General features: G+C 43.5%; 3 protein-coding genes across 3 annotated transcripts in view; all 3 read right to left on the reverse strand.

Annotated features, from left to right (window-relative positions):
- Positions 1 to 12,178: 12,178 nt before the first annotated feature.
- MSH2 (mutS homolog 2) lies at positions 12,179 to 99,703 on the reverse strand. The gene is made up of 16 exons (XM_063123885.1): positions 99,414 to 99,703; positions 96,250 to 96,404; positions 92,890 to 93,168; positions 89,800 to 89,946; positions 85,500 to 85,649; positions 81,293 to 81,426; positions 57,028 to 57,224; positions 53,537 to 53,646; positions 37,016 to 37,139; positions 35,236 to 35,386; positions 34,992 to 35,089; positions 25,948 to 26,193; positions 21,520 to 21,724; positions 19,141 to 19,388; positions 17,661 to 17,833; positions 12,179 to 12,844 (listed from the first exon to the last, which is right to left on the reverse strand). Exons 1-16 carry the CDS (start codon positions 99,664 to 99,666, stop codon positions 12,674 to 12,676), a joined length of 2,841 nt encoding a protein of 946 aa, XP_062979955.1. The 5' UTR covers positions 99,667 to 99,703; the 3' UTR covers positions 12,179 to 12,673.
- A 7,666-nt stretch (positions 99,704 to 107,369) lies between these two features.
- EPCAM (epithelial cell adhesion molecule) lies at positions 107,370 to 117,331 on the reverse strand. Its single transcript, XM_063125533.1, has 9 exons — positions 117,018 to 117,331; positions 113,054 to 113,161; positions 112,655 to 112,898; positions 112,277 to 112,339; positions 111,689 to 111,749; positions 110,795 to 110,896; positions 110,492 to 110,683; positions 109,376 to 109,417; positions 107,370 to 107,796 (listed from the first exon to the last, which is right to left on the reverse strand). The coding sequence occupies exons 1-9, from the start codon at positions 117,079 to 117,081 to the stop codon at positions 107,755 to 107,757; spliced, it is 918 nt and encodes a 305-aa protein (XP_062981603.1). The 5' UTR covers positions 117,082 to 117,331; the 3' UTR covers positions 107,370 to 107,754.
- A 24,703-nt stretch (positions 117,332 to 142,034) lies between these two features.
- The window catches only part of APMAP (adipocyte plasma membrane associated protein), a 21,438-nt gene continuing 19,293 nt past the window's right edge, over positions 142,035 to 144,179 (reverse strand). The window contains exon 9 of the mRNA XM_063123906.1: positions 142,035 to 142,844. Coding sequence (XP_062979976.1) covers positions 142,635 to 142,844 — 210 coding nt within the window. The 3' untranslated portion in view covers positions 142,035 to 142,634. The remainder of the gene's footprint in view (positions 142,845 to 144,179) is intronic.

The raw sequence follows: 144,179 nt of genomic DNA on the forward strand, positions 1-144,179 counted from the left end.
GTCTTGTCTTATCTGATTCTGATTATTATTCTTGTGGAGTGTGTCTGAGGCTTGTGCTTCTTGAGAGTGTTTGGTGTGTGAGGAGTGAGAAGAGATAGGACTTTAAGGGACTTGGGATTGTTGTTTTAAATATAAAAATAAGCAGGTTTGATCTAAATTGAAATACCAAAAATCTGTTCAATTTCAATAAACTTTACTTTGTGTTCTGTTACCACAAACCACGTGTCAGCTCGGATTTATTACCTGCTATTTTACACAGTGTAAAAACATCTACCAATACACCTGCAGTTCAGTACCTCCACAACAGAGCCTATTTTTCAAAACCCTTTACCTTGTTCCGTCACATATAGGGGAAAGGTTGTGTTGTTTTTACCCTTTCCTCGGGCTTTTCAAGAGGTGGCACTTGGCTTCAGGAGGGTGTGCTAGGCAAGGCCTTCTGTGTGAGGTTGGTGTCGTCGCACTCAGTATGACAGCATAACAGTGGTAGCTAGTGGGACTGCTCTCACATTTCCAAACCTGTAATGCCCCACAACCCCAGGGCTGCCGGCCCTACCCTTTGGCAAAGTGAGGCAACTCCCTTAGGTGGCAGGTGCTTGGGGGAGGGGGGGCAGCAGCAGCATCCTGTGTTGTAGTAATATTCGGCTGCCAGTCCAGTTTGCTTGTGTACACGGATTGGAGGGGGCGCCATCTTGTCTTTTCCCTCAGACAGTAAAGTATCTCGAACCAGCCCTACTCAAGCAGAGGCTTCTCCAACGAAGCAGCCAGAAGCAGAAGCAGCCATCGGAGTGATAATAAAGATTTAGGTACTGGAGCCAGTCCTTCACTTGCCCTATAATCTTTCCCTGCCTCCACCTATATGGCAGAATTCTGTTAACTCAAAAAAGTTGCCAGCCCTACATGTAGGGGGGAGGGGGAGGGGGCACTTAGGCGTTGCCAAAGAAGAGGACAAAAGAAGGCACCGATTTGCATAAAGTGTGCAAGTGTGAATTTAGATGTGTAAATGCAAATTTAGAAATAATGACTGTAATTTAAAGAGAAATACCATCCTTCACCATAGCGGAGGAGACTGTGACCAAGTGGCATGTGTGTCTGTTCAGGCGGCTGTGCAGATGCTAACTATGGAGGGGGAGCTTCAAGGCCTCTGCTGCTCCGCCATCTAAAAGTTCTTTAATCTTTATCTTTGAATCGGATGTGGACCACTGGAGGCTGGTGGCTCTGATTTCAGTGGGGCTGTGAATCCTTTCTGGGTTACAGCCAGAATGCCAAAGGAACATGCCAAGGTGCTAGACCCTAGCCCCCGAGTGGGTTCAGCACCTTCGATAGCTCCTTTAGAGTTCTAGCTGGTTCTGACTGAAACACCACCAAAATCAGAACCACTAGGCCTCCGTGGACTTGGACTGGACAGCCTTTCAGATAAAGGACATTGTTGAATAGAGGGCTGTCCTCTATAAAATAGACACATGGCCACCCTATTTAGGGGCGGTTCACTTATTCAACATCTCCTGTACATCACACACCTGAGCTGAGAAACGTGGCATACATTATAGCCATGCCTATGCTACTGTTTCAGAAATACCCAGCAGGTAATTTTGTGTCATTTATTATTCAGCTGTATTCAGATCAAACACCTCAGGAAGTGGTAATAACTCCCAGCTGATAAGTATTTATTTATCACATACTCGGTAGCCCAATTTGCTTTGGCAGCCAAGACGCTGCGGTCTCACCACACCAAGAAATACGGTGTACTATAAATTTTTATCTTTTTAGATTTGAGTGGTCAACCTTCTTAGCGGATGGCAAACACTAATTGCTTTGTTGAGTTTGTAATTTTTATTTAAATCAAAGTTTTGTATTGGGAAACTTTGTACACTGTAAAGGCCTATGGCTACATACAATAAAGTTATTTTTTAAAAATAAATAAATAAATTCAGTCTCTGCTGTGCCTTTTCAAGCTGCTATGCTCATGGGGAAACACTTCTGGGATCATATTTGTTGATGGGCCTTGTTCATCACAACAATGGAAGTCAGGATATATCACGCATAAAAAGTAACAAGTCAGGACACCTAACACCATAAAAGAGGCTGATTTTGTGAAACTGCCCCCAATGGGTGAGCTTACATAAGCAGAGATCCGCCGTGCTTTGCTCTCCGTATCATAAGAACACAAGAGTTCACATTGAATAAATAAGTCAAAACTGACTCAGTCGCTTAGCCTAACTTTTCCATGAAACATCCTGCATTAATTGAGGCCCAACACAGCAATTGTGTTTATAAGTAAACACTATTTTTCATAGGTAACTGGATATTTAATGAAACTGTGTGGCTGTGTGCGTGTATATGAGAGAGCGAGAGAGCACTCTATTTAATTTGATGTGCTGAGAATCACCTCAGAAGGACTCAAGAACATCTCTTTACCCCTGGCAGGATGCATCAAACTACCATTGGCAGCCAGAAATACAGCAAGGTGATGCATTATATATGAGAGTAAAGGTTACAAGGATCAATTTATAATTTAATTAAGATCAACCATCTCAGCTTTTTCCTTACAAGGTTAAAACGCAACTTTATTTTAAATTCTCTCTGGAACACCATGTTTGATTTCAACCCATACTAAGATAAATATTTATGTTGTTACTTGAGGGAAGATGATTTTTCACTAGTCTCAGCAAAGGCCTGAGAAAGTGGCTTTGGGAAGGAAAAACTGCTGAATGCAGGTCTTCCATTAAATAGGAAAAATGTTTCCATCCTTTAAGGTACCTGGCAGTAGTCCACAATACCAGACCTTGAGGTCATCCAATTAAACTGATTGGCAGGAGAATCGGGACAGACAAAAGGAAGAGCTTCTTCACAAAGTGTATCAAACATTGAACAGTGGAAGGGACTGTGTCAGAATGGCCACTGGTTTAGATGGCCTTAGAAGAATGGAAGAATGGAAGAAGATCCCAGCTAGATCAGACCAAGGGTCCATCTGATCCAGCATTCTGTTCACACAGAGGCCGACCAGCTGCACACGGGAAACCCACAAGCAGGACATGAGTGCAACACCTCCCTCCCGCCCATGTTCCCCAGCAACTGGTGTATATAGGCATACTGCCTTTCATACTGGAGGTAGCATGTAGCTATCAGGACTGGTAGCCATTGATAGCCTTCTCCACCAGGAATTTATCCAACACCCTTTTAAAGCCATCCATTACCCCATCTTGTGGTAGCGAATTCCACAGTGAACTGTGGAAGTACTTCCTTTTATGTGACCTGAATCTCCCACCTCCAGCTTCATAGGACAACCCTGAGTTCTACTTATGAGAGTAGGCTTTAGAGAACTCATTAGCATGGCCTGGAGAATTGCGCACTTTCCCGAGGCATCGGAAAGCACGCTTTGCCTTCCCCCCCACCCCATGCCAATTGGAGCCTTAAAGGCCCTCTTAATGCAACGTTAAGAAGGTCCTTAATGCCCTGATTGGCGCAGGGGGTGGAGGGACCTGATTTCCCCAGGGCTGGGGAAATCGCATATTTTCCCCTTCTCTTCCATATTTTTCCCTTCCAGTTTCTCACCCTAAAGAGCCTATTAATCAGGCCTTTAAGGCCTCCATTGGCATGGGGATGGGACGGGACAGAGAAACACATTTTCCCCAAGCCTGGAGAAATTGTGTATTTTCTCCCTTCACTGTGGCATTAGAGTGGAGGGAGAAAGTACACAATTTCCCCAGCCTTCGGGAAATCGCACATTTCCCCCCACTGCGTTCATAGCAGCTGCCATAAACGCAGCAGGGGGAAAGGGAGAAAGGGTGCAGGTCAGTGCTCTGAGAGCAGTCAGGCACAGTGCTGTCCTAGAGCTGGGTGGGTCTTCCTGGGCCTGTGAGGGCCGGACACAGTGGCGTCCACTCCCCTCACAGACCCAGGCAGATTTTTGCCCCGGTGCTAAATGAAAGAGAGAGGGAATAAAATGTTTCCCTATCCACTTCCTCCACACAATGCATAATTTATCTACTTCCGACATTTGTATGCCACCTCATGGCAGAACTTTTTCCGGGTGGCTTACCATAAACAAAAGCATAAAAATAATTGATGGGCAAAACAGAATATAAACCATAAAATCAAAAGCAACATAAAATACGGCAACAAAAACAAATCTGTGGCACTCCAAAATTAAATGTATCAATTTTAAAAGTGAGAGCCCCAGTCTAAGTGAATTATTTAAAAAGCCTGAAGAAAGGTCTTTGGTTGGTGCCAAAAAGATCACAGGGATGGCACCACCCTCTGGGGAAGTTCTTCCATTACTGGGACGCCACGACCACGAAGGGAGTCACTTGCTTCACTTAATGCAGTGAAGGATCTTAGTGTAGAACCTCAGAGGATGAACTTAAGGACTTATTTAGGCTGAAACACTTAAAAATAGCCCTTTAAACTAGGTTCAAAAACAGACTGAGAGCAGGGCAGCTGACTAAGCACAGGTGTAATATGTAATTGAGCATTACTTCTTACATTATTTATTAAAAAATATAGATTTGATTCTGCCTTTATGCCTATCAATTCTGATATCCGAGGCAGCGTACGCTTTAGAGAGCCAGTGTGGTATCAAGATAAGAGTGTTGGACTGGGATTTAAGAGATCTGGGTTCTAGCCCCCACTCAGCCATGAAGCTCACTGAGTGACTTGGGGCCAGTCACTTGCCTTACAGGGTTGTTGTGAGGATAAAATGGAGAGGAGGTGGAGGGTTACATACGGCGCCTTGGGTTCCTTTAAGGAGAAAAATAGGTGGGATATAAATGTAATAAATAAAATAAATAAATAAATAAAATAATCCATTCAAAATGCATTGAAGAGATTAAAAGACCAGTCTCCCAAAACTAAACATCACAGATAAATGGATATCAAATGCCAAGCTTCCATTATACAATAGATGTTCAAAAGAGCGAGGTTTGAGTTATATGGCAAAAGATGTTCAGGGATGGAGTGAGGTGAGACTCCCTGGGCAGCAATTGAAAAACCTCAGTCTTGTGTGTGCTAGAGTGGCTACTTATTGATCACCAAAAAAAGAGGAAATGCTTCTCCCAAAAAGAGGACAGTGATTTGCAGAGAGAGAGAGAGAGAGAGAGAGAGAGAATTGTTATAATTAAAATAGAAATTTAGTAAACCTCACCCATACTGTGGTAAACTGAGACCAAGTGACCTATGTGTTTTCCTGTTCGGTCTTCTGTCCAGATGCTTAACTGTTCATGGGCAATAGTTCTTAAGGTTTATGGTCTTTAAACTGGAGTTGGGACAGGACAGCCCTTCTAAGAAAGGATGCCTTCAAATAAAGGAATGACCTCTGTAAAAGAGGACACCTGGCCAAACTAAGTCTACAAAGCTTCAGTAGAGCTCTTTTTCTATTCTTAAATGAACACGCAAAACAATCACAACCTTTCAACCAGTGTCCAGTTTCTGTTATTAAGAATAAGATATTCCCAGAATAACCACAGTAATAGGTTAGGTTAGGACTGCTGGAGGTTAGGACTCCTGGAGGAACAGCAGCAACAAACAGGGCAACTGGGGAATCCAGGACCAGTAGAGGTCCCAGATGTCTGGCTGCTTGGAAAATCCATTCCCCTCAGGCCAGACAAATCCATTCCCCTCAGGCCAGACAAAGACAAAGGTCCCATTTGTCCAATTGACAAAACGGCCCTGTTGTTTGGAAAGGGGAACATGTTGGGATATTCCAAGATTAAGTTTAGAAAGGAACTTCTTGCCTTCGGGACAAAGGGACTGTTAGGCACTTTTATGGCGGTGCTTCCAGATGGAAGGATCGTAGCGTTAACAAGCAGAAGGCATCAGGCAGCTCTTCTGTCTTTTCTCACTTAATGGACTTTCAATGGTAAGAAAAAAAGATGGACATAACGGTGGGAAAACATGGGAGGCTGACAAGTTGATGACGATGTATCATTTGGACCCTCTGTAAAATATCCATGAATGAGGAAGGGCAATTGCACATTAAAAACCTTGTCTGGAAGCACCTAGGTCAGCCTTCCTCAACCTGGGGCACTCCAGATGTGTTGGACTACAACTCCCAGAATGCCCCAGCCAGTTCAGCTGGCTGGGGCATTCTGGGAGGTTCAGTCCAACACATCTGGAGCGCCCCAGGTTGAGGAAGGCTGACCTAGGGTGACATGACTTTACTTCCAAGGCCTTTTTCTTCCCAGGGAGAGAAATTACAAGAAGCCCAATGGAAACATTTTTTTCAATTTTTCCTTTTCTTGTTAGATGCTCAGTGCCAAGGATGGCTGTGTTTTGTGTGTGGGAGACTACATGTTTGCTCCATTTGGGCAGGCTGCCTTATTAATGACAAAATTATTTTTGTTTAGCTCTTCTTTGCAGAGCTGCCGCCAAGAGGTGTTCGTGCATGATGGCCTCCCCGCTCAATTTGTTATTGTAATTCCTGCCTTAGCCATTTTTTAAAATTAAGCAAATAAAAGCCATGGTTGGTACCTGGCATAAAAACAATCAGAGCAATAGAACAAGGACACATAAACTGGGAAAACGCTAATTCAAGGTTATCCAATGCAGCCTGGAGAAGAACAAAAATGACTAAATAAGATGGAGAGAGTGCCCTTATTACATCTCAGGAAAGGGGAGATTTTCATCCTTTTCATATTTTCAGACCATTAGAGAAGTTGGTTTTTTGGTTTTTTGCCCTAAACTGTTGTTTGACTTGCTTGAAAAGAGTCAAAGGGAAAATGGCATTTCATCCTTGACATAGGTTTTGCTAACTCTTTCATCATTCTTTTCACGTGTGGTACATAAAACCAACAACCGATAGCATTTGAGGCAGCAGGACCTCTCATTATGCTACTTATTTTCCACGTGGGAATTCCTTACCATCATTAAAACCGACTTGTTGGCCTCCAACGCTGGAAACCCATCAGGACCTGGGATTGTGCCGCAAGTATAGAATGAAGGCAGACAATGAAATTTTCCACAAATCCCAAGAAATTGATTTAAATGGCTGAGATTGGGAAAATATCCAACACTGCCACGTTTTGATCATGGGACGGCCAATTTCCATAGCTTACTTCAGCCAATAAAATCCCATTGACTTCAGAGTTGCAGTTGCTTTTTGGTATGACGTTGTTTCTTCCAAATTACTCATCCCATTAAAGCCAAGGAAAACACACTGCTAGCATACTGGCACACTGCACAGTGCTTTTGGGGGCAAGGGCATATCAATGCTCCCACACAGCTCCACCCATCCACCCCATCCCGTCCCACTACAATGCTTTCCCATTCATCTCAATGGAGGGAGCTAGGATATGCATCTGGATGGGCATATGGAGCTATGCCCTCCATTGAAATGAATGGGGAAGCACCCTAAAGCCCTTGCCAGGAGCAAGAGCATGCCATAACAAATACATTCATCAGGGCTAATCTACCCATTCAGGACCAAACTAGCCATGATGTTAGATCACATGATTGGGTCGTTGCACGTTTCTTTTGTCTTTACTAAATATCAGCTGTTTGTGTAGCAGTGGGGCTGGATCTGGATCGGGACCATAGCTTCCCATGCCAAGGCCCTGATCCAGATCTCTATCTCACTCACACACACATACAGACATGGCTGCTACTTAATAAAGAAAAAAAAACAGGCTTGCAGGGGCCTATTAGATTGATACTCATCATTAATTTGGTTTTTATTAAAAAAATTATATTGGAGGACTTCCTTGGATTGTACTTTCTTGGGCTTCTTCAGACTGCACTTTGAAGAGTTCTTTTTGCACTGCTTCATATAAACTTATAAAGGGTTGTATTCAATTTTACTTCTACCTAGAGTAGACCCATTGAGATGAATGAGATTCAAGTTAGTCATGACTAACATGACTTGTTTAGCATTTTGAGCTAAACATTATGGCTTAGCATTCCATATGAACCATTCCTAAGCATGGTGGCTACATAGGGTGATCATATGAAAAAGTGGACTGGGCTCCTGTATCTAACAGTTGAACAGAAAAGGGAATTTCAGTAGGTGTCATTTGTATGCATGCAGCACCTGGTGAAATTCCCTCTTCACCACAGTTCAAGCTGCAGGAACCCTGCCGTCTTTTGTATCTGTTCAAGAGGGCAGGGCTCCTGCAGCTTTTACTGTTGTGATGAAGAGGGAATTTCACCAGGTGCTGCATGCATACAAATGACACCTGCTGAAATTCCCTTTTCTATACAACTTTTAAAGAGACAGGAGCCCTGTCCTCCTTTTCATATGGTCACCCTAGGCTACATAACCACAGTTTAACCACTCTCACTAACCATTTGCTGCAAAAGGTTTAGCAGCCTAACCATGGCTTGGTGTGTTGTCTGAACAGACCCAATAAATCTTCTTTGTTCTAACACTGCATGCAGTACAACCCAGGGACTCCCTGAACATAAAAAAAACGTATGGAGAGTACTTGATTTGAATCCTGTTCGATGAACAGAGTGTGTTGTTTCGTTGAAATCTCGTAATTTGGGATAGCATTCAAAAATATCTTCCCAACCTATCTGCAGTCCAGCAAGATGTTTCAAACTACAACTCCCATCATCCCTGGTCATTGGCCATGCTGGCTGGAGTGTTGAGAGCTGTAGTCCAAAACATCTGGAGGGTGTGACATTGTCTATCCTGTAATGTAAGCTTCGCCCTTAGGTCATTAATTCAGGGATTGGGATCATGTGAATTCATCAAACTCCTCCCTGTTGCTAGAAAGAGAACGAAGCAGGAAACAACGTGGGAGAAAGACATTTCTGTGAATTCACCAAGGGAAAATGTTAAATTCTAATGTTAGAAACATTTGTGCCAGTTTGCTGGAACAGCTATTTTCTATGTTCTCTTTAATAAGCCACTTTTTGGTGCACAGAGGCAAAATGTGTGTGTGTGTGTGTGTGCATGCGTGCGTGCGTGTGTGTGTGTACACGCATATATATCTTTAAATGTCATTTATTTTCATCTGTGTGATGACTTGTCAGAATGCACTCCTAGCACATCTCACCATCCCCCCGCCCCACAAAATGAAGATAAATGCCAAGTTGAAACACACGGATGGGAAAATATATTTAGAAGTCAGACGTTAAGAATTTTTTCTTTTTTTAATACTGGGGGAGGGTGGATGGCTAAGAAAAGCACAAGAGGAAGTTATTTGCTGTAGCTTAGTGTTCCCTTATTTAGGTGTTTATTTAGGTATTTATTTAAAATTAGTTTTAGGTGACCTTTAAGGACAGAGCTCTCTCAAGGGGTGTACAAAATATAAACAACGCAAAAATATGCAAGAAATAAAGAGAAAATGATAAATATTCAGTAAAATCTGATTTAAATGCTATAAAAACAGATAGCTCCAATAAAAACTGCAGCCCACGGATAAGGCCAGTGGGTCTTCAAAGCCTTCCTGAAGACCTGCAAAGAAGAAGCCTGAGGAAACCCTGATGGGAGCTCATTCCAAAGGTGTGGGGCCACCACTGATAAGTACACACACACACACACTGTACTTACTAGCCTAACTGGCCATGGCGGTGGGCAAGTGAAAAGGGCTTATCCATGGAGATTTTCCTCCTTTTGCTCACAGTTCACCTTGCCATCTATTCTGACCCTATCAAACTTCTGCTTGTCCTTCCACCACCTCCCGTTTCAACCCGTTTCATTCAAAGATTCTCTTGTAAACACAAAACAATCTCAAGCATTCGCACAACCTCTGCCCGCTTGAACATCCCAAATGGGTCAGAATTCTTCAAATTAAATGAAACATTTGATTAAATCTGTATAAAAAGTGCCTATGAAATATTGTTCTGAAGTAAAGAACACTCTTTTAGGTTATGCGTGCATATGGGTGGGTTGCAGAAGGCACCATAACGGTGCCAGGTTCAATGGCTGGCATCCTAATTATGAGGATGACAGGTAGCAGATATGGGCCGCTGCCTGAGATTGCAGAAAGGCATTGCTGGAGAGAATGCACTCTACATGGTGCTAGTCCTGAAGGATGTCTGGAAGCTTCAGTCGGGGCAAAATGTGGGAGCTAGGCTGCTAACTGGTGCATGATATTGAGACCATATTACACCTGTGTTGAAAGACCTGCACTGGTTGCCAATTGTTTCCTGGGAGCAATTCAAGGTGTTTTTAATCTTTAAGCTCCAAGTGGCTTAGGACCTGGCTATCTAAGGGACTACCTATCTCACTATGAACTGGCCCAAGAGTGAACGCCTGCAGGACAGGAGGCTCTTTTGAGGGCATCATGACGTGCAAAGGCCCATTTGTTGGACATGCAGTGTTGCTCCCTCAGGAACTACAATTAGCCTTTAGAAAGGGAGTGAAATTCCCTCTTCCTTACAAGTTAAAGCTGCAGGAGCCCTGCCTTCTTGACTAGATACAAAAGAGGCCAGGGCTCCTGCAACTTTAACTGTTGTGAGGAAGAGGGAACTTCACCAGGTGCTGCATGCATGCAAATGACACCAGATGAAATTCCCTTTTCTATGCAACTGTTAAAGGTACAGGAGCCCCGTCCTCCCTGCCAGATGCTCACCGTATAGCAACAGTTTGTGCAATGACCTGCAGAACAGCTTGTGCACCCAAGAAATGGATCTGACACTTGTGCAAGGGTGAAATGAAGAGTGCTATCATGTCTCCCCTCAGTCTTCTCTTCTCCAGGCTAAACATGCCCAGTTCTTTCAGTCTCTCCTCATAGGGCTTTGTTTCCTATGTAATCCTTTGTAAACCCGATTATCCTCACTGCCCTCCTCTGAACCCCCTCCAGCTTGTCTGCATCCTTCTTGAAGTGTGGTGCCCAGAACTGGATACAATACTCAAGATGAGGCCTAACCAGTGCCGAATAGAGGGGAACCAGTTAAAAAATTGAAAGACCGAAAATGCATTTGCCTGCATATTACACACCCATTTACCGTATAATATCCTAATTTCCTCCATGGAATGGCAGCAGAAGCCATTGTTTTAAAGGATGACAGTATCTCTAAAAGAGACCAGTATGAGCCATGTTTTGCAAAAAGGGCTTTTAGCTCCTACCAAATGCTATTTTCTCCTTAATTGAAAAACCACTGAATATATTACTAATATTGCAGGTGCCATAAGCACTCAATACCTTCTTAGGATGAATACCCACTGTGAATAAGCAAAGAAAAAGAACATCTCATCTGTACACAGGGCTGACAGTTAAGTGGCACTTGGACTCTCTTGAAAGCAGCACATTTTAAGCTGCAAGGCTTTCATCTTCTTTGCATTCCTGCTATATAGCTCGTTTGTCAGTGCAAATATACTCCAGAAAAGTGAGCGGGGAGGGGTGGGGAGGGAAACCCCTCCAATTTTGAAGTCTAATTAAAAACAAATAGTTTTGTGTTCTTTCTTCCCAAGTGAGAAAACATGACAAGATACAGCTAGTACGAATTCCTTCTCATCCAAGTGTGTTGAAGGATATGTTTTGTTTTGTTGTATTGTATTGTGTATTTGTGCTTTTAACCTGTTGATTGTCTTACTATGATTTTAATTTTTGTGAAACCCCCAGAGAGCTTTGGCTATTGGGCGGTATAGAAATGTAATTAATTAATTAATTAATAAATAAATTGTTGTTTCCTTTGCAGAAGAAGATCTTTCCCCCATAAGTGGGGGACTGTAAAAAGGTCTCAGATGTTTGGAACCAAACCTTTTTGGAAATTTCAAATATAATGGGAATTACCATAACCAAATCTCCAGAATTGGCGCTGTTGAAGTTATTCCAAGGGCAGTATAAAGGCCTATTACATAAGAAATTGGTGGGATATCTTTCAATAGTAGCACGAGTGCTTATTGCCAGATACTGGAAAGATTTACAACAAATTCCAATAACTAAGTGGTATAACTAGGTATGGAAAGAAGCACTAAAAGAAATATTGATTCAAAAGTTACGTATAGCAAAAGGGCAAAAGAAAACAAATACTTTTGCTGCTAAGTCGGGAACTTTACTTACGGATAATAATTTCAAATTTGGAATACTGTAGAATAAATTCAACATGTCCAGGAAAGTCGTATGAAGATATACGACACAGCTATACAAGCACAGTTCTATCTGGGAGATTATTTTTGTTGTTGTTGTGGGCTTTGGTTTTAAATACAGTGCCTGCGTTTACGTTAGGGTTCCCAGCCAAAGGTAGTGAAATTCCGCAAGTGTTTTTTGTGAGATTAACAGGCTTCTTAATCTACTGGAGTAAGTGTAGTTTATTCAAAATTCAGCCACATAGGAGAAAACATTATAGCTGGCACAACAAATTCCTACATTTCAAAAGTAAAACTGATGCAAGAGAGTGATCGGAGCAAAACATTACAAAACAAGACAAGAAAAAAGTTATTATTTCCGTTGAGGTCAGAACTACAGCCAGGATATGGCTAGCACCAAAGCTAGTGCTCCTGTGACAACAACTCTCTCTCCCCGTAACATTGAGGAAGGCAAAATCCATGGTGGGATGTCAATGTTGCAAATTTCCCCAACCCCTCCCCCCACCTGCACTTTGTTGGCTGCCCCTAACATGGCAGAGAAACCTGCAATGAGACGATGTCGTATCATGGGCTTTGCCTTACGGTACAGGTGGGCGACAGGCGGCAGCACTGCTTTTGGCAAAGTTTCGGGTTGGTTCGAGAGCAATATATACCTCCGCCCCAATAAGGCTGAGTTCAAGCGACTTCTTTCGTTCTCCCGTGTCACGGGACAACTTTGGTTCGGGAAATGATTTCGTTTACAAAGCTGTTGTTCTTTGTCAAAACTTCGCTTTTTAGCTGCTGCAGCTTGGCTCTGATCTCCTCTTCAGACATGTCTCCCAGCGGCATCGCTTTCACTTTAGAAAGGAAATCCTGGATTATTTTTTCACCTTCCTGAAAAAGGCAAAAAAAGAGAAGAAGTATGGTTTGTGCCCTCCTGGATTCCTTTACAGCAGGGATGGGCAACGCGTGGCCCTCGTGGATGTTGTTGGACTGCAACACCCATCATCTCATAATGTTGGCTATGCTGGCCAGGGTTGATAGGAGTTTCAGTCCTAAAACATCTGCAGGGCCCCACCTTCCCCAACAGTTTTATAGGACACAACTACCGTGTTTCAACACATACACACAGGAAACAGTGTACTGAAACATGGTACCACTCTTGAGCTCCCCAGGGCAATTCTGCCAAGCTCAGGAAATGTTGCTTATTGAATCAGTGAGGTCTTTTCATATTTCCTTGCATTACGATGAATATTTGTCACTGAACAAAAGCGGCTGTATTATCAAGTGCCTAGATGATGTTTGCTCTGTTATGGAAGCAGCACTGGCTTGCAAAACTCTCTCGCGGGCATACATCAAAAGCAGGAAATCCTTCGAGACTTGCAGGTTTGTTCTTTTCAGTTGTTCCATTAGGCGAATGCCGCCCCTTTTAACAGCTTCATTCTCTAGAGCAGCCTTTCCCAATCTTGGGTTCCCAGATGTCCAGCTACAACTCCCATGATCCTCAGCCAGCATGGCCAATAGTCAGGGATGATGAGAAGTGAAGCCCAACACCTGGGAACTCAAGGTTGGGAAAGGCTGCTCCAGAGGAAGTTTGCTCAAAATTGTAAACTGAATGATAATAATGCTTTACACAGGTGTTAAACCAGGCTGACTTTCTCAGGGTTCCCCAGATGGCCACACACACCCGTTCCCTACATTGCCAGATGGTTTCCACCCCGCTCTGCCTTTCATTTGGTGGTCAATCTGGGCAATCTCTTCCATATTCTAAAAGGTTGAAATCTCTCTCCTAAGGTTTAGTTATTGGAAGTAAGAACCTTAAGCTAAAATATGCTAGCATTTTTTGGTTTCCTGGCCCCACTCCTTTCGCCTTTAAGCTAAAATATGCTGTCATGTTTTGGATTCTTAGCCCCGCCCCATTTGCCTCAAGCCCCGCCCATCATAAGAACACAGATTCCCCAGAGTTTCTCTGAAATGGAATTCAGCTCCTGCTTCGTGAACTCTGTTCCAGAAGGGTACTCACATTAATGGGGCTGTCCAAACAACGCGCTAAGCCATGGTTAGGCCACTAATCCTTTTCCAGCAAATGGTTAGTGAGTGTTATGTAGCCACCATGGTTAGGAATGGTTCACACGACACATTAAGCCACATTAAACCACAGTGGTTAAGCATTTTGAGCTCAACATTATGGTTTAGCATGTAGTGTGAACCGTTCCTAACCATGGTGTTCAACTTGTTCTGGATGGGGTTGCACTCCCCCTGAAGCTTGGGGGTCCTCCTAGAAACATCTCTGTCACTTGAGGCTCAGGTGGCCTTGGTGGTACGGAGTGTCTTCTACCAACTTTGGTTTGTGGTCCAGCTACACCCCTACCTGGACAGAGATAACCTGGCTTCAGTTGTCTATGCTCTGGTAACCTCCAAGTTAGATTATTGCAATGCGCTCTACATGGGGCTTTGAAGACGGTTCAGAAGCTGCAGCTTGTGCAAAACGCAATGGCCAGACTGATAACAGGAACCAGAAGGTTCGATCATATAAGACCGACTCTGACCCGCCTGCATTGGCTGCCTGTACAAGCCCAATTCAAGGTGCTGGTTTTAACCTATAAAGCCTTATACAGCTTGGGACCACAATACCTGACAGAATGCCTCTCCTGACATGAACCTGCCCGTACACTGCGCTCAACATCTAAGGTCCTCCTCCGAGAGGGCCTTTTCAGTGGTGGCCCCCCAATTTGGAATGATCTCCCCGATGAGGCTCGCCTCGCGCCAACACTATTTTTTTTCCCCGGCGCCAGGTCAAGACTTTTCTCCCAGGCATTTAACAGCATTTAACGGAGCCTCCTCCGACATGAACCTACCCATACACTACGCTCAACATCTAAGGTCCTCCTCCAGGTGCCTACTCCGAGGGAAGCTAATAATAATAATAATAATAATAATAATAATAATAATAATAATAATAGATTTAATCAAAACAGTCTTCAAGACCCCTGCTAATTCTTATCCAAATAATTCAGCAATATAGTCAACGGAGGAAGCCTATGTTATTTGGAAGGTAATAGCCAGTATCCGAAACCGAAAGCTTTGAATTAGGGGTGTGATCCGCTCCGATTAGGAGCGTAGAAGCAGTAGCGGATTGGCCTGCTCCGCCTTACCCAGAGGCGGAGTAGGAGCGGACCGCGGACCCCTAGAAGCAAGGCGAAGAGAAGCGACCATTTTTCGGAGCTCCTAGTTCAGGCGGAGCGCTCCGGTCGCCATCTTGAAAACATTTCGCCATAGGATTGCATTGCGGCAAATAATCGCGCATAACTAGGTTGTTTTTGAAGCTATCGTTCTGGAAATTCTTGTGCTCAGAGAGTCGTGGATGGGGGTCATTTTGAGACCACTCTCACCTCTCTGCGTCGTGTGGGTCGCGTGCTATATTTTTTTGAAAATCGGGTCAACCGCGCGGCTCAAACGGCGTTTTCGGCTTTTCGCCCATAGGATTGCATTGAGGGAAAGAATCGGGGATAACTGGGGGGGGTTTAAGCTATCGTTCTGAAAATTCTTGTGCACAGAGAGTCGTGGATGGGGGTCATTTTGAGACTACTCTCAACTTTCTGTGTCGTACGGGTCGCGCGCTAGAAGTTTTTAAAAAATCGGCGGGAAAAATACCTTTTTCAAAGGGCTGAGGGGCAGAGTCAGCTCCCGGTCATGATGATCCCAAAGTTAGAGGAGGGCATAGGCAAAACAGGTAACTTGGGATTCTGGGAAACTTCTCTTTCTTCATCTGAACGGGCTTTTCCCCGTGTTTTTTAACACAGTAGCCCCACCAAATGCACAAACACAACCTGAAATCATATACTAAGCCAAGAATAAGAGATAGAAACACAGCACTGCTCCCCACCCTAACTTTGGGGAACAACTGAAAAGATGTGGTGCAAGGGGATGAGCTCCCCTAGGGCATCTCATTGTGGACGTGCCCCCACTCTCTCCTGCACTGGAAGGCCATTAGAGCCTTCCAAAGAGAGTAAAACGGTGGAGCAATGCCTATCATGAGTTGAAGTGAATGTTCACTTTTTAGTGGTGGAGCGATGCCTGTTATGAGTTGAAGTGAGCGTTTACTTCTTAATCTCAGAGCTGTTGGTGGCTGTCTTGAGTTGAACTGGCAGCTGCTTCCCCCTCCCCCGGGCACGTCCCCCTATTGCTGGTAAAAGACAGATATAGCCTTTTTTAAAAAAATCTTCTTGCTGTTTATTGAGCAACACTGCTGCTTTTAATTCCACCCCTCCTTTGTTTATTTATTGATTTATTCCATTTTATATGCATTACTGGCTTATCCTTGGCTCACTTCCTTATGCCCCCAGAAATGCCAGCTGCATGCCTGCCTGCCTTCCCTCCCTCCTCCCCTGCCCACCTCGCAGGGATGTTGTGTGTGTGTGGCTTTGACTCAGGGGAGAAGTCCTTCCTGCGCTCACTTGGAGTTTTGGAAGTTCCAAATTTTGCAGGTTTAAGCCCCGCCAAAAAACAGGGGATGATGGGACTGCCTTGAGTCTCGGCGTGCGTATGTATCCCTGGATAAGCTTTCATGGTGGTGAGTTTGAGGTTTTTTTTTAACGTGCAAAATTGACGGAGCTATGGAAAGGGGTGTTGGATTTTCATAAATTCCCCAAAAATCAGGGGATGATGGGACTGCCTTGAGTCTCGGCGTGCGTATGTATCCCTGGATAAGCTTTCATGGTGGTGAGTTTGAGGTTTCTAACGTGCAAATTGACGGAGCTATGGAAAGGGGTGTGAATGGGGTGCCCGATTTTCAAAAATTCCCCAAAAATCAGGGGATGATAGGATTGCTTTGAAACTTGGCGTGCGTGTGTATACCCCCATGAGGTGTCATGGTGCCAAACGTGAGGTTTCTAACTTGAACAGAAAAAAAGTTGTATAATTTTTTAGCTTTCAATGCAAGCCTATGGGGGGGGGAAACGGAGCTCCGGATCCGGATCCGGAGCTCCGAGCGGAGCGGAGCGGAAGTGGGCGGAGCGGGGGCGGGGCGGAGCAGCCCGATCCGGAAAATGGCGGATCTGCAAGTGAAGCGGAGCGGGGGGGCCGTGCACACCCCTACTTTGAATGTGGTTGTGTCTCCACCACAGGTGGGAAAAGTCTGCCCATTTTGCACAGTATTTCAGGCACTTAAACATTAAAAGATGTTATTTAACCTGTCTAGAGTTAAATACTGCACTTTCCTCAAGGCAAGAGTAATGAAATATATGTAACGGAAGCATCCATGTTACATCCATAATTGATATTCCCTCCATGCTTTTCCTATAGGCATTTAAACAAGAAGTGGAAGAGGTGGTGTTCACAGCACTGCCATGAAACCGGGGGAGGGGGGGACATGTTTTAAGGTCTGTGAGTACATTTAGAGTCCCTAATGCACGTACAGAAGTGTGTCTCCCCACACCCTGCCCTTTGCTTTTGGGCAGGGTACACGCGCAACAAATTATGCAGAAGAAGAGGCAGCTTGGTGGATCTGGAACAGGTCATTGACTCTCAGCCTAACCTACCTCACAGGGTTGCTGTGAGGATAAAATGGAGAGGAAAGGGATCATGCATGCATGCCTCCCTGGTCTCCTTGGAGGAAAGGCGAGATATAAATACAACAAGCGAATAAATAGTACATGAGTTCGGTATGAAATGTTTGAGAGATGAAAACGTGAATAAAAGATGAACAAACCTGCTTCTCTCTGTAGCATCTCTTGGCCGCTGGCTCTTCGTCTTCCTCCTGGGGCAGCCCAATGTTCTGAAACTCCTCTAATTCCAGAGCCTTCGCCTTGGCGCTCTCTATCACGTGCTTGGGAAAGGCAGCCAGCTCTGCTACGTGAATGCCAAAGCTCTGATCGCAAGCCCCTGGAAGAAGCAACATCGGTCTCAGTTCCCAAAAGGGGAAGCAACAACCCATCCATCCCATTCTATGATATTTATTCTAAGGGGGAGGAAGCTGCCTGAAAGGGATATCAAGGTCAAGCCCCACCATGACTTCTAGCGACCAAACATAATTCCAACAACTGGACAAATCTGGAAGTCAGTCCGATTCAGGGAGCTTTTAAGCTTTGTCACAGTAAACATCCCCAAGCAGCAAAAGAGAATCAAAGTGGGAGAACAATGTGAAAGGGAAAATGCCAGTTTAGTTGGATTATCAGAAGCATCACAATTCTTTGTTCAGGACAAGGGAATCTGGTGAGAGTAGGACGTCTTTCTGGTGCTGGAGAAATGCCTTGAGTTTTTTTTTTTTCTTTCTTTCTCCTTTTTGCCACTGCAAAATCTTGATGCAGATGAGTTATCTGATCATTAGATCTCTCAACATGAACTGTTTAGTGACTTGCTCATTGCGCGTATATGTTATAATTGGCGCTGGATATTATTACCTGACCTACTGGTATGTCTTGTGCTCATTCAAATATTAATACATTTTAAATGAACTGTAATTAAATTAATGTTGTATTGTAATGCATTATAATTATGGGGATGATATTTGCTTTGTAAATGGCTTTGAGCACAATGTTATTGTGGGAAATGCGATATACAAATATATCGACAAAGACTATCAAAGGCAAGCCACCAAAACTAACAAGGAGAGGGGGGTACATACAAACTGGAGGGGATTCTGATGACAGAAAAAGAAGCGGGTATTACCATACAGGACACAAGCAGTGCAGAATTTAACCCAGTTCACACAATGAAAGAAACTATGGTTTATTAACTGTGGGTTGTTTGGAGCTCAGAAAGTTCCACTGCGCTAAACAACGGGTCCATGGGTTGTTTTCCATGCTGTGAGAACCCAAAATGTTGGGTTGTTGAGGGAGAAGCAGCCCAGAGTTATAACCCAAGAACAAACGGTGGGTAGTTTTGTCACAGTGTCCTCAAACAATGGCTAGTGAATTGCTTCAGGCCACAGCGTCCCATTCCATTTTGCAGTCACTCCCAAACCAGGCTATTCAGATATAACACTAAACTATGGTTAAATGTAACATCTGCACCGAGACATTAAAAGAAAGGGCAACGGTGAAACTAAGATAGATAAAATTGCAAAGTTTGAAAATTACAAAATGTTGTCTTTGAGGCAATCAGCCATTTAACTTTGTGGAGGAACAGTGTGTTCATTCTACAGCAAACAAGGCTGATTTTTTCCATCCCAACTCCGTGGCGCACCTCACCTTTTTTCACACGGTACAACATCGTCAGGGTCTCCTCAGTGGTTAGTGCTGTGACGTGCAAGTTATTCACAGTGGAAATTTGGTCAGCGAGTGCCGTCAGTTCGTGAAAATGAGTAGCAAACATACAAAAGGCTCCAATTTTGCTGGCGATATATTCTGAGATTGCCCATGCCAATCCAAACCCATCATACGTAGATGTTCCTCTTCCCAGCTCATCGATGATGACTAGCGAGTTTTCTGTTGCAGTCCTAAAATGAAAGAAAGACACTCCATTTGACTCTTAAAGTGGTTACATTTAGAACAGCTCAAAAAGCAAACAGCAACCCTGTTCAGTTGACACGCTAAGCCATGGTGGTTAAGTGACACGCTAAGCTATGGCGGTTAAGCATTTTGAGCTAAACATTATAGCTTAGCATGTCATGTGAACCATGATGGCTACATAACCATGGTTTAAACACATTCACTAACAATTTACTGCAAAAGGGTTAGCGGCCTAACCATGGTTTAGCGCGTCGTCTGAACAGATCCATTATGTATTGTGGCACAAGCTTTCGTGGGCCAGAGCTTACATCATCTGATAAAGTATTACCCTAATTTGGGAGGTTTCTACACACACATTCATTCACTTGTTTGTTTAAGCTGCTTCTAGATTACTTGACATCCCAGGCTTTCCAGGCGGTTTACATTAAAACAGATACAATATACCCTAAAAGCCAATGTAAAAAGCAATATAAAACAATAAATAGCTTTAAAACGTTACAACAAAAGCAGTAAAACAGAGTCCTGTCACGATTGGATTACAAGTCAGGGGAAGCCCGAGTGAGGCATTTGAAGGTCACCGTGGTTTCCTTATACACACACACAAAGGCCCGTACAAAGAAAAACATCAATAAAATTAGTGTTTAATAGATGTATTAGATTTGGTCCTGGGAAGTGCAGATTCACATACTTATGTAAGGACGAGCTCATAACATAGCCTTGGACAAATTATCACTCACCATCACTCCCTGTCTTGCCCTGCCCTGGAGGAAAACGCTATCGTTAACTACTAGCCACCACGGCTATCTCTTACCTCCAGGGTCAGAGGCAGCATGCCTCTAAATACCAGTGGCTGGGGAACATGAGCGGCAGGGTGCTATAATTGTGCTTATGTCCTGCTTGTGGGCTCCCCACACGTGTCTGGCTGGCCACTGGGGGACACAATGCAGATTAGATGGGCCCTTGGCCTGATCCAGCACGGCTCTTATGTTTTTGTGCAGAACAGAACGTTTGGGGTCCCGTGTATTCAGCTATGAGAATCACAGCTTTCATTCCACCTTCTAAAATCTCAAAAGACAAAAGTGGTTTTGAATAGTTGTTTAGTGGCGGGTATTTATGCTGCTAATAGCTTCCCGTATGCAGGTGTAACTCCCCAGTAATGAAACTAAGGCAAGAGGCAAAAGGAAGGCAAGACGGGCCATAACAGGGCCAGGAACCAGTAGCACGGGAAATGATGTTATCATCATGGCTAAAGTTTTTATTATTTTAACTATCATTTTTAAACCCAATGAAAATGAAAATTACCATACAAAATTTGAAAAAAAAAATTACAATTCCTAAACGCATTAGCATTAAAATAAATCAGACGCCATAGCTGAATAACTAAAGCCCACCCAAAGCTTCTGCCACCTGAAACATATTTGTGGCAAATGTACGTTCAGGAAGGCCATTCCACTGTCAATAGGAAAGACCCTTTCCCTGAGAGCCGTCCACCTTGCTTCAGAGCAAAGCCTCCATAAATGATGCAAACAAATGGGCAGGTTTGTACAAGCAGAGCATGTTGGGTAACTGGTAGGACAAGTGGTACCTGTGCCCCCAGCTCCGCATTTCCTATTCTCACCCTCCAATTGTCAATCAGTATTCCATGCTCACTGAGTGTACACTGTCCTCATTGGCCTTTTGGGTTTTTTTTTCTCTTCTAAAGGTCCTACTTCTGCAAGCCTGCCTGTTGATAATCTCCTGGGGGTGGGGGGGTGGGGGGGTGGCACTGTTTGGGCTACATGAAAAACCACACTCACAACCTGAGCATTGGAAATAGAGGGATGATGGCAGGAAATAAAAAGTTCTGAAACCTAGAAGGAGGACCTAGAACCATAGAAACTATGGGGATCTGGGGAAAAGAGTTCAGAGGTAATTCAAGAAGTTCCCCCAACAAGCCAAGGAAAAAAGGAAGTTGGCAGGTACGATGCAGGATGATGGGTATAGCAGTAGGGGGGGGGCAGGTCTACAGATGACCTGTCCTACATTAGAAGCCCCTCAGGGGAGGTCCCTGAGCCTACAGAAGGGCTTGCACGTTTCGCACACCCTCCTCAACGAACGAAAGCCAACACACTTTCTTACCGAAGGATGGAAGACGTCTCCAACATTTCCGCCATGAAGGTAGACACCCCTTTCAGCTGACTGTCTCCTGCTCCCACCCGAGCCAGGATGCAATCAACAATCGTCACTTCTGCGGAGTCGCACGGCACAAAACATCCGATCTGGGCCATGAGAACGATCACCCCCGTCTGGCGGATGTAGGTCGATTTCCCTCCCATGTTTGGACCTGCGAAGCAAGTACGGCCAAGACGTTAAAGCAGCAGCCCTGGTTTCTTGAGCCCAGCTCAGAGGCCTTCTCAGCAACCTAAGGCACGCCTGAGGTTCGGCATAACCTTATTATTTTTGCAGAGGAGAATCATCCAGACCCTGCTTCCACCAGCATTTCAACTTACTGCTTACTGTCGTGGAAGTGGCAGCTGGAAATCTTTTGCAGTTCTAAGGGTTGCCAACTTTGGCACATCACCAATTTCGCTTTTTTAAAAACGCAAATAATCCAAACCCAATGATGACCTTATGGCAGCAAGAACAAGGTTACAATCAGCAATGATCGACTCGCTTGACAGACGACTCACTCATGAGAGCAGGGGTTCAGGCAGCAGACAAAAGAATCCTCTTCCCAGCAGGAGCAATGTCCTTCCCCTTACTACGCTCTTCCGTGACTCACTCCCATCTCGGCTCAAGCGTGGAAGTGATCACCTGACACGTGTAAGGAGAGAACTCTGCTGTGTACGGGTCGCCCGGTAGGGAAACGCCAAAGCTGCTTTGCTCCATGGCTTTCCTATAAAACACGGTCATGGGTATGGTTTTTTTTCCATTGGTGGCTTACGTGCCCTCTCCCAGTTACATCACTTGGGAGGGACAGGTTCTCCACATTTAAGGACCACAAGACTCTCTCGTTTGCAGTACATGTCCCCCACCCACCACCCCCTTTCCTTGCATTTCTGGCAAGGAGCTCAGCCTTCGCCCTCCCAAGGGGCCTTCAGGTAAGTCGGGACTTCTCAGTTTTGGCCCCGCTTGGGAACAAGCTGTTAATTCCTTTTTGGAGAGTTCTTCCTGTTTCTCTTCAAGCATCCAATCCCTCTGCGTTTGCTAAGGCCAGAAGTGATGAGCCAGGCTCAGAGTAGTTTCGCCTCATTCTTCCTGGATAGAAGGTAAGTCTCGGGATGTGAGTGTGTGTGTGTGTGTGTGTGTGTGTGTGTGTGTGTGTGCACATGGATTGCTCTTCTCCTCTGCAAAACAGGTGACTAGAATAGACCCCCTCCCCCTCTCCTGTAGGAGGCTACTTGACAGCAGTCTCTGGGTTAATAGTATTCCCATCTTCCTGCCCCGGGGGGGGGGGGCGGTCATCTACTCTTGCCTGGGTGAGTCAGAGGTCTCAGCCCTCTTCTGCAGAAGGTCTAAGTTGCCCACTACTGCTTACCCAGGGAACAGTAGTGCCCCCTTGGGTTCCTCTGGGGCTGGGAAAGGCCATAGAAAAGAAAGCCTCCTAAGCCTCAGTCAACTTGCCTTGTTCTTCCTGCTGATTTTGCCCCTTTTGGGGTTTTGCCTGGGCCGCCTCGTCTTCCTGCTCCTCCCCCTTCTCTGCCCGCTTCTGCTTTCCACTGCCCTTCCACACATTCCCAGCTTGGTGCTCTCTCCTGCCTGCCTTCTTGCAAGGTTGGCTCACCCTCGCACATGCCCCTTCCCCAGCTGCAGTTGTTTGCAGGGTTCGGGCTGCTCAGTGGACACCCCCGTGACACTGTGCTGGGACCTTGGCCACCCTCCCATCTCACTCCCTGCTGCTGGGAGGATGGAGCAACCTGCAGCAGCGGTCCCTGACATCTGCCCAAACCTTTGTTAATTAAAGGATTAAAGGGCCCTTTGCCCATGTTCTGGCTTGGGAGAAAGCCACTGAGGAGCAGCTCTACCTCCAAAATATGCAACTCAGGGCATCTTGAAGCCTGTCCTACCTTGCAGGGATAGAGGCACAGACTCCTCATGTGCGCAATCCAGGCTTAGGGTTTGTACTTATGGAGAAGGCCGGGCCTGGACTTCCTTTAAACTCCACGAAAGCAGGCTAGGATGTATGAAGAGGTGCCATGGCTCCGTGATAGAGCACCTGCTTTGCACGCAGAAGGCCTCAGGTTTGATCCCCGGCATCTCCAGGTAGGGCTAGGAAGGAATCTAGCCTGAAACCCTGGGTAACTGCTGCCAGTCAGTGTTAACGATACTGGGCTAGATGGACCCATGATCTCACTCAGTATAAGGCAGCTTCCCTCGGGCGATGCAAAACAGGCAAATCAACTCCTGAGCCCAACTGAGAATATTGGGCTGAGAATAAGCAGAAAGCCGTTCTGTACTGGTCACTCACTTTTAAAATAAATGCAACATAGAATTAGTTTACTAAAGCTTTCTTATCAGGGATCAAAATCCTAAAACTGAATCACCAAAGCAGCTTGCAAAAGTGTGTGTGTGAGAGGGAGGGGGGAAAGGTGAGACACCTGGGTTCCAGGAAGTAGAAAGGCAAATGGCCCTCAGCCAACAACCACAAGGAAAAGGCAAGATTTCATGATCAAAGGTATCTTTATGGAGAGCAGTTAACGCCCAGAGAGGGGCTGCAAATTCAAAATGAAGAGACAATAGCCTGACGTGGCCTTGATCAAGCATCCTGCAGGTGACTCCTCCATGTACCTATTTAACACAAGGCCGAGTCACGGTGGGGGAGAGGGAGTCAAGTTTCATATATGCAAAGTCTGGCAAAGTCTGGTTCCTACAGATGCCAGTGCCAGATGCCAGACAAGAGAAGGGGTCTGTTACAGGAGCATAATAGGAGGGAAAGAGTTCTTGTGCTAAGGAGCTATGCTGGAAACCCAATGGGTCAGCCCAGGGTCAGACTGTGCCCAGACCATTGGCTGTATATCCCATTGCCATGAACTCAGCAGCTTTCCCCCCGCCCCCCAAGTCAGGAATACCCATCCCTCCGTAATTGTTGCAACTGTTATTTATTTATTTATTTATTTATTTATTACATTTTTATACCGCCCAATAGCCGAAGCTCTCTAGGCGGTTCACAAAAATTAAAACCACAGTAAAACACCCAACAGTTTAAAACACAATTACGAAATACAGTATAAAAAGCGCAACCAGGATAAAACCACACAGCAAAGTTGATATAGGATTAAAATACAGAGTTAAAACAGTAAAATTTAAATTTAAGTTAAAATTAAGTGTTAAAATACTGAGTGAATAAAAAGGTCTTCAGCTGGCGACGAAAGCAGTACAGTGTAGGCGCCAAGCGGACCTCTCTGGGGAGCTCGTTCCACAACCGGGGGGCCACAGCGGAGAAAGAGATGAGGTCAATAAAGAGATGAGGTCAAGAGATGAGGTCAATAAAAGTGAAGGATCACTAAAGGAAAGTTGGAGGATCTTCCACAAAGGCATAGATTTAAGCTGGGACAAAAGCAGAACAAATCGTCCTATCTGGGTCTTCCCTGAAGAGGAGAGGAGAGGAGGAATGAAACAAGCAAACAGGTAAAGAGAAGGAACAAACATAAGAGGTGGGTTTGCTCCAGACTGTCTTCCGCAATCAGCCCAGCCACCGCTGCGACGTCACTGACCTTTACACAAACCCTTCTCAGGCCTGAAAACCTGAGGGAGGGTTAGATTAAAACTTTTCCCCTAGCTATGAGGGAAACAGGTTTAATATAGGATCTCTCAAAATATACTGTGGGAATAAAGTTTATTGTTATTTAAAAGCTTTAAATCAAAATATAATACTTTCAATCCTGCCTGATCTAAACGCTCCACACACCAACCACCTCACTGCCTTCACACCAATCCGAAGTCCCTAGAATCCAAACACCTCAATAAACAACTCTCTCCCCCTCCCTCCTCAAACTCACACCCCTCACAAACTCCCAACACTCTCCTTATATACTCCCTTCCCCCACACACACTTATTACATCACAAACCACACCCACTCAGTTCTAACTTTCCATACTTAAGAGACATACTTAGAATCATTGAACAGCAGAGTTGGAAGGGGCCTATAAGGCCATCGAGTCCAACCCCCTGCTTAATGCAGGAATCCACCCTAAAGCATCCCTGACAGATGGTTGTCCATTGTATATCTAGAGATATGCAAGATACTCAATTGTGGGGTAGCGCCACAACCGCCCCTGCAGCCACGGCCCTCCGTGTTTATTTCTGTGTCTGCACCTCGCGAAAGTCACCCCCACTAATTTGCATGCTGGGCCAACACGGCATCAACCAAAACGCTAAGGCTTGCTTGAACGCGCCTCCCCGCCCCCTCCAAAATGATCAGTGCAAAATACCAGTCTAGGGACTCTTTCTCCTGCCTGCTTCGAGGATAGGATACAGAGAATTTTAAAAAGCATCACACGCAACTCAAAAGCAGGGCAGGTGGCAGGGAGGCAACATGAACATGGCCCTATAAATGAAGGCTTTACCGGTAATGATGTGGAACATCTGCTTGCCCTTCTCAAAGGTCACGTCGTTCGGGATGAAGGCGACGTCATCTTGAACTTCAATGCAGGGGTGCCGCGCACCTTTCAGGACGATCCTCCCGTCCCCCTTTTCCAGGATTGTTGGGCGGATGTAAGGCACCGGCGCCCCATTCGACACTTGGGCAAAGCTGACGATGGCATCCAGCTGGGCTATGACGTCGTTCAGGACCTGGATGGGCTCCTTGTACCCTGTCGGAAAAGGAGCAGAGCTCAATGCAGCTTTCACTGTGCAGAAACCCTAAAGGAATCTCAGTGCCGTTTTGGCATCAACCCCTGCTATTGACTTCCACTGTTGCAGCAGATAACTTGGTAAATTTATTTGGGGGTGGATGATTTGCATACTCCCTAATGTAGGGGTGCAGAACCTCGTGCCTTAGGCTAACGAGCCAACTGCGGCCTCACTTCTCAGATAAGCTTTCACCTTCTGCCCTCCATGCTTTAGGAATTTCGCGTTGATGATTCAAAAGGTATTGTACTTGGGGCTGCCTTTGAAAAACAGCCAGAAGGAGCAGCCAGTACAGAACACTGCAGCTCAGAGAGCATCCGAGGTCACAGAATCATAGAATAGTAGAGTTGGAAGGGGCCTATAAGGCCATTGAGTCCAACCCCCCGCTCAATGCAGGAATCCACCCTAAAGCATCCCTGACAGATGGCTGTCCAGCTGCCTCTTGAAGGCCTCTAGTGTGGGAGAGCCCACAACCTCCCTAGGTAACTGGTTCCATTGTCATACTGCTCTAACAGTGAGGAAGTTCTTGCTGATGTCTAGCCGGAATCTGGCTTCCTGTAACTTGAGCCCATTTTTCCATGTCCTGCACTCTGGGGTGATCGAGAAGAGATCCTGGCCCTCCTGTGTGTGACAACCTTTCAAGTATTTGAAGAGCGCTATCATGTCTCTCCTCAATCTTCCCTTCTCCAGGCTAAACATGCCCAGTTCTTTCAGTCTCTCCTCATAGGGTCAACTGCACAGGCTACCTGGTTGCTTCCAGGCGCAGATCAAAGTGCTATGGCTGACCTTGAACATCAGGGGGGAATAAACTTTTTGCCTGCATTTGGTTTTGGCCATCCCCCCTTCCCACCCCTCACACAAACAAAAGTAAGGAGGCTTTATCTTCAGCCCCATCCCAGCGATCCTGCGCAAGGTCACTGGGACAGGAGGCTACTGTGGGGTTACTGAGGGATGAGCAGGCTAGAGCAGTAGTCATAAAAGGCCTCGCTGTTTCTGCACTGCTAATTTGCGCAAAAGTAGGGAGGCTGGCCACTCCGTGCCTCTCCTCCCAGTGATCCTAAAAGGCATTGTCGTTTCTGTGCTGCCATTAGAGACGCGGAAGGAGAGACCCCAATTGGGATGGAGGCAGGAGGCGGGGGAATTGGGTTCATGACCTACACAATCTGGAGTCTGAGTATCTCAAGGGAGTCTCTGCCTCCCTCCTTACCCAAGGTGAACACAGAGATGGCCTTTCCCTTTGGAGACCCAGCTTCTGGGATTCAAGTGGGCCTCCTGGCAACAAGTGAAGGCCTGGCATTCCTGGTTGGCTGAATGGAGACCTTTCAAAAATGGCGGCCGTTTCAATTTGCTTGTGGATCTTTCATCTGCTATTCTGCTTGCATTTTATTGACTGATGTATTGATTTTTATGTTCATAAATGCTGAGAACCATTTTTAGATGGCTTGCTGATGTGATTCGGGTGCTGTTTTTCAGCAGACAACAACATCTTTATATACATGCATATATGAAGATGTTTTAAAAATACTGCATAAAATATACATTTTTTAAAAAAAATGTATATGATGCTTTTGGAGGACTGTGCTAATAAAGCTTTCTTTGATGACGTTTCCTTTTGCCAGTTCCAGGAAAATAATTATTTGACGCTTTTGTCTGGACAAAACTGAACTGTGCCAAAAGAAAAAAAATGGTGGTGGGAGGAACGATAAATGAGCTCCCCTCCACCTCTCCCTTCCCCAACCGAATACCCTCCAGATGTGATGGACTACAGTTCCCATCATTCCCAGCCAGTGTTGCCATTGAGAGAATTCTATCACTGTCTGCTCCACAGGCTTTAACCAGCCAAAGGCCGGAAATGCAAGACGTGAATATATCAGTATTGTTCCACCACAAAGGCCCTCTAGGCAGCCAATAATAATCAAAGAACCATTAAGGCCAGTACAATCATACTACTGTAACGCGCTCTATGTGTGGCTACCCATGTGTGTGGTTAACCTGTGTTAAAAGAACTGCACTGGCTACCTGTTAGCTACCAAGTCATATATAAGGTTATGTTGTTGCCCTAAATAACTTGAGACCAGCATACCTAGCAGACCTCCTTCCTTTATATACCCGGACGACAACTACGATCCTCATAGGAGGTCCTACTGGCCATTGCGAAACAAACAGAATGCAGCCACGAAGAACCTCAGCAGCAGGCCTTCCCTGGAAAACCCTCCCTTGTGCATTTAAAAACGTAACATTTTTAAATGCCTCCTGAAAACATACCTTTTCACACAGGCTTTCCCTGTTTTTAAACTTAGCTGGTTTTTATATTGCCTTTTTTAACTTTTAATGTCTTAAATTTATCTATTCTTGTTATTTTATGGTTTTTAACTGTGGGCTTCAGCTGATGGGCAGTCTAAAAGTGTAATATTACCATGAGCAGAAATAAAACAGCATAAAGACATAAATAAAACTATTATGCTTTCTGAATACAGAAGCCCACTTTGTTGAGCCGGAGCTTGAAAAAAAAGATGCAAACGGAAGAAAGTATCCCACAAGGATTGGTGGAACAAATCTACAGACAGACATTACGCATCGTAGAAACGAGCAGAGTGATGCAATGCAGTGGACAGTCTGCCCACCTGGGCTGGTTGGTGTCACTGGATGACTCTTCCATGTGTTGGAGTGAAGAGAAGGAATCAGCCAGATACAATTCTTCCTCGTGCTCTGAAAAATTGGCTAGTTCAGAGCATACCAAGAGCCCTGCTGGATCAGACCAAGGGTCCATCCAGTCCAGCATTGTGTTCACACATTGGCCAACCAGCTGCCCACAGGGAAACCCACAAGCAGGACATGAATGCAATGGCAGTATCCCACTCCGTTCCTGGTGTTGGGGAAACCACACTTTACTGTTACATCAGAATGCATTGCCCTTGCCCTGAAAGCCAGGGCCTGAGTTACGCACCACATTCTTTTGCAAGGCGTCAACTCTGGATTGTAGGGATGTGCTCCGCTTCTAATCGGACCGGCGAATTAGAAGCGGAGCGGGGTGATTCGCCTCCCCTTAAGGCGGAGGCAAAGAGGATTGGGGGGCCGGCGGAGCGTGGCAAAGAGGATCGAGGTGAAGGCGGATCCTTCGCCTCGATCCAGAGCTCTGCCGGAAAGATAAATGGGGTTTACCAGGCCCTGCCGCTGTCGCTGTCGCCCATGTGGCGACAGCGGCAGGGCCCGGTAAACCCCCCCTCCTCTCCCTTACCTGCTTCCGTCCGCAGTCCGTCGGCTTCTTCAATTGAGCCCGCGGTTCAACCAGGAAGTCTGGGCTGCACTTGCGGCCCAGACTTCCTGGTGGAACCGCGGGCTCAATTGAAGAAGCCGACGGACCACGGACGGAGGCAGGTAAGGCCCCCCTCCCCCTTGGTCCCTTTTCGGGCTCTGCCGCCGTCACCGCATGGGCGGCGACGGCGGCAGAGCCCAGTAACCCCCCCCCCGCCCTCCTCTCCCGGCCTTACCTGGCGCCACTCCCCTCCACTGCGGAGCTCCGATTCGGAGCCGGAGCTCCGAGGCGAAGAGGAGCTCCGAGGCGAAGAGGAGCAGAGTATGGGCGGATCGGCCCGCGGGGCGGAGCGGGGGGTCCGTGCACACCCCTACTGGATTGAGCCAAATATCACTAGACTCCAAGTAAGCATTTTAAACTTACTACACTCAGAACACATTGAGATATTCAGGATTCAGCTCCTTATTTGAAGAGCCTCCAAAGTAGGTAAACTATCAAGGGACACTGTTTCAGTGCTTAGAAAGTTCATTCCGCAAATGCACACCCGGGTAATTGCTCTTGCACGTTTTAGTACTCTCTCTGGAAAGTTTTCCACCGAAAACCTTTGCCACCTCATTGCACAGCTAAATAAAAACTAGTAGAAAGGTAACATCCAATTACGCCTCTTGATATCCATCCCGGCTGTGGAAAAAACGTCTTGCCTTCCTTATCACTAGTTCGAACACCGATAACATAAATTAGTTGACAAGTCAGACCTGTTAAACATCAAAGCTTCCGCAGAAATTTGCGTCAATCTTCTTGACATCATCTCCCCCACCCCAACCAAAATATGCACAGCCATTCCAATTTGCTTTTACACAGTTTCCCAACCATGCATTTTATTGCCAAAATTCAAGAGCTAATGACTACCATGCAAGTACACTTGGCCAGATGTTGAGAGACCAATTTCTACACACAAAAGGGTACTGGAGAAACAACTGCAGAGATATCACCCCAGATGAAAACATTAGAGAGGGATGCAGTGTTAGCTAATCAAATATGAAAGGTACCATTAAACAAAATCGTTAAGATCTTGCTCCCAGTACCCACCCGCCCAAAATTAGGGGGCCTCACCCTAATAGCTAATAGTTCACCTAATAACTATTGCTGAACATGCGAGTGTAGGAGGAGACTTGGACTTAAGAGACAATGGAAAGCGAACTACACATGTCCCAATCCTTTTCCTTTAGCAGCCATGGTGGTGATGGTGCTACACTTTTAAGTTCCACTAACAGTAGGCTAACCATATGGGAAGGCGGACAGGGCTCCTGTATCTTTAACAGTTATCTAGAAAAGGGAATTTGAGCAGGTATAATAATAATAATAATGTAGGCAGCCCCTGGAGAAATTCCCTCTTCATCACAACAGTTAAAGTTGCAGGAGCCCTGCCCAGTTTTGTATCTGGTCACTCTAGCTATACTCCTGCATCTTTAACTGTTGTGACGAAGAGGGAATTTCACCAGGTTAAAATACTGGGACAATAAAAAGGTCTTCACCTGATGTTGAAAGGAGTGTAACGTAGGTGCCAGACGAACCTCTCTAGGAACTCATTCCACAGCCTGGGTGCCACAGCAGAGAAGGCCCTCCTCCTGGTAGCTACCTGCCTCACTTCCTTTGGCAGGAGCTCATGGAGAAGGACCCCACCCTTCCTTGCAGGAACTTGGGGGTGGTGTATGTGATGCCCCCATGCATTTCTCACAGCAACTCTGAGGAGGTAGGTTAGGATGGAGGGCAGGCAGAGTGAAGAGGAATACCCTTGTCACCTCCGATCCTGTACCAGTCACCCCATTTCAGCCTAACCTACCAGCCACAGAGTTGTTGTGAGAAATGCATGGGGGCACTACGTACACCACCCCAAGCTCCTGCAAGGAAGGGTGAGATAAAAATGCATTTAATGTTATTATAATGGCCCTATGACCATAACATTCACGGAACAGCAGTGCTGTTGAAACATCTAGCAACACTTCCAAGGGGGAAGGGACAGTCTCCACCTGAGGGACGCGTTGCTCACTGCGATCTGTCTACTGAATGTCCAAAGAGCATGCTATTAACAGCTCACATGAGCTGTCTACACTGGCGAGCAACAGGTGAGCAACGTAACATGCAAACAGGGTGCTATACCACCAAAATGCCTTTGCACACACTATAGTAGGCATGGGAAATCTCTAGCCCAAGGGCCAATTTGACCTATCAAACCAGACCACCTGGCTTACAAGGCCTCGGGCAAGGCTCCTCCCCTTCCTCCTTGAAGGCTAATGGGGATAGGAAGCCCTGCTCGTTATCTCCAATCACTGGTTGGAGGTAACATCAGATACTCCCCTTCCTGCTAGCTGTATCCATTCCCAATGAGGGAAGGGGCAGGGTGGACAAAACCACCTCTTACAACTGGCACCTTGGCTTTGCTGCATGAGGGCCTTCCCGGGCCGAAGTACTGACTGGAAGTGCCCAATGGGTCAAGGGGCCTGATGTCATTTGGCCCATGGTGGGCCGGATGGGGAGAATCTTCCCGCGTCCCCAGGATACAAGCAGTCAAGGACTGGACTTTGGCCTCATTTAGTCCTTATCCCTAATGAACGAAATGTCATACATCAACTATGTTTAATAATGCCCACCCCGCTCTTGTTATCTTTCTTCCAACACTGAAATTCAGATTGTAAGTTCCTTGGAATAAGAAACTGCTTTTCCTGGTGTCCCTCTGTAAAGTGCTTACATGGATTCTGAGTCAGGCAATAACACCAAAAAATAATAATCAATCAAATGAAGAAAAAACACAACTAGACAATTCTGCAGCATCACTAAACACAAGAACACCCACAAATGAAGAACAAAAAGATTTAATTGGTACAATCTCTTTGTCCATTAGTTGAGCAGATTAAAAATAGGGATTTTTATACAGGCTTTTCCTTAAAGCTCTCCTCGGCTAAATTGCTTCAAGGTGGACTAAAATGCCTGCGCCTTTTGTTGCCAATTTAACACCATTTAACAACGCTACGTTTGTTTTTTAACGGACCCCAGAACTGTTGTTTTTAAATGGATATTGTTGTTTTTATACTGTTGTTTTTATGGTTTTAAATTTTGTATGTTTTTAACTTTTGTAAACCGCCCAGAGAGCTTTGGCTACGGGGCAGTATATAAATGTAACAAATAAATAAATAAAATAAAATAAAATAAATGCAACACAAATTGGTCTCCACTCAAAGACCAAGTTCTATGCCCCTCACAAGCTGTTTGTTGGCCATACTTATTTTATATAAGTAAGAACTGAATATCTCACCCAATCAATTAAAAAAATCCTTTGGCAGCTCACAAACAATAAAAAAACAACTTTTAAGAACAATCGCAAAGCAATAATTAAAACATCATTAAAAAAAAAGCCAATGGTTGCCTAGGAGAAGAATTTACAGCCACTTCTGCATAGTGGCTGCTTCATTCACAGAGCCCTAAACCACATCATGCAACCTTCCCCCAATGTGGTGCCCTCCAGATATCTTGTGCATCCCCGACAACCCAAGGTTTATTCAACCCATCAGTTTTCATTACGTGCGAAACAGGCCAGTGTAGGCGGAGACCGGTTGTGCGAAAGAACCTTTTAAAAAAGATGCTTTTTTAATATTAACAACAATACCTCAAAGTTATGTGGAATATCCTTACCCGTTATTGTTTAAGGGAATACAGAAAGCAGGTGGCATGAAAAGCACTGCTTTGTTTTCATTCAAAGCAGCTGTTAGCTTTTCGGAATTGTGTCTGTGTTTTGTTAATTGCCACAAAGTCCAACCTGACATATATTTCGCTCAGGACCGCAATACCTGATGAAATGCCTCTCCTGGCCTGAACGTACCCAGGCACTACAATCAACATCTGGTGATGGTGGGGCCCTCTGAGGGTGGTGACAAGGGAGAGGGCCGTTTCAGTGGTGGCCCCCTGACTATAGAATGAGCTCGCTCCCCACTCAGGCCCGCCTAGCGCCAACGCTGTCATCTTTTCGGCGCCAGGTTAAGACTGTCCTCTACTCCCAGGCATTTAATGGCATATGATGGGGCATCTAAGCCAGCCATCTAAACAGATCTAGTATTCTAATGACACTGTTTTTAGTTGTCTAAATTGTTTTAAATTTTGTATATTTGTATTTTTATGCTATATTTTATGAAGAATAAGAAGAGGAGGAGGAGGAATCAGCCATGCTGATGGTTTGGAAACTGTGTTTTTTAGCTCCTGTGCCCAAGTACTTAGATGGCCACTAGACCTGAGTACTCATGCAATCTGGAACATCTTGTTTAAGAGAAATCCATAAGCCATTCTATTTGTTTCCATCCCTATCTTTTCCAAAAAGATAGGATGTTGCTGTTTATGCCTCAATTCACCCAGAAAAAAGCTCACTCTGGTACAGCTGCAAGACAAGTGAACAGAAGAGGCATTTGGATTACAGGTGCTTGAATCTATATCCTATTTATGAACCCAGGGGTTCTGTGTGGGCACTGTTTGAGGATGCTTAAAGGCGAGCAGTGATGCAAACTGTCAAATTAAAAACACATTTACCAAAAAATAATACTGTGACAAAAGCAGCACCCACGGGCTGGCAATTCCTGCCAGTCTTAAAGCCCTCTCCAGCCACTGGCTGAGCTGCTGTGACCTCACAAAAAGCCTGAAATTCAGCGCTGCTAGAGCACTCACTTCAGTTTTTAGACACAAGACCATTGGTCAAATTGCTATGATGGAATGTCAGCTCATGGAATGTTCATTGAAAAGAGGCACTGGGGCTTCCTTCTATGGCATTTGTGCCAAACTCTTGTGGTCGATATTCTTTCACAAAACTAAAGGTTGAACTAAGCACTGTATAATCTTAGAGGAAAAACTAAACAGAGTTCAGCTTGGGGGCGTATCTCAGTGTCCTTCTCAGTTGATGGAAGGGATGAATTTGGAACCAACATGTTAAAAATAAGAACTTCTCATGAATTTTTGCAAACTTTCACAAGACGTTTATGTAAACACGTCTGCAGCCTGTTACTTCAAGTAAATTTGGTTTGGAAGTCTCACTGGTTCCAATGGAACTTCCATGCAAGTAGACGTATGACTGTATGCATGCAAAATGCTTTCCTGAATTAGCCTAAATTGTCCTGACCTGACACATTTCAATGTTATAAAATAGAGACAATTGACTTATGCCCCCCTTCCTAATTGATGTGTGAGAGGATTAAAGGGAAGAGATGTCGAAATGTCCTTTGGAACAGGTCTGACAGTGCTCCTGTTCTGAAGACAAGCTAAACCACGGTGGCTAAGTATTTTGAGTTAAACATTATGGCTTAGCGTGTCGTGTGAACCATTCCTAATCAAGGTGACTACATAACCACGGTTTAAACACACTCATTAACCATTAGCTCCAAAAGGGTTAGTGGCCTAACCATGGCTTAGCACGTTGTCTGAACAGGCCCAGATTCAGGTATAACCATAGCCTTCTGCCTTCCTTACCTGATGCAACATTGATTATTTCTTTAACAACAACATCCTGCATCTGTTCATACTCTTTCCTGCTCTTTATGTATTCTTCATTGATCTCTTTCAGTGGGCTGCACGTGAACAAAAACACAAAACAATAAATATTTGCAAACTTCCACAAACTTCCATCGTAACTCTTCATTAATTTACTAGGCAGTATAGAAATTACTTTGGCCGCCATTTCAATGTAAAGGATTGTCCTCTGCATTTCACCTACTTGTTGGAGAACTTCACTCCGTTCTTCTGGGTTTCCAAGATCTTATATTTCAGATTGTTCCGCAGAACCTTCTCCTCCTTGTAAGTAATTCGGAAAAAATGCCCAAATTGTGCATTGCATTCTAATTTGATGCTCTTGCCAGCTTCCAAGCCTGTTCCATGGGAAGAAATGTGGGGAGACAGAATAAAACGCATGACTGATTGTGGCATTATAAACACACAAATCACATTTTCATTATCCCCACTCAGTGAGTCAAATTTCTCTCTTGGCTGGCTTTCACTGCTTGATGTTGTACCAGGCCACCTGCTGAGAAGTTAACTCATAGTCACAGGGCTTGGAACACATCCTAACACCTAGCTGGCTTGATAAGGGAGTTAGAAGAGGTGCTTTAAGCTGCGGGTTTCCTTACAACACAGGGATGTCTAAAGGGAAACACCATACCACCGAAGTTCTCCCCAACTGGCAAGGGGAATGGGGGGCATTCCAAAAGGGTCATTTATTGATCTACTTGGGATTGACAGAGCCATCGCAGAGGATAAATGAATACACCTGCCCCTGCCTTCCCCATTTCAAAATTACAAACCTTCTAGGATTTTGCATTGCTGCTGTTTTTATCTGGTTGAGCTTTTATATTGTATTTTATATTATGGTTTTATACTGTTGTTTTATACTTTGAATGTTTTTAATTTTTGTGAACTGCCCAGAGAGCTCTAGCTATTGGGCGGTATATAAATGTAATTAATAAATAAATAAATAGGATCAGGACTGCCAACCTGTGGGTCTTTAGGAGCTGCTTTATATTCCAAACCACCCTCTCCCAGCCTAGTGCTTTCCAGATGCTTTGAAATGCAACTCCCATCAGCCCTATTGGTCGGGCATGATGGGTGTTGTAGTCCAAAACACCTGGAGGGCATCACCTGGGGGAAGGCTGCTCCAGACAGTAGTCTGCAGCCCAAGAAGCATCCTCTGCCAGCCGCCTAACCAATTACTCCACACAACCCATAATGATACTGGCTGATTTAGCAGTAAAGACCTCGCAACTGTAAATGTGCAAGCTTGGGCAATGCATATAAACCCCAAAGTTAGATGCAACACAGAAACACTTTATAGATTTTGTGAAGCATTTTATTTTCCTTACAAAGCGACACGGGCAAACATGAGCATCTCCACCGTTTTCCGGCTTTCAGTCTTCAGGGCACATCTTCTACATCATCTTGCATGACGAAGGTTCCCTGCATACCTGCCAAGGAAACCTTGAGTACTGCAGAGGATCCTGGGCACGGTGGGATATTCTACGGCAACCTTCCTTAACCTGGTGCCCTTTGAATGTGCTGTATTCTAACTGCTATCATCCCCAGCCAGCCACACTGTGAAGTGATGGGAGTTATCATTTAACATATGTAGGAGGCACCAGGTTGAGGAACGCAGATTTAGAGTGTACGCTGAATTCAGTCAGAGTGCTGGCAGGGCCTGCCGGGTTTCATTCAGGAAATTAGAGTGGACCTTAGAAGAGACATCCAATTATCCCATGGCTTTACATTACAAGTAAAGATAAAGAGTGGTGAACGAGCCATTTTCAAGGAAGCTCATCCACCACTTCTCACTGGGGAGACCCCGATAAACATCCAAGAACAGATTTCAAAGGAGCCCAACACAGCATTTTGCGTTGAAATGTGAGAATGTGAAACATTCTTGAGCATCAGATTGGGGAAAGGCAATTTTGGAAAAACAACAACTCTAAAAGCACTTTGTAGAAGAAACAGATCCCATCCCAACATACTTAGTTCCCTGGCTGCAGTCTTTAGCACGCCCTGCATTTTTTCCTCCAGTTTATCCATATTCTCTCTCAACTCAGCGAGGTTCGAATCAATGGAAGGTTTCACGAGGTATTCGTGGCTTTCCACCTGGGACACAAGGGAGAAAATGTTCATGGAAGGTTTCAAAAGCAACCATCAAAGATTCTATAGCCATATTTATCTTGTCAGAATTGAACATTTAAAAATCACTGGAATGGGTAGCACCCAATGGTGTCCAGCCATAAGCGCTAATGACATTGTGCCAGCATATGCCAGTGACATAACTAGCATAGTGGCAAATGTCTGGTTCTTTCCATCACACTAGTTCCACTGTGCAAGTATGTACACTGTTACACTACAGCAGCAGCATTAGAACTAGCAGCCTGGCACCATTGGATCCTTCCCAACGTATCTAGGGTTGGTCATACTTAAAGTAGACCATTAGAATGAATGGTCTAATACATCCCATTAGTTCAAGTTAAAATAACTTCAGTTAAGCACCCCATGTGGCACCCCGGCTGTGGAATGAGCTCCCCAGAGAGATTCGCTTGGTGCCTACACTGTATTCCTTCCATCGCCAGCTGAATACCTTTGCATTTTCTCAGTATTTTAACACCTAATTTAACTTACATTTAAACTTTGCTGTTTTAATTCCGTATTTTAATCTATATCAATTTCTGCTGTGTGGTTTTATCCTGGTTGTGCTTTTTATACTGTATTTGTGTTTTTGGACTGTTGGTTGTTTTATTATGCTTTTCATGGTTTTAATTTCTGAGAACCGCCCAGACAGCTTCGGCTATTGGGAGGTATGAAAATGTAATAAAGAAATAAAGAAAGAACATAAACCCCATTAAAAAACGTGGTAGATGATGATGTTGGTTAACAACATTTATATGCCGCCCCATAGCCGAAGCTCTCTGGGAGGTTTACAAAGATTAAAACGTTGAACATTAAAAATCAATATACAAAGTTTAAAACCATAAAAGCATAAAAACAACAAAAAGACTTTGATTCACTCGATCTCAGTGTCCAAACAAAATATTCATGAAAGGTACGTTATGTCCACAGAATGCTCCATTTGGTCCATTTTGCAACCCAAGGAGTGATCAGCACTTTCAGCAAAAATCACATGGCGAAGTCTTTGGGAGAGGGGGGACTCTGCCATTACAGTGTATGTTTTTGAATGCCCTCTCACAAAAACTCCATGCATATTCAAAATTAGCACATCAGCAGGTTAGATAGGGTGACCATATGGAAAGGAGGACAGAGCTCCTGTATCTTTAACAGTTGTATTGAGAAGGGAATTTCAGCAGGTGTCATTTGTAAGACGTGCGAAAAGAAGGAAAACTCCATAGGGGAGTAAAAAATAAGCCAAAGGCAAGGGCGGAACCAAGGAATCGTCTACAATAATATTATTAGTAAAAGGTTTATTAAAGTGCCAGGTGACCATATGGAAAGGAGGACAGGGCTCCTGTATCTTTAACAGTTGTATTGAGAAGGGAATTTCAGCAGGTGTCATTTGTATGAATGCAGCATCCGGTGAAATTCACTCTTCATCATAACAGTTAAAGCTGCAGTAGCCCTGCCCTCTTGACCAGATACAAAAGAGGTCTGGGCTCCTCCAGCTTTAACTGTTGTGATGAAGAGGGAATTTCACCAGGTGCTGCATGCATACAAATGACACCTGCTAAAATTCTTTTTTCTTGACAACTTTTAAAGTTACAGGAGCCCTGTCCTCCTTTCCATATGGTCACCCTAGGTTAGAACAGAACTTTTCTCTATCAGCTTGCTTGTGAAGGTAGCCCAGGGTTGCCCTACAGCACATTGCACTTCATCCAGGAGATGAGAGACTGCATGTGTAGGGATGCAGTCTCAACTCTTCTAAATGTAGGGATCTACTTAAAGCGAGGGAGTATTTTAAAAAATAAAAAAACAAATTCCCCACCTGCAATCTGAAGTTACATCATCCAAGAAAGAATTTTTAAGGTGGTTTGTTGGCTCTTGGACTCATGAATAACACCACCACCCTTCTCCAAAGAGCAAACGATTTGGAATACAGATGAACTTTGTATGCCCATCACAGTGAATCTAAGTCTAGTCTAATAAGGTCTCAGTGGCAACAGTGAGTTTATTCAGGCTGCCTTTGAGATATCTAAAAAGAGCTAACAGCAAGAACACATGGAGTGCATATTGCTACACACACTGGAGAAATTCAATAAATCATTAACACAGTATTTTTTTACTGGTTGTAATTATTTGGTTGTAATCCTTCAAAAAATAAAACGAAAAAACTTTTCCCTCTCCCAGTAAAGTTAAGACAACACTACTAGCTCCATATTGTGGGTGGGAAAACCAAGACCATGAGAGATTGACTTGTCCACAACCATGTACAGGCAAGATTCGAACTAGGGACCTCCTCAGTCTCTTAACCACTGTGCTATACCAGCCATCCAGTATTTCCACCCTCAAAAGGTACTCTAATGAAGTCTTTTAATCAGGAGAGGGTAATGCCATTTATCATAGAATCATGGAATAGTAGAGTTGGAAGGGGCCTATAAAGCCATCAAGTCCAACCCCCTGCTCAATGCAGGAATCCACCCTAAAGCATCCCTGACAGATGGTTGTCCAGCTGCCTCTTGAAGGCCTCTAGTGTGGGAGAGCCCACAACCTCCCTAGGTAACTGATTCCATTGTTGTACTGCTCGAACAGTCAGGAAGTTTTTCCTGATGTCCAGCTGGAATCTGGCTTCCTGTAACTTCAGCCTGTTATTCCGTGTCTTGCACTCTGGGATGATCAAGAAGAGATCCTGGCCCTCCTCTGTGTGACAACCTTTTAAGTTGGAGAGTGCTATCATGTCTCCCCTCAATCTTCTCTTCTCCAGGTTAAACATGCCCAGTTGTTTCAGTCTTATGGATTATGGTTCCCCTTTTTGTGGCAATAGACAGCTCCAGTGAATTTGGCATTTCATTGCTGATAAAACACTGCAAGTTTGAGGAGGGCCCTGGCAAAATCCCTTCTTGTGGGCTGCTCCCCTGCTGGGCCTAACTGGCAATGGGCAACAGCAGTGCTCTAATCAGAAACAAGAGGCTAGAGCCACCATTTTAACTTCCCATAATGCCCCACCATAGTGTCTCTCTGAGGCATTGTGGGAAATTTAAATAGTGGTTCAAAGACCCAACTACCCAGTGCTGATAAGAACACCAGGGTGAGCTGGGGGATTAACGGCAGGCAGATGTCAGTGACAAATTCAGCTTTTCAAAACTGTGTTGTGCTTTTTAGATCTTAGTGCTGATGTTGGTTTTACTTCTTTTTACTGCGCAGCTGTTTATTTAATTACATTTTTAAGCTATGTTTTAATGTATATCTTTGTTTTTAGCTGTTTTGTGAACTGCTCAGAGAGCTCCGGCTATTGGGCGGTATAAAAAAACACAATAAAGAAATGCATAAAGAAAGAAATATGCCGAGGCAGGGCCTAGTAATGGGGCAGGGCTCAGAATTACAATTGCTTCAAACCACATAGCACCTATGAAGATCCCCAAGTCCTTTACGGAGTCGGGAGGGGGAATCGAACTTAGTGTGGGGACACGGCCCATGCGAGGGAAGATCAAGCAAAACCGTGTTCGACCCAGTCCCTTCTTGGAGTCTGGCTTCTGTCACTTGAGCGATAAACAACCACAACAGGGATCCAGGGAAATCCCAAAGCCAATATGACCTAACTCTCAGGCGTCAATGTCACTCCAAGCAGGCTGCCAGCCGGAGAGACAAGTAGACAGGCCTACCTGAAGTGGATGACATTTCAGGAAAAAGCGGGCGGATGAGCTGCTGAAAACCATCCAAGCTGTCAGGTCTACAGCAGAGTCAGCCTCTCCACCCCGTCCACTCTCAAGACCGATTCCTGGTGACTCTGCTAGGAATGCAAACTTCCAGACTAGGTGCAGGCCATCAGCTGAGCAAGTCTTATTCGGTCATCTGCTCAAGCTGCTCGCATTTTGGTGGGTGACAAAAACCCATTGTATTTAAGAAGGCTTTTGGTGGGGGGGGGGGGATCTTGGCTTATTTATTTATTTATTTCATTTCTATACCACCCAATAGCCGGAGCTATCTCGGCGGTTCACAAAAATTAAAAATATTCAAGTATAAAACAACAGTATAAAACCATAATATAAAATGCAATATAAAATTGTATTGGCTTGGATTGTATATACTGCTACTGCTTTGAACTACTGCTGATTCTGCTGTTTTTAGGCTGAATTTCATTGAATTTGATATGAATATTTTATCTCATGTTCGCATTGTGTCCAATTGTTAAAAGGCAAGGTCTAAAGATCCAGATGATGGTGAACTGCTCTCCTCTGAACACACTCCAGCTTGTCTACATCCTTCTTCAATTGTGGTGCCCAGAACTGGACGCAGTACTCAAGATGGGGCCTAACCAGGAGGAACCTATGCTTCTATTAATGCAGCCTAAAATAGCATTTGCTCTTTTTTTTGCAGCCACATCACACTATTGGCTCACATTTAAAGATCCTTCTTGCTTGTAGTATGGCTGAGCCAGATATCCCATTAAGCCACGATGGTTAATCAGCCATCATGGCCAAGTGGAGCTTCCACCATTATAAGCTGTGTGAGAATACTGTTTTCAGACGGGAAAACAGCATGGTAACCGCCCCCTCTCCAGATGTGCTTGAGTACAAGCCCTGTCCTCATAGAATAGTAAAGTTGGAAGGGTCCTATAAGGCCATCGAGTCCAGCCCCCTGCTCAATGCAGGAATCCATCTTAAAGCTCGATCCAAAGGGAGAGGCGGGTAAGAAATTATTATAATATTATTATTATTATTATTATTATTATTATTATTATTATTATTATTATTATTGCATATCTGACAGATGGCTGTCCAGCTGCCTCTTGAAGGTCTCTTGTGTGGGACAGCCCACCACCTCATTGGGTCATTGGTTCCATTGTCGTACTGCTCTAACAGTCAGGAAGTTTTTCCTGATGTCCAGCTGGATTCTGGTTTCCTGTAACTTGAGCCCAATATTCTGTGTGAGCTCACAGAACAGTTCCCATTCTCCCCAATAGGGTGGATGGGAATTGTATTCAAGCACATCTGGAGGGGGCCCAGTTCGAGAAGGCTGCAGTACACGGCCACGGTTTTTGCACCCTGCTTGCGGGCTTCCCAGAGGCCTCTGACCAGCCGCTGTCACAAAATGGATGCTGGACCAAACGGCCCTTCAGGCAAAGTTTTTACATGGAAACCCAACTTGCATTCCTATTAGTGACATGTCAGAGCAGATTCAAAACAGAACGCGCACCCTCCTGGGGGCTGCCTTCTGCTTGGAAGAGTATCTGTGAAGAGATGCAGCTGTTTCCGTGATCGTTTTGTCACACTGATGTTTTCACATCTACCCAGCAGGGACACATTAGCGAAAGAGAGGATGGGAACGCAGAGGTGGCCGACCTCATTCCCAGGATGTCAGCACCACCGCGCAGGGAAGGAGTACGGAAGATGAACCAGCCAGTGGAAAAGTTCATCAGGCTGCTTCTCCAGAGCAGCCTTCTCAACTTGGTGCTCTCCAGCTGTGTTGAACCACAGCTCCCAGAATGTAGTCCAGCACATCTGGAGGGCTCCAGGTTGGTGAAGGCTGAGCTAGAGAGTCACAAGGGAACCCGAGAAATAAGAACCTGAGAAGCAATTCTGCCAGGCAAGAATTGTTCCTCTCCTTCGCAAAGTGGGTATTCACAGGGTTGAACTAGCGGTAAAAGGAAAAAAAGAAAGACTAGAAGAAGGCTGAAAAAACATCAGCCTGGCCAAGCATTAGCTCTACTGCAGCATACAGAAATATTTCAAACAGGGCTAGGAAGCTCAGATAATCCAGGTTCCCGGACCGCAAATGTGTGACAGCCACACCCAACAGGTTGAGAAACGGAAAGCCGAACACAATGATCCACCGGTATGCTTTGCGGCTAGTTCTCATGATCGCTATTGCTTCTCTAGGGCCTTGGGAGCGAGGTGGCTTCTATTAATAATGAAACATTTGGAGGTGGAAATGCAAGGACCTTTGTTCACTGCAGGTAGCTGGAAGTCTTGGTTGTGGCGGACAATGCTCAAGACTTCCCAACCACAAATTGTTTCTTACAAACGATTCAAGACACTTTGCTCCTGTAAGGTATAAATTCACCATTCCTGAGGATCTCTGCTATTATTTTCCTTTTTAAAAAATGGCTTTCGTCCTCAAAGTGGCATACCCACCAAATTAACTCTTCAGAAGTACTTCCCCCCGCCCCCCATATCCATGCCATATCAGAGTATGTTGGGCTGGGAGAGTGGGCGTCCAAATGGCAGATGCGGTTCAATGTAAGCAAGTGTAAGGTGATGCACGTTGGGGCAAAAAAAACCCAGCTTCAAGTATAACCTAATGGGATCTGAGTTGGCAGCAACCGAACAAGAAAGAGATCTTGGGATTGTGGTGGACAGCTCAATGAAAATGTCCACCCAGTGTGCAGCCACTGTAAAGGCAAACTCCATGTTAGGCATTATAAGAAAAGGAATTGAGAATAAAACGGCCAGTATCGTACTGCCTTTATACAAATCTATGGTGCGACCACGCTTAGAGTACTGTGTACAGCTCTGGTCACCACACCTAAAAATATTATAGAGCTCAAAAAAGTGCAGAAAAGGGCAACTAAAATGATTAAGGGGCTGGAGCATCTCCCCTATGAGGGAATGTTTCATTAACTGGGATTGTTTAGCTTGGAAAAAAGGAGGCTAAGGGGAGACATGATAGAGGTGTACAAAATTATGCATGGGATGGAGAATGTGGATAGGGAGGCATTTTTCTCCCTCTCTCAAAATACTAGAACCCGGGGTCATCCCATGAAGCTGATTGGTGGGTGATTCAGGGCAAATAAATTTATTTATTTATTTATTTTATTACATTTTTATACCGCCCAATAGTCGAAGCTCTCTGGGCAGTTAAAAGGAAGTACTTCTTCACACAGTGCATAGTTAAGTTATGGAACTCACTACCACAGGATGTAGTGATGGCCACCAATCTGGATGGCTTCAAAAGGGGGTTGGATAAATTCCTGGAGGCGGAGGCTATCGATGGCTACTAGCCCTTAAGGTTGTGTGCCATCTCCAATATTCAAGGCAATAAGCCAGTTGCTGGAGAACATGGGTGGGAGGGTGCTGTTGTAACCATGTCCTGCTTGTTCATCCCTGGCTGATGGCTGGTTGGCCACTGTGTGAAGAGAGTGCTGGACTAGATGGACCCTTGCTCTGATCCAGCATGGCATTTGTGTTTAAAAAAATGAAAGCAGCTTGCTTTGTTTTTTGATTCATTAATTACAAATAAAAGTCTTTCCACATCAGGTACCTAGTTGCATCCATTCCAGCACAACGACTTGCCCACAGATAACACATCAAAATACCAACTAAAGGGAGTCCTAGATATAAAAAGCAACTCTGCACTTGGAGGAAGCTCATAGAATGTGTTTGCAAAAGCAAAAATCAGAAATCATCTTCTATTAAATCTAGCCCTAGCATTTTCTTTTAAGATAATTTTTCTTTTAAGTCCATGGTGGCTAGTCCTACGATTCCTGGCAAGGTCTGTGTTAAAAAAACATGTTCAAAACAGCCATCACGTCAGGGAAATGGGTTTCTTATACACAACACTGCTGAAAAATGAGAGGGGGGGGAAAGAGACCCTCAATTTTACTAGAAGCTTTGGGGGGAATTATAGTAAGAGATGCAAGCCTTATATCCTATCAGCTACTTGACTTCACTCGCAAGCCTGTAAGGGTGATAAAAAAAAAATGATTATGAAATCCCAAAAAGGATTTATGTGCTTTCTGTACCTAGCCGTGTTATATTCTAACCTGCACTGCAGCAAAACTAAAGTCATCTAGAGCCTGCAGGAAAAGGGAGGGGGGGATGAAGCTTTATGATCACGCTCCACTATCAGCTCCTAGAGAGAAATCCTTTGTTTACTTGAGGACCAGGAAGAGCTGAATGCCAACACTGCATAAGTCAAAGATGCTTGGGAAAGTGCAAAGTTAGACCTTCCGAAAGAGAAAAATAAGTTGTGTAGGAGGGGGAGCAAGACCTCCCCTTACCCCTCTCTCTCTCTCTCCCCTGAGGGGAGGGTGTGTGTGTCAGGATTGGATTCAGGGCATGTCATTTCTCTCTCTCTTACTTCCACACACCCCTTGCACTCCAGCACAAGGGCACCACACACGCTTTGCATGCAGGTGTTTGTCAGTCGCTGCCAGTTAAAGGGTTCTCTGGCAGCAGAACGCGCGCCCCAGATCTTGGAGAGCTGCAGGCTCCATGGACCGATGGTTTAACTCTGTTTCTTGTTTTAATCGGCTGTTTTCATCTTAGCACCATGTTTTCTTTTTATTGTATTTCAATGAGAATGTGGTTGGTGTGTGTGTGTGTGTGTGTGTGTGTGTGTGTGTTTTAAAAATGCGGTAAACTGCCTAGAACAGCCTTCCTCAACCTGGGGTGCTCCAGATGTGTTGGACTGCATCTGGCTGGGGCATTCTGGGAGTTGTAGTCCAACACATCTGGAGCGCCCCAGGTTGAGGAAGGCTGGCCTAGAAGAATGTTTGTTATCGGTTGGCATATAAAGATTGTAAATAAAATAATAAACAATACAATGCAACTTAATCAGGCCATTATGTAACAGAGTTGATGGGCAACTGGAGGATGTATTCTGGACCCTGTCTGCGACCAGGGACAAACGGGCAGCGAGTAGCTTTCCAACGCTGCTGCTGTATTCACTGCTGCTGCCGAATACTCGCTCAAGGCTCGTTAGACAGTATTGCGGACCCTTGGGTAGAGATGTAAAATTTCCAGAAATTTTGTAGCTATATGGGGAAAAAAAAAGGTTTGTTTCTGGGAAAAGGACTTAAATCAGGAATACTTTTCTTTTAGCATTCTTTACAGATCTAAAGTGTTTTTGTTGCTGTAGAACAGCCTTCCCCAACCAAATGCTTCCTAGGTATTTTGGACTTCAGCTCCCATATGTGTGCTTGTGGTTAGAACTATGTTTATTGGCCACTACAGCATCTAATCAAGAACAACCCCAGAAACACAGGACTCCATAGAAGAAAACCCAAACTGTCCAGAATGCACATTTTCTTCCATGTTATGATATGGTGACTCTGCTCACATGTTGAGAAACTGAGCATGACTTCGAGCATCCCTAAATGTCTATCAGTAAAACATACATTAGATCAATAATATTAATAAAGAATGGAAGGAATAACAGTGCCAGAAGTGTTAGAGAAGATTAAAAAATATATGCCCCCCTTGGCTTCATTATTTCCAGAAATTTTACTTCTCTAGTCTTTTTATAAAAGTCTCCTTATTACGTATTTTTTTGGAAATCATTGTGGGAGGGGAGTAAAGGCTGGGTAACAATATAGAAACACCTTGTCTTATATTCAACAAGAAAATATTTCATAATCCAAAGCTATTTAATTTTTCCAAACAAAATCAGTGACCACATTTCTTCTCTCCTCTTGGTTCTATCCGCACCTACTCTGACATTTAGATCTATTCTGATGGTAAGAATAAATGCTGCCACTCAAACTACCTGTTAAGTCTTGAGGCTTATTTATAATATATTAATGTTTCTAAATGCATAAGTATGTTGATCAACAGATAAACAAATCAATTGTACAGCTAATGCCTGGAGCCTGCCTGTTAATACTCCATGTAATGGAAACCATCTTTGAAAGCCACTGCCACGTGGGCTGGATGATGGGAGTTGCAGTCCAACACATCTGAAGTGCACCAGGTTGGCCAAGGCTGTCCTAGAGGGATGATGGCCATTACATTTTGAAAAGAGAGAATGGTGGTAATGGTACAGAGAACATGGATCTGATTTAGACTGGGCCAATGTGGATAATTCCTCTCCACACTCTGGCTCATTTGTGTTATGGTTTAGTTCCCTATCCATCCCATTTACCTACATGGACATTAAGATAACTATACAAAGTTCTTCTTCAGGTGCTCCTGCCAAATGAGGTGAGGCTGCAAGAGAGAGGGCCTTTTCAGTGGTGGCACTCCGTTTGTGGAATGCTCTCCTCTAAGAGGCTCACCGGGTGCCTACACTGTAGTCTTTCTGGTGCCAGGTGAAGATCTTTTTTTATCACAACAGCTTTAGCGCCTTTATTCTGCTGGTAGTTTTAATTTGGTTTTATGATGTTATATCGGTTTTATTCTTTGCTGCTGGTTTTATTCTGCACTGTTTTTATTTTGTTTTAATGTTTGTAGTTCCTGGTTTTTAACGTTCTGTACACTGTCCAGAAAACATCAGTTATTGGGTTGTTTAAAAGTACAGTAAAATGAATAAAATAAACACGTCTGACCCAGTTCCACTATCCCTGGACATCCCAGTGTGGGCGTAAGATTTTGAATATGACCTACATGCATAAAATTTGATATGAAGAGGCACAGATTGTTTACCAGATGGAATCCATAAATCAAGCACATGGTCTGGGTCTGTATGTATTGGATTTTACACACATTCTGACTGTGTGGATGTCAGAAGCAGAACGTCGGACCCTCACTTCCCAACCACGCCATTGGAGGATCGGGATCAGATATCGTCCAAGTCATCCTATTGCTATTTCGTCAACGCATCTCCAGTAGGGCTGGAAAAATCTCCTGCCATAAACCCTGGAGAGCTGCTGGACAATACTTGTCTAGATGGACCAAAGATCTGACTGAGTGATCCTGTTCAGACAACACGCTAAACCATAATGATTAAGTGTTTTGAGCGAAACGTTATGGCTGAGCATGTTGTGCGAACCATTCCTACCAATGGTGGCTACATAACCACGGTTTAAACACGCACACTAACCACTTGCTGCAAAAGGGATAGTGGCCTAACCGTGGCTTAGCGTGTTGTCTGAACAGGCCCTTTAAGGCAGCTGCTTTTGTTCCTAGTATAGAGAAGTATCAGAAGCCCATATTCAATTTCTTCAGCTCTGTTCTGAAATTAGGCTATTGACAGTGGGTTACTATACACTTAGAACAAAAGCAGCACGGCAATTATAAAGTCCCGTTTCAAGAGAAATGAACTACATTAGTTGTATGCAATGTTAGTCTTGCTTAGATTAGACCCACTGAAATGAATGGGACATACGTTAAATTAACATTGGATACAAGTCCAGATTATAATAGTTAAAGCCTGGGTAAACAAGGACGTTGTAGTCAAAAGATAACAGAAAAAGACACTGAGTGAGCCTGTTTGGGCTAAGCATTCCCCGGATGTGGTGATACTTCAGTCCCTTGAAAGTTGTAGGGCTTTCAAGGTTAATATCAGCACTTCGGATTGCACTTGGAATTGGACCAGTAGCCAGTAACGTTGTTTATGAACTGGTGCAATGTGTTCCATATGGTCTACCAGTCTCACATACAGTGCATTGCAGCAGCCCCAGTGCCCACCGAAACCTTGCTCCCTGCCCGTCTTGGTTTTAATTCCATTTAAGTGTTTTTCAGTTATGCATTTATTTTTTCCCCTGGGAAGCTGGCATGCTGCAAATCGAAGGGCTGACCTCCAGCGCCATCTTTATTTGCATTCCAGAGTGGTTTTGTGTGTTTTGGAGCTCAGGTCCCAACCTCTGCCTTTTACTTAGGTTCTTGGGCAAGTTTTATTTATTTATTTATTTAGAATGTTTATATACCGCTCCCGATTGAAAAATTTCAGAGTGGTGTACAAGGTAAAATAAAAATAAAAACAGAATAAAACCGTTAAAACAAAATTTAAAAGAAGCAAAAACAGAAATCCAAGGCTGCATGTTAAAGAAAGGCTTCTTGGAATAAAGACGTTTTCAGGAGGCGCCGAAAGGAGTACAAGGTTGGTGCCTGCCTGACCTCCAGAGACAGGGAATTCCACAGGAGGGGCGCCACCAGGCTGAAGGCTCTTCCCCTGGTGGATTCCAATCGGAGGCGTTCTCTCAGGTATATTTCTTCTAGTCCCAACAGCTGCCTTCTGGGAAATAAGTGTTTTGTGACTGGCCGTGCCTAAAGGGCGAATGCCACCCATGGCAGTCAATTGGTGAGAGTGCCTGAGGCACTCTCTCTCAAAATTCTACGTGTGTCCACTGACCGAAAGAGGTTGGGGGGCCCTGAGTAACATTATCAGGATATTATCAGAGCATGGTTAGCAGCCAGACTGTTTCTATCACCTTCCTCTAGTTAATGCTGGCACACGAACTGAATTTCACAGCACAGGTATCTCCTAGGCATCCAAAGGCAGCCAAATCAAAAAGCAGCCCCAAGTGGTGCTTCAGAGGGACTGCAGCCACCTCCAGAACAAGCTGAACTACTTACCCACAATGCTGTTGTTTTTCCCTCCATTTTACAGATGGGAGTTGCAGTCCAACACATGTGGAGGACACCAGGATGAGGAAGGCTACTCTATGAGGAAGACACAGTCACCTCCCAAGAGCCTGTCCAGACAACACGCTAAGCCATGGTTAGGCTACTAACCCTTTTGCAGCAAGTGGTTGGTCAGCGTGTTTAAAACATGATTATCTAGCCATCACGGTTAGGAATGGTTCATGTGACACACTGGCCTGGTTCAGATAACACACTAAACCATGCTGCTTAACCACAAAATGGTTAAGGGAATGCATTAACCTTAAAAGAGCACCTTTTATCAGCTTAGGCTGATATACCAACTACGCCCTTATCTGGACAGAGATAGCCTAGCTACAGTTAACCATGCTCTCATAACCTCTCGTTTGGATTACTGCAATGCTTTATACGTGGGGCCGCCTTTGAAAACGGTCCAGAAACTTCAGCTGGTACAAAACAGGGCAGCACGGTTACTAACAGGGACTGGCCGGCGAGATCATATCACGCCAGTCCTTCTACAACTTCATCGGCTGCCAGTCCAGGTCCGGACCCAATTCAAAGTGCTGGTATTAACACTTAAAGCCCTAAACGGTTTGGGGCCAGGTTATTTGAAGGAACGCCTCCTCCCAAATGTGCCTGCCCAGACCTTAAGATCATCCACAGGGGTCCTTCTCCGTGAGCCCCTGCCGAAGGAAGTGAGGCAGGTGGCTACTAGGAGGAGGGCTTCCTCTGCTGTGGCACCCTGGCTGTGGAATGATCTCCCCAGAGAGGTTCGCTTGGCACCTACATTGTTTTCTTTCTGTCGCCAGCTGAAGACCTTTTTATTTTCTCAGTATTTTAACACCTAATTTAACTTAAATTTAAACTTTGCTGTTTTAATCTCATTTTTTTTGCTGTGTGGTTTTATTCTGGTTGTGCTTTTTATATTGTATTTTGTATGTGCGTTTTAAATTTGTTGGTTGTTTTTATGCTCTTCATGGTTTTAATTTTTGTGAACCACCCAGAAAGCTTCAGCTATTGGGCGGTATAAAAATGTAATAAATAAAAATAAATAAATAAACCATTTTGTGGTTAAGCAGCATGGTTTAGCGTGATGTCTGAACCAGGCCACTATGTTATGGTTCACACAACACACTAAGCCATAATGTTTAGCTCAAAATGATTAACCATCATGGTTTGCCGTGCTGTTAAACAAGGTCAGTGTCGTGTAGTGGTTAGACTGTTGGATTAGGACTCGGGAGACTTGGGTTCTAGTCCTCACTCAACCATGAAGCTCACTTGGGTGACTTTGGGCGAGTCACTGACTCTCGGCCTAACCTACCTCACAGGGTTGTTGTGAGGATATAATGGAGAGGAGGAAAAGGATGATGTCCACTGCCCTGGGGTATCTGGAGGAAAGGTGGGAGATAACGACGAGAAACAAATCTCTCCCTTTTTTTTTGTTTCTCTCCCAGTCCTGTCAAAGTTTAGAATGTAAGTTCTCAGAATCAGGCCCTTTTTCAATGTTGTTGTCGTTGCTGCTTACTCTGTAAAGTGCAAAGTACACCAACAGCACTTCATCAATAACAGTAATAACTAGATGTTACATAATGCAACATATCTGCGGCTCTCTAAACCTCAGCCCATAAGCAGGAAGTTTACTCAGCACAGGCTAGCAATATAATTTGGTTGCTATGGTAACCTGTGGCTTTACCATACTCTATTAAAGAGGAGAATGATAGATCCTTACAGCTTTCAATGCTAAAACGCAAGCTCATAAAATCTCGACATGGAAAACTCTGATCTCTTGCACCGCGGAAAGTTTACTGTTCCGGTAACCACGGCTGTCCCTCCAACATCAGGTTTAATTAACTTCCATGGGTTTGAAAAAGCTAACAAAACTTGGCAATGCGTGTTTTAGGAGGCTTTATTAAAAATATCTACTTTGGTGGGTTTTTTCTTTAGAAACCAAAGAGTGTAAACAACCCATTTACATCCAGCAGTAAAGCGAAGAGAAGCTTCAGAAGAGAAACCGAGCAGAGGAAGACTAGTCCTGAAAGCAAGTGGGAAAAGAGCCCTAACCGTCTCAGGAGTTTCAGCTCCAACTAGAATACTTGTATTTGTCTTCACAAGTTCTGGATCTCCCATTTGAGTTTTTTCCCTTTAAAAAGGGGCGGGGGGGGGCTGGTTAGTGGTAGTGGAGAGAATGATGCGTCCAGGTGAAGAAATAAATATTACCCCTTTAGAATTTTTATCACCCACGCCACTTCCAGAACGTACCTGCATAATATTTCTTGTACGTTTTACCCTGAACTATCCTTTGTCCTCACATCGATTATAATTGCCTTTTGGCCTTGGTTGCTCTGCCATGCCCACAGAGCTCCATCCAATACACCAGCGGTTCTCAACCTGTGGGTCGGGACCCCTTTGGGGGTCGAATGACCCTTTCACAGGGGTCGCCTAAGACCATCGGAAAACACATATTTCCGATGGTCTTAGGAAACTGTATTGACTGAACTATGTCATGTATCATCTTTTGTATTATTAAAGCTATTGTTATGTATTATTTTCATTAGCAAACCATCCCATGACAATGGATCGTGTAGAGAAGAACGAAAATAATTTTACGGTTGGGGGTCACCACAACATGAGGAACTGTATTAAAGGGTCGCGGCATTAGGAAGGTTGAGAACCACTGCAATACACCGTAAGAATTTCCCCTTCCACTGATGTGAATGGGGAGACTTGTTCAAAAGAAGTCCTCCCTAACACTTGTTTCTCCTGCACCATTTTACACACACACACAGAGAGAGAGAGAGAGAGAGAGAGAGAGAGAGAGAGAGAGAGAGACCCTATTTGTCTGTGCATAGCTATTTGGGTATGCCAGCATCATGACATGGTGCACTTCATTCTACGTTTGGGGCGTTTGGTGGTCTGGGTTATGCGAGACGTGATCCATAGATGCTGATGTTATTGGCTTGGAGAAGGAAGTTTAAGATTTATGGCCTTCTAATTTGTTTGCTTTTGTTCAGCCCTGTGATGTAAATAAGTATATCAATATGTCCTGTCAATACACCAGTGCAGTACTGTACTGGTGTATTACAAGTGCACTGCAAGCTTGTCTCTGCCAATATGAACCTCCAATGTCTTGCAGATCATAGAATCATAGAAATGTAGAGTTGGAAGGGGCCTATAATTATTATTATTATAACTATTTGTATCCCGTCTTTTGCCCAATACTGGGCCTCAAGGCAGCCTTACAAAATTCAAAACATATACATTGTAAACCTAGGAAAAGAAATGTACAAAAATTAAAAATTAAAATTAAAAAAATGCAATATTAAAACATTAAATGTTTAAAACGCATGACAATTTTACAAGACCTTAACATAGATGGAAGACCAAATTATTCTCCAAAGGCCTGTCGGAACAAACAAGTTTTTGCCTGCTTCTGAAAGCACATCAAGGAGGGAGCCAGCCTAGCTTTCCCGGGAAGAGAGTTCCAAAGCACTGGAGCAGCCCCTGAGAAGGCCGTCTCCCATGTTCCTACCAAATGCACCTGTGAAGATGGTGGGACTGAAAGAAGGGCTTCTCCAGAAGATCTCAAAGCATGGGCCATTGAGTCCAACCCTCTGCTCAATGCAGGAATCCACCTTAAAGCATACCTGACAGATGGCTGTCCAGCTGCCTCTTAAAGGCCTCTAGTGTGGGAGATCTTCTAGGGAAACCCCTCTGCATGTTCTACCTATCTCGGAGAGTCCTGTGGCTGCAGGTAGCAGAGCCTTCTCTGTGATGGTGCCAAGTCTGTTAAAATTTCCTGCCTAAATAAACCTCCATCTGTTTCTATCTTTCCTGCTAAGTTTCCAGGCAAACGGTTCATTCAGCATATGGCACTGATCAGTGTAATGAATTTGCTGGATTCCAATTCTTCCAATCTTCCTAGCTTTAGTTGTCTTAAGCTGTGTTGTCGTTTGATCTCATTTTTTGCTACATGGCTGTTTTTAGTCTATTTCACTGGTTGGCCTTCTATTTTTAGAAAGATGGGTTAAATATTTCAAATATAAACTAGTCGTGCATACTAATGCCAGCATTATAATCTAGCAAAACTATGTGACAAAACTAGGCTGCATCACTCTGCTTTTGCATTACCGTATTCATGTCCAAAGTTTCTTCGATCATCTTTTGGAAATTGGAGAAATCGGAGAGCAGCTCATTAAGAGGCTTGGTGAACACCACTTCCACTAACATATCATGGTTTCCTGCCAAAACACAAAATACACACTTAAGAATTAAGAACAAAAGAAGAGCCATGTTAAATCAGACCAAGGGTCCATCTAGTCCAGCATTTGGTTCCCACAGTGGCCAACCAACTACTTCTGGGAAGCCCACAAGTAGGACTCAAGTGCAACATCTCCCACGCATGGTCCCCAACTGCTATACAGTCATACCACTTCCAATACTGGGGGTAGTATATAGCCATCACAACTACTAGCCATGGATAGCCTTATTAGCCATGAGGATAGTCTCAGCCCCCATTGACAGCCATCCCTCACTCTCTAACAAGTCTGACTGACTGATCCTTCACAAACGTATCAACTCCTTTTATTAAGCCAGTGTGTGCATGTAACCACTTGGCAAGCCAGTCACTTATGTCATCCTCTCCAAGGCATATAGAGGATTTTATACTTCTCCTGGTTCCTCAGACTCCTGAGCTGTGTAGCATTTTGCTTCCATCTCATAAGTGGCCTGGTTCATACATAATTCTAACTTGTGGTTTATTTAGCCCGTGGTTTGTTGCTCTTCCCAGGATTTGTCTGGCAGATAACTGAACAAACCAGGTTTTTTTTGTTGTTTGTTTCACCTGCTCCTTCTCATATCAAGAGTGCCTTTGCGGTGATGTAATACCAGCATGTAAAGTGGCTGCCGGTGATTTTTTTTTATCACTCTTGCCCATTGATTCTGTAGCCTGGCAAAACAATTCATGAGCAATCCACAGTTCTGGGTTCACACATAATGACAAATCACAGTTAAGCAACCAAGAGTTCACAAAGTAACAACAAACGATGGGTTCTCTTCCCAGGTTGTTCATGGTTAACAAATCATGGTTTGTTAGCATAGCTGAGTTCACACAACAAGGCAGCCCAGAATTCAATGACCCATACCATAGGTTCGCATGTGCAACCCAGGCCATTTAAAGACACATTCATGTTCAAGACAACACAACACTAACAGGAGGAGTCAATAACCCTAGCAGCTAAGTATGAAATGACATTTATAACACACACATTTTGGATTACATTTCATTGCATATGTTAAAACAGGTCAGTGCCTGCGATGACCTTGGCTGTAAAATGTGACGGCTGGAATTGTCCAAATTACAAGAAGAAAGGGTCACAGATTGTAATCAAAACAACTTTTTGTTCAAAACGATGAGATTCTTTAGTTTTGCAAAACAAATCTGATATGCCAAGATCACCAAAACAGTACCACCCATGCATAATTGGAAAACATCAGAAAACTGACATGGGATGACCCAAATCTGTAGAAGCACAAAACACCTTTAAGGAAAATAACCCTATGGGAGAGAGCCCAAAAATAGCCCGATCAGGACTGAGGGTCCACGGAATGGGGGGGGGGGGAGAGATACTCCATGGAATGGAGTATTCTGCCAGAGAGCATGGCTGTCATCTTCAACCAGAGCATTTTCACATGGCAAAGTTTTTCTTACAGAGCCCACTTGTAAAAAAGAATGCACTTCTGGCTCTGTGGTTTAACATGTTACGTTCGTTTTGTTGGGTTTTTAAAAGCAAACACATGCACTCTGCAAATCCTGCTTTGTCATGCTCAGGCAAGAATGGCAAACACTATATAAATGATTTAAACACACACACACACACCCTATTTCACAAGCTGACAAATTACTTTTTCATCAGAAGTTTCCATTTAATCTTTCTCAGCTGCTAGCACATTTGAATTAGAGGTCAGCAAAGTTCATCTTTTGTTAACTTAATGAGCGAGGCAGATCTTTACCTTCACAGTTTGGCTAAAAATGACAACCTTGAATTGCCCAGCCTGCAAAGATACACTTATTATATTGAGGGAGAGAGGAGGGAACAGCCTGGTCATTGCACTCATGTTGTTAGAGAAAATGTCACTCTTGAAGTCTTAAAAAAAATGGAGGAAACTTAACAGCGCATGTCAAAAATTAGTATGCAAAGCAATATTTTCGACTTCAGAACAGAGATAAAGCAATACAAGGTATCCATAACACAAGGAAGCGGTAGAGGATGTTTCCTTATTAAAGGGTTTGACTGAATTGCACCCAATCTTCCCCATTTGTTGAAGTACAGGGCAAGATCTGCTGTGTGCGCACCACACCTCTGGAAAAGGTGTGTTTCCGTGTTCACCAGAAACGCATAAACACATGTAAGTTCGGGTGCACATGTGAAAGAGGGCATGCAGTAACGATAGCGACCATTCATTCGAATGCTCTGGCCCGTGGCACAGAAAAGTGCTGATATCATGATTTGTTATATCGAAGTAACCCTGCCTTTACAGATAAGGTGAATAATGACCAGGAACAGGGACTTCTCAGTTGTGGCATCCCATCTCTGAAATATTCTTCTTAGAGAGGTTCATCTGCTGCCCAGTTTTGTGTCTTTTTGGTGCCAGGCAGAGACCTCTATATTTGCCCAGGCCTTTCAGCACATCAATTAGCTGCTTTTAACTGTCTTTTTTGGTTTGCCCTTCTTCCTGTTTTATCAATTTACTGAGTTTTGATTTCTCCCCGTTTTGATTGTTTTATGACTCCATTTTTGTGAGAGATCCTGAGAATGAGACAGTATCATCTTCATCCCAGGTTGTCTCAACTACCAGAATCCTTTGCTCTTGTTTTCCATATTCTGGGCACTTCCTTTCTGTGCAACCTTATGCCTGGAGGTAAGCCCCATTGAACTCAGTGGGACTTATTTCTGAGCAGACAAGCATAGGATTGTGCTGTTAGGCTGCAATCCTATGCATGTTTAGACAGAAAAAAGTCCTACAATTCCCAGCCGGGACATCCTGGGAATTGTAGAATTGTTTCTATCTAAACATGCGTAGGATTGCATCCGTCATTATCTTCTTGTATTAGAAAAGATAAAAAGGAAAATAAGAGATAAAGAATGCCCTTTATACTGGAGGATAAAAGCTGTTCCTCCTCTTGCACTCCAAGCCTGCTCACATCACCACCCAGGCTCTGAAAGGAGGAGGAAAACAGTCATCGTAAATGCAGTTAAGAGTTCTCCCTCATGGAGCCCACAAATGAACCAGGGCCAGATCTACACCAAGCAGGACATTGCACTATGAAAGCAGTATGAAAACAATATATAAGAGGCAGGAGCCACACTACTGCTTCTTAGCAGTATTGGAAGTGCACTGACAACTGTTGGGGCCCATTGACACATAAAACATACAGCTTTCATCCCACTATATCCTGCTTGGTGTGGCTCCTGCCTCTTATATACCACTTTCATAGTACTATGTCCAGTTTGGTGTAGATCTGGCCCAGGACTCCAGTAGTTTGGAGCAACTCTGTATGCCTCCCAGGCTTATGAAACCGGCAACCTTAGATTCAGAGCAAGAGGGGAAAAGCGTGTTACCGTCAGTTTTTTCCAGTGCCTGTATCACATTAGGTATCTGATTCACCGCCTGGTATATTTTGTAGCAGTCCTGCAGAGTGGCTTTCTTCTGAAATTTCTTGGCTATCCGATTGAAGTCCGGGAAGCGACGGAGGAGATCTTCTTGAAGGGACTGCCTGAGTTCTGCATCCTCCACAAAGGACTCCACCAAGTTTAGCCTGCAGGTGGGACAAGTTGAAAAACAGGGGGGGAAGAGAGAGAGAGAAACAATTCAAGCACACAGGACTTCCGTGGCCTTAGAGCTAACCTCAACATGTTTCAACTCCCCCGTCCTTTTCCTGATAGATAGCACAGAAGGTTTATCTTGTACCAACAGCCAACTCCCCGACGGTGGCAGAAAAAGCACACTGAAAAGAGCCCAAGATCTCGACAGCTTGCAGCCAGTTTGCTTTACTACCATCTAGAATGTTAATGCCTACTAAATACTTAAAACAATGAGATCCCAAACCGAAAAGGGAACCTTCAAAGATTCAGCTAAACTATCCCTGACGCTAAAAAGTAAGATTAAATTCCGTTTCCCTTAATATATTACCAGTAAGCATTGCATAGTGCTGTAGAGTATTCAAAGAATATTGTCCCAGTAATCTTTACAGCAGAGGTTTCCCCCAGATGACTATGTCCCCACCCCTGCCCATGGCCTTACCTTCTTTGCCCCAACCACCCATGGGTGGATGGTTTCCCAGCTTTTGTTCAGTTTTTGCCCCCCTCCCCTTCTAAAAGGTCAAAATGCCTCTCATAAAGCTAAGTTACTGGCAGAAAGAGCTTTAAGCTACACTACGACCCTGTTCAGAACATATGCTAAGCCACGGCGCTTAAGCATTTTGAGCTAAACACGATGGCTTAGTGTGTTGTGTGAACCGTTCCTAACCACGGCAACTAGATAGTCATGTTTCGCACCATTTGCTGCAAAAGGGTTAGCGGCCTAACCGTGGCTTAGCATGTTGTCTGAACAGGCCCTATTGCTGGCATTATTTTTGCATTTCGGGCCTCTACCTTTGGACCAGTACTCCACTGGAATGCGGACCTGAATTAGGCCCTTGGCCTCTGCTTTACAACACCGTTAGACTCTTATCGCAATATTGGGGAGGGGGCTGGAGAGAGAGGCTTGCTTAAGGCCAGTGAATTCAGATTATTCACAACTACTGTAGTTATCCACTTGCCACAATAACTGGCTTTCAGAGGCCAGGTATGCTTACTTGGAATTAAGCCCCAACGTTGGCAAAGAGGGGGGGAAAGCCACAAAGGAAGGGAGACCTCAAAACCAATACTGCATAGGAGAACTTGAACATATGAACACATGAAGCTGTCTTATATCGTATCAGACCACTAGACCTTTGATTATTTTATTTATTACATTCATATCCTGCCTTTTTTCCTCCAAAGAACCCAAGGTGGCATATACATAATCATCCTCCTCCCTATTTTATCCTCACAACAACATCCCTGTGAAGTAGGTTGGGCTGAGAGTCTGTGACTTTATGGCTGAGTGGGGACTCCCGGCTCCCAGTCCAACACTCTAAACACTACACCACACTGGCTCTCCTTGTAACACAGGAGTGTTTATTTTAACAGGCTGCTGCTCAAGATCCTTTTAACCAGAGTTGTCAGGGACTGAACCTGGTGCCTTCCCCACACAAAGTATGACCTCTACTTGGGCTACAGCCCCTCAGTGGCCCTCTGGGGACCTAAAGCATCACACGTACCCACCCACCCCCGGGGTTGCCACACTTGCTCAACTTATTCTTTCAAAATCAAGGCCAGAAGAAACCCACTCTGCTTTGATAAAGTTATTTTCTGGTGCTGCCACCTCCTCTCTCACTCTGGTTTTAAATTTCTGCACTGCTGCTCATTTTATCCTGGTTGTGCTCTTATATTGTATTTTATATCATGTTTTTATACCGTTTGTTTTATACTGAATGGTTTAAATTTTTGTGAACCGCCCAAGGACCTTCGGCTATTGGGCGGTATAAAAATGCAATAAATAAATAAATAGGTTCAGTACAACACACCACTGTTGCTTTCAATACTAGTCATTAAAGGCAGATACCGAGGAGAAATCACAACGGAATATATGCCAGGGATGTGGAATCTCAGGCCTTGCGGGCCTAATCTGACCCGCAGAGCCACCTTGGGTTCCTCCAAGGGGTGGATCTTTGCCTCTAAGCCTCGCCCCCTGGAGAAATTCCCCCTGGATTAATCCCCACTGTTACCTCTGAGCAGAGATCACCTATTGGCTAGGAGGAAAGGAGCCTTATATTATATGCTCCTCCCCAGCAGGGCTCTCTTCTTCCCAGCCAGTCTAAGCTGATCTATGCCCCATCATGCGTCCCTGCAAAAGAACATGTTACTGCGCCCCCTGCCCAAGTCAGTCCATTTAAGAGGCGGAAAGGTTGTCGGTCACCATCAGGCTGCAAAACCAAAGAGCCGCTCAGTGGCAGAAAAATAGGATGAGGTTGCACAGCTGTAGCATTCCTGCACACATTGCTTGAACAAAGCAAGCCTCTCTATTCTGCCGATGCAACCATCCTCTATACTCCTACCCAGGGCAAAGGGGTAGAGAAAAGGACATTTAATGTAATGAAAGAACTTCGACGCATTTCAGACCCTTCATGGTACTTTGTGAGAGTGCAACGGGTATCATTCCCTCCATATCTCCAAGCACTTATGTGTCCCCTTGGCTTTTGGGGCCGGTACTGCAACTCCCACCATTCCTAGCCAGCATAGTCCATTGGTGACGGACGATGGAAGTGCAGAAAAGGACAACTAAAGTGATCAAGGGGCTGGAGCATCTCCCCTATGAGGGAAGGTGTGGCGATACCCACCTTTCTGTCCCTTAGATATGTCTGAGGTTTGTATGTCTAGTGAGTGCAGAATGCTTGACTGAATGGGTGTGGCTAGTGATGCAGTGAGATAGGGGGAGGGAGGAGTATAAATAGGTTGGCTGAGGGGATTGTGAGTTTAGTTTTAGGTGGTTGTTTGTTTGGTTTGAGTGGGAGTTTTAGTCTGGCTTGTGCTTCATGAGAGTGTTTGGTGTGAGGAGTGAGAATTTTAAGGGACTTGGGATTGTTATTTTGAATATAAAAATATGCAGGTTTGATCTAAATGGAAATACTAAAGGTTTGTTACATTTCAATAAACTTTACTTTGTGTTCTGTTACCACAAACCATGTGTCAGTTCAAAGTTATTACCTGCTATATTACACAGTGTAAAAACATCAAAAAAAATACACCTGCTGTTCGGAAGGAAAGGAACCTCTCGTGCAAGCACTGAGTCATTACTGACTCTTGGAGGGACGCCAGCTTTCGCTGACGTTTTCTTGGCAGGCCTTATAGCGGGGTGGTTTGCCGTTGCCTTCCCCGGCCATGATTACCTTTCCCCCAGCTAACTGGGTACTCATTTTACCGACCTCGGGAGGATGGAAGGCTGAGTCGACCCGAGCCGGCTGCCTGAAACCAGCTTCCGCTGGGATCGAACTCAGGCCGTGGGGAGAGTTTCAGCTGCAGGAACTGCTGCTTTACCGCTCTGCGCCATAGAACCTATTTGCCAAACCCCTTTACCTTGTTCCCTCACATATAGGGGAGAGGTTGTGTTGTTTTTATCCTTTCCTCAGGCTTTTCAAGAGGTAGCATGTGGCTTGAGAAGGGTGTGCTAGGCAAGGCTTTCTGTATAAGGTTGGTGCCATCGCAGAAGGTTATTGTTCAGCTTGGGAAAAAGGAGGGTAATGTTGGGGGGAGAGAGAGACATGATAGAGATGTACATAATTATGCATGGTGTGGAGAACGTGGAGAGGGAGCCTGGGTCATCCCATGAAGCTGACTGGTGGGAGATTCAGGACAGATAAAAGGAAGTACTTCTTCACACAATGCATGGTTAAACGATGGAATTCGCTACCACAAGATGTAGTGATGGCCACGAATTTGGATGGCTTTAAAAGGGGGTTGGATAAATTCCTAGAGAAGGCTATCAATGCCTACTAGTCCTGATGGCTAAGTGCAACCTCCAATATAAGAGGCAGTAAACCTATATACATCAGTTGCTGTGGAACATGGGTGGAAGATACTGTTGCACCAAGTCCTGCTTCGTTGGTCCCTGGTAGACAGTTGTTTGGCCACTGTTGAATAGAGTGCTAGACTACATGGACCCTTGGTCTGATGCATCAGGGCTCTTCTGATGTTCTTAAGTTGTAGACCAAGAATATCTGAAAGGCTACACATTCCCCATCCTGCCATATACAGCTGAAAGAGCTGGGTATGTTGAGCCTGGAGAAGATTCAAGGGGGACATGATAGCGGTCTTCAAATATCTGAAAGGCTGTCATGCAGAAGATGGAGCAGAGGTCCTCTGTGCTGTTCCAGAGGGCAAGACTAGAATCAAGGGTTAGAAATTGCAGAAAAGCAGATTTTGGCGAAACATCAAGAGAAACTTCCTAATACTGTCAGTAGACAGACTGCCTGGGGAGGTGGCGGGTTCTCCTTGGCTGGAAGTATTTAAGGAGAAGCTGGATGGCCATCTTATCAGGATGCTGTAGCGACACCCTGCAGTACAGAGCCTGCATTAAGTAGGGGGTTGGACTAGATCAGTGGTTCTCAACCTGGGGCACTCCAGATGTGTTGGACTGCATCTTCCAGAATGCCCCAGCCAGCTGGCTGGGGCATTCTGGGAGTTGTAGTCCAACACATCTGGAGCGCCCCAGGTTGAGAAAGGCTGGCACTAGATGATCACCAAGATGCCTTCCAGATCTATGATTCTGTATAATGCACATTTGTTCTGGAACTCGGCTGTTACAAAGAGCCTTATTCATTGTGGTTAAAGCCATGGTTTAAGGTGTCTTCTGAACATGGCCTGGCTTTCTGGCTTAACCACCATAGTTAAAGCCATAGTTTAAGGTGTCTTTTGAATGGGCCCACACAGAGCCACATCTAGGCAAAAGCACTGCTCAGTAAGCTTAGCAGTGTGGGCATGGGGTGGGTGGGTGGAGAAGCTTATGTCTTTTGTTCTTTCACCTCCATCATTGATAAGTACCACTAGGACCACCTATTATTAGTATTTTTTCATTTTGCAAGTGGCTGCTTGAAAGGGTGAGATGCATGCGTGTGGGAGGCAGGAGAGGAAAGGAAGGATTGGAGAACGTTTCTGTTTTTCAGATCAAGTGCCAGAATACCACCTCCGGAGAAAGTGCTGGAGTCAAAGCAAGCATCCCACCCTTTGCCATTAATTCGGAAGCTGGAACCTGATGGGATAAATTCTAGAAAACACAGCCCTTTTTTAATTCTCTTTTCTTCTATGTTTTGTCCATCATGAAGCAATTTACGTAAAGACACTTTTATAGGGGACTCATAAAGCAAGGAGACTCTGTACCACTGTCTGACAAATGAGTCCTACAAGTACCGGATTGTATTTTCTCCAAAACGTAATGCAGTCTTCTGCAGCTTCCTCAGGACAATGATTTTTATTCCGCCGTTGCAGTAATTCCTTAAAATAAAAACTCCATCTCTTCTGGCTTCTGCAGCAAAGTGGAGCACTCTCTTGTCTTTGACTGCTCCTCGCCCCTTAAAGGGGACGACGACTATCCCTTACCTTCTTACCCGCCAATGTTTTTGTACCGAGAAGAACAAATTAAGGTAGGCTTTGATGGCCACAAAGACACAGAGGGCTGAGAGCTGCCATCAGTTCAGCGCACAGCTGTCTTGTTGAATCATCCTCACTCATAACCAGATGGGTTTCTAACGCTGGCGCTCTGCTGAATTTTTGAAGGGAGTAAGTTCAAACTTTTAGTGTGATCTTGCTAAGAGCCTTACTACCTTAGCCAGACTTACACTTTCCTTCTTCACAGGCACAACTGTGGCTTTGGGGACATCTAGGCTAGAGCTTAGCAGCTGATGGAGCCTGGAGGTAAATCTGGACCTAAAAACCACACGCAGCAGATCCTACGCTTGCAGAAAGCTTGGAGGTGAAAGGGAGAAAGCACGCCGGAAGAGTCTCTCTTCTCTTTCTATATCAGCTAAGGATGGCCAACGTCTTCTGAATGTTTATTTTCAAAGCTGTGTTCGCTCAAGGAAGAATCATACAGAGAATTCAGGGGCAGGGGAGGGAAATAAGATATACGAATTCAAAACAAGGGACTCTGGGCGAGACAGCAGCATTGCGGAGAATCATGGAGAAGACCCAGGAGGTAATTGTGAATCACGACTAAATGCAGCACCAACATAATGGTGACGCTGCTAAAAAACATAAAAAAGAAAATGACAAAAATCTGGGGGGGGAAATATAACTCTCAGCCTCTGCTTGCTTTAACCCAGCCAGTGGCCTCTAACAAGACATGGGATTTCCAGAGGTTTTGAACCCTTTGGGGGAAGGAACAATTAAAGGTTTTTCTGGGGAAGGGCATGAAATATACATTTTGGGGGGAATCAAAATATATGCAACACTGATCAAACCTAAAAAAAAGTACTTTACTGTTTTTAACATAAAATGCATCATTTTTAACTTTAGCATATACAAATATGCAGCAGGGCATATTTTTGAAATCTACAGAGCAAACCTTTGCATCTTTACTCAGACATCCACTCTGCTTAGTGGCTTACTCCCAGGAAAGAACACTTAGGATTGCAACCTCAAAAGATTCTTCGAAATTCTCTCCTCCCTGCCGTGCGACAGGCCCCATCTTTGACGGTCTTCAGGCGCCTGTTTCTAAAATTGTCTGTATATCCACCACCCAGGAGCTGGCTGATTTCAGTAGATTTTCTTTGCTGTTTATATCTTTGTATTTTATTTTAATCATTTTAATGCATTTTGTACACCACCCTGTGATTTGATAAGGAAGGGTGGTATATTAATACTTTGAATGAATGAATAAATAAATGCCTCATAGCGCAATCCTATACATGTCTACTCAGAAGTAAACCCCACTGAATTCAATGAAATCTACTCCCAGGTAAGCATGAATAACAACGGTAGTCAACATGGTGCCCAGGGGCACAATACACTGCCAGACGCCTCTCTTGGTGCCCATCAAGGTGCCCAACCCCTCCCACTTCTTCTTCTTAATTAAACATTTTCTTACCAGCAGCTGGGATCGCTGTGAAATAGGAATCTGTTGGTGCTGAAAACTGGGTTCAAAGGAGTTGGTGAGCATGTTGGGGCTCAGCCCAACCTCTGCCTTCTAATCAGACTTTTGGGCAGGTAGTTATTATTTTATTTATTTCATTTCTATACCCCTGACGTATAGGGTTGCAGCCTGTGTTTTATACAAGCAAAAGGACAGCAGATACAGAAAACTTGCTTCTTGTAACTCCATCCAAGCCAGATCAAAGGTCATCAGGAGGCAGTAAGCAACAATTCGCAAGAAAATGAATATATGTTCTCTCTCATGAAGGTAACAACACCCTTTAATTGCAGAAATGCATGTTGGATTTGAGTGTTCTATAGGTAAAATGCAATGTAAATCCTACTTAAAGTAGACCCACTGAAATGACTGTGGTTTAAGTTAATCTAAGTAATACATTGGATTTTACCCTGCCATGTTTACAGCGTACACAAGAATTACTCTGCAATGTCCAAAACAGAATATATTTCTTTAGCATTCCTATTTGTTGTTGGGGGAATCTGTTTCCACCACCACCATTTTTTCTGGCCTTCACGTCTCTACCACTAACTGCTATCTCTACCTTGGACAATATTGGTCACTCTCCCACCCACCCCACCTCCAGCACTTTGGGTCCTTTCCCTGAACTTAAGCACATTTGCCGTGTCTATGCCCACAGGCGTGAGTATTTGAGAAGCAAATAAAATCTCAAAACCTGCAACAATGCATGGTCAAAATGAGCTCTTATTTTTGCATACACATACTATTTCCAAGGGATACTGAAGTTGGTGCACTCAGAGGTCTTACATGTGACAATACTAAATGACATTTCTCTAAAATGTGTTAACACTGAACATGGCTATTGATGGAAATTAATGTACTTTATTACGTAACGCTTGTTCATTAAATGAAAACACGCTAATACAAATTGTAATCTACAATGAAGATTATGCAAACCAAGTCTATTTGCATGTATCTGCTTAGCATTTGTAAATTTATTCTGCTTCAATGATTCGGCATCATAAAGAAAACTGGTAGACATTTCCTTATTGTTCTATCCAACCATGAGGACAAAGAACCTTCATGTAAAAAAAAAAATTCAGCAAGATAGACAGACAAACAAAATACATTAATTTCCACCAATAGTTAGATTTGTTATTGACACAGTTTAGAGAAACATAATTTTGGTATTAATATACATAACACTCCTATGTGGCTACCAGGAGGAGGGCCTTCTCTGCTGTGGCACCCCGGCTGTGGAATGAGTTCCCTAAGGAGATTCGCTTGGCACCTACATTATATGCTTTTAGACGCCAGGTGAAGACCTTTTTATTCTCCCAGCATTTTAACAGTCTATAAATAAATTTTAACTTGGTGTTTTAAATTCGTAATTTTGCATTGCTGCTGTTTTTATCTGGTTGAGCTTTTATATTGTATTTTATATTATGGTTTTATACTGTTGTTTTATACTTTGAATGTTTTTAATTTTTGTGAACCGCCCAGAGAGCTCCGGCTATTGGGCGGTATAGAAATGCAATAAATAAACAAATAAATAAATTAAATAAAATCCACTGCTTTGACCACTCTTGCCTTGCAACTCTGTGGCTGACAAAATAACCAATGATGGCCGAGGAAATAATCAACAGTTCCCTCCACACAACACGATAACCAATGCTGGTTCAAAAAGCCAACTCTGCAAAGTGTTGGTTATTTGTGTTGGTTATTTCAACCAAATAACCAACCGTTAGTTAAAAAACTCCCGCCACACAACACACTAACCCACGGTGGGTTAAATAACGAACCATGGACTATTTAAACCACCATTGGTTATCGTGTTGTCTGAACCCAGTCAATGTCAAATAATCGATTCTGCATTTGAACATCAATGCCACATGCTTGTGCAATTCACACAATTCTCCCCCTCACAGGTAGCGTTATGGTTCTGTTAGAAGCCTCTCAGCTCAATGCAGTACTTCAGCCGTTTTTCCTATTGTTATGTTTAAATATCAGTGCTGCAACAACTGCATGAAGCGCAGCTCTGAAATTAGATGCAGAGCCATCTAGGTAAGACACAGCCTATATATATATATAACTAGGACTCAACAGAATCCACTGCCGCAGTTTTGAGGCGTTCCAGAAGGAGTTAGTCTGTTGCAGAAAAAACAAAAAAGTAAAGACAGACTTAAGGTAGAGTACATAATAACTGTCTGCTTAATTCATAGAATCATAGAATAGTAGAGTTGGAAGGGGCCTACAAGGCCATCGAGTCCAACCCCCTGCTCAATGCAGGAATCCACCTTAAAATATCCCTGATAGATGGTTGCCCAGCCGCCTCTTGAAGGCCTCCAATGTGGGAGAGCCCATGACCTCCCTAGGTAACTGGGCCCATTGTCATACTGCTCTATCAGCCAGGACGTTTTTCCCGGTGTCCAGCCGGAATCTGGCTCCCTGTTATGTGGGCCCATTATTCATTTGAAGTGTTATTCCTCAGTTGGAAGATGCACATTATATAAACATTCACACAAGAAAAGGATAGAAAGCTGTAAACAGTGGGGCTGAAACCCCAGGAAACACAAAAGTTACCAACTTTGTTTTCTTTTCAGCACCAACTTAAAACATTTCTTTTTGTCTAGGCATTTTAACATCTGGTTTTAGAACAGTTTTTTTTAATTAAAGTTATTTTAAATTGAATTGACTGTTGTTTTATTTGATGGTTGAAGAGTTGTTGTCCAATTTGCTTTTTAGTGTGTAATTTTATGGTTGTTATAGTGAATTTGCAATCCATTTTTGGATGTTGTGTACCCTGCCTTGGGGTCATGTGGATGAAGGGCAGTCTATAAATTTAAAGTGATATAAATAAGGATGGCAATAAATCTGTGACATTTCCCTGCAAGCCTCAAATACAATCAAGAAGACAATGGAATAAGTTATTCAAAACACCAATTATTTTTCTAGCTATAACACTCTGTAACATCTGAAGGGGAAGAGCACACCAAAGTCTTGATTAAGTCTAAACTGAGTAGAACAGAATTTACTAGATCAACAGTTTTAAGCTGGAGCCTCCTTGTGAAGTCTTTCTGTCTGAAGTTTTTATTTATTTATATTTGTATCCCATCCTTCCTCGCAAGGAGCACAGGGCAACAAGCAACCCATATATTATTATTATTATTATTATTATTATTTATTTATATAGCACCATCCATGTACATGGTGCTGTACAGAGTAAAATAGTAAATAGCAAGACCCTGCCGCATAGGCTTACATTCTAATAAAATCATAATAAAACAATAAGGAGGGGAAGAGAATGCAAACAGGCACAGGGTAGGGTAAACAGGCACTGGGTAGGGTAAAACTAACAGTATAAAGTCAGGACAAAATCAAGTTTTAAAAGCTTTAGGAAAAAGAAAAGTTTTTAGCTGAGCTTTAAAAGCTGCGGTTGAACTTGTAGTTCTCAAATGTTCTGGAAGAGCGTTCCAGGCGTAAGGGGCAGCAGAAGAAAATGGACGAAGCTGAGCAAGGGAAGTAGAGTCCCTTGGGCAGGCGAGAAACATGGCATCAGAGGAGCGAAGAGCACGAGCGGGGCAATAGTGTGAGATGAGAGAGGAGAGATAGGAAGGAGCTAGACAGTGAAAAGCTTTGTAGGTCAACAGGAGAAGTTTATATTGGATTCTGAAGTGAATTGGAAGCCAGTGAAGAGATTTCAGAAGTGGAGTTACATGGTCAGAGCGGCGAGCCAAGAAAAATATAACACATGAACACCATTCAAATCTTAAGTCCAGAATTACAAATACACAATATAAACAATACAACTATCACTACAGCAACACCAGACAACAGAGAAAATATTTGCCTCTACCCCAAAAGCTTGTATGAAGAACTATGTCTTTAACTGGTGCCTGAATGACAGCAGGGTAAGGGGAAACCAAATATCTACTGGAAGGGAATTCCATGTTTGCTGACCTCTAAGTCACCAGAAATGCTTTATGGTGACTTAGAGATCAGGAGCAGAATAACTTGAGAGAACATAACATTCCCCCACTGGTTTCTGAACAATGCCATTGTTCACATCAGATTTGAGACCAAGTCCTAAACTCAAGAGCACTGCAAGTTATTAAACTCTGAAATTGCTAACAAATATTCCCCGAGCCTGTTATTTGACATTCATCTTTCTTGCTACAGCACAGCAGATGAGTTTGCTCTGAATTCTTTTTTTAAGGCTGCTCTCGCTTACCCAGATGTTCATCTTTTGCAACAAAGGCTGTGCAGGTCCGTTTCCTACTTGACCCTTCTGCATTAGGGATCTGAATATCACCGTGTGCATGTTTGGCTCGATTTAGTCAGAATGATCAAATGCTGCCCTAGAGCCCCATCCAGACCTGCTAGCTAAGGGACGTCGCTTCTGCTTCTCTGTCACCCTGACCCCTTAATAAACAGACTTGAGTCACCGGGGTGGGAAGAGTGTAGAGGTGTAGCAATTTTCTCTTTGCAGATAATAAAACGTCAAGATTGCTCTCTGACACAGGGGATATTTAGAACCTTTGTGAAGTGTTTCTGCTTTCTGTTATGAGAAACAGCAACATGCCCCCATCCCATACATGACCTTTTATTTTGCACAGCGCACAGACCTTTGTTGCAAAATTAACACAGGATTCCTCAGCTTTTCCAGTTACTCTTCCTTATCATTTTTTATGGCAGAGGGGGAGGTCACAACTCAAAACACAGCAACTCAAGAAATGAATTTGTATAAGGGGGTTGTTAATAATTATGTGCAGGCAGTATTCAAAAATAGGTGCACACCTTCAGCTCCTGGCCAGGAGTTGATCATGTTGCCTAAGTTCCACCTGCAAACAGTGTAAGCTATGGGAGAACGGAGAGGGGGGGAGACAGAGAGAGAGAGAGAGAAGGGAGAGAGAAAAATGGAGGAATCTAGCTCAGCTACAGATAGTAGCCCAGCTGTTTCATGCCAATGTGATGCTACTGTATCACACCAGGATAGAATCTGCTGGCAGAATTAGGCAGGGCTACACCTACCACTCTCACATCCCACTTTTACCTATAAGCTCAATTCCATGTAATCTTTGACTTGGGACCTCATGCCATGTGCTTAGAACATAGGAAGCAGACTATTGTTTCATCTAGCTCAGTATTGGTTCGCACCAGTTGCTGGGGAACATGGGTGGGAGGGTGCTGTTGCAATGTGTCCTGCTTATGGGTCCCTGGTCGACAGCTGGCTGGCCACTGTGTGAACAGAGTGTTGCACACAATGTTAACCCATGGTTTATTTAACCTATGGGCTGTTGAATTCTGGGTTGTTGTGCTATGCAAACCTAGCCATGCTAACAAACCAGGATTTCTTAGCAACAAGCAAACCAGAATAGAAAACCATGTTTTGCTGTTGGGTCATGAACTTTGGATTGCTTAAACCACAGGCCGTCATGTGTTGGCCCAAACTGTGGGTTGTTTCACCAGGCTACAGGGGCAGCAGGCAAGAGCAGACCAAAACAAACAAACCAGCCATTTCTGTTGCCAATACTATAGAGCTGCAAAGGCATTTTAGACATACAGGGAGTGAGCGGCTAAGGAGAAAGAAAACGAACCCAGGACTGAAAACAAACAAACCACAGTTTCTTCAATCACCTACCAGACAATCCCTGGGAGGGGTAACAAACCAGAGGTAAAAAAAAACCCACCATGGGTTAACAGTATGTGTGAACCAGGTCATTAAGTGGCAGGGGATCTCCTGGTTTCAGACAAGAGTCTCTCCCAGCCTTAACATAGAGATGCCAGAGAATGAAACTGGGACATTTTACATGCAAAGCATGAGCTCTACCCACTGAGCTACAGCCCCTTCCATTTTGGCAGAAGCAGCACCTCGCACATCATAATGTGCATAACGTTCGACCAGTGCTGCTATAGGCTCGTGTCTCATATCATTAATTCTTCACCCTCCACCTGTAAAATGGGCTCATGATATCCAAAGTAGAACTTATGGTAAACAAAGGTAACTCTCCCACCCACCCCCAAGCTAAAATATAAAAGAAAAGGGGATCCAGAGTCATTCAAAATACTGACTTAACATATCTAAATCTTGGGGGGGGGGGCTAAAGGTCAGGAAACAGCAAGGCCAACATGCCTATTGTAGCTTTCAGTCCTTGTAATTGTTAAAAGCCACAGATCTCACAACATGCAATCAGCTCTAATTGCTTGTGAAAAGGTAAAAATACCATTTCGAGTTCAACACCGTGAAACAGGGCCGTGCCACAATTGCAGCTCCCACAGCAGCCATTTACCATCAGCCAAGACAATTTACTGTAACACAGCATTGCTTAGACCCTGGCTGTGCTTTCCCGTTCCATCAGAGGCAATGCAGACTGACAAGCACAGTTACAACTGCTACTGTGGAGGGAGCGGGGGGAAGGAACCAAACACATATCCACAGTCGAATTCTCTAGAAGCCAAGCTGGTGTTGTAGGGTGGCTACAGTGTCAGAAAGCAAACCTCCAATTATTTAGAGGTGGAGAATGCGGGACTACAGTACAATCAACTTTTTAATGTTGTCATAAGGCAAGCAGGCTCAACCGGCTGAACCGCTGCACTGAACATCATCACCTGTCCTGTGCACCTGAAGCTTATTAGGGTAATTGCAGGAACTCCAGTCCCAGACGTCATGTTTCTTTATAATAATGGGCCTGTTCAGACAACACTTCAGGGACTATGGTTAGCGAAACTGTGCTTCCCTCGGATTAGCACTAACCACAAGCCGTGCTGTTGCACACAACACTTTAAGCCATGGTTAGAGCTGCTAATCCTGCTGCAGACAGTCCAGCTGGGGTTAGAAAGTGGCCAGGGTTTAGCAAAAACGCATTGCGCACAACACCTTAAACCCTGCTGCTTAACCAAAAGCCTTAACCAGCAGGGTTTAAGGTGTCTTCTGAATAGGCCCAATGTATGGATAGGTAGAAATTACACCAGCAGCCGCCAGCAAATCTTTAACAAGTAGCAAACGCAGCATGCAAGCGATTTTCTTAGGCTTCTATAAGAATGCTGTTTAGAATGGCTACTTTCAAATCATCACAGTGACTGCCCCCTCACCTCTGCGCCCCCCACCCCCGCATCACCAACATTTGTCTCTCACTTTATGCTCCACACAAGAGGCACTCCAAATGCCTCCGAAGCACCGAAGTCTGCAGTCAGCCTCACTTCCTCCCACAAATCTGGAATTCAGGCAAGATGGGGGGGGGGGGTGTTTGCCACTGAATTTTCTGTGTCCTCTGGAAGCATTCAGGAGGCATCTGAAACACTTGCCAGAAGACTTGGGGGAGGGGCAGCATTAGTGGCAAACACAAATAACACCTGGCTGCCAAGACCAGCCCAAATATGGGGCCCCAAGTTTAAAACTTAGATCCGCTGTCCCCAACCTGGCACCCTCTAGATATATTGGACTACAACCCCCATCGTCCCCAGCCAGCATGCCCAGAGGTGGGTGTAGTCCAATGCATCTGGATGGCCCCAGGTGAAGGAAGTCTGGCTTAAAGCATGCTAGCAGCATTTTAGTTTACAGAATGGGTTTTCAAAGGTATCACATGCCATCTAAAATACAGCTGCCTTGAGCGCCATTTCTGCAAGCCACCTTGAGCGGCATTTGTAGAAAAGTGGGGAACAAATCACATAAATAAATACAACTGTAGGAGATCTCACTTTTAAAATATCTGCAGCAGCTCAATGCAATAAATAAATAAATAAATAAATAAATAAATAAATAAATTAACATGGAGTTTGCCCCTCCCCCTTTTTTTAATATGCCAGCCACACACTGGTTTGAGATTTTCAACCAGCTGTCCACCATAACCCCAAAATCTCTTTCTTGGTCGGTCACCGCTAGATCAGATCCCATCAGGTTATATTTGAAGTAACACCTGAACAAATCCTTATAACCTTTGTTCTTGAACATGCAGGATGGGTTGGCTTGGAAGACACACCAATAGGCCTAGAAAAGGGTGGGCACAAAGCTCCGGCAAGGGAGAGGACCCCAAGGCAGGTGTGGCTATAGATCCCCGGCATCTCCAGGTAGGGGAAGGAAAGAATCTGCCTGAAATCCAGAGAGCTGCATCCTGGTGGTATCAACAATACTGAGCTAGATGGACCCAGGATCTGAATCAATGTAAGGCAGTTTCTTATGTTCCTAAGAGAAGCCTTTCTTTTCCCAACCCACCCAGACTAGCTACAGTCTGGTGAGAAAGAGTGAGAAAAATGCAACATGCCATTGGCTGGCTTAGAATGAGTGGAACACAACTGGAAGGAACCAGGTTGCGGAAGGCTGCATTAAGGGAAGGAGAACCTTTCTAACCTCATACGGCGGAGCTGCCGTTTGGGGGCTGGGGAAAGACTCAGAAAAAACAGAAAGAGATGCAATAGAAGACCCATCGTTTATTGTTCAGATTTGGCAGGGAATAAGACAGCATTAGCTGGGCTTTTTTGTCTGTTGAAGCTTCAACTGTGTTGCTATTTTGGCAAAACAGGCGTGGGGGAGGGCAGCTGAAATGACACCACTGGCCTGCAGTTCTATGTACTTGCGGGACACTTCAGGCGGCAACATTTCTATTTCACATTCATTTTAAGTTAGCGTGCTTAGCGGTTCGGGAGCGGGTGCTTAAATACCATATTCCGAAGTTGCACTTTTATAATAAAATCTGTGGCTTCCGGGAGCACTAAGCTATCACTTGATGACCGTATAATGTAATTTCAATGGATTTACACTAATCAGACTTTGGATATGAGCACCCTAGAGTTCGAATGACTAATGAATTGTTTATTAGCATACAACTGTGATAAGAATGAGAACCAGAGGTAGTTTTGTTATCGTAAACTATGCCTATGGAATAAGGAGTGATAATTGCAATGGAACGCTGATTTTGCTATGTATCGAGGGAGGGGTCGGATGGAAAAGCATTTAACCACATGAACTCCCCCACCTAGAGTCTGAAGGTGCTCAACCCAGATACAGGATTGTTATGTTTATTCATTCATTGAAATATCCAGTTCCATTTAAAATCCCCAAGGCAGCTTATGCAAGGCCATAAACATGATTTTAATTGGCACTGTTTTTATAGATTTTACTGAAACATGTTTTTATTATTTTTAAAATGACATTACGTGGTTTTTATCTTGTACACTGCCTTGAGAGGTTACACCCTTAAAGGCAACCAGGAAATCATTTTTGTAAGATGGAACGAACACAATATTAACGCACCATATAAAAACGATACCAAATTAACAGAAGGCAGCAGCTAAAGTTCCAGTCAACAATAGCAATCCATTTTCATAGAAACCTGTCGGAGGACACCAAAAGCTTTCAGGGAAAAGGTAGCCTTGTGGAACAGTTTGCACAAGCAGACTCAAAGTACTGAATCTGACACTTGCACAAGGGTGAAAATGAGCAAGCGGTGGAAACTCTGCAATGGATACAGCCCTCGGATTACTGACACTGTGCTGGTGTTTGTTAGGAATCTATCTGCTGGTTCTTCATGGAACATCACTGACCTAGCTAGAGTGTTTCACTGCCTTGCTCAGAAGACTGTAATCTAACTCTCTCTCCTCATACACTCTTCACATAATCATGCACTTCTCTCATATATCTCTTTTCTCCTCACATAATCATACACTTCTCTCATATATCTCTTTTCTCCTCACATAATCATACACTTCTCTCCTCCTGTCAGCTAAAACACTATATATATATATATATATATATATATATACACACACACACACACACACACACACACACTCTCTCTCTCTCTCTCTCTCTCTCTCTCTCTCTCTCTCTCTCTCTCTCCAGCTCCTCCCACTCTCACACAGCCAGCTAATCCAAGCATTCCCCCACCACCATCCAATCAGCACTCAGGCATTCACTCCCCCTTCTTCTGTTCCAAATTTACCCGACCTGTATATACAAATTTTAAGTACACTGAGGCCTACTTACTTCCTGGAACTTTCTGAAGTATAACTTTGCAAATATTTACATTTAAGGCATATAAAGCAGCTGAACATCACAGAGGCACATTAATAATTTCTATAACACTATAAAGCAATTTTTTTTACGCTGGATAATTATTTTAATAATAATAAAATTATTATTATTATTAATAATAATAATAATAAATTTCTTATCCACCTCTCCGATTGGATCGAGGCGGCAAACAACATCAAGCATAAAATACATAAAATATTGATTAAAAACATGGTATACACTGTTTAAAAACATCCTAAAAGCATCCTAAAAACATACTAAAAATATCCTAAAGGGAAAGATGAGAGATGCACTGCCAAGACTTAATGGCTTCCTAAAAGTTTCCCCCATCCACAGTGGTGCAAGGATTTGGATCTTGGTTCATGTGCCAAATGAACTCTGCCTCCTGGGGGGAAAAAGCCTCATACAAGATTCTGGGCTGAGTCAACCCTCCTTTACCACAAGCAGCCATCAGGATGTGTTTAACAGAACTAGATGCATTTTTCCCTTAGGCTTTAGAAGACATTCATAGATCTTCCCCCACACAGTCTTCTGATAAGCCTACATGCTCTCTACTCAAGTCCCCACTGATAAATTGTAAAGAAAGATCTCCTCCGAATATGAACTCTTCAGTTTTTAACAGGATGTCACTACTGCCTTTCCATCTTCTTTTGCAATACGCTTTTGGTGAGGGGAGGATGAAAAATGCCTTTTATTCCATATTGCGGTACAGACACACATGAAAGTCAGCCAGCCTCCTACTTACTGCATTAAAAAATAGAGCTATTGATCATTGTTTTATTCCACATATCGATTCACTTCTCTTATCCAATATACTGTAATGCATATTGCAATGAATTCAGTCCTTCCTGGAGGGAAGATGCCAGAAAATGTTGCTGGAAGGACACCTGGTTAATGCGTCTATGCTTGTGCCTGGGTCCAGACATTTGGAGACAGCAATCATCAATATATTGATGGCACACAGCACACTCTCCTTTCCAGCTCAGTCTAGGGAGTCTGTGGATCAGCCTTCCCCAAGTGGTGCCCTCCAGATGTTTTGGGCTTCAAATCCCATCAGTGCCAGCCAGCATGGTCAATGGTCAGGAATTGTGGGGGTTGTAGTCCAAAATATCTGGAGGGCACCAGGTTGAGGAAAGCCTGCTTTATACCTTACCCTAAACTCTTTTTGAAATAAGGCAAGATGCAAGCATTATCAATAACGTCAATGCCTTATAAACATGGAGTACTTGAGCTTTTAGCCTTTTGCTACTAAAGGGCTGAGGCCACGGATGCACAAGAAGAAGCCCACTTGCAGAACAGGACTTTCTTCCTCTCTCTTTCCCCCTTGCAGCCCCCCCCCCAAACTCTCCTCTGGAGGGCCCCCCAACCCTCTGGAACAGATGCTGAAGGCACACAGGTGAGAGGGGAAATGGACCAAGGCTACCCAATGAGCATCACAGCTGAACTGAATCCTGAACCTGGATATCCCTGTTCCAAGTCCAACACCAATGTTCACTATAACACCCAGCACAATGCTTGCTCACAGCTACATAACAATGGCCCAGCGGCGAGCATGAAAAGTGCTGCAGGGATGCAGTATTCCACACGCACACTGGGACTTTGCACTAGACCTTCCCACCCCCAGAAAAACTTCTCCTGAAGGTTAGGGAACCCCTCCAGCACAGCATGTGCTACAACAAGGTGTGCGGTCAGGGTGAAAAAGAAGTGACAACTCATCATACACACCCAGTGCACAATTCACCACATTCCCGGTACACAAGGGATCTGTTTGCACATTGGGCACTCGGGATCCTGGCTTTCCTTTCTATGTCTATTCATTATCTGTCCTCTTTACTTTCAGACTTCAAGGACTAACAATTAAAATTTTATGACACCGTACCAAAGCCAGAAGACCTTGGTGCCAAACTACTCAATGTGTTGGATTCATTAAGCTTAATGGATTTTGATGATAAAATTGGACACTTAAGTATATACTAGCTAACTTCAAATAGTCTCTTGCCCATTAATCTGTACTGTAAATCTACCTTGTGGAACATCACTAGTCAATCGACTGGAGGCATTTCTGGAGCTGCAAGTATGAGCTGGAATCCCTTACGCCAAGCAAACACAGCAGGGGGCATAGGCTGACATTAACAATACCTTTTTCCTTTTCGTTGACCCATAAGTGAATCATACAGCCTGAGTTGATTTGGAAATGTTGTCATTCCTCAGACTAGGGTTGTAAATCAGCATTAGCTGTTGTTTTGTTTTTTTAAAAAATGATCAGATTCTCAAGTTAACTGTACTCTGCTTTCCCAGTTACCATACTTAACATAATAGTCACTCCGGTTCCATGAAGCAAATCATTATCTTAATAGTTTTTAAGAGCACACAAAGATGGAAGTACGAGTGCAATACAAATTTGAAGTCTGCATTAGAGTACCTCTGGCGTGAGTTGCACCTTTTATATTGGGCCAAGTGAGTTTGTGTTTTGTGTAAGGGCCATTGGCTTGAATCCAGACTAAGTTAGTTGCAGTTAGTTCCATTCAAACCCATCAGCCAGAAGTGCGACTAATAGTCTGGATCCAACCCACTGAACTTCCTGCTGCTTCTACAACCATATACCAGCAGTGGTGTGTCCTCGTTTCTCATCAAATCTGCATTAGGCATTGCTCTCATGCTTCCATCTCTGCGTGTATTCTTAAGGCGTAAGACATAATCCAAGCCAATGGCCCTTATACTGAACACAGACTAATTTGGGCCAATATAACAGCTGCAACTCACGGGAGGTCAAACCTAATGAAGGCTGCTTTAAACACAAGAAACACCACCACTTCCACAGTGGGCAGCACAATGCCCTCCAGCAAATTGGGGGCTGCCATAGTTACAATGAGAAGGTTTTCCAGCTGTAACAGGACTCTCTGGACCAGTAACTTGTTTGCTGCTGTAAAGCACTTCTGCCATAACAAGAGCCCTCTTGGAACCGACCAAAGGCCGGTCTAGTTCAATGTTCTGTTCACACCGTGGCCAGCCAGCTGCTTGTGGGAGGTTCACAAGCAGGGCACAAGTGCAGCAGCACAATCCTGCTTGTGTTCCCCAGCAACTGGCATACAGAGACATGCTGGCACAGTTCACACATGTTTCTCAATGGTGGTTTTAGAACTCCACAGTACAGTTTTTACACTTTTTTTACAGTTTTTACAGTTGAGTAATGTGTTGTCTGGCAGAAAGACTCCACCCCACAGTGGAGTTTTTTGGGAAAACACTCCACGCTGAATATCCATGCTGGGCAGAGGAGAGTTCCTGCACAACTGTTGTCTTACATGTTGTGTGAAGGTCTCTGGTGAGTTTTCCATTGCGTTGAGTTGACTTTTCCAACCAGCTACAGAGTTCCCTGGCAAGAGTGGCGAAAGGAGCAAGTGCCGCTCTAGGAGAGCCGCCAAGATGGGGGTTGGTTTTTTTGCAGCAATGGCTGATGGGATACCATCGGGAGGACCAAGGGAGGAGAGAGGGCGGAAGAGCTGTCAATCAAACATCTCTATGGATTTTTCTCAACTCCAAGGTACAGTCACACAACAGTGGAGTTATGTTGTCTGGGAAGTACATCCTAAAAACTCAACTGTTGAGTGGAGTTTTCACACTGTGTTGACTAACGTGTTTGTCGTGTTCCCTCAGGCATTCACACGTGCTGGCAAGCTGACATGAGACGCTCACATCAGTGAGACTTCTTTTATTGAGGAAATCACACGGTAGACAAGCTTAATGGTTTCAGAGTCTCCGAAACACACTTAAAGCTGAACGACAGTTAGGAAGCTTTAGGCTCTTTTTTCTGAAATGATCTTTAAGGCAAACACTCAGAGAGGGGGGGTGAACAGGGTACGCCAATAACAGCATTGAGCTTCTCCAGACATCGCATACGCTGGTTCCTCAAAGCGACATGGCCAATCTCCTAAAACAAAGTCCCAGGAAAGTTTGCTCTGAGCCACCAGAGCCAGGCAGAGAGATCCATCACGCACTTGTCAGTCTCAGCCTACCACTACTGAGCTGACCCCGTTACCATGACTTCAGGAAAGGCTAAGCCTCAGGCCCAGGAGTCCTATCCTTCTGCTAAGGACTGGGAACTCCTTGCCACCTGAGTCTGGGCACGAACACAGAATCCACAGCATATGCAAATCCAAGTCTATGAAAAGCCTCACTACTGTTCATGACACAGTTCTTAGATATCCAAAGTCCAAATAGCAAAGCGTCCATGTACAGAGCGCTTTCAAAGTCCCAAGTGAAGATGGAATCTAAGGCAGGAGGGAGGTCAGGCGTTGTGTTGAGAGATGAAACCTAGCAAAGCTTTTTCAGCTTCGCACGAGCCTTTAGGCCTATCCAAAGTCACTTGACGGACAGGTCCTCTGACCTGTAAACTATGCCCACGTGCCAAGAGGACAGGATGTTACAACCCACTTCAAAGAGTGTCCCCCCACCTTTTCCAAAACACTCTGAAATATCCCAGAGAACCAGCTACTTCAAGACCAAAGCAAATGAGTGAACCAGCTACTCCCGTGGGAACTGTTTATAGAGATAAGCTTGCAGGGAACATCTGACATTCTCAAAGCATTTCCTAATAAATCTAACCACTAGGTACAAGGCCTATACCCGACAATGTTGTCTGGACTGAGCTACTATCTCTGATACTGGAGACTGGCTATACGCCATCTCATATTCCTTGGAACAATCTAAGCAATTGTCTTCTATACTGCATTGCTGGCACGGCTAAGGAATGAAAGGGCCAGTTCCCCATTCTCTGTTGCCTGGGCCAAGGGTGTTAAAAAGCAGGCATGTGTAATTGATGTTGCTCCCTCCTAAAGGGATGAGGAGTCCTGCTCGTGCAGTTAGGCCCTAAATCATTTCCCATCCAACCTGCAGAGGCTTTAGGTTCCCCAAAGAAGTCCTCTCCCTGGAAGGTACTGCTGGCTCAAGGAGCAGAATCTCCCAGTTATTTCTGAATATTGGGATGAGGATCGGCATGCTAAAATGGAGAGAGCCAGAGTGGTGAAGTGGTTAGAGTGTTTGACTGGGACTCAGAAGATCTGGGTTCTAGTCCCCACTCAGCCATGAAGCTCACTACCTGACTGTTGTCCATCCAAAATGAAGAGTAGGACGACCATGTAAGCTGCCTTGGATTCTTTGCAAGGAACAACAACAATGCTTCACCTGCCTCACATCCTCCACAAGAGGAAGGCACTTAAGATCATAAAAAACCACTGCTGGATCAGATCACGGTCCATCTCATCCAGCATGCTTTTCCCGAAGTAGCTAACCCACACGTACGACGTAACTGCAATATCATCCTCCCATCCATGTTCCCCAGCAGCTGGTGTGCATAGGCATGTCGCCTCTGATCCTGGGGGTAGCATACAGGTATCAGGACTAAAACCCTTTTAATAGCCTTATCCTTCATGAATCTGTCTAATTCAAATCTGTCTAGTTCAAGGCAGGTGAAGCCACCCTGTCCAAGGTGCGGAGTGGCGAATCGCTCCTCCAGCCCGCACCTTGGTTTGGGGCAGCTTCAGGGACAGGAGGACAGTAGCTCACAGCTCAGTGGTAGAGTACCTGAATGGCATGCAAAAGGTCCCAGGTTCAATCCCTAGCATCTCCAGGTAGGAAAGACCCTGAGGGGGCAGCTGGGACACTCCTCCAGCCGCACTTCAATCGGAGCAACTTTGCTGCACACAGGTTTTCCCCAGCCGGGAAAACATGAGCACAAGAAAGACAGGCTCCCACCCGAAGTGGCAGCTGGACCTCCAACTTGCAGTTCAGCTGGGGACTGGATGGTATCAGGGGCATGGTTATGCCCCCATCTGGTCCCCGGTGGTCATTTGCCACACACCCTTCCACCCCCAAAAAAATTAAAAATTCCCCACGCCTTATTTAAGGTCACTTCTTATGTCAAATTCTGTAGAAGTGTTCCTATATACTAGAGCAAGACACATACATGTTTTATCAATTGTATACTGGATTTCTCAAGAAGCAGGAAAATTCAAATAAAATTTAGGGGAAATGGTCAACCACACCAAATTATGCAAGACACTAGCATGAATAAACTGCTGGGTTTTTCCCCCCTTCCAAATAAATGCAAAGACTTAACTCATTCCTTTCCCAGTCACTGTTTGCATATACTCTGAAGGGGGGTGGGGAGGCCACAATTTATAGACACACAAATGCATGGTTATGCATACAATATTTACATAACGGAACACAAGTACTGCCTCCTCATAGCCAATAAGCCCTCAGGAAAGCAACCTACTATATACAATTGAGATTTCCTGGCCCTGTATACTTCCTTGAACAGCTTGGAAAAGGAAAGGAACCTCTCGTGCAAGCACTGAGTCATTACTGACTCTTGGAGGGACGCCAGCTTTCGCTGACGTTTTCTTGGCAGGCCTTATAGCGGGGTGGTTTGCCGTTGCCTTCCCCAGCCGTTATTACCTTTCCCCCAGCTAACTGGGTACTCATTTTACCAACCTCGGGAGGATGGGACACTAATTCCACGTGGAGGCTTCCCCCAAAACAAAGGTAGTTCTTGCTGGCATATTTCAAAAGCAAAAATCAACAAAGTGTCCTATTTTTGTTTTCCTTCACACGACTAAGCAATCACAGTAATGAAAGAGTTATACAAACATCCAGATATAAAGCTTCTGTAGATTTCAAAAGTAAACTCCAGAGTTCATTTTAAAATAATGTTGGTCTCTCATGGTCACAGGGAGTCGTTCAAAACTGTGATGCCAAAAGGGGCTCAAGGATTTGAAATTGATTTTTTTAAATTCACACAATTTTGACGGCCCAAATTCAGATTAAGAACACTGCAGAGTATTTCAAATGCAGTATCTCCACCGAGCGTCACCCAACGTCCACCAATTTCATGCTAAGTGGTATGCAATTAAATACATTCAGGATGGGTTTTTTGTGAACCGCCCGGAGAGCTTCGGCTATTGGGCGGCATAGAAATAAAATGAAATAAATAAATGTAACTGCAAAACCTCCTGATTACAACATAATCACAACTGCAGCAAGCATCAGCAGTGAAATCGCTGAACAAAAAAGCTACACTTCTTTCCTTAAACAGGTATGTTTTATTTATTTACCTTTCCTCTATCTTGTTCTTGTCCATCAGAGGCTGTTTGATCCATTGATTCACCAGCCTTTGCCCTTGAGGTGTTTTGCACTTATTTAACAGTCCAACCAGAGACTGTGTACTTTGGGCATTTTCTGAAGAACCCTGTGGAAGGGGATAAACAAACAAACACACAGTCAATAAAAACCCAGCAACCTTTATGCAGTGCTGATTGCTTCATTAACATGTTTAAAAGAAGAGAAATGGTGACGAGAGAGAATATTATTTTTTAAAATTATTTAGTATTTTTTCTGTATTCTTTTATTTTAGTGTACAAATTAACCCTTGCCTATAGAGTTCAGAATTCTAGCCTACCCTGCCCTTAAAGGGAAGACAGACAAGCTGAATGGAGAAACAAATAGAGTACTTGGGGAGAGAGGAAAAGGGGGAATAGAGATCTTTTTCCCCTGTGTATATTTGCAGACATGTACTATAAAATGAGGAACTAGAAGCCAAACTGTGAAGCAAGAGAACAGCCCATTTTTAAAATGAATAAAATCACTTAGAGCTTTGAAATAAACCACTCGGCTCTGCAGAGGTATATTCCAAGATCAATACTTCCTGAAAGCATCCCTGCTAACTTCATCATGTGACTTATATCATCGGCTACAGACATACTGTTTTTATCTGGTTGAGCTTTTATATTGTATTTTATATTATGGTTTTATACTTTGAACGTTTTTAATTTTTGTGAACGGCCCGAGATTGCTCTGGCTATTGGGCAGTATAGAAATGTAATAAATAAATAAATAAATAAATAAATAAATAAAATATCATGGTTTATCTCCCCAACAAATCCTTCTTTTAAAACACCACCTGATGCATTGATGCAACACGAAACACAATCTTCTTTTTACATTCCCTCGCACACATTCTATTCGTCCAAAGCTTGCCAAACTAATGGGTTATGAAAGAGTGGGGAATGAACAGCTGTAGGGAATGTGCACATGTTTGCGTGAGCATAGCTGTCAAAACTAGGGCTGCAGCATTTAGCTCACCTCATGGGTTAGACTAATTGACTTAAATCTTGTAAAAACAAGTGAATAAAAATAAGACTGAGCCAAAATGGAAAGGAAAACAAATGTTTTCCCCCTGATGAAATACCTCTCCAGTTTTAGAAAGCCACTCACTCCACCGTGAGGATTTTCGCAGTTCCAGTCAGCTACAGCACTATTTCATTCTATTCAAAATAGCCCTTCCTAGTAACAATGATATCATGCAGCCAATCAGAACCACTCCGAACCAAAAAACCAAAACAAAACACCACACTTAGAATACTGTGTGCAGTTTTGGTCACCACACCTAAACAATGATATTGCAGTGCTGGAAAAAGTGCAGAAAAGGACAACTAAAATGATCAAGAGGATGGAGCATCTCCCTTGTGAGGGAAGGTTACACAGCTGGGAATGTTCCCAGCTTGAAAAAAAGGAGGCTAAGAGGAGACGTGATAGAGGTTATGCATGGTGTGGAGAATGTGGATACGGAGACATTTTTTTCTCTCTCTCCCATGATACTAGAACCCGGGGTCAAACCATGAAGCTGACTGGTGAGAGATTCAGGACAGATAAAAGGAAGGCCTTCTTCACACAGTGCATAGCTAAAATATGGAATTCACTACCGCAAGGTGTGGTGATGGCCACCAATTTGGATGGCTTTAAAAGGGGGCTGGATAAATTCCTGGAGGAGGAGAAGGCTACCAATGGCTGTTAGTCAGCTCAGTGCTACTTCCATTATCAGAGGCAGTAAGCCCGTGTGCACTAGTTGTTGGGGAACATGGGCGGGAGGGTGCTGTTGCAGCATTCCTTGCTTAAGGTCCTTGGTTGACAGCTGGTGGGCCACAGAATGCTGGACTAGATGGACCCTTGTTCGGATGTAGCAGGGCTCTTATGTTCTTAAGAAGCAGACACAATTGCAAGTTGTGCAACAGGGACAGCTAAGCCCTCAGTCTTTCCCCAGATGGGTTAGCAGCTCTCATGGAGTTCATTGTTCCAGCCATGAGCTTAGCACAACTGGACAATGGCAGCTGGTTGGCCATTGTGGGAAGAAAATGCTGGACTAGATGGACCCTTGGTCTGATCCAGCATGGCTCTTCCTATGTTCTTATATACCAGCGATTCCGCTGCTGCAGTCGAATAGGACTGCAATAACAGTGAGCCAGCATAAAACGTGCAAAACTTTTGGGTGGTCCTTATAAATGTCAGTACAACAAGAACTGCAGGTTACAGGCACTGACTTAGAAGAGGCATTCCTGCCTTTCAGACACACAGGAGGGAATGCTTCATCAAAGAGGATAGTGACTGCGGAGATACATACATCTGCCATCTAAAACCAAAAAAGCCTGGGCTATGCCCACAATTACCATAGTCTTAGAAAATACAAGAAAGAAACCCAGAAAAAAACCCACCAAGTTCATTATAAGATTTGCTTCAAGTTTGAGCTTGTGTTGCCATGTTAGAAAATCTCAGCAAACATGAGGACTAGAATATTTTCCTCTCATTTTCAAAATGAAAGGAAAGCTGTTGTCTCTCTTTCTTCAGGATTCTAACAGTGGTAAAGGAGAGAAGAAGGTTGTTTGATCACAGTTTAGACAGCACAATATGACCAAACGAAAAAGGCATCAATATCAGGTGTGTGTACCAGATATGGAAGTTCCTCATGTCACACAGTGTCTGTTGGCTGCAACCTCATAATCCATTTTCTCTGTACTAGCTCAAATCGTGCTGATAGTGAGAACTTCTCTATTTTCCAGCAACAGCAAGAATTTGCTTTCGTTCAGCTGAGTCCTGCCCTCCTAAATTGGGCAGATGTCAGTCCTAAGATGCATCAGGAGGTTTATAAAAAGGTGAACACAAGCAACTCAGGCACCTCCTGCATCACTTCATCAGCTTCATTGCTCATCAACAAAGATTCTGCTTTCCCAGAAGCTATTCAGGCAACTAAAACTAGCCAATCATGCCAACCACCCATGATCAGCAGTCTGGAAACAAAGCCCTATGAGAGACTGAAAGAACTGAGCATGTTTAGCCTGGAGAAGAGAAGATTGAGGGGAGACATGATAGCACTCTTCAAATAGTTGAAAGGTTATCACACAGAGGAGGGCCAGGATCTCTTCTCGCTCCTCCCAAAGTGCAGGACATGGAATAATGGGCTCAAGTTACAGGAAGCCAGATTCCGTCTAGACATCAGGAAGAACTTCCTGACTGTTAGAGCAGTACAACAGTGGAACCAATGACCTAGGGAGGTCGTGGGCTCTCCCACACTAGAGGCTTTCAAGAGGCAGCTGGGCAGCAACCTGTTAGATATGCTTTAAGGTGGATTCCTGCAGTGAGCAGGGGGTTGGACTTGATGGCCTTGTAGGCCCCTTCCAACTATACTATTCTATTATTCTATGCTCCCAAATTCTGGAATTGTGGAATTGTGACTAGTCCCCACTCTCCCCGGATCAGGAAGGCAGTTAAGAGGCAACTATTTAACCTGGCTTTTAAAATCGTTATTATGGTTATTATGGCTTTTAAAGGTCTGTTTTTAATGTTTATTTATTTTATTTATTTATTTATTTATTTATTACATTTTTATACCGCCCAATAGCCGAAGCTCTCTTATGTTTCCTTATGTTTTTTATGTAATTATGATTTTTAGGTTCTGAACTTTTTGTAACCCGCCTTCATTGGTCTCAGAAAGGTGATACAGAAATACAAATAAATAAATAAATAAAGAATATGTTATGGGACATTACCATCCTGGGGAAGAGGAGGAATCCAGTAAATGCTACCATCACGAACACACTCCCATGGGCCTGGCTGTAGCTCCCCACCCCAACGATGCGGCTTGGCAGCATCATGCAATATGGATAAAACTTCCTGCTAAAAACGTATGAGTCTGCAGTGTTAGGGCAAGAGGAAAACTGACCCAGTCTTGAGAAGATGCAGTGGGGACTGTCTGTTCCCTAGGAAGACTAATTCACCCAACTTCTAATTAGACTTGGGGCATGACTGGAAAGCACAGGATTCGTTAATAAGGTGAGAAATATAATGTGATTTGGGAAGAGGGCCGTAATAGCACCATAGTAAAGCAGACTGGTGGATCCTAGAAAGCCCAAACGCTATTCCTAACCTACCTGTTATTCCCTGAGCCTTCACAATGATAAAAGCAGGCAGGCCCAAGCTGGAATTACTTACCTGGAAAAGGTTAAGGGCTCTGACAGCAGCGTGATCCAGAGTCATGTACTGATTGAGATCGAAGGTGGAGAGTTCAAATTGCCCAAAATTAGACTCGTCATTTAAGAGCTCTAAATACTTAATCACAGCAGACAAGGAAGAGATAGCAGCCTAGTGGGGAGAAAACAACAGACGTGTTACTCTAGACACATTCACACAACTTGGCCCAGGTGTACTGCAGCGACTAAGTATGGAAGAGCTCCCACCAATATAGGGTTTGTGCTTGACCAACAGTATTTCTAAATTATTGCTGAAAAGTCTTGACTAGTTATTATTATTTATTTATATAGCACCATCAGTGTACATGGTGCTGTACAGAGTAAAACAATAAAATAGCAAGAACACATCGGCTGGGTTCACACAACACGCTAACCCACACTCAGTGGTTGAGTATGGGTTGTTTTGAGCGGTGGATTGAACCGTAGGTTAGCGTATTATTTATTTTTATTTATTTATTTATTGCATTTTTATACCGCCCAACAGCCGAAGCTCCCTGGGCGGTTCGCAAAAACTAAAACCATTCAAAGTATAAAACAAACAGTATAAAAACATGATATAAAATACACGTTAAAAAGCAATTAAAAACATACCACACATGATTAAAACATATTTAAAACATCCTTAAAACATTCTATTGTCTGAACACAATTTATCGTGTTGTTTGAACACAGCCAGGGTGGCTTGTTAACCACACAGTGTGGCTTGTTAACCACCCTGAACAACCCAACAACAAACCATGGGTTCTCAAGGTGGCTTCTTCAAGGAAACAAGCTACACTGCATGGTTAACAAGCCACCCTCTCTGCAATCAGGCAACATACTAGCCCACAGTTCAACAAACAACCCACTGTTCAAAACAACCCTCACTCCACTACTGAGTGTGGGTTATCATGTTGTGTGAACAGCCCTGGTGAATGAGTGTGTTGTTCTTGATCCATGGGTTATCATGTTGTCTGAACCCAGTGTGTTTTCCACAGGGTGGCTTATTAAGCACCCTGAACAACCCAACAACAAACCATGGGTTCTCAAGGTGACGTGTTTAGAGAGTGTAGGTAAGTGTGTTGTGTGAACCCAGTCGTTAAGTGCACAGGGTAGATGGCCCTGTTCAAAGACTTTGTCCATCACACACCTTCAATCAGAGGCCAGGAATCGCCAATAACCACTATTAATCTTCACAACAAAGTAAGAACAGCAGCAGGCATTTATTCCACAGTAAAACGGCTATGCAATTAATACAGAACGTAATGCAAACAATAAACTACTGATGTGAGCTGCTTTGGGAGACTATAAGGCCTTCGAGGCCAACCCGCTACTCAATGCAGGAATCCATGTTAAAGCACACCTGACAGATGGCTGTCCAGCTGCATCATGAACGTGGGAGAGCCTCAACCTCCCTAGGTCATTCGTTTCATTGTCATGCTGATCTGACGGTCAAGACATTTATCCTGATGTCCAGCCAGAATCTGGCTTCCTGTAACTTGAGCCCATTATTCTGTCTCCTGCCCTCTGGGATAATAGAGAAGAAATTTTCGCCCTCCTCCATGTGGCAACCTTTCAAGTACTTGAAGAGTGCTATCATGTCTCCCCTCAGTCCTCTCTTCTCAAGGCTAAACATGCCCAGTTCTTTCAGTCTCTGTTCATAGAGCTTAGTTTAAATATGGTAGTGTAAGGCTTATTATTCAAGATCTAAAAGAATGATTTTTCATTTTTGTTTTAAACTGAACCTTGAGTTGTGTAGCCGTGCCATACAGTCAGGGCAGCCCCTCGGCCAGAAGGATAAAGGACAACCCTGCTCAGCCAATCAGTGTGGCATGAGACTAGATGAGGTGCAAGAAGTCTGGAGACAGGCAAATGTTTTAGATTGTAAGCCTGTGGGCAGGGACTGTCAAGAAATACTTTTGTAAGCCGCCGTGAGAGCCTTTTTTAGCTGAATGGCGGCATAAAAATCCTTAAATAAATAAGTAAAATAAATAAAATAAAATGAAGGCGGGCTCCAGGCATAGGTGTGTGTTTAGGCTGTTGCTGCTGCTGCTTTTATTTATTTATTTATTTATTTATTACATTTCTATACCACCCCATAGCTGAAGCTCTCTGGGCGCTTTACAAACATTAAAAATAGATATACAAAATTTAAAACCATAAAAATGTAAAACAGACAGCATACAAAGACAACATACATTTAAAAACAACTCTGAGTTCTCAATCAAATATAAAAATAGATCTGGGATGAATTAAAAACTCAACCTATGTTGCCGCCAGCGAAGAGGGGGAAGGGGACAGAGGATGGGCGCATGAGGGAGGGGCCCCACGCCACATGTAAGCCTTAGATGTGATTTCAGAATATTGAAGTTGCAAGCAGTTTCCCCGGCAGAAGGAGGAAGTGCCAGCCATTGCTCATGTGTGTTAATTTAAGACTGCCCACGCACTGATGGGGGGTGAGGACGAGAAGGAAAGAAAGTTAACCATTTACAATGTTCCATGGATCCTTTTTGCAGTCACTCATCTTATGCAAAATGAATATAAGAGACCTTACTCCTCTCTTGCAAATTTTGTGCTACAGTCTTTAAAGATGTGGAGGTAAGCACAGCCCAGAAAGAGAATGTCCTGGTTTGCACATCATGAAAATTCCTGAGTTGTATAACCCAGGAATTGTCAGGGCCAAATAGCCTGGAGCAACTGTACTGCCTCCCGCGTCCATTTTTAATCAATAGTCCAGGAATGCCTCATTCCTGGGTTATTGTGACATCCAAACCCAGAAATCTGGGTTGATACAGGGGCTAAACAATCCAGAGATAACCCAACCATCACCCATGGTTCCTGGATTGTTGATTGAAAGTGGACTTGTCGAGTGCATGGGAAGCAACGTACACTTGCCCACTCTCGCTTGTCCACAACAATTCCTGGGTTCAACAACCAAGGAATTGTTGTTACATGCAAACCGGGTCAGTACAGGCACTTCTCCCTCTCTAGCATAGACTTATAAGAACCTCCTCCAAACCATGAGTTAAGTTGAGATGAGTGCAGTAGTTTTATACATGAACCAGTCAGGACAGGAATATTGAAAATATTGCTCCAAATATTCTTAACACATCAATGTCAGAACAAAAGTTTACAATGGTTGTTGCATACAGCTATTAGTATTTAAAACATTTTTTACAGGAGCCTTCCCCAACCTGGTGTTTTCCAGACAGCATGGCTGGCTAGGGATGATTGGTGTTGTAGTCCAACACATCTGGAGGGTGAAGTCCACTTTAAAGTCTAATCTTGCCAATGTGTACAGACCCATGAGGAATCGCTCGTCCCCACCTTATACATGAAGGGGAAATGGACAGCGAATTTCCCAAAGCCACCCAAAGAAGGCTGCCTGACACACATTTTTTTGCCTACATGGGAATAAGCTCCATGTGTAAAAAAAACCCAACATTATACCATCATGTATGAAAATTGCATGTCTATTTTGCCAAAAGTACAAGTATTTGGAAGCCTCACCAATAAATATTAAGTAAAAGGTATGCACTATTTTAAAGCATTATTACTAACATCAGTAAGAATTTGCAAGAGGGGAGTTATCATGCTGGTTTCACCCGCATTTCCCATCCCTAACAATTTTGCCTATTCCTCCAATGTCATACAGCCCAGTGAGTTCCTTCCCCGGCCCTTATGCTAGGATGGCCCCTCCTGGCCATTACGCATTATAGCAGCCAGGAAAAGTCCGCTTGTTACAGGCAGCTCTAAGAAATCACCTGCAAAACTCTGGAAACAATTAAGACTGTGGCGTTTAATTGGTCAAATTGGTTAGATCAACTGAAAACTTTTAATCGACTAAAAGTGTGCCTCCAATGAACCATGCAGATCAAATACATATACATACATTGCAATTAACAAGCATCATCTTAAGAGTTGCACCCCTGATGGAATTAAACTCTCAAGACGCAATTAAAAAAAATCCCCAGAAAGGAACCGTAGGTAATCCCCAGAGAGGAATTGTAGGTAACTGAGGCTTGAGGCACCACAAAGGATTGTGAAGCATACCCTGTATGCTGATCTAGATTCCAAACATTATTCCAAAAACACATAAAGATGAATGGACAGATGGTACCAATACTGGAGAAACAAGGACATTTTATCTCCCACTTCACCCCTTCCAAAAAGAAGCAGCAAAGAGAAGACTGAAGGAGAGAAATGCAACTGAAATCAAAACTTAACAAGCTTCACTCCTTTATGGTACACTTCCCACCCACCCTTCCAGCTCAGTGACCCACCTGTTTGTCCATTTCAGGTAATGCTGCACTAGACACACGTTCTTTCTTTCTTGATCTCAGCAAACGGTTGAGATCTTGAACGATATCTTTTGCCAAAAACTCGTTCTTTTTCCTGTCTGTGATCAGAATCCCTCCTCTTTGAACCACCTGCATAAATAAAAACGTAAGTAGTACCGTCTCTCCAATTACAGTCACTCTTATCAGTCAAAGCAGGAATAGAACACAGTATTTTCCCCAAGTCAGGCTTTGCTCTTCCTCTTGTGTATTTGTGTTAGCATCTTTATGCCCTTCGTTGTACTGATCCATATCAAGGGTGGCAACAACTTGCCCAAATAAAGTTTGCTGGCAATTTGGATGCACCTTATAGTCGATTTAAGAAAAAGCACAAGAACACACCACGTTTACCTAAACCACAAACTGTTAGCATACAAAGAACAATTTTTAGCTTTAAAAGACCCTGTTCAGAAGACACATTAAGCCACGTTGGTTAAGCATTTGGAGCTAAACATTATGGCTTAGCATGTCACGTGAACCATGACTTTGCATGCCGTTTGACCATTCCGAACCATGGCGGCTACGTAACCATGGTTTAAACCCTCTCACTAACCATTTACTGTAAAAGGGTTAGTGGCCTAATCACAGCTTAGCATGTTGTCTGAACAGGCCCTCTATCGAATTGCAGTCCATGGTTTAGACCAGCCTTCCTCAACCTGGGGCGCTCCAGATGTGTTGGACTACAACTCCCAGAATGCCCCAGCCAGCTCTGGCTGGGGCATTCTGGGAGATGCAGTCCAACACATCTGGAGTGCCCCAGGTTGAGGAAGGCTGGTTTAGACTGTGCACTGTGACAAAGTCAGAGCAGCTTGAAAAGAAATCCATGGCATGAAAGCTGGCTTCCATCCACATCCACAGTATATGCAGAGAAGTCTTTTTAAAGTTCTATTCCTGGGTTGTTGAACCTCTTTCAGCCCAAGGGCTGGAGAAGCTCTCAGGGGCCGCTTTCCAGCGGTGCGCGGGGCTAAAGGCAAAAGGGGCGATGCCAAAAAAATCCCAGCGTATTGCAGCTTTAAGGTCTTACTGCCAGTTACTAGGCCTTAGGGCAGGCATTTCGACCTTTCAGAAGGGGGGGAATGCATGAAAGCCGGGAAACCACCAAATAATCAAAGGTCAGGGGGGGAAAGGCCATGGCCATCTGAGGTACCCTAGAGGGCTGGATTTGGGCCCCAGGGCTGAGGTTCTGCACCCCTGCTCTATTCAGATGATGATACTAGATAGATAGATAGATAGATAGATAGATAGATAGATAGATAGTGAAGAACTGCCTGCCAAGGCCAGTGAAGACACACATTCACCCTGTACTGAATATTGCAAGCTGTAGAACCCTGTATTTTGTTACTCCTACCGCTACTGAGAAGGAGCTACATGGAAATGCCTCCAGCATGTTTTAATTTTGTGAAGCTGCACCAAGTGCATCCAGGAAAGGCAACATTTCATTTCACTTTCATGAACTTGTTATGTTCCCATTAATAAACTAGGGCTGGCATTTAGAGAGAAAGAGACAGACAGACAGACAGACTGAACCAACTTCGGTTGTGTGAGCTGGATTCAAGGAAAAGACATTTTAAGGCAGAAATGCTCCAGCCCATTCCCTTCCCTGGCTGTGAACCAGGAAGTGAACCACCATTTGCTATCCCGTCAGAATCATGCAAGTCACGGCTAACAGTTTGCCTCCAAATTGGAATAGGAAAACCAGTTCAAACCATGACCTCCAATTCTGATGCGAAGGCACCGATCATTCTACTCACCCACTCGCCAGGGGTGAGGGCTTCTTGCCCCCTGGCGAGAGAGAGAAACTCACAGTAGCCTCGGACTGATGAGTGAATGAGATCACATTTAGCTAAAAGAAGAAACAGGTCAGAAAAAGGAGAAATAGGTTCTCAGGATGCAAAATGTTTATTGGAGCTTTGTGAAAATAAACATTTTGCAACCTGAGAACCCATTTCTCCTTTTTCTGACCTGTGTTCAATGCTCTCCTCCTTTTGTTCTTAAAAGAAGAAACAGCAGGCATTTCTCTCTACTTGTTTCTTCCTTTATCCAAGTCACTGCACAACAGGAGAGACCCCTCCCTTCCCTCGAACCGTCTGTGCCGGCTGGAGGGAGAGTCGGGGTCTTTTCTCCCTTGCAGGAAGCTTTGGAGAAGGATAGAAATGGTGTGAGAAATCCTAGTTACTCCTGGCCCCCTAAGCTTTTAAGACCCACCTCTCCCTCTAGCCAACGACACAGAGGGCTGCAACAGGCAGGCAGAGTCTTGCCCAGCTCGTCGGAAGAAACTGCAGGTGTTTCTCCCACTGTTTTGATCCTTTTCCAAAGCTTCCTGCAGGACAGGCACAAGCTCCCGGCCCTCCCTTGAACCCCCTATGATTGCCAAAGGGCTGAATGGGAGAAAGGGCTGAAGGAGGACAGAAGCAGCAGGAAAAACGCCTGCTTGTCGTGTCACCTGCACAGCAGTTTGGGGGAAGTTTTTTTTTAAAAAAAAAAACAGAAGAGAAGAGGCTCTTATTTATTTTTTTCTTAAGGTATTCCATACAAGGCAGTACAAATATAGAGAAACCGTGGCCTCTTCCAGAAGCCTGCTGAACATGCTGGAGGGTGGGGTGGGGTGGGGGTGGAATTGGCAGCAAGAGCAGAGAGAGACCTGGCTAGGAAGCCAAGCTGGTATCTGTAAGGCCCCTGGCTGTAACTATGCTTTGCCTAATTCAAACATAATCCGAACCAGCAAGGGAGGGTGTGCAAGTGTGAGAAGGGAGGAGAAGAAAGCCATCTTTGACTGCAAGGATCACACTAGAGGTGTGTAGGCTTGCAGTGGGGAGGGAGAGAGACCAGAAAAAACTAGGGGAAAATGCTGTCTGGGGAATGCAGGAGGTTGTAGGACTTTTTCCTGTCTAAACAGGCATCAGATTGGTGCCTTAAGCCAATTAAACCTTGCAGGCCAGTTCAAAAGGAATCTTCCAGCGCATTCCTCTCTCCTCCACCCCAATTTCAGGTTTATGTAAAATAAAGTCTACAAGCCCCAAAGCTTTCATGGCTTACCTGTCTCAGTTTCTCCATATCTCCAGCAGCCTCTCCAATAGGGAACAAACATTCCTTGGGTCCCATCTGAACGAGTAGCGCTTCGAGGTTTGAAAACTGATCGTTATCTGGAAACTCACACACCTCCAGTTTCCTCAACAAAGTATCCACAAACCCAACACCGACAACTTTCTGCCCATCCCCTGAGAGCAGCTTAATGCCCACAACACCAACGGAAGATGACATATCGTGGTTGCCGAAGAGAATATCCTCAAACTGGGCGAGGTTCCCTGGAGAACCCTATTTGATGAAAGAAAATCAGAGCAGGAGATGTGATTTTGAATTATAGAAGAGCTTAAATACACACAGAGATACGGCAATTACGCTGCCAAAAAGATCAAACTGGATTTTTCTTCACCTAAGCCGCATCACACCTTTTGAAATTACTACCCGAACAGTCAGATTACACTACGCTACGCATTGCTTCCAATCAAGCGTACCAACACCGCAGCGGGTGACTAAAAAGTCCAAGCAATCAGAACGCAGGAATTGCCAGACTACAAAATAGTTCTAGGAAATAATTTCTAGCCATTAATTTTGGTGAACGGCTTTTGGTTCACCGTCAAAGAAGGGCCTCCCCTGTAATACCTGGGACAGTGGTCTCAGAGTAACCAGCAATGTAACAATGGAGTTTGAGGCTAGATCTGTACAGGGTAACAAAGATCAGACTTCCAATTCCTCCTGGTTCTATGTAAGGACCTCCTATTTCTCCCCACTAATGAAGTTTTTGTGAACCCCCAGAGAGCTTCGGCTATTTAGAGGTATAGAAATGCAGTCAATAAATAAATAAATAATAAGTGACACAATCCAGCCAACATACCTGGCAATGCAAATGATGCTGGCAAGTGAGCAAATGCTAGCAAGCGAGCCAAGCCTTATCCCACTAAGGCAAATGAGCCAAGCCTTATCCTACAGAGGGAGGAAACAAAATCCCTCTAGGGCAAGGTTGATTCTTTCAACCTATTTAAATTGCTTGGAAGCTCTTAGGAGCCACATTCCAGTGGCGGGCAGGGCCAAAGGCACTGGGGGCAAGGCCAAATCCGCCAGCATATAATAGTTTAAAGATCTTACTGCCAGTAGGTATGGCTTAGGAGAGGTATTTCAACCTTTTAGATTAATTAATTAATTAATTTATTAATTAATTACATTTCTATACCGCCCAATAGCCGGAGCTCTAAGAAGATTAAGAAGAAAGCTGCACAAAAAACAGGAAACCACCAAAGAACTGGTAGCGGGGGGGGGGGGGAGTGGGGGGGGCGAATGGAAGAGGGCGTGGCCATCTGGGAAGTTCGGAGGGCCAGATTTGGCCCCCGAACCTGAGGTTGCCCATCCCTACTAAGGGTGGTGGTGGTGGTGGAAATCCCTTTGCTCCCTTCACCTTTTCTGGTGAATGCCCATTTGTTTGTGCCATGTGTGGCGTGTTTCTATTGGGACAGTATGGCCCAGTCAGCTTGCATATCTTCTCTTCCACCAAGAAATATGTCACAATCACCATGTACTTTCTGGGTTGAATCTAGTTCACCTGTGGGTGGCATTTTGCCCATGGGGCTCTTCTGCTGGAGAGTGACATGGCCTTCTAGAGGAGTGGGCAGAAAGTAGATCTCTAGATGTTTGGCGCTTTAACTCCCAGCATTCTTGACCACTGGCCGTGCTGGCAGAGGCTTCTGGGAACAGACATCCAAAACATCTGGAGATTAACCTTCTGCCCACCCCTGTTCTAGAAATCATGACAAAAATATTTCCTTCCACCTTTGAAGCTGCAGAGATGGGCAGGGATCATACTGGCAGCTTCACGGTGACTCCCAACCCATCCCCAGCTCCAAGTCTGGAAGGATGTTCACGCATGCACCCCACCTCTCTTTCCTACAGGAGACACAGCCCCATAGCCAACTATCAACAGAAGGCCATGCATTATCCACCATCATCTTCCCTGCATGGCGGAAAAGCGGAGATGTGGACACTCCTATAACCACTGCTTGGCAGAGGGATTCTAAACCCATTTGCCAAGCACCGATTGAAGCCCAAACGCTGTCCTCCTGCCAGTGGGGGACGGGGGATTCCTTTGCTATAGGGTGGAGGCACTAGCCACCAGCCAGCCAGCAGAGGGTACAAACCTGCCCACTACCAGTTTTGGTTTGCTGAACAAGGCCCCAAACTATTAGATTAGTTAAATAAGGCCCAAACAATTAATTGCATCATATGAACCAAGCTATTTACTTTCTTGGAAGTGTCCTGTTGCATTTTATAATCAAGCATGTAGGATGCCCTGCAGTGCTAAGGGTTGGAAGAAGCACAAACTCCAAGGCCAAGTTTGCAGTGAAGGAATAAACCTGTGTTTGGGCTGTGCCACTTCAGACCGCAAGTGGAGGCTCTCGTGACTGAATGGTTCTTTAATAGAAATAGGAAGGCCTGAGGGGGCGGGGGAAATGGGGTGGAGGGGTATTCCCCTGAATGCTCCAAAAAAACCACCCACTCCCTCAGGTTTTTCCCAGACCTTCACATCTCTATTCTTTATATAAATAATTTCCTACATAAATTCATTTATTTTTTATTAACATTTATATCCCGCCTTATCTGTTTTTAAAAAAAACCATCGAGACAGTGTACAACAATTTAAAATAACAAAACGTTAAAACATTTTAAAAAAAAAACCTCCCTGGCCTGCTAGTTTTCTATGTGGAGGGACCATTTTTGTACAGAACAGAATGCCCCACCTGCAGATCTAAAGCGATATGCACAGATTTACCATCTCGGCAAGAGCTCTAGGCCCTGGTCTCCTATAATCTTACATATTCATTCAAACCTCAGCAGGCCTGGTACCTAAAAAACTGATGCTGACCTGGTTCACGTGAGAAGCCAGTGTGTGAATTTCCCCAGTTGCCTGTTTTAGGTTTGTGGGTGGCTTATTAACCACCTCAAGAACCCACCTTCAACAATAACAAGCTGCTGCGACCCCCCATTGCAGCTTGAATTTTCAAAATGGCAGCCACAATGAGGAACCCTGAGGGGAAATGCATCCTCAGTGGCTTCTCGTTATGTGAGAACCAACTCAATGACTCTCAGAAGTGAAGTATTTTTTCTAGCCCTATGAGGTGCCTCCAATTATTAAAGAGCAGAACCCTTCAACATAATGGATTGCAGAGAAGCACCAGACACTCCTGAATGTGCCTGATTCCAAGAAGTCTAATTGCCAGATGAAAAGTACTCACAGGTTTGCAATCAGAGCAACAAATACTTTTAATATCAATATTCAGTCCAACTGGTTATGATGAAGACATGTGTGAATAGGAGGGGGGAAAACTGGTTATGATGAAGACGTACCTTGTATGCCAAGTTCCACTCACTCTCTTTGGTGGATTTATTTCCAGCTTTGTTCTTGTACACCTCAGCTCTGTACTGACGAACCAGAAGCAAGTCCCTCAAAAAAGATTCAAAATTCATCTTGCTAAGTGCAACACTTTCAAGTTTCCGGGTTCCTAAAGGATGACAATGGGATACGGTTGACACATTACAAAGGAAAGATATGATCTAGTCAAGTTAAGCACTCCTAAGTCCCATTGTGTTATTTCTAGGCCTAGTCATTCACTGAGATAAACAGGACATAAGTCCCGACTAATTTAAGCCTCATTGATTTCAATGGGTTTGCTCTACAAATGACAAAGCCAGGATTCAACCTATTGTTTTCAATAGGAAAGTTATTCCTATTATATAATAGGGTACATAAATTGCTCTTATTGAAATCAAATGTGCCTAAACTAAGGCATCATGCCCAATTATACTTCCTGCAAGCCATAAAAAGAAAGACTCATTGGCTTCAAAAGCTGAACTTGACAGAATACATATACAAGAATTCATACGAAGTATAACTTTCCTGTTGTATACAGGCAAGTAATGGGTTATACACTGGAAGACTAGAATATGAATATGCAATCAAGTCAGTCATTTCTCTGATTAATAATGAGCATTATGTTGGATCCTGGATTGGATCTGGTTTTACTTTTACCACTGTTTTACAAGTGCCTGGAGGCCTGAAGAAATATGAAGAAGTCAGCAGAAATGTATTTTCTAAATGTCAAGGCCTCAGCTGGACAATTATTGAATTATTGGCTGGAGATGTTTTTCAATTAGTCAATTAGTGATTCCATGACTGTACAGTTTTTCCTCTATATAAATGCCTGTGTTTCTCCATCTTTTCCCTCTCCATCTGTAATGCTGCTGCTGTGTAAAACCGTTATGATTGTTTGTGAGTATGTGTGTGTTGCTGTAACTAAGTTATTCAAATGCCAGTAAAAAGGCTTTGTTATAACCAAACAAAGAATCCTGAACCTCATTTGTGTCTTTGCTGCATCCTACACTGAGAGCCGCTGCTAATTCTGCTTATCTCTGGAATAGAGTTTAACTTCCAACACATTACCAGATATTTAGAGAGAAAATATCTGGTTATTCTCATTATTAATCCAAGAGAAAGTCATTAAAAAGAATAAAGGTTTGATTCATCATTGATCTTCAAATTACTGATGTAAACAAGTTCCTTAACAACCTTATAGTCATAACCAGATTAACCACAGGACTAATGGAGCTACAGCCCCCAGCACATGACCTGAGGAGGCTCACTAGGAAGTTCTAATTTCCAGATTTCAAATAAAAGTGTTTTTAGCATTTATAAAACCAGAGATATGAGACGAAAGGCTCAGGTGTATTTCAATCATTTTGTGAGAAATGGACAACTGTTTCATTCAAATGTGTTGTGAGAAATGAGCCTGCTACCATCTTTTAGTGTGTTTAGCCAATGAGTTAAGTCGCAGCTATGATCAACACTTGGCCATGAAGAGAAGTGTAGAGTAAACACATAGCTGCAGAAGGGACTTCCTGGTTCATTTTCAACGCCCTTCTTTTTGGTCCCAGGAAGTTGTGTGTGAGTGTAGGCAAGGAATCTGAAATGGTGGTCTTTTTCAGCTTTTTGCTGACTTAGCTACTGGTGATGGCAGTGGTGTCCCCACTGCCCAATCAACTATCCCTTTCTGGACACCCTCCTACCCACTGCAGCAGGAAAACAGCAATACACCAACTCCCCATTAAGTAAATGTACATTCCTATGCACGTTTAGACAGAAAAAAGGCCTACAACTCCCAGCATGCTAAGAGCTATAGAACTTTTTTCTATCTAAATATGCATAGGAGTGCACCCTAAGTACATTTACCATTTTAGCCCAGGTTTCTTTATTCATTGCATTATTTGTATGCCATATAGTAACCTGAAGGAAGGAAGGGTGAGGGAATAAGAAGGATTTAGGCTGCATTTTTATGTATACATACCTGATAGTAATTCTTATTGAATAGAATGGGATTTTTTTCTAATAGACGTGCATAAACATTGTGCTGTTAGACTGAAATCCTTTACCTAGGTTTAAAATCCATTGAACACAGCGGTACATACTTTTGAGTAGTTATGCATAAGCGTTGCACAATTAATAAACACTTGAGTGTAACCTTATTAGTTTATTACAGCAAAACCAAGAGTCTTGTGACACCTCACTAATTACAACTCTCCCCTGCCCCCATATGCACTGCATATAAACCTGAAACTCCCCATAATACTCCTTACATCTGATGAAGTGGACTATAGCTTATGCCAGAATAAATTTGTGAAGTCTTTCATGTGCCATAAGACTCTTTGTTCTTTTGGCCGTTAATAGGTGGGGGTTTTTTTTGAGTTTGCATTCATGAAGAAGATGACGTTACATGGGTGGGGTGTATGAGAAGCAAGATGATTTCCCCCCCCCATTTTTAATATTAAGGTGAGGTATAAGAGTTGGTGTCAGTCTTCAGACCCCCTCCCCAGGGTCTGCGCATGTGTCTGTGTGTCCAGTTCAGCTATTGTGTCAGACTGTGAGGAAGTCTGAGTCTCTCTCTGAGAGAGAGAGAGAGATTGTGTGAGTTTATATTTTCTGTATCTGTTTACCATGAAAAGTGAAGGTGTGTATGTGTTTTCTATATCTGTAATGTGGGGTGTATGGGTTGAGTGAGTGGATTTCCACCTCGGGCAAGGGTAGGGTGAGAGAGGACAGAATTACAGCTGGACTAGTGAGGCTTCTTAGGTAGCGCTTAGTTCTGAGTTCTAGACCCCCACACACTCCCATGGCTGCCATTTTGTACAAGTGCCCCTGGCCATTTCAAAAGTCCTGAAGTGGCCCACGAACACACACACACACACACACACACACACAAGGTTGGAGAGTTGAGGTCTATAGAACTGGCACCCACTTCCCTAAATCCACTGAAGATACCGGAGATTGAACTTTTTTCATGCGAAGTAGGGGCTCTACTGCCCAGCCCCAACCTAAAGGAGGAAAAGCATTAAAGTTTCCCCACTCCACTCCACCGAGGACGCCTCCTAAACGAATCCCAGGTAACCCCGAGAACCCTGAGCAGCCCCCCATTGCCCTCCAGTCCCCCAACTCCCAGAGGCCCCCCTAAGCCCCGCACCTGTACCCAGCATCCGGATGACCCCCCGCGTCTTGAAGACCTCCGCCGCCGCCAGTATCGCATCCACGCCGTGCACCGTGTAGTAGTCGCCGCGCTCGAAGAACCGCACGGTGGTGGCGGGCTTGGTGGGCAGCGCCATCACGGCGCGCACGAAGCCGCTCTCGGCGCCCGAGCCCTCGGGCCAGCAGCCCTCCCGCGGGGATGTAAAGGGCTCCGTGGAGGCCGCCATGCTGCAATCTCCCGCCATCAACATCAGCAGCCGCCGGTAACTGCAGCCGTGACGCCTCGCGCAGCCAATCCTCGCGCCGCGTCCCAAGCCGGCCACCGTAGGAGCCGCGACCTCTCCGTAACGCGTTCTGAGTGAAATGAACCCTCCCGGCCACCGTCCCGATGCCTTGTGATGGCCGGAAGCTAAGGATTACTGCAGGGCCGCTTGGGAGCACGATCTGAAAATGGCGGCGCTGCGTGTTGTCCGAGCACGCCGCGGTCACCATCTTCTTCTGTCTAACTATGCATAAGATTGTGCCTTAAATCAGCTTTCCCCGACCTACAGCCTTCATTCCCTAATACGTTCCCACCTCCTTAGATAAGTGGAAGGCTGATATTCCCTCCTCACTGCTTGCATTTACTCTAACGAGATAAATGTTATATATAACAAGAATGTAAGTTACACATAAGCCATGTTAGTCTTTGAGAAAAAATCCAAAATCTATGATGGGCAATGCCCCTATTTTGTGCATTTTCCGCTAATCTGTATTAAATCTATTATCTTCCCTAGTGTTTTATAAGCACTTGAAACATTTCAATTGAATAGAAAACATACCCCCCCAAATGAAAAGCTTTATGAAAAATAGAGAATAGTTTTTATAATAAATTATCCTGTGTATTTTTTACACTTAAGTAAATCCCATTGTGTTTGGAGTTCGTGTGCAGAGGACTTAAACTTGACAGCACAATCTGCCCCCTTTTTAAAAAAAAAATGGTTCCCACTGGGTTTGGTGGTATTCAAGTAAGTGCATTGCAGAAGTGTTCAAAGCACTGTGCCTATATTTTCTCACCAATTTTTACAAGAACCTTGTAAGGCAGGTGAATATTCCTGTACTGTGTGTGTGTGTATGAAGCGAGGCTAAGAGAATAGTAATTTAGTGTTTATATATAGCACTTTTACAAGTGTATGAAATGTTTCATATCTATTATTTCTGTAATGCTTACAACACACTGCAATAATATCCTGATTTTGCAGATGGAAAACTGAAAGTTAATGACTCACCTAAGGCCAGCTATACAGTGAAATTTGAACCAGAAACTTCCTAGCTCACATAATGTAGCCACTACCCTCCATCGTGGGATTTTGCAAAAGAATGAGCAATTCAAATAAGTTTTCTCATATGTCTATGACAATTGTTTCATATTCTTGTACACCATCCCGATGTATACAAGGATGAAGGATGGTTAAAAGTATTGCAATAAATATAAGTAACTTTAGTAGATTGCTCTGTTAACACTACTAAAGTAATCTCACATTCATAAAATTCTAGTCATACATGTTCTGAAGTAATTTGCTGTGGGTTTTTTGTGTCTTTATACATTTGTGCTTTAAAAGGTCTTCTGCATGTGGAAGGCATACTGTGTTTTTTAATAACCAAATCGTTGTGTTTTTTTAAGATTTCCAAATGGGAATATACTTGCTTGCTTAATTGTACATAGACTTCTTAAATGTTGGTGCCTTACCATTTTAGAATAGTGATATTTTTCTAACGAAGATTTTTTTTAACTGATGAAGGACATTTCTTTCCAGAGATTTTTCTTAACTGATCTAGGTTAGGAGGAAGCATAATTAACTTGCAACCATATTATTTTGTCACCTTACTCAAGTACAGTTGCAGAAAGAGTCACCAGTTTAGGAAAACTAGAGTAGGATGTTTGGAAGAGCCTTTGTTGTAGTGCTACTGAATGCCAGGTTGGTCCAAAACAAAACCTCTCTCACCCATGATTTAATTGTGGATGAAAGGGCTGACCTGGTAGGTATTATTGACACCTGGGTGGTTGAACTGGGGTTTATGTCTCCCAGCTGTGCCCTCCTGAGTACTTGGTGCAGCACCCATATTGACTTGAGGATCAGGGAGGACAGCCTGCTGTAATAGGAAGTCTATCTTCCTCTCTAGGCTTCCTGTCCATGTGAGTGACATTCTTGAGCGTTTGTACCTTGTGTTAGGTACCCAGGACAGATTAGCGATTCTGCTGGTGTACTGCTCACACACACACCCTTCAGTCTCCCTGTCTGAGCTGACAAAAGTGCTCTCAGACTTGGTACTGAGGACCCCTAGAATGATGGTTCTGTGGGAGGGGATCTCAATTTCCATGCTCAGGCTGCCAGATCCGGGGTGGCTCAGGACTTCAGAGGCTTTCTTCAGATACGTGAGTAGTAAAAGACAGAGGAAAGAAATGGTGGTTCAACTGCTTAATGAGGATGGCAAATTGATAACAGACGACAAACAAAAGGCTGAAGTGCTCAATTCCTACTTTGCCTCGGTCTTCTCCCAAAAGCGGATCTATGAAGCAGAAGTTGAGGGGGCAGGATTGCAGTTTGAGATTGATAAACAAATGGTCAAAGAACACCTAATTTCCTTGAATGAGTTCAAATCCCCAGGGCCCGATGAACTGCATCCAAGAGTAATGAAGGAGCTAGCGGAAGAACTCTCAGAACCTTTGTCTATTATCTTTGCAAAATCATGGAAGACGGGTGAGGTGCCGGACGACTGGAGGAGGGCTAACGTTGTCCCTATCTTCAAAAAGGGCAAAAAGGAGGAACCTGGGAACTACAGACCAGTCAGCCTGACATCCATCCCTGGGAAAATTCTGGAGCAGATTATAAAGAAGTCAATCTGTAAACACCTTGAAATCAATGCAGTGATTACTAGAAGCCAACATGGATTTGTCAGGAACAAATCCTGTCAGACTAATTTGATCTCATTTTTTGATAGGATAACCTCCCTTGTGGACTGTGGGAATGCTGTGGATGTCATATATCTTGACTTCAGCAAAGCTTTTGACAAAGTACCACATGACATTCTGATTAACAAACTAGCTAAAAGTGGGCTAGATGGAACAACTATTAGGTGGATCCACAGTTGGCTACAGAATCGGACTCAAAGAGTACTTATCAATGGAACCTTCTCAAACTGGGGAGAGGCAACGAGTGGGGTGCCGCAGGGCTCAGTCCTGGGCCCAGTGCTCTTCAACATTTTTATTAATGATTTGGACGAGGAGGTGCAGGGAACGCTGATCAAATTTGCAGATGACACCAAATTGGGTGGGATAGCTAATACCCTGGAAGACAGAAACAAACTTCAAAGTGATCTTGATAGGCTGGAGTGCTGGGCTGAAAACAACAGAATGAAATTTAATAGGGATAAATGCCAAGTTCTACATTTAGGGAATAGAAACCAAATGCACAGTTACAAGATGGGGGACACTTGGCTCAGCAATACTACAAATGAGAAAGATCTTGGAATTGTTGTAGATCACAAGCTGAATATGAGCCAACAGTGCGATATGGCTGCAAGAAAAGCAAATGCTATTTTGGGCTGCATTAATAGAAGTATAGCTTCCAAATCACGTGAGGTACTGGTTCCTCTCTATTCGGCCCTGGTTAGGCCTCATCTAGAGTATTGCGTCCAGTTCTGGGCTCCACAATTCAAGAAGGACGCAGACAAGCTGGAGCGTGTTCAGAAGAGGGCAACGAGGATGATCAGAGGTCTAGAAACAAAGCCCTATGAAGAGAGACTGAAAGAACTGGGCATGTTTAGCCTGGAGAAGAGAAGATTGAGGGGAGACATGATAGCACTCTTCAAATACTTAAAAGGTTGTCACACAGAGGAGGGCCAGGATCTCTTCTCGATTCTCCCAGAGTGCAGGACACGGAATAACGGGCTCAAGTTAAAGGAAGCCAGATTCCGGCTGGACATCAGGAAAAACTTCCTGACTGTTAGAGCAGTGCGACAGTGGAATCAGCTACCTAGGGAGGTTGTGGGCTCTCCCACACTAGAGGCATTCAAGAGGCAGCTGGACAACCATCTGTCAGGGATGCTTTAGGGTGGATTCCTGCATTGAGCAGGGGGTTGGACTCGATGGCCTTGTAGGCCCCTTCCAACTCTGCTATTCTATGATTCTATGATTCTATGATTCATGGCCACCATAACAACCACATGTCATTGGCCTAACACATGGAAGAGGATATGTGCTTTATTTGGTTTTCTCGACTGGACAGGAGGATGGTGATCTGAAAGTGGGGGAATTAATATCTACCCCATTGTCATGGTCAGATCACTTCCTATTGTGGTTTAAACTCTCAGCAGCCTTTCCACTTTGGAAGGTGAAGGGTAGACCCATTAAAATTGTCTCCTCACAGAGGCCAATGGATTCCAGAGGGCTCTGGTGGATTTTCCAACTGGTATGGCTGGTGCTCTTCGTGCCCAAGTACCCTCTCCCTCTGAGCAGAGCTTCACCAGCTCTTTACTATATAGCTGAGCTGAGGGAAATGAAGTAAGAGGAAAAACAGAACACAGGTGGAGGAAAACTCATACTGAGTCTGACTGAACACAGGTTAGAGGTCATTATCGAGCCTACGTTGGTAGTGATGGTGGCAAAAAAAGGTGTTATTGTCCATCACAAATGCATCTTCTCAATGTCACCCAGCAGAGCTTTTCCAAGCGATTCATAGCCTGCTACAATCTGAGCCTGCTACATGCTGTGACAATTTTGCTTGGCATTTTGAAGATAAAGCTGCTCAAATCCATCACAAATTGGACATCACAATTAATGCAGTATCATTAGCACAGGTGCCCAGAGCTCCATCTGGTTCAGTTTTATTGGATGGATTTCAGTTGTTGAGGACCAAGGGATGCAGACAAGGTGCTTAGCCAAGCCCAGTTCATTATCTGTATGCTTCTCCCTTATTACATCTATTATGGAGGGAATATCCAGCTGGGTCCAGGAGGTTGGCAACTCCTCCTTGAGTGGTGCCTGCCTCATTCAAGGAAGTGATAATTAGGCCACTCCTGAAAAAGCCTAACCTGGACACAGATGATGTTAACAACTACAAGCCAGTAGCCTTCCTGGGCAAGGTACTTGAGCAGGTAGTTGCCGGTCAACTGCTGGCACTCTTGAATGAGATTTAGACCCATTTCAATTGGGCTTCAGGCCTGATTTTGGACCAGAAACTGCCTTCATTACCCTGTGGGATGACCTTTGCCAAGAAAAGGACAAGGCAGTGTGAACTTGATTCTCTTGGACCTCTTTCGGCTGCTTTCGATATCACCAACCATGGTATCCTTCTGGATACCTGCATGGAGGCACTGCATTGCAGTGATTCTCCTCCTACTTGGATGGCTAGAGGGTAGTGCTGGGGGATTATTGATCTATGCCTTTTCACCAATGATATGGTGTTCCACAGGGCTCTTGGACCCAGAACTGTCACTTGATGCACAGATGGACTCAAAGTGGAATGGAGAGCACCTTTCATCAGCTTAGGCTGATATACCAACTGCACCCTTATCAGGACAGAGATAGCCTAGCTACAGCTGTCCATGCTGATAACTTCTCATCTGGATTACTGCAATGCGTTATATGTGGGGCTGCCTTTGAAAATGGTCCAGAATAGGATTGTTAACAGGGACTGGCCAACGTGATCATATTATACCAGTACTTCTCCAGCTGTGCTGACTACCAATCCATTTCTGGGCCCAATTTTTTATTATTATTTATTTATTCAAGGATTTTTATGCCGCCATTCAGCCAAAAAAGGCTCTCACGGCAGCTTACAAAAGTATTTCTTGACAGTCCCCGCCCACAGGCTTACAATCTAAAAGACATGACACAAAAGAAAAGGGGATTGGGAGGGAGGAGGAGGAGGGGGGAAAGGAAAGCAAATTCAGGCACTACAATCTTAGATGCAAAGTTCAGCAGTTACAGGTGACAGCAGGAGGGAGGGGGCTCTCAGCTGGAGCTGGACCCAGGCACGGTGGAGAGGTGCCTGGCTGCTGCTTCCTCCCTCACTGGTGGCCTCTGCAGTGACAATTCAAAGTGCTTGCGTTAACATTCAAAACCCTAAATGGCTTGGGGCCAGATTATCTGAAGGATCATCTCCTCCCATATGTACCTGCCCTGTCTTCAGCCAAAAGAAGTGAGCGGCTACCAAAAAGCTCATTCCGACTGTGGAATGAGTTTCCCAAAGAGACTTGCTTGGTATCTATGTTGTACTCTTTTCGGTGCCTGGTGAAGACCTTATTTTTCTAGGCAATGCAGGCTTTCAATTTCTGTCACTTTAAATCTGTTACTATATTTCAAATCTTTCCATTGCTGCAAGGTTTTATTTTGGTTCTTTTTACTTTCTTCTGTAGTTTTAAACTTTTGTATTACATTTTATAATGTGGTGTTTTATGATTTAAATGTTGTGAACTGCCCAGAGAGGTTAAGGCTATTTGGGCAGTATAGAAGTAGCCTGTGTACTTTGAGCTCCATTTGCAGTATAGACACTCTGCCCTAGGGCTCCCATAACACAGAAAATACTGCTCATATGCCTTTAATAATTAACAGAAAGGTGCAGTTGCTGCCACTCCGAAGCCTGCAGCAGTCTGCTAAGAATCATTACATGTCTGAATGTTCCTTTTTATTCAGCTATGAAAGGGCCAAAGCCCGTATCTATATAGCTCCCTGCTGTATCTACCAATATATCACTGAAACCCAATCTAAAAATGTACCCTCATAAAATGATTGCTATAGCATACTCCCAGCTCAGAAACCTAGAGGATTTGGGGTAGGAGACTCTCCAATACCTAGATAGCTTCCTATAGGGTTCAACAAGATCCCTCCCCCTATTCCTTACTACCTTGGCATACACACAGCATGATAGCCTCTTCACATGCACAAGTTTAACAAGAAAGATGGAATGGAAATATGGGAAGCAGTAAAGACTTCCATTTCTTGTAAGCACCTGCCATGTCTCCATGATTGTTGTACATTTATTTTCATTTACAGGATACAGAAACTGCACAAGAAAATATTTTCTTCTCCGAAACACCCAGTTGCGCATATTCCCTCTATTTAGGTCTTGGGTCATCAGCTTCCTGCTTCCTCTGCCCCTCCTTCCCTGCTATCTCCTCTAACCCAAAGATTCCCTCAAACAGAAGAGTTCAGCCACCAACAGCCAAGACAGGTTTCGCCAGTGGTACTGACACAGATTAAGACTCAGATTAAGTTAGCTCACATACTGCTTTTACAAACACAAAAACACACACAGCCATTCCATGAGCAGTGAGTTGAACTTATCTTTCCCTATCCATTGCACCACACTGGCTCTAAAAGCAAGATACATATACAAATAGTTTCATGTTTTTTGTGTGTAGGAGAAAGTTGTGTTTCTGATATGAATTCCTAAGGTGTTTTGGATCTTGGTGTAACTGTGCAGGAAGAAAAATTGCACCATGTAACGAAAGTGCTAAAAAGAGGCAAGCTCTGGTGCTTCAGAAATCATATACAAGTTGTTTTATTGGTTTATATCCAAACATGCACATTTAGATATAAACCAAAAAAACAACTTTTATATGATTTCTGAAGCACCAGAGCTTGCCTCTTTTTAGTGCTTTCGTTTTGGATCTTGGGCAATCCAGAGCTTCCATGTTCATGTGTCATGAAACAACCCAGGAATGGGGCATTCCTGGGTAAACTGAAAGTGGGAACGACAAGCAGGCAGGAGTCAGCACACGCGTTGCTTTGTTCATCCCGATAATTTATGGCTTAAACAATCCATGAATTGCAGAATTGCAGTGTGACATGTGAACTGGGTCAGTATTTGGAAGTTTCCCATGAATTGCAGTAATACCACAGACAATTTGGCATAAGAGTTTGTTTCAGAATTTATTAAATTCATTACTTGTAAAAAAAATTCCAGCAAATTTGAAGAAAAATATTTACAAACATTAAAAAAAATACACAGCACATTCCATTATATGCCAGAGAAATGTCTAGCAGCCTAGACATCTAGTAACTTACTGGACACTTGCAAAAACTTTTACATAATATGGTCTCATTTAGCACACATCCAACAATAAGGCATCACTAATGTTACATCAGTAACAGTGATAGAGGCATGACATTCATCTGGCCAAACTAGTTCTCAAATCTTTGGCAGCCCCAAAAATGCAACACAAGTCAGTCTAGTTTCAATATCTGAAGTAATCTTACTCAACTATAGGGATGTATAAAAATGCAAAGTCCATACGATTAATCTTCCGTCTTTACGCTTTTACCACATTCTTCCTTGTGTTTCATGTTACAGCAGTTACGAGTTTAGTTCTCTGTGCATTTCATTCATTTCCTTTACCTGAGGGGGAAGGGAGAAATCCCAAAGTTTACTTCGTTACCAACTTGATGCCTTTAGATACTTTAAATCATTTAATCCTGCCAACAGAATTATACCAGTTACCAGTGCCAGCTCCAGGTTTTTGAGGGCCCTTGGCAAGGCACTCTCAACAAGTCTACCTGCTCATCAGCATAATTCCTGCTGCTACTGCTCCTCTTCCTCATTACTGCTACCACCCGCTTGTTTGCCAGGCAGAGAACCAATGAGCAAGAAGGCAGTAGCGTCTGCTCCTCCTCTTCCATGACATCGCCACGGCCAGAGGAAGAGGCAAGTGAACAAGCAGGTTGCAAGGGCTCTCATCAGCAGGCCCTCCACTGAAATGTGGGCCCTGCCAATTACTATCCTAGGAGTACATATGTTTTGCTAGAATGCAAAGCAGGGGTAGACAACCCAATGCCCTCCAGATGTTTTGGATTTTCCTGAACCTTTGGCCATGCTGGGTACTGAAGTCAAACACATCTGACGAGCATTATATGTATTTCCTAGAAACAGCAAAGATTACCTGAGGGTAATGTTAGTAGTTATGAGACCAGACTTTTGACAAATGCTTTGGTTAAGGAATCCAATCTCAGACTGATTATATTGATCAGAAAACTTTTGAATGTTGTATGGCACACAACTCCTTCTCCATGCTTTATTTTATACCCAGTTTTGAAATAACATACAATTCGAGCACTAGCTAAGGTATGAAGACATTTCGTTCAGCTTTTTGGCTACTGTGAGAATTCGTCAGGGTTCACCACCTTCCCCTAAGCTTTAGCAGTGTTGAGTACCCACTCACTACCTTTTCTCAACCAAGGCTGGAGGCAGATGGAAAGTGGAAAGAGAAACCCTTCTAGAGGAAAGGCACCAGGGCAAGCAACAGGAAAAGGAGCTGGTTGCCTATAGCATAAACCAAAAGGAATCACTGAGAGGAAATCCTAGATACTGTTAACTAAGTGTTAACACACTTGATTATGTTTCTGAGGGAAGGAGAGGAAAGCAAATCCTGTATTTTTCTGTTGGTTATAAACCAATGATGTAAGGTGGTTGAGCCTTAATTAAAAAAAACAACTTCGTTCAAGTATGTTCTGCATCTCATGCATGGAATCCATGGATCAGGGAGCATTTGACATGCCCCTCCTTTAATGGCCCACACACAGCAACTATTCTTAACTGGTCAACGGAAAAGTCCACATGTACATAGCTGTAATTTGTACAATTTTGCCTTTTTCTACAGGAAAAGCCTCTTCCCTAGACTTCCCTATGGAGCATACAAGTTAGTCTCCAAACACTTAGGGTGCCAAAGCACATCTTCCACACCTACAGAAGGTACTGGCCACACTGGTTATAAACATGGCCCATGAGCTTTCCAACAGCTTATTACACAGCAATTAAGCACTGGACGCTATAGGCCTTGAGAGTTGTTATTCTACTCAAGTTCTGTTCAACTCTTATAATCTGTTAGCATATATCTTTAGAGGAACTCATATAAACAGACACTTGTTATATCATGGTTTAAATACTTAACAACACTTTATTTTTAAAACTAAACACTTACCTCAGCTTTTTCATATTTCCCCCTCTTTCTTCTAGTGAAGACCTGCAGTGAGTGGGAACAGGACTTTAGACCAAATCCTTTCAATCTTAAAATAATTCAGAGCCAAGACTAATTTAACATACATCCACATACTGAAATGACACTGGTGCCATTCGCTGAGGTCCCTTAATGATATATCTTCCTATTAAAACAACTTCTCACTGTCCATGAAACATGCAAGGGGACAAACAGCCGAGTCACCTTTAGCACTTATAATGACTTATTTAAATCACGGCAAGTTAAATCAGTATAGAAAGAGCTTTAGCTCAGTGGTAAAGCAAATGCTTTGCATGCAAAGGGTCCAACTGCTGGCATTTCCAGCAGACCCGAGGAAGACCCATTTGGAACCCTGAAGAGCTGCTGCCAGTCAGCGTAGGCAATACTGGGCTTGATGGCCTGACTTGGTATAAGGCAAGTCAGGCCATCTATGTTCCTACTGAATTTTGGACCAAAATATGAAAATTGTGCTGGAATGAGCTACCTTCCATAGCGACTATCACCCACACCAATGCCTGCCTCTGGTATAGAAAGTTAACTAACGTTGGTTGTTTTATTATGGTTTTAATTTTTGTGAACCGCCCAGAGAGCTTTGGCTATTGGGTGGTATAAAAATGTAATAAATAAATAAATAATGTAACCTCCAACAAAATCGTAGTTTCTTGAACAAATTGGGCATCTGAGGTTGCTGGATAACCACTCAGCCAGGATAACTTCCTGTTTTTACCTCAGCCTATAATAAGTCTGAAGTCAGGAATTTGTGTCCTTTATATCCTTATCCCATTCAGGACTGAAGAACAATTTCCACAGAAAATATTACTATCACATAAAAGTGCCAGATACCACATCAGAAGTAACACATGAATATGCCCAAATGCCTAGCTCCTCACAGAAGACCCTTCAGGTGTCCCCCCACCCCACACACACACAATCTTTGTTATTGTGTTCTTGTATTTATGATTTTAAATGTTAGCCACTCCAGGAGGATTTTTAATTGAAGTATGGGGTTAATCTCCGATAAATAATAGGATTGATTTCCTATAATCTCCTCTATAAGTAAAAACAAAACAAAAAACATACCAGTACAAGAATACCAGCAACTACTGCCAATATTACAACCACGATTACAGCAATAACACCAGCCGTCAAACGTTTCATTTTGAACTCTGGCGCCTTCTCATCAACATAGTAGATTATAGTATCTTTAAACTGAAGAGGTTGTCCTGCAACCATAACACCAAGTTTTTCTGTGGTCAGGGGATCCTCTTTGGCCTGAAAGAATAAATGCACTAGTTACTCGATTGGTCTTCTCCAGTAATTAGCCCAACCAACACAAATGGCTCATGTAAATTCAATCTTGCTCTAGAAGACTGGCATACTTACATCTTTTTCAAAGTAGTATGCCACATCAGCTATGTCCACATCTGTAGGAGATTTCTCTGAAATGTTTTGTTTCAGTTCAATCACAATTGAAGGCTTTTCATACTGGGAAAATAGAACAGATTAATTAAAACCATTATTAAATCACAATATGCTCTGTTTTTCATGTTCCTAAAAGTCCCATGAGTTTAAGAATCATGTTCCTTTGAACAGTTTAGTTTAGGGCAAGCAATGTATATACTCCAGGAGACTGTATTACAAGATGTGACTATATACATTCAAGAATCAGGTTTTGGTAAGATTATTAACCAAATATACTAATTATCAGCTTTATCATTAGCACACTATCAAATTCAGTACATCAAAACGCAATTCAGAGGAAGAGGATACAAAAGTCTTGAACTAGTTAGATACGGAATTAACATTCATTACGTGTGAAGATTAGATTCCATGATAAACAGAGCATTTTCTGTTGCAGTCACACAATGTTGGAATGCCCTTCCTTGGGAGATTTGGGTGGCTACATCTTGAACCTTTTCCCCCTGAAGGCAGATTAAAATGTATCTTTTCTCTTCTGCTTTCAGTAGCTGGTTTATTAGACTGCTGGTTTTGCTTTCAGGGGACTTAAAAAAATGAAATGCAACTTTGGTATTTAATTAAATTGGCATAAAATATTTGTAATAAGTAGATCTTGATATAGTAAAATTCAATATTTAAAGTTAAAGTAAGATCTGCCTTGGAGTTCAAAGGTGGGTTCCGCACCTGGAAAACCTAAAGGCCACTGTTCAGAACAATCTAAAAAGTGTAATCTAGATACTAGTGTGACATTGCCTGTAAGAAAACCCAAGAAAACTGAGCAATCTGGTTATCAGAACTTTCAAATATTGATATTCATACCATAACATGTATGTGCTTTGAATTCAGGTGGTAACGTTCAGAGATTGCATCTTTGATAGCCCTGCAAATTAAAGACCAGAATGAGAAACTGAACACTGAAAGACATTAGTACTTCAACATTGGTACTAACATGTCTTCTCCAGCCACCATGTCTTACACCTTTGTGTGATCCAAGGGATACATGCAGTCCTCAATAAGTTTTACTGGTTACATCAACTCCCACCTCTGAAATTATTTTATTATAGTATTTCTATACTGCCCAATAGCCAAAGCTCCCTTATACCTTATTTATACCTTATTCCATATGTGATATTAACAGAAGCAACTGGGGCCAAACCAATTTAAACCAACCCTCCTATCCAGCTATTTTCTACCACCAATACCAACTTGTATGCAAATGTTTAGATCGAGTGTAAAAATACCCTGGAACAAAATAATGGCTTTGAGGATGGTAACTGAGATTGCACATGTATACAAAGCATTTTTATTTCAGCTAAATTCTGAACAGCATTCTATCACTAGCAGCTGTATGTTTTGCAGTCCTAAGGATTTCCAAAATACACATGGATTGTGAAGATTGAGACATACCGCACAACAGGTTCTGTGCCCAAAGCAGTATTCTCAGTGTGTTTTGTTTCAATCATGATCCAGCTGAAAAATAAAAGTATTACCCTCAAAAACATAACTCAATGATTCTACATTGTAATCACAAGCTTAAGTAGTAATTAAAAGCTTTAGGCTATTTTACAAACAATGTTCTCTCTAGGCAGCTTACAAACATAACCACAAATAGCATGCCCAAACTCTATATTTAAGATAAACCTATCTATAAAGATTCAACTGGAATCCTATTTGACAATGTAAACCACTGAAGTTTTACACCTACACATTTATACTATCTCCCTAAAATAGCCCAGTGCAAATTTAGATTTAAATGTACAGGCAGTTTCAAATTAGGAGACTTACCTTGTCCTTACTACTTCATTGCATGTAATGTTTTTATCACTCTTCTCAGTTCTTCTTACTCCAGCAGAGTTGACACACCAGCAAGTGCTTGTCCCATTGCACTGCTTAGCTTTGAAGTTACCCTTGTTATCACATTCTGGGTCATAAATGCCATCATTATCTACGTATGCATTTTCTGGTTTTTTACTTCTACCAGTCTTTGAACCAACCACTTCTGCTTTCATCAGCAAGCATTTTGATGTCACTAAAACAGGACAGTAAAGAACCATGTTTAAAGTTGCTGGACTATTTCAGTTTCAAATATCTAACGAAGTATGTTGGAAGACAGCAAAACATTTTGACCTCACATTTGATATTGTGAAGCAAGCTATACAGGCTTTCTTGTGCACTTGTACTTACATGTTGTGCAGTCCACTGTAATATTGGAACCATAAGATTTACATTTGCATATATTGTCAACTTGATTGCAGTCTACTGTCCGTTTGTTCTTCTCACATACACATGGATCTGTAACATTTAAACCCACCAGTTAGAGAAAAGCACTTAAGTACAATGCTTCTAACAGCCAAGCAATTGTATTTACTTTAGAACAAAGAAGAGATTTCCCAGTTAGGTCACTGATCACTCCTCATGATAGGAAACCAGTTACATACAAGGCTTCCTAGTTCAGAGAAAACTACTTTTCTAATACAGGTAGCAGAGCCAAATGTACCTTGGAGTTTTGACTTTATAAGGGCAAGTTCCAAAATAGTTCTGCATTCATACAATATTTTTGAAATTATTCCTTTTATATGTTGTAATTATGTTACCAGGATGTGTTCACCACATCCTTGAAAAATCTAAGACAAGCCAGGATCAACTTACATTACTATTCTTTGAAATCATGGATGACATAGGGCAGTATCTAACACTACTGCTCCACTTACACAATTTATGTAACATGTGTAAGCAATCTCTAGCACCACTCCAATACCATAAACTAGCGTGACAGCTTAAGATATTGGCATAGTGCTACAGATCACTTACATAGTGTTACATAGACTGCATAAGCAGAGCGGCAGTTGACAAAATATTTTCAGCTATACACCTGCAGGAATAACTCAAAAGGACCCTATGGATGCAAAAAATGACCTTGAGGTTCAATTGCAAGCTTGATATTTCCAATACACAGAAGGCTTGAGCTTTGGAAGTTGCTGGCCCTTAGCATCTTTGGCATGTTTATTCACTCCTCCATCATCCAAAGACTGTTACTGCCTAGGTAACATAGGCCCTTTCTACACCTAAGGATTATCCCAGGAAAATGGAGGGATCGTCTCTGCCTGCTCCCGGGATTCCCTGTATCATTTGGATGCACAGGGATGATCCCAGGGAAAAAGGCAGGTGTAGAAATGGCCATAATAACAGCACAAAGGGTTGGTTCGCATTATCAAAACAGCACACCATGGCTTGTTTAAACCAAGGCGGGCTGTGCCGCATTATCTCACATAATTCAGTCTCCAGGTACGCATGACACAACAAGTCACAGCCAGGCACTGAATATTCAAAACGGCTGCCCGCATGCATTGCAGTCCATCATGGCTTAAATAAGCCACAGAGCGCTGTTCGATTGCGCAAATCAGGTGAGAGGCTCAGACCATGACTGCTACCCTGTAGCAACAGAAATCACAAACATCTTTCCCAAACAGAAAGCATAAGCAGTTCTATACACAGCATTTCTCCATCTCTCCCCCCCCCCCCTTTATACACAAGGAAAGAGTCTTCTTACGTTTAGATTATTTGAATACTGCAGACAGTATCCTGGAATGTTTATAGGGGAGGGGGGAGATGTGGAGAAATGCTGTGTATAGAACTGCTTATATTTTGAAAAAGATTTTGTGACCTCTGATTGTGCTAAGCATGTAACTGATGTCAGGGCATGGCCTAGCTCACTGACAACATTGCCCTGCCTATTTTGCATTTCTCTGTGTCTGTTTCAACATGGACTTCTGTGCTTTTCTTAGCATAGAGAGGCAGGTACTCAGTTGGTGCTGAGAGGAGTAGCTCCTTCTAGCCCCAGGAGGAATCCAAAGAGGGCTCCATTGGCCGGATGAGCAACCTCAAGCCCACAGGAAATATTCCCCATCCCTGCCTTAGAGTAAAGTTTCTTTCTCTAATCAAAGGGATAAAAAGAAATATTCAAAAAGAACTGACTAGATGTGGAACTGTATGTAAACGCTGTAAATAATAAACTGCAGAATATCTTTATTCCCTTTTGGTGAATGGGATCCTGTAGAAAAGAGGAGAGTTCTGTACACATGTTCCTTGGCCCCATTTTTCAACAGAAATAATGCCTTTTAGCCACACTCCTACTAATAAGACTATACACTTTTAAATCAGTATTTTATGTATTTTATACTTACTGTTGTTCCCTGCCTCGATCAAAATGGAGAGGCAGGTAAGAAATACATTTATTATTATTTATTTAAAGGGAGCCCAAAGATCTCTTGCTCCCTTCAAGATTCTTTACACTAGAAAAGGGGAAATCTCCCTTTTCCTGGGGGGAAAGATGCTTAATAGCAGTTGTTCAGCTCTCTTGCGCTTCTCTTAAGAAAGGGGAGGGCAACCTGCAGCCCTAGGCCTAACTTCAAACATCTCTGCAAACAAGCAGTTCAGACCTAATCTGTCCCTCCCACAGCAACCTACAGGGCAAGGAGGAAAAAGGGAGTGCCATCGCCCAGTTTTGACTCTGCTCCTAATGACTGGTGGCTTCGGCTCTGACCACCATTCCAAACGGATTGCCCCTGAGGAAATGAGACCTTCCACAGAAAATAGGTTCCCCACCTCCCCCGTTTTAGCCCATTTTACAAAATGCGACTGAAAGGCGCACAAAAGAATTACACTCCTCTCCTTCCACTAGGTACCCACTCACATCAAAGGCAGAAATAATCAACTTTGAGGAGCCATCTATTCACACAGTCCGGTTCAGTTGTCTGTGGTATAACCAGGTTGTGGAGAAGAGATGGGTTGGTCTGATTAATCAGGGGGAAATTTAATTGATCAGTTTAGGAAGCAGCCTTAACCGCAGTCTTTTATTACAGAAGGCTCCAGCACCAGTCACAAGGCAGCATCAGTTCAATAGTTATATTTTACAGTTGGAATTCAATTTCAGAGGAGCTCTCAGGAGCTGCAATCCAGTCGTAGGCGGAGCAAGAACGCCAACATAGTTTAGCTTGAACCTCTTATTACCAGTAACTATGCCTTAGAAAAGGCATTTCAACCTTTTAGAAGGCAGGGAGGGGGATAGTGCAAATTCTGGGAAACCACCAAAGGAGAGGCTAGAGGTGAGGTTCAACACTTTAAAGCCACTTCCTCTTTGTGATGCCATAGGCAAAGTCCCCCTACACTTATCTTTTGAGACAACACTGGGAGGAAAAAGTCCTTGTTTGAGAAGAAACAAGAGTGCCTATGGCGACATTTGGATATTAAGGGTATCTGGGGAGGGAAATTCCTGGGTTGAGAAGGGAGGGGGTTAAAAAATCCCACAGATATGTTTCCTGTTCCTGTATTTACATGGTTATTAGTGGTTGCAAGCTGCCTCTTGAATAAGCATAGTGTGTTTGTATTGAGGGTGGGGTGATCCTATAAACAGCGTCCGATTATTTTGTAGAGCACCACGGCTTTTAACGAAAAGAACATTGCCACCGTGTCTTAACGCTGCTCACTCAAGGTTGAGACACACCCTCGTATACTGGGGTCGAGCAGGTGCGTTTACAGTGCATTCCGATACGGGTCTACTCAGAAGTAAGCCCCGTTGCGTTCAACGGGACTTTCTCCTAGGTAAGCATGTATAGGATTGCAGCCTTGTCTACGGGGTCAGCACGTATAAGCCATGTGACGACAAACCCTAACTTTAAGTCTTACAAGGTTAGCAAATAGAAAAAGGGGGGCAAAGTCGGTACCAAGGTAAGAGAGGTTTTTTTTTTTTACTTCTACGAAATCGGGTGAAGAGAAAAAGCTATGAAAACCTCACTGGCGTCTCTACTGGGGCGCTGACTGCCTCCCTCACCACCCCTCCGTCGACAGACTTCGGCTCTTCAGGGCGTCGCCTCCACGAGGCTTCAATGGGTGAAGCCTCGACGGGCAGCCAGTTCCCACAACGTCCCCATTCCCGCCTCCGACATTGCGGGCAAGTAAAGCCCAAGTCACGGTTCTTATCTCGGCCCGCATGAGAAGAACAGAGCTCCTACTTCCCCGGCGTCGAAAGTCGGGGCGCCATTTTGTGACGAACGAGCATCCTGGCCTAAGGGCGCTTTGTGGGCGAGGCGCCATTAAGCCCCTCAGACGAAGAACGGGCGGGAAAAGTTCTCCCTCGGTATACACGTACCTCCTTGGCAGCTCACAGCAGCGACGAGCGCCAGCAACAAGAAAGCCCCACGGGGCAGAGCCATCGCTGGTGAGAGGAGGAAGCAGGTAGACGGGCAGGTGGGCAAAAGTAACGAGGCACGCCACGAACGCTGCTTTTTTCTCAAGCTTCCGTGACTCCGCTGCACCCTTTCTCCTCCTTTTCTCTCGAGCGGCTCGACAGGTTCCGCAGGTAAACCCCTCTCAGCCGGCCACGCCCGCCTTCTCAGGTTACACCAGGGCCCCTCGGCACCTGCGTCGTTAGAGCTCCTGCTGCTTCCTCAGGCGAAGAACAAATGACTCCCTCTCTCCCCCCTCTGAGCGTTTATACTTCACAGCGCAACCTAAACGAAACCGGGAGCGGCCGTCGGGGCGGGGCCGAACCGAGTCGGCGGCGGGAGAAGGGCTCACCTGCGGGCCCTGTTGGCCATATATAGACTTTCCGGTAGAGACGCTTTCGGGGGGTGGGGGGAAGGGTACTGAGGTGACGTCCAAGGGCACATCCTGAGGTAATATAGGTGAAACGCTTTGATTATTATGCTAAAACATTGTATAAGTGCTTGGCTATGTTATATTTCACCCAGATTTGAAAGGAGTATATGTTATGCTTATCCTCAGCGGCGGCGGGGGGGGGGGGGAGCACAAAAGTATCGGTTTTCAGTGATTTTTAACGTGCTGTACCTATGGCAATTTTATCAGTTTGGAATTTTGCACAATTATCAGGTAAATCATGGCTCTCAAGTGTCAAGTTATTAGCCAACAAGTATCATTTTTATACACAATAGAATTTTGAGGCTTAGAATAGCAGAACTTTTGGGGGCAACTCACCTTAACTAAAAGGACAATTCCATACCTCTTTAATATTATTGTGTGTGTGTATTATTTATAGGCTTATTGGCCCTCCCAAAAAAGCAGAGCTGCCCCAAGGTGGCCTACTTATCTTTAAAACATGCAGTAAGTTTTAAAAAAACACGCATGTTAAAACAACCACTAACCCCACCCCAATCATTTAGCAAGAAAGAATTTAAAAGGCCTAACAGAAAAATAAAGTTGTGGCTGGTGGTCACCTGCCTATGCTGTATTTCAGCCAACACTTCCTGTCACAGTTGACAGTAATATAAAACAGCAATAAAATCAGTACACAACAACTGATGGTGCTGTCAGGGCAGGATTTGGGAGTAGAAATCCAGGACCCACTCAATAGGGTGGCCCGAAATGCAGTTTACCACATTTTGAAGTAAGTGAAGTAATACACCCTATCATTGAAAGAGTAGACCTCTGTGAGACAATGACATCCATAGTCTAGAATTATATAACTATGCCATTGGAAACCACACATAAACAATAATAGGGCAACAATATACTGATTACGCACCCCTTCAAGGCTTATGTTTACGGTTGTCCACTGTGTATATATAGTTCCTTAATAACATCTAAGCCATTCCTGATGTTTTCAGTCAGGAAGAGATTTTTCCACCCTTTCAGTGCGTTCTCCTATGTAAAGTGGGACTCTTGTTTGAGCTGCTTCATCTTGGTATTATCATATTGGTCTTCAGTATCTCACTTTATCAGATTTATGGGGACAACATGGGACACACATATCCATGAGCTGCTTTGAGCTCCACTAATCTCTGATGGTTTGACATAGCAAAGGTAGCTCCATGAACCTTTTTTATTCAAAGATAGGCATAAACAGTTCCCAGTCCGTAGTTTCTTATTTGCACTTTCCTTTGTTTCTTATTTGCACAAGGAAAGAGTATATTCAGATAATATTAATCGGTATGCCACAAAATTGATAAGAAATAAACTCTTTTCTATTCAAAGATAGGCATAAACAGTTCCCAATCCGTAGTTTCTTATTTGCACTTTCCTTTGTTTCTTATTTGCACAAGGAAAGAGTATATTCAGATAATATTAATCAGTATGTCACAAAATATACAAGAAGAGTCTTGTGGCATCTTAAAAAACTAACAGACTTGGAGAGTAATCGAATTGTTGCTGGGAGAGCAAGGAACCGTAGGATATATCAGTATCCCTCTCATAAGGCCATAGACTCTTACAACCTTGTAACAGGGACTCAGATCCAATCTCTCCCCACAACCCTTCACAGTCGTTACAGAAAGAACTGCAGCCTCTGCTTTCGAGATAGCAAAAAAGCAACCCCAAACAGCTTTGGGGAGGGCAGTGGGTAGGAAGAAAAGAGACTGGGATCTGAAGTGTCCTGTGGACTCTCTGTTCCACATCTCTGCCCACTGCTGGAAAGTAAGCTAGATGGATTTAGGGGCCCACCTAACTGAGGTTGTTTTTTGTTTGGTTTTTGGGAGGAGCAAGAGGCGAAATTGCCTCCATCCCTTTGGCAACTGCCCAGCAGGGTATAGGATTTCTATCTATTTAGGCTGCAGTCCCATAGGATTGTACCCTTATGGTAGCAGGAGCTTTTGCAATAATAAAGCTTATACCACAGTAAAATTGGCAGTCTTTATGATGCCATAAGATTTGTGTTTGTGTGCATTTACTGTAACAAACTAATACAGCTGCTCCTCTGGAATATTGACAAGAATCTCAGAATTGATCACCTGTGCATTACAAAATTAAAGGTTTGGGGGACTTTCAAAACAGGTCCATACCAGCTGGAGGCTGTTCCATATAAGCTGCTCTTGATTGATGCAGGCCTGAATAATGTGAAAAGACCATAGTTCAGTGGAAAAAGCATATGTTTTGTATGAGTGAAGTCCCAGGTCCAGTCCCTGGTCTCTTCAGTTAAAAAATCCAGGTTGGTAGCAACAACATTAGGAAAGACTCTGCTTGATTCTCTTGATTGCCACTATCAGTTGAAAGTTGGTGGTACTGGACTTAAGGGTCGATTGGTATGACTCAGAATAAGGCAGCTTCATATGTTCATATATATTCAATTTATTTTTATGCTGTGGAATTCCCCCAATGTCCTCTTTGTAATGAAAAGGTTTGTGCCCTCATTGCCAACTTCCAAACAATAAAGAAAAAGATACAACCTTCTAAACAGGGACAGACACGTTCTCTTAAACATATAATGGAAACTCAGGGATGAACAATCAGGGCTTCCCAGTGTGTGCATGTCCCTCAGTGTTTAGGGCAACCTTCCCCAACCTGGTTCCCTCCAGATGTTTTGGACCAACTCCCATCAGCCCCAACTAACATCGACAATGGTCAGGAATGCTGTCATTTGTAGTCCAAAACATCAAGAGGGCATCATATTGAAAAAAGCTATTTTAGGGATACAGGCCTGTGCTCTACAATTTACATATTTAGTACAGGAAACACAGTGCGGCTATAGTATGAAGCAGTGTGCATACACCAGTCCAAACGTGCCAAGAATAGATCTGAAACCCATAGACTACACACATCTTCCCCAAACCCATCACTTCCTAAGAATTTATTATATATCTTTTGTTTTCCAGACAAAATAAACTCTCACATCTTCTATATATAGTGAGATTTGGTGGTAGGTACAGTACAGAAAGGAAAATTAGATACAGGCCATATCTTCCAGCTTATAAATGAAAAAGACCAGTCATATAAAGAAAATCAGAGCAGATGAAAAAGGCAGAGAAGGGAAATCAGTGTGACATTGCCAGAACGAAGTGATGTGTTATAAACCTGCATTTATAGTGTTTTGGGGCTAGGCCCATCTTCTTTCTTAGTTTTCTTGATTGGATAGAAGTGTTACAAATACCCAGTGATGGCCAGAAAGTCCTTCCCCTCATTCCTGTAGACCCTCAGAAACAACCATTCCATCCCTTCCTTCTTGCTTCTAATTCCATAGAATCCCTATGAAAGTAAATACTTATATCCCACATACATCAAAATTAGTAGTACACAAATGAGCCAAAAATTATAAAGCACATTGTATACTGAAAATACTATAGAAATGACAACTAGAAATACTAAATATTAATAGCATTCAGTGGAACAAAAATATTTTCCAGGCCCATACAAGATCATGGAAAGGAAGGATACATTCCCATGGAGCACAATGTCTCAATTCTGTGTAAAAGAACACACCTCTTTATTCAGATTTAATAATCCAAAATAGCTACCTCCCACAGATTTAGCACTCACAAGCACTAAGATTGGAATTGCTACTCCACCCATAAGTATGAAATGAAAGAGTGGCTGAAAACTCATTGTTACCTTAATGTAGCCACCCACGTTATCTACTGAGACATTATCGGAGAATCAAAATACACATTGCTTTAATTGCACTGGGTGTAGCTGAGGATAATCTCCCCCCCCTGCTTTTTTTAATTATTATTCTAGAGTGTATTTGGCCCCAATTCAGGTTGGGACCACTGCACATTTAGAGGGAAGGATTAAACCTCCTCTCTATGCACACACACTCCCCCACTGGCTTTTCTTTAAAAAGAATAAAACTCTTCATTGGCATCAGTTGAAGCTTTCCTCAGCATTTCTTAACCCCCCTGGTGGGAAGGAGAATTTCATGAGTGAGGAAAAGGGGGGGGGGCTTAATCCCCCGCTGGTTCTCGGTGGTACCAATCCAAATCAGTGCCATATTCACTTACTGTAAAGTAAAAAAGAGATCCTCAGCTACATGCTACACAATTAACATAATGTGTAGTTTGACTTTAAGAAAGTATGGGAACTTAAAGCAAAGATATATACGAGCAGGCACGTTCTGCCTTTTTTATTTTTCCCCTTCCCTTTTTTTTATCAGGTTTGTTTGATTACTTTTTCTTCTGATATTGGGCTCATCTACATCAAGCAGGATATTCCACTATGAAAACGGTATAAAAGGGAGGAGCCACACTACTGCTTTACAGCAGTATTGAAGTGCACTGACAACTGTTGGGGTCCATGACACATACCATATAGCGTTTTCATCGTGTTATATCCTGCTTGGTGTAGAAGTGTCATGGACCCCAACAGTTGTCACTGCATTTCAGTACCACTATAAAGCAGTATGGTAGATCTTGCAGTGCACTTCAATACCACTATAAAGCAGTAGTGTGGCTCCTGCCTTTTATATAACTACTTTCATACCACTTTCATAGTGGTATGTTCTGCTTGGTGTAGATGAGCCCATTGTTGCTTTTGTGTGTGAACATGCAAGTATAAGTTTGTAAGAGTAGACATTGGTACAAGGAGTTCTGTTTTGTGTGTCAGAAATTATAATTGTTGCTAAGAAAAACCTAACAAAATGACTTTTTAATGCATTGGAGTGGGGGAAATCCTTTTACCACTCTTTAATCATGGTGATTGTAAAAACAGGGGTATGTTTAACTAGTAATGAATCTGTATTAAATGAGCTTGTTTATATGTTCCATATCTGCAAAGGTTTGTTTTTGTTTTTACAACTGTTCCCATTGTCTTAAACCCAAACTTATATGAGTGGACTTCCCTTCCTCTCATCCCACCCCATAAACTTTTCTGAAGGGTCCCCCAACTGTTTGGAGCAGATTTAGCACGTATGGGTGGAAATGTAACCCACTATTCATGTCCATTCTGTTGGCAGAGGACACCCCGGGATAAAATGCATTTTCTCCTACATTATTTGTACTATAAATATAAACAAGCAAAGAAAGCAGACATAGGTATCCAGGTACTAAAAACCAGGTGGAGCTTTCTGTGAGTTCAGCAAACTATTTTCATACAATGCCTTAGGACATTCTGAACAAGAAAGAGAGGAGGAGGAGTAACAGGCAAAGAAAGATCACAAGGAAGATAAAAGAGGGGGTGGTAAAGAAGTGAAAAAGAGAAACAAAGGGCAAGGGTGCATTCTTGAAGCAAAGAAAGCGTCATGAATATAAGCGTCACCAAGATAAACAGCACAAGAACCTCTGCTAGACAGAGGAAACTGTTACTCACTTGTTTTCTATTTGGTTGCTAGTAGAAGTATCTCACTTTTCTATGACACATTTTCTCAGGGCATTTGGTAATCCCTTTTTTTGAACATGACACAGGTTTAAATCCTACGTCGTGCTAGCAGACATCCACTAGCACAACAGGACTCTTTCCTCCTCAATGCAGCCCACTACACTGCCCGAAAGTCTGCTCTGGAGGTTTTCCCAGCCCTCCAGAGCAGAGTTTAAGGCAGGTGGCAATTTCCCCTTACCAAGTTCCACTGGTGGAACTGCTTCCATCAGCAGAATAACACCATTCGATGCAATCCACACTCTTTAGCTTCTTTATTATCTCTAGTGATATGATCTAGGAAGGTTGGCCTGACTTCCTGAACTACACATGAATGGCAACCTACACAAAGGTCAAAATCACACATGAATTAAAGTGCTTTAATTATCATTCAGGAGTCTCTTCCCACTTTAATTCCCTTTACCACCATTCACAGGTTTTACTTTTCTCACTTTTAAATGTTCTTGTATCCTTCTAGCTTGTATAGGAGAACCTACTCCCCTACCTGTCTACCATGAATGCAGTTTCATAGCTCCGTCTAACTAAATGTGGGTGCATTCTGCTATCTGCATTCCTGCTGCCTATGGTAAGCCATTGAGACTGTAGGTCAGAAGGTTCCCTGAGATGTGTGGTGTTCTTAAGCAATCGGGTGACTCCACCCATGCTGACAGCCGATTTGTTTCCCTATGCTTGGGCAACAGTTGTCTCAGTGGTGCTTGACTAAAGCCCAGCTGTATCACAATCATTTCCTTCACTGCTCCTTCATCTGTTCTCCAATATAATTAGAAGGGTTGGCTCAGAATAGCAATTGCTAGGAAACATAAGCAGGAGAGTGACATTCATGTTTTCATAGGCCTCTGGCTGGCTACTGTAGGAACTGAATGCTGGACTAGATAGACCTTCGGCTTGATCCAATATGCGCCATTAACCGAAAAGTTCTTCTTTTCATGCCCCACTGAAATGAATGGGAGCAAGTGCAGAGCACAGTAGTGCTCCCATTCATTCCAGTGGAGTTTGCACAGAACTTCCCAGTGGATTCAATTGTGCCCTAAATGTACAGGTAGATCTGAAAGGCTTGTAAGCACATATTCCCATGCTTTGGTGATTTAGCACTAAAATGAAAGATCAGGAGAACCAACCTCTCTTATTTATTAATAAGCTGTATAAAAATAATGTATTTTGTTATTTCATATTAATAAGTTGTAAAAAAATAGCAAATTTCATCACATTTGCTCAACAAGTTGAAACAGTGACCAATATGTTCATGTTCTTGAGTGTACAGGACTTCTGCGGTGAGTCATTAAAGTCCCTTTGTGACCTGTTAAGACATGCATGCATAGGGCTTCCTAATGCGTCCATTTGAAAAGTTGACTGGAAAGACTTTGGCAACATATTCTCAGCAACAGAGAAACGACATTCTTCACTAGGGTATGTAGAGAACTATCTTATAGTTGAATCTTCTCACAAAATCGCATAATTATGTGCATATATTGTTGTTATATGCAGCACATGAAAAATGTCACAAACGTGGAGGTCGCTTGCATACAGGTTTCCCATAGTCACCTGTAGTTGTTAATGAGCAGGACAAAGGGCCTCCCAAAATACAGAGCCTTGACCGTAATCTCTGATTGCCATACATACATCAAGTGCTATTTACTGACAGAGGCAATTCAAGAGCCCCCCATTATCCAAGGGCACCTTATTTCAGGTTCTGATTAATAACTTGATTGAATTTTTTTAAATTCTGAAAACCTATTTTGTAAATCTGTTCAGTGAAGAAACAGAGGGATCATTTGCTGAGGTAACTAAGATCTTGATAGGATATTGCTCTGGAGTTATCACTAGAAGATTTACACAACTTTCTTGAACTAAAGCTACAGTGCTGATTCATATCTGGTTGCCAGCCCATTTGAACATTTTCAGGAACACCAGGCTAATAATCAGAACTTAAACTACCATGGGAATAAAGGCTGTACATGCTTTACATACCATACATTATACGAATATAATGTATACATTATAACATATATTTACTCCATCATACATGTACGTTCTGAAGAATCCTCAAGTTGCTTTCTCACACGCACCCCAAACTGTTTGCATGTGAACACAAATTCTTTAGGGAGGGGGGAAATTCAACATGAAGTCTCTCGAAAGTTCACCTACTGTACATGAAAAGATTCTTTAAGACGAAAAATGCTTCCTGGCTGAGATTCTTCTCTGCCCCCGCCCTGGATTTACTCGGACGAGTTCAAAACTCTCAAGAAATAGATATACCCAAATCCCACACATACACAAGCAAAGCCCCCAGCAACAGCACACACACAGAACCCAGGCAAAACATACAACAAAACACAAACTAGCTAACAAACCTGCAACACCACCCCAGAAAACAGGCAAAACACACACAAAGCAGAGGCAAAATGCCCCCCTAACTCTACCACATCCTTTAGCCACCATCCCCCCCTCATGCCCCCTTCCATACCCAGCTTATCCTTTTTCTTTTTTTCTGGGCAGCTGGGCATGCTTAAAGACAAAGCTCAGAGCTGCAGCCAGCTACTATTTTTATTTTCTAAGAATGCCTCTGTGGCCCAGAGGCATTTGGGAAATAAAGATGGCCCTGGAGGATAGCCAGAGCCATGCATTCAAACAAATAAACAAATAAGACATCTTTAAAATAAAATTCAAAACAGGAGAGGCAGGAAGAGTGATTTGCACCAAGTGGAGATGCAACATATAGACAGTATTGAGCTAGATGGATCAATAGTGTGATAGTATAAGACAGTCTATGTTCCAATCACTGTTCTTCCTTCCATTCTGATGATGTTCTCCTTATTTATTTTTATTATTGCATTTATACCCCACCCTTTTTTCCTCCAAGGAACTCAAGGCGGCATTCATAATCCTCCTCCTCTCCATTTTATCCTCACAACAACAACCCTGTGAGGTAGGTTGCCTGAGAGTCTCTGACTGGCCTAAAGAGAGCTTGGGCTATTGAGCGGTATAAAAATGTAATAAATCATAGAATCATAGAATAGCAGAGTTGGAAGGGGCCTACAAGGCCATCGACTCCAACCCCCTGCTCAATGCAGGAATCCACCCTAAAGCATCCCTGACAGATGGTTGTCCAGCTGCCTCTTGAATGCCTCTAATGTGGGAGAGCCCACAACCTCCCTAGGTAACTGATCCCATTGTCGTACTTCTCTAACAGGAAGTTTTTCCTGATGTCCAGCTGGAATCTGGCTTCCTTTTTGAGCCCATTATTCTGTGTCCTCCACTCTGGGAGGATTGAGAAGAGATCCTGGCCTTCCTCTGTATGACAACCTTTTAAGTATTTGAAGAGTGCTATCATGTCTCCCCTCAATCTTCTCTTCTCCAGGCTAAACATGCCCAGTTCTTTCAGTCTCTCTTCATAGGGCTTTGTTTCCAGACCCCTGATCATCCTGGTTGCCCTCCTCTGAACACGCTCCATCTTGTCTGCGTCCTTCTTGAATTGTGGAGCCCAGAACTGGACGCAATACTCTAGATGAGGCCTAACCAGTGCCGAATAGAGAGGAACCAGTACCTCACGTGATTTGGAAGCTATACTTCTATTAATGCAGCCCAAAATAGCATTTGCCCTTCTTGCAGCCATATTGCACTGTTGGCTCATATTCAGCTTGTGATCTACAACAATTCCAAGATCCTTCTCGTTTGTACTATTGCTGAGCCAAGTATCCCCCATCTTGTAACTGTGCATTTGGTTTCTATTTCCTAAATGTAGAACTTGGCATTTATCCCTATTAAATTTCATTCTGTTGTTTTCTGCCCAGTACTCCAGCCTATCAAGATCACTTTGAAGTTTGTTTCTGTCTTCCAGGGCTATCCCACCCAATTTTGTGTCATCTGCGAATTTGATAAGTGTTCCCTGCACCTCCTTGTCCAAATCATTAATAAAAATGTTGAAGAGCACTGGGCCCAGGACTGAGCCCTGCGGTACCCCACTCGTTGCCTCTCCCCAGTTTGAGAAGGTTCCATTGATAGGCTTTTTAGATTGTGTAGCCAACTGTGAATCCACCTAATAGTTGTTCCATCTAGCCCACTTTTAGCTAGTTGTTAATCAGAATATCATGGGGCACTTTGTCAAAAGCTTTGCTGAAGTCAAGATATATGACATCCACAGTGTTCCCAAAGTCCACAAGGGAGGTTACCCAATCAAAAAATGAGATCAAATTATTCTGACAGGATTTGTTCCTGACAAATCCATGTTGGCTTCTAATAATCACTGCATTGATTTCAAGGTGTTTTTAGATTGACTTCTTTATAATCTGCTCCAGAATTTTCCCAGGGATGGATGTCAGACTGACTCGTCTGTAATTCCCAGGTTCCTCCTTTTTGCCTTTTTTGAAGATAGGGACAACGTTAGCCCTCCTCCAGTCGTCTGGCACCTCACCCGTCTTCCATGATTTTGCAAAGATAATAGACAAAGGTTCTGAGAGTTCTTCCGCTAGCTCCTTCATTACTCTAGGATGCAGTTCATCAGGCCCTGGAGATTTGAACTCATTCAAGGAAATTAGGTGTTCTTTGACCATTTGTTTATCAATCTCAAACTGCAATCCTGCCCCCTCAACTTGTGCTTCACTTTTTGCAGGGGGGTCATAGACCCACTTTTGGGAGAAGACTGAGGCAAAGTAGGAATTGAGCACTTCAGCCTTTTCTTTGTCATCTGTTATCAATTTGCCATCCTCATTAAGCAGTTGAACTACCATTTCTTTCCTCTGTCTTTTCTTCCCTCTGTCTGAAGGAACGCCTCCTTCCATATGTACCTACCCGGACCTTAAGATCATCTACAGGGGCCCTTCTCCGTGAGCCCCTGCCAAAGGAAGTGAGGCAGGTGGCTACTAGGAGGAGGGCTTTCTCCGCTGTGGCACCCCGGTTGTGGAACGAGCTCTCCAGAGAGGTCCGCCTGGCGCCTACACTGTACTGCTTTCGTCGCCAGCTGAAGACCTTTTTATTCACTCAGTATTTTAACACTTAATTTTAACTTAAATTTAAATTTTAATGTTTTAACTCTGTATTTTAATCTTATATCAACTTTGCTGTGTGGTTTTATCCTGGTTGCGCTTTTTATATTGTATTTCGTAATTGTGTTTTAACCTGTTGGGTGTTTTACTGTGGTTTTAATTTTTGTGAACCGCCCAGAGAGCTTCGGCTATTGGGCGGTATAAAAATGTAATAAATAAAATAAAATAAAAATAAATCTTTTACTACTCACGTATCTGAAGAAAGCCTTTTTATTGCTTTTAGCATCCCTTGCTAATCTCAGCTCATAAATAAATAAAGACACCCAGTTGGTTTCCATGGCCGAGTGGGAACTAAAACCCGGATCTCCCATCTCGCAGTCCAACACTTTAGCCACTACACCACACTGGCTCTCTTCTTGCATTGTGTCCTTCAGCAAAGGACAAGATCTGATATTCCAGTTTTTTAAAATACTACTTAATGTCCTGTGCCAGCAAAGTTCTTTTTACCATCCACATCACAACTTCTTCCATCCTAGCCATTATCCCAGCTTTACATTGTACAGGAATTTGTTATAGAGATAATACTGTGAATGTTTCCGTCAAAGCTCCAGGCTACAGTGAGCCAGCTTGCTGAACTGGTTATGTTGGGTGGTGTATCAAACTCCACAAACCATGATATGCATTTGCCAAGAGTTGATTCATCTTGGTCTGTGACTTAACAGGTCATGAGATTAAGAGTGGCTTTTCCATACAGAATTCTATGGCTGGTTAAAAGCGCTAATTTATTGATATTAGATAACTGATATATTCAGTGTGTAAAAGATTAGACAAAGCAGATAGTAATTAAAAGCTTACAAAAGCAGAGGCGGGGCAAGGAAAAGAGAAAAAGGAGCAGGTGTTACTGAAAGTCGCTCATTTCCCCTATGGGTAAGGAACTAGCAACAAGAATTCCCCTAAGATCAGGGAGGCAGAAGAAAAAAAATGTGGGAGCATAATTCGAAGCTAAGATTTAAAAAAAAAGAAAGAAAGAAGAAGCAGTGATGCATATGTTGTCTTTAAGGCTGTCCCGCATTAAAAAAAAATATCCTAGTGAATGAAATAAGTTTGGCAGAACAACCCTATACAAGAATTGGCAGAACAACCCTATACATATCAACTCAAAAGTAAGTCTATAATGAGTTCAGTGGAGCTCACTGCCAGATATATGTGTGTGGTGTAGGACTATAGCCTGAATTTCTATACATTTGCTAATGAATAAAACAATAGTTCTAAAGAAAATACATTTCTTTTCTTTTTGATGATGATTGCATGTATTGCAGCTAAAACTTTTTTTCGAAGCAGCACTTCTGTGTAAAAGAGGATTGTCTCTTCTAAGATGGTTCCTGCCACTTGTTTTTTTTATTTTATTACTTGTATTAAAAATAATTAACAATTATAACAAAAAATTACTGCCCAATTAACCAATCACTTTTTAATCAACCAAAAGGTTATTTGATGAATCCAACTAATTCAGTGACTAAATGTTACAGCCCTAGTTGTTTCAAGACAGAACAAACTAGTAAGCCAACCAGAATTAGCATCTCCCAACATCTATGAAGAAGCTACAAAACACCCTGCCCATAGCGTCCTTCCAAAACGGCAGAGGGAAGGCATGAGCAGCCCCAAGTAACACACAAGCACCCAGCATTGCAGGCAGAATTTGTATAGTGGTTACTGTAGTCTAGGAGAATACGATCTTTTACAAAATGATGACAACTACAGGTTCCTAACCCAGGAGTGGGCAGACTTCAAGCTTGCAGATCTACTTTGTTTTTTATTTGAACCCAAGATCCGCCAACTGGAGTGAAGTACAAAATACTAGGGGAGGGGAGATCACACACTTATAATGAAGAAACAGGGCCCCTTTTTGTTTGTAGTTCTGAAACTAAGTCCACCATTCTAAAACACAAAAAATCTTCTCCTGGTCATCTTCATTTTGGCAACCTGATTTAGGGGAGCATGTGGAGAGACATCTTATGGTTGTTGTTCTTGTTGAAACTTTTGCTGATCTAGCACAAATAACTTTGGGATCTATCAGTAGAGCATAATCTACTTCCTGCCCTAACCTCACCGTTGGTGATTTTTGCCGTGGTAGCTGGAGGTGCTGAGCTCACAAGAGGGCAAACGTGGCACACAGACTTCATAGCACAGAAGCCATTTTGGGCAAATGAGGTCTTTGAGCTCCCCTCATTTGGAGAACTTTTTAAATTGTATAAGAACAGAGGCTTGGTTCATTCTTGCAAGTACATCAGTGTGCAACCTATACATATCCGCTTAGAAGTAAGACCCATTGAGCTAAATGGGGGTGGGGGAACTCCTAGGTAAGAGTACAGCAGCATCCCACAACCTGGAACGTCCAGATATGTTGCACTAGAACCCTCATCCCTGGGGGTGATGGGAGTTGTAGTCTGACTTATCTGTAGGGCACCAGGTTGGGGAGGCTGGGATATAGGATCACAGTCTTAAATTTCTCACTTAATAGTTGTTCAGCCCTGCATGACTTGCAGTTAAATGTGTGGATTGACTCAACTGAAGAGTACCATGCGTGTTTTGGTGACAGTGAGTGACATAAGAAGTTTACTTGAAGGATAAGATCTCTAATGGATCACTCACACGTTTAACTCACCACTTACTACACTCCGTGCATGATGGAAATTAGCTCTGACTTGCAGCTGCTCTTCCTGTTGAAACCACATGAAGAAAGTGACTGTGTTAATCTGAAGCTGCATATGGAAGAAAATGCACAACAGCACCTTAGCCTCATCTTGTTGTTCTGCCGTTGCTAAATGGACTTTGCCTGCACCCATTGCGTTTTCTCTTTTATGCACCTAGCACCATGCATTTTATTGCACTTGCTTTGGTTAGAGGTAGTTTTTATGGCTATTGAATGTGTATACATCATAACAGCCTCACCCACTATACAGCAATTAAAAGTTCAGTTCTCGGAAAAGCAGGGGATGGGGAATCAGCGCTGAACTTTGAACAAACATTGGTTGATTTCACTTACTTAAAGACAGTACCTACCTATTGTCAGAATTGCATATATGTTGTGTGAGGAAAGAAAAAGGGGTGACCATATTACACCAACTTTAAAATCACTTCAATGGCTGCCAATTAGTTTCCAGGCAAAGTATAAAGTGCTTTAAAGCCCTACATGGTTTGGGTCCAGGTTACCTGCAGGATCACCTTCTCCCATACAATCCACCCCGCACTTTCAGGTCCTCTGGGAAGGGTTTACTCCAGTCAGCCACAACTAGGCTGGCAACTGTTACCCAGAGGACCTTTTATTCTGCTGCCTCCAGACTGGAATGGCCTCCCAGAGGAGATTTGTCAGCTTAATGCTCTTTCTGAGTTTAAGAGAGCCTTAAAGACTAGTCTCTTCCGGCAGGCCTACCCAAATGAATTTTAAACCTAAGAATTTTAAGATACTGTGATTGTTATTTTAATAATAATTCTGGTTGTGCTTTTTATATTGTATTGTGTATTTGTGCTTTTAACCTGTTGGTTGTCTTACTATGATTTTAATTTTTGTGAACCACCCAGAGAGCTTCGGCTATTGGGCGGTATAGAAATGAAATAAATAAATAAATAATAAATATTGTATTGTCTTCTATGCTCTTTTCACTAATTGAATGTATTATATTGTATTTAATGTTGTTCCCCGCCTTGATCCAGAGGGAGAGGCAGGTAATAAATTATTATTATTATTATTATTATTATAATTATAATTATATTATTATTATTATTATTATTATTATTATTATTATTATTATTATCTCAGGGAACTCCAAATTCTGGACAAAGAATGTTTTTAAAGAAGATGTAAATGATTGCAAAGTCTAATATAAAGGCCATTCTGCATGAACATGAAGTTTATTCTGAACTCAGTAGTTGAAATTTGTTCAGAATCAGGTATTAAGCATAGAGTAATTTGGAACACAAAGGAGAGATATTAGGATTATCTTTTTTTCCAAGGAGAGCTAAATTTCTACCTGTCACACACCCATTAAAAGCACATAAGCTTTCCTAGAAAAGGATTGACACTCACAGGATAAGCACCTTTGCCTTTTTCTTTTCTTTTCACTATCTTCATCATGCTTTTGTTTTCTTTCATGAGCTTTTAATATGGATTTGCTTTGCCTGATCTATAAAGCACTGGGTATGGCAATAATCCAAATAATTAAAAGTTTAACCTGCTGTTGAATTTTACACCAAAGAGCCCTTCTCTGTCTCACTGGCTATCACCTGTTAAAACTACAGCTCAGGCTGATCCAACTCTTGGCAAAGGCATATCACAGTTCGTGGAGTTTGTTTATAGAATGCACAACAGATCTACTCAAAAAGAAAGATATTCTGCCTGTCGATACAGGAGTCCAGTTAAGAAAAAACGGCAATCCTGCCCATAGCTATGGAAACAAGAGCTTGCTGTGTGGAAAAGCTCCACCTTCTCAAACAGGCAAGCTTGGTTTCTGGGTGGAGACGTATCATGAATCACAAAAGTCCAGCTGAATTTCCCAAGGACTCCACAGCGAAAGCAGACCATAGGAACACCTATATTTCTGGCTGATTACTAGCGCCACATACTGCGTAACTATCCAAAAGCAGGCCTTTAAACCTTGTTTAAAATGCTCCTCCCCCCACCCCCACCCATTGGAAATAGCAGCCTTTAGATTTCTTGGCTATTTCCCCCTTTGTCCTTCCTAAGCCTGTAGTGTTCCAGAAATCCTATAAAACAAAGTGGTACCTCACAAGAAAGTGCCATGTTCAATGGGTTCATAGAATTTCCCATGGGTTGTGATCTCTCCACATTTTTCTCCTTTTGAAGAAGTAATGTTTTTAGGACTACTTTTTATCATATTTATGTATCACACAGCCATTCCATCCGGCTACATCAGAGGGAGAGGTGAGACAGTGCGTCATGGGTTGTTTAACACTCGCGTAACCCATGATGGCCAGGTTCAGATAATAAAACAACCCTCGGTCAGGGGTTAAATACGTAGAATGGTGGCTGGCACACACCACAGCTCACCATGGCTTAAACAACTCTTATTATTATTATTATTATTATTATTATTATTATTATTATATTTATTTGTATCCCGCCTTTTGCCCAATGCTGGGCCTCAAGGCGGCCTTACAAAGTTTAAAATATACATGGGGGGGGGGGGGGAGGGAAACAAAACCATAAACAATTAAAAAATACACAACAAAATTATAAGACATTAACATAGATGGAGGGCTGGATTATTCTCCAAAGGCCTGCTTGAACAAAAAAGTTTTAGCCTGCTTCCGAAAGCCCATCAAGGAGGGAGCCAGCCTAGCTTCCCCGGGAAGAGAGTTCCAGAGCACCGGAGCAGCCACCGAGAAGGCCCTCTCCCATGTTCCCACCAAGCGTGCCTGTGAAGAAGGTGGGACTGAAAGAAGGGCCTCTCCAGAAGATCTCAAAGCACGGGCAGGCTCATAAGGGAGAATACGTTCTTTCAATTAACCTGGACCCGAGCCATATAGAGCTTTATACGTCATAACCAGCACTTTGAATTGTGCCCGGAAACAGACTGGAAGCCAGTGGAGCTGTTTTAACAGGGGAGTTGTATGCTCCCTGTAACCAGCCCCGGTCAACAATCTGGCTGCAGCTCTTTGAACCAGCTGGAGTTTCCGAACACTCTTCAAAGGCAGCCCCACGTAGAGCGCGTTACAGTAATCCAATCGGGATGTAACTAAGGCATGTGTCACCGTGGCCAGGTCTGACATCTCTAGGAACGGGCGCAGCTGGCGCACTAGCTTTAACTGTGCAAATGAACTCCTGGCCACCGCCGAAACCTGGGTATCCAGCTCAGGGCTGAATCCAGAAGTACACCCAAGCTGCGGACCTGCGTCTTCAGGGGGAGTGTAACCCCATCCAACACAAGCTGAATCCCTATTCCCTGATCTGCCTTTCGACTGACCAGGAGCACCTCTGTCTTATCTGGATTAAGCTTCAATTTGTTCGCCCTCATCCATTCCATTACTGCCAACAAACAGCGGTTTAGCACAGAAACTGCTTCCTTGGAATTGGGTGGAAAGGAGTAGTAGAGTTGGGTGTCATCAGCGTACTGGTGGCACCGCACCCCACAACTCCGGATAACCTCTCCCAACGGTTTCATGTATATGTTAAATAGCATGGGGGACAAAACAGAGCCCTGAGGGACTCCACAGACCAATGGCCAAGGAGTCGAACAGGAGTCCCCCAGTACCACCTTCTGGGTCCGTCCATCCAGGAAGGAATGGAGCCACTGTAAAACAGTGCCTCCAAGACCCATCCCAGCAAGGCGGCCCAGAAGGATACCATGGTCGATGGTATCGAACGCCGCTGAGAGGTCCAGCAGAACCAGCAGGGACACACTCCCCCTGTCCAGTTCCCGGCGAAGATCATCCACCAAGGCGACCAAAGCTGTTTCTGTCCCATAACCAGGCCTGAAGCCAGATTGAAATGGATCTAGATAATCCGTCTCATCCAGGAATCCCTGGAGTTGGGAGGCCACCACACGCTCCAATACCTTGCCCAAAAATGAGATGTTGGAGACTGGCCGGTAGTTATCCAATACAGTGGGGGCCAAGGAGGGCTTTTTCAGTGTGGGTCTTACCACTGCCTCCTTCAAACAGGCTGGGACCCTTCCTTGGCGAAGGGAGGCATTGACCACTCCGCTTACCCACTCAGCCAGTCCCCCTCTGGCAGCTTTTATAAGCCAGGAAGGGCAAGGATCTAGTATACACGTGGTGGCTCTCACCAATCCAAGGACCCTGTCCACATCATCGGACTGTGCAAATTGAAAGGTATCCAATAATACTGGACAAGCAGGTGCCAAAGTTACATCCACTGGATCTGCATCAACAATAGCATCCAAGTCAGAGCGGATCCGAGCGATTTTGTCTGCAAAGTGCTGGGCAAATTGGTCACAACAGGCTGTTGAAAGGTCTGAAATCACTTTTTGGGGGCCAGAGAGTAGAAGGCCCCTGACCACCCGAAACAGCTCTGCTGGACGGCTCCTTGCAGACGCAATAGTGGCAGAGAAAAAAAGTTTTTTCGCTGCCCGAATTGCCACAGAGTAGGCCTTCAAATAGGCTCTAGCCTGTGTTCGATCAGGTTCACTCCGAGTTTTCCGCCAACGTCGCTCTAGCCTCCGTCTCACTTGTTTCATTGCTGCCAGCTCACTGGAAAACCAGGGGGCTGGTGTGGCTCCACAACGTGAGAGAGGGCGCTCAGGAGCAATCGTGTCCACTGCCCTGGCCATCTCTGTATTCCAGAGATCAGCCAGGGCATCAACAGAATCACCTGCCGAGGCAACAGGAAAATCCCCAAGAGCCATCAGGAAACCATTCGGATCCATCAGCCTCCTGGGGCGGACCATCTTAATCAGTCCTCCACCCCTGCAGAGATTCTGAGTGCCAGCAAGTCTAAACCCCACCAGGTAGTGATCTGTCCATGACAACGGAACTATATAAAGTTCCTCCACTCTCAGATCCCTGTCACCCCATCCAGCACAGAAAACAAGGTCCAAAGTGTGCCCAGCAACATGGGTGGGGCCAGATACTATTGGGACAGACCCATAGTTGTCATGGCGGACATGAAGTCCTGAGCCGCTCCCGACAAGGCAGCCTCAGCATGGATATTGAAATCCCCCAGAACAACAAGCCGTGGGGACTCCAACACCAAATCCGAGACTATCCCGGCTAGCTCAGGAAGGGAGACTGTTGAACAGCGGGGTGGACGGTACACCAACAGAATCCCTATTCTATCCCGGGCACCCACCTTCAGATACACACATTCGAACCCTGCAGACTGTGGGACAGGGCACCTGGTCAGGGGGATGGAATCCCGATAGACCACTGCCACTCCACCTCCCCGCCCTCCAGGCCTTGTTTGCTGCTCGACAGAGAACCCTGGTGGGCAAAGCTGAGAGAGATTAACAGTTAATTATTATTAACTTAATAATAAGCTGTTTGATCATGTGAACTAGGTCACTGAGTGTCCCTAGATCAACTTGGCTGGACCTAACATCTATTTCATTCCTATCCTATCAGGAAGGTCTCCTACAGTCATTGACTGAATTCGGACAATCACAGTGGCTTCTTTTCCCCGTGCCACTCACGCAACTGTCATTTCCCTAATAACCTGTGCACAGGTTAGCCTGTTAGCCAAAGCCAGCAAGGTGTGTGATAGGATGGTTTCTAAAACACCCCACGAGCTATGTATTGTGGAGTAGTTTAGACACCACCCCTGCTGCACACTTCCATCAAGTTCAGATGACACCCTAGTCCGCACTGCATCACAGTTAATTAGGGAAATGGCGAGCATGCACAGTCGCCCCCAGACTGTGGAATGGCCTGCCAGAGGAGATTCGGCAACTTAACTCTCTCTTTCTGAATTTAAGACAGCTTTAAAGACTAGCCTTCTCCGGCAGGCCTACCCAGAGGTGTTGTTATTTTGATGTTGTATTGGTTTTTATGCTTTTTAAATTAATTTTATGTATCTGATTTATACTGTATTGTTGTACTTGATATAAAGGGAGAGGCAGGTAAGAAATTAATTATTATTATTATTATGATTATTATTATTGGGTGAGGAAAAACAGCTTTTCCCCCTATGATCATCTGAACTCTGCCAATGACTGTAGGAAACCCTTCTGACAAGATTGGAACTGGAGGCAGGGAAAAGAAGCTATCAGATGTGCATGCATTAATAAATACATGCTTGCCTTGTTTGACTATCAAGTGGGGGTGGGAGTTAAGTTTTATACAAAAGAGGGGAGAAGACCAAAATCTGTCATACTTTGTCATACTCTCCTGCATTAAAGCATTTTTGCCGTGCCAGCTTATTTCTGGCATCCGAGCCAAGTTGCTAAAAAAGTGTAAAACATGCTCATTAAAACATAAGCCATTCTTTCAAAATGTTAACCAAGGGTGGGCAGAAGTTGATAGATTTGCAGATCTGCAAGGGTTTCTGATTCCAAGTTGAAGCAGCAGCAATACTCCACCCCATTCCTAAAAAAAAATTAAGCTCCTGAAAAGAAGAAAGCTTGGTGGGAACAAGAGAGGGAGAAGCATGAATGGATTTTTGTTTGAAAAGACCATGGGTTCAGTTCTGATATTGAAAACAAATTCTCGGTCTCAGCCATGTGTTCAGAGGCACCCTGCTCCCCAACTGTATTAAGTATACAGTTGTCCTGAGCCATTATTTCACACCCAACTCCAGTTAGTGAAACTTTAGGTTCTGATACACAAATAAGTAGATCCTGGATGTCTAACCGTCCCTGCTGTAAAATGTGCTTTGGCAGAGAGGCAGTATATAAAAATAGTAGTAGTAAATGGCTGTGTTCGGATGACACAATAGTCAGCCCTGTGTTAATAGTCCACTCCAAAGATGACTATTAGCATGTCACATCGGGGTGCCCCCAACATAACATGCTAAGTCATCCATTGAGTAGACTATTAACAGAGGTTTGACTATTACTATTGCTCTTGCCCCTCCCCCTCTCCACCCTCCCCACCGAATAGTGGCGCTGATTCCCAGTTTCCATATTGGAACGGCATGGAGAAAGACACAGGAGAGCCGCCCACCCCTTCAGCACAAAGATCGTCCTTTATACTGAAGGTGCCTGTGGCTCTCCTGCATCTTTCTCTGCGGCGTCCTGGTATGGAAAGCGGGAACTAGTGCCGCCATTCCAGGGGGAGGGCAGGGGAGAGATACAGAGCATGGACACTTTCAGCTTCTGTCTCCGCCCTCTCTCTAGCCCTAAATGCAAAGGAGCCATGGTGGAGTGATAACATCCCGACTGTCAGGGGATGGTATCACTTCACCATGCCTCCATTGGCCATTTGGGGCCAGGAGTCCTTCTGACAGCATGCTCCTCTCTCCACCCCCTATCCACAAATGGCAAACAGAGTGTGGGATACAGGAGGATGCACTCCCCCTCCGATCACCACAAAGTGCCGGTGACAGGGGACGCTAGGAACTCTTGCCACTGCTTGAGAGCCGCAGGAGTTTCTAGCGTCCCATCGTCAGCACTTTGTGGCAAACAGAGGACGAGGCACAGGAGGAGAGTAGTGGACGATGTTCTTGGCGGAAAATTATCTCCCGCGGTTTTGACATTACACATCAAGGCACAAGAGACATCTTCGCACCCCATCCTGCAAGCCATTTGGATATTTCTTTGAGGAGATGGAAGGAGCTCCTTGCATGCCCTCAAGCTGATGTCCAGATGGATCGTGGAGCAGGGGGGCAAGGGATGGCACAATCGGTGGCTCCCCATGCAATTCCCGGGACAAATGACATGCCTATAGAGCTGCACTGGGCAACAGCAGCAGGGGTTTCTGCCACTCTTGTCTCGCAACTCTGTAGGCTTGTGAAATAGTCAAGGGAGCCCAACAGACAAAACAATAATCAACGGTTGTTCAGATAGTTGACCATATAATCAACCCTTGACTATTGTGTCGTCTGAACCCAATGAATCAATTGTTTTTGCTCCTTTCTCAAGCAGCTTAGGATGGCATATATGGCGTTAACTCCATTTTAGCCTAACAACCCTATGAAGTAGACTAAGCTGTGTATGACTGTTCCAAGGCAACCTACCCAGTCTTACGGTTGAACTGATGTGACCCTAGACCTCCTCCAATGCCGAACACTATCAGTTCCCTCATACCGTCCGTTAGTGCAAACAACTTAGTGCCTCATACATGTTCCAGTAAACACCATTTGCACATTTTCAAAAGCATTTACATCAGGTTTGTGTAAAACGTTACCTTAAAAATGCATGACGGAATGTTCAGGTATCCATATTCTGCCTCAAACACAAATTTGACACTGCAATTGAATCAAATATGGAATTGGCCAAGACAGACATCCCCACTTATTGCAATGGGTGGCTTAGAAAATGATGAGCTAAGCAACGAGCAAGAACAGCTAGAAAATCCAATTTTAACTTGGCTTATATTATAGGAACTGATTCATACACTTGAAAGATAGGTGTCCCCACAGCCGAGCATACACTTGAAAGATAGGTGTCCCCACAGCCGAGCAGGGCAGTATACTTCTTCAATGCAACAAGGAACAGAGTTTTTACCACCAAAGCAGAGTTTCTCCTGGCTTTAGAAACTGTTAGCGCAGCTGCGTTATCAATAATTAATCTCAACAGAGGATGAATCACAAAGGAGCACTTGACCGCAAAACTGTGGAGTTTGCTTTTCTTGCTGGGAAGGTTAAAGAGGAACTTCGTTCTCTAAACTAGGCCAGTGATAAGTCCTTGGTGAATGCCAAATGTGGAAAAACTACTGATTTCCCAGGTGTGTGTATAGATATGCACACACTATATACATTTATATAGAAAGATAGCAAAAATGGTTGGCTTTTTTCCAGGCTTTTAAAACTTGGAGACATTTCCCCCCATGGAGCCCAAACTTACTTTTCTTGCTTTCTAGCCCCATGACCTGTTTGGTGAGCCGCTGGCACTTGTATATCCTAACTGCTCCCATTGACTGTTAGGCGAAAGTGGCTTACGCCCCCATGGTGAGGGATAGGCACATTTTTTTGCGAGCCTTCCAAGGAACTACTGTGCGTTTTATGTTGTAAGGCCCTGCCTTCCTTCCCCGTGTTGTACTCAAAAAATGTGTTCATGAGCAGTTCGTGACCAAAGGGAACCTGCTCATGATTTGAGATAACCTGGTAAGGCCCTTCTTTACGTTCCTTTGCCTGCTGAAGTGAGGTGGGTGGTATGACCAGAGAACAATCCTTTTCTGTGGATGACACTCCATCATAGAATAGAAGAAGAAGCATATAAGGCCAATGGGTCCAACCCCCTGCTCAGTGCAGGAATCCACATTAAAGCATACCTGAAAGGTGACTGTCCAGCTGCCTCCTGAATGCCTCTAGTGTGCAAGAGGCCACAACCTCCCTAGATACAGCGGTGGGCAAAATTGTGGACACTTTTTGAAATTTTCATGTTTTACAACTTTGCATGCTTATAAAAAATGTTCTGTTTCACAATATTCAAATGTTTATATATAAATTGAAAGACCTAATTCACGTAATACAACAATCCTGCTTCTTTTCCTGGGTGTCCAATCAACTTTTTTCTTTGGTGCCATTGCTCTACCTTATGATGTACATATGTACACTTTCAATTTGAGATAAATATTCACACAATCTCCAAGTGTGCTTCAATTACAGAACAAACAGCAAAACTGACTTTCCTCAACTTGAAACATTATGTATCGCAGCTACTGCAATGTGATTGGTCCCCAGAACAAGGACTGTGATTGGCCAGTAGGGTTTGCAATTCCAATCCGCTTCTTCACTCAATTACCTGTGTTTGTTTTTAGACTAAAGTAAGCATAACTTTTTTTTTGTACTGCAGGTATTTGCATTCTGTTTTTTGTATTGAACTCAGCATTAAATTCTCTTTCAATTGATAAACATTTTAATTTCGTGAAACAGAACATTTTCTATAAGCGTGCAAAGTTGCAAAACATGAAATTTCAGAAAGTGTCCACAATTTTGGCCACCACTGTAATTGGTTCCATTGTGGTACTGCTCTTACAGTCAGAAAGGTTTTCCTGATGTCCAGTCGTAATCTGGCTTCTTGTAACTGGAGCCCATTAGTCTGTGTCCTGCACTCTGGGATGATCGAGAAGACATCCTGGCCCTGCTCTGTGTGACAACCTTTCAAGTATTTGAAGAATGCTATCATGTCTCCCTTCAAACTTCTCTTCTCCAGGCTAAACATGCCCAGTTCTTCCAGTCTCTTCGTAGGGCTTTGTTTCCAGACCCCTAATCATCCTCATTGCCATCCTCTGAACCCACTCCAGCTTGTCTGCATCCTTCTTGAAGTGTGGTGCCCAGAACTGGACACAATACTCAAGATGAGGCCTAACCAGTGCTGAATAGAGGGGAACCAGTACCTCACGCAATTTGGAAGCTATACTTCTATTAATGCAGCCCAAAATAGCATTTGCTTCTTTTGCAGCCACATCACACTGTTGGCTCATATTCAGCTTGTGATCTACAACAACTCCAAGATCCTTCCCGCTTGTAGTATTGCTGAGCCAAGTATCCCCTTATCTTGTAACTGTGCACTTGGTTTCTTTGGAACCCTCCCTAGATCTGTATGCCTATTAGTCTGGCATTTACTTTCATGAATTTTCAGCATCAGGTAAAAACAGTTTTATTTGCCTAGGCACTTTAATTCAATGTGCTGATTTACTTTTGCTGCTTCTAGATTGTGAATTGTAGCTAGACTTCACTTGCTACTTATTTGTTTAGTTTATATTCATACTTATTCTGTAAGCTGTCACCATTTTATTTTTGAAAGGCAAGATACAAAAAATATTAAATAAGATGCCAGACTATACAGCTTTTGGATGATGTTACCATTTAATTTTCTTGTTTGGTTGAGAAATTATAACAAAGCTTTAGAACATTTGTTTCTATCTATTTAAATGCCACCTAGCTGTAACACAACAAGCCTACCAAGACTTTGTTCACGTTACCCACTTTTTAAAACTTCATATATATATTATACTCTAACCAAATCTTTACATCTTTTAAAAGTGTTGAACTGTTTGCACATTAATAATAGGACTTAATTTTATATGCCTAAACCATAAAATATATTTTAAGTAGCAAATATTAATTTTCTATATGCTTGGAAAAGTCATTTCAGTCAAACAATTAATGTACATTTGAGCCAACCTTGTATTTAATACTGGATGAGTGCAGCTTTTGGTCAATCCGGTAGAGAAATAAAGGCCTCCATTGACAGCAATAATTACTACTATACCAGTCAGGTATAGTCTTTAAGAGTTTAAGGGCTGTTTTCACACTTCTATTTAAAGCTATGAAGGCACTCCTATGTCTGAAAATATTATGTCAATAAATTTGCTCAAAGACAAAACAAACCAGCTCTTTTCAGTGTTAGCTGCATCTTTCAAGAGACATTTTCAGGTTTAAGGAGTCACGCACAGGAATGATATGACTTTAAAATTATCCATGTAGAAAACAGCATTAACAGGAAGAATAATGATACTTGTAGTCAAGTTCAATTTATTAATACATCTATGAATGCATAGATATGACAATATGCATGCTTTAAAAAACATGCCTATAAAGATAGTCCCAAATTGGAAATAAATGCATGCAAGAGATATCATCTCAGACTAGCAACTTCAGTTAACGATGTATTTTCGGTGTAATATTTTGAAGTATGGAAAGCTGACCACGTATGTCTATGTGTAACATCTTTCAGTAGTGAAAGCAGCTTCTAAAGAATGTTATTGAATGTAACACATTTAGTTTCATGAGGTAATTTTGTATTTACCTTAAAGGTAAGTAAAGATGCCACAAATTGGGCACAATGCACCAGGAATCTCTTCAACACAGCCAGCCGAATTTAATGGGAATTGCACAAGACAGTAGTGGATTTTTCCATTGGTTGTTTATGGCATAACATGCTTAAAATAAGGAGTGTTCAAGCTCTGAATCCTGCTAGTTACATACTGCTACAGTGCTCATGACTGACTGTGCTTCCATCCTTCTTCCTTGGCCAAAATTTCTGAGTAATCCTCTTTTGTTCTTCTAGAGTAATTCAAGACAACAGCGGTATTGCTTTTGGATCAGAGATTTAGACATCCTCGAGGTTCAGTCTACAAATAAAAGGAGACCGGAAGGAGCCCAAGTAGAGATGTCCATTATGTTCATGTGCTTCACTTATGTACGTCGCCACCATTCCATTCGGATCATGGAAGCTTCTTTTGTAGGATCCAGTATCACTTAGTTCTATTACTAGGCTGTATTTTGGCACAAATTTTATCACAGTTTCTTGACTGAGCAGCTGAAACACAAGAATTCATTTTATGGACAATTGTCTTTTAGTCTTATGCATAACAAACATACAAGTTTATTGAGCTAATAGTAAAGTAATACCAACTTCTGTAACATAGGTTCCCTAATACTGTTTTTAAAGACCTGAATATGCAAGCAAAGGGCTCAATCCAACCAAAGGAAAGTAACTGAAATCCAATTTATTATGGTGGCAGAGTTAAGTACACACTTAAGTCTCTTCCACTGAATCAATGAGACGCGTTTAACTTTCATGCCAGTATTAACAAAATTTTAAGTTCACTTAGGGAGAATTTTAATTCAGATGTGGATAGTTGGAACTTTTTGTAATCCATCTATATGTCCATCAAATGTATCACTGGAGAAACACATGATGTTGATGTTAATTCACAGGATATTTGGAGAGCAAAGTCTATTAAGCACAATTTATACAACACAACTAAAAGTAGACATTTTGTATATCTCTAAAGTTTACTAAAACAGCATTCCCCAACCCAGTGCCATTGGCCAAGCTGGCTGGAAATTATGGAGCTGCAGGCCAACACATCTGGAGAACACCAGGTTGGGGAAGGCTGTACTAGAACTTCTTGTGTTCCTCTAAAAAGTGATAACTATATCCAAGACATATTGATGTTTTCCACTGCCTTCGCACCAGTCCAACAGGTATATAGGATGTGCATATATAAAATAACATCAGCCTAGAACAGCAGTAGCAGCAGTAGGAACACCTGGCGGCCTAGAGAGTAGAATGAATAATAACTGATCCCAGGACCTCCCTTGACCACTATTAGCAAGAGGGCTGAAGAGAGAACTTTATATACTACATTATAAACCAACCCCCGGTGACTCCATCAGCAGTTGCCTGACTAAGGGCTGGAAGGAGTTGATACCGTCTGCTCAAAGTAGCAGTAGTGAAAGAACAAACGTCTGTTGGACTGGAAAGTGGCCTCTGAAAAAACACCTATCTCCAGAACTTCCCTTTGCTTTCACCATCTTTGAAGGGAGAAAAGTAAGGAACCACATAATTCTATCATCGGATACCACTGATAATACTGGTTCTGTCATTATTAGGCCAATGTAATCCACCCATGAGTTTGATTTTATTATTGTGAACCACTTTGAGAACTATTACAATGGAAAAGCAGTATATAAATATTGAAAAAAATAAAAAGATAACACTGAGCAGGCTGGCTCCATGTAAGGATTCCAGTTACACCACTTATCAAAATTGCATGGGTTGGGTCCAGGGGGTGGGCTGCACTACACAGTAGAAGTTTGGATAGACAAAGAAGAATTTCCTTAGAGCGTTTTGAACTGATTCTAGCAT

The sequence above is a fragment of the Elgaria multicarinata genome, chromosome 4 (genome assembly GCF_023053635.1).
Source record: "Elgaria multicarinata webbii isolate HBS135686 ecotype San Diego chromosome 4, rElgMul1.1.pri, whole genome shotgun sequence".
NCBI lineage: Eukaryota > Metazoa > Chordata > Lepidosauria > Squamata > Anguidae > Elgaria > Elgaria multicarinata.

Bases quoted from the DNA above. Each gene is read 5' to 3' on its own strand.
- EPCAM (XM_063125533.1), bottom strand. From the start codon at position 117,081: ATGGCTCTGCCCCGTGGGGCTTTCTTGTTGCTGGCGCTCGTCGCTGCT. The intron at 112,899-113,053 runs GTAAGTACAAGT...GTCCTGTTTTAG, and splicing joins TACAGTGGACTGCACAACAT to TGACATCAAAATGCTTGCTG. The intron at 107,797-109,375 runs GTAAGTGTTTAG...CTTCCCCCTCAG, and splicing joins GGAAATATGAAAAAGCTGAG to GTAAAGGAAATGAATGAAAT.
- MSH2 (XM_063123885.1), bottom strand. From the start codon at position 99,666: ATGTTGATGGCGGGAGATTGCAGCATGGCGGCCTCCACGGAGCCCTTT. The intron at 96,405-99,413 runs GTGCGGGGCTTA...GTCATCCTTTAG, and splicing joins CATCCGGATGCTGGGTACAG to GAACCCGGAAACTTGAAAGT. The intron at 81,427-85,499 runs GTAAGTAATTCC...CCCCTTCCACAG, and splicing joins GAGCCCTTAACCTTTTCCAG to GGTTCTTCAGAAAATGCCCA.